Source organism: Anolis sagrei, chromosome 5 (assembly GCF_037176765.1).
Source record: "Anolis sagrei isolate rAnoSag1 chromosome 5, rAnoSag1.mat, whole genome shotgun sequence".
Taxonomy (NCBI): domain Eukaryota; kingdom Metazoa; phylum Chordata; class Lepidosauria; order Squamata; family Dactyloidae; genus Anolis; species Anolis sagrei.
In genome coordinates, this window is record NC_090025.1 from 66,418,991 (window position 1) to 66,563,169 (window position 144,179).

The 144,179-nt window shown below is 40.5% G+C and overlaps 1 protein-coding gene across 2 annotated transcripts; it reads right to left on the minus strand.

Moving 5' to 3' along the window:
• Positions 1 to 253: 253 nt before the first annotated feature.
• ACSL1 (acyl-CoA synthetase long chain family member 1) lies at positions 254 to 65,798 on the minus strand. 2 transcript variants are annotated; one of them, XM_060778638.2, is made up of 21 exons: positions 65,655 to 65,798; positions 47,046 to 47,274; positions 42,358 to 42,472; positions 42,123 to 42,187; positions 40,443 to 40,544; positions 36,756 to 36,855; positions 35,046 to 35,224; positions 26,209 to 26,241; positions 26,060 to 26,111; positions 24,376 to 24,449; positions 20,684 to 20,761; positions 18,317 to 18,451; positions 17,717 to 17,851; positions 14,547 to 14,642; positions 12,216 to 12,288; positions 9,012 to 9,100; positions 7,153 to 7,269; positions 6,399 to 6,542; positions 4,152 to 4,253; positions 2,432 to 2,503; positions 254 to 1,734 (listed from the first exon to the last, which is right to left on the minus strand). In XM_060778638.2, the coding sequence occupies exons 2-21, from the start codon at positions 47,238 to 47,240 to the stop codon at positions 1,594 to 1,596; spliced, it is 2,097 nt and encodes a 698-aa protein (XP_060634621.2). In that variant the 5' UTR covers positions 47,241 to 47,274; positions 65,655 to 65,798; the 3' UTR covers positions 254 to 1,593. The 2 variants fall into 2 exon arrangements, with proteins under 2 accessions (XP_060634621.2, XP_060634622.2); XM_060778639.2 differs by lacking the exon at positions 65,655 to 65,798 and adding an exon at positions 65,527 to 65,641.
• Positions 65,799 to 144,179: the final 78,381 nt, after the last annotated feature.

Below are 144,179 nucleotides of genomic sequence, written 5' to 3' on the forward strand. Positions count from 1 at the left end.
GAATTAAATGCAAGGACAATACGTAAGTTTGATACTCCAGAGGAATTGTGGCTGCATTATCAATTAGAAAGTTTGTGTTGAAGTTGCTGTTTTTTTTCATGAACTCTGCTGCACAAGAGTAAAATTTAAATTTGAATTTCTTCTACTTGTGTTTCTCTTTTTTCGAATATACAAAGGACTAACCTCCTGCTGGCCTGCACGCATCGTCAAACCGTAACAGAATTTAAGCACAATTTTAAAAGGTTTACGCAGATTAAAAGCAGAAATATTTATTTTGGTTTCCTTCATTGGTTTTTTGGAAATTTTGGTTTATAAAATATAGAAATAGCCGACACTAAGCAAACATTTGAATTCCAATGTAACAAGTGACTTAATACTTGGGAGGATTAGCTTGGATACTGTTGTGCAATTAGGGGTACACGGGGATGAAATTATGCAGCTGGGTAGTGCGTTACAATCACACAATCTTTAGTGCAAACTCAGTTGTGCTTGTTTACATATATCTGACAGAAATTAATTACTGCGGTGTTGGGGGAAAAAACTCAAGCATGGGTTACTACGAGGCATTTCAAGTCCATCCCCTTCCCCTTTTATAGATACATGGTACTCCGGTCTTCTTCCCCATTCACGGTGAAAACATGTCCAACGCTAAACCACATCCCACGTTCTGCCTCCTGTATGTACTTACTACATACTCATTTTCTCATGCTACCAGTTCCATTTGAGGTACTTACTTGTATGTTTTCAGTTCTCTATTGAATGGATGAGAGGCAGATTTTGTACAAAAGCCAGTAAATGAAGTGATAAGAAGCCAGGTCTGCTCTATGATGGCAACCTGGGGCAAAATGGGGGTCTAGTGACCCCTATACTGGAATTCCATCAACATCCACATGCATTCCCTATAGCATGCCATGACTACGGCCCAATTCCTTTAGAGGTCATGAAGCGCACGGGGCAGCTTCGCCTCAGTTCCTTAGGGCACATGACATTGTCCACCTAATCCTAAAGTTAAAATACCCGATCATCCACCCTGTGGCTGGTTCATTGATACACAGAAATTAAAATAAAGCTTCCAAGTCATCCACAAAGAACAAGGCAGGCAGAATTTTGCCTGAGTTCAAGATTCAACACCGATCTGGGGCACTCCTTTGGAAGCGTCCCTCTTTCATGATAAAACCTAAACATTTCCATATGGCAAATCTTTTAGGAATCCACCACTAGCTGTACAATATCCCTAATAGACATGAATGTTCTAGTGATACACATAATTCCTTTACATGCCTTGGAAAGAGTCACATTTTTGGCTGAAGAAATCTTAAATAATTTACAAATCATATAGATACCATTTACAGTTTTAAGGCGCATTGAGGAAGTTGTATGTCACTATAAAAATGGTCTGCAACACAAAAATGGACAGTAAGGCAGTGTTCCATTTTTTTCGTCGGTTTCTCCTATGTTGAGTACCCCTAAGCGTACGAGTTAATGATTGCACAGTTCTCTTCCCTATGTTGGTTGTGATCAGTTTTTCGATATGAAGGTCAATAGCAAGTGCTATTCTCTCCAACAGTTTTTTTCATTTTTTTAAAAAATCGGTTACATCTTGTTACTAGCATAGAGTTCTTCTATCTGGGACTGGAAGTATTTGCGGAGTTCAGGTCTTTTCGCCTTTAATGTCGGTGTGAGCAGGCCGTTCTCAATGGAAAACATTTCCGGCTGAAGGGCAATGCATTTGACCTGGAAAAAAAACAACAACATTAACTCCACTCTGCAAAGCTTCTAAGAAGAAGTCAGCATACAAAAGCATACTAATTTTAAGAATAAGCAGAATCAGGTTACTCTGTATCAGGCATGGGCAAACTTCGGCCCTCCAGGTGTTTTGGACTTCAACTCCCACAATTCCTAACAGCCGGTAGGTAATCATAAGTTGAAGCGGATTTTACAGCATTTAAGAACTACAGACACTTTAGTCTCCAAGTTTGTAAATTATCTCCATGGAGTAAATCCTAGGCGAATAATGCCCTTATTAATCAATAAATAATACTATGTAACATGATTTTTTTTCCTGGGTTATGAGTGCCATTTCCTAATTGGTTCTGTCATAAAAACATGGGAAAAGTTGATTAAATTACAAAAAAAAAATTTTTTGTGGGACATCCTGCAGCAAATTTTGCTATATTTTTTAAATTTATATTTCATAAGAATCTCATCCAATGCAACGTAGGTTATGGCAGACACAAACACAAAGTTTCTGGAGTTTAAATATGACTTTCAAAGTAAGTCTTCAACAATTAAACAGAAAATAACATTTTCAAACCAAGAACACCTTTCCCCCCTCAAATGTTGTTACATGGTGTAATTAACCAACTTAGGGCCACAGTGGTTCAATTGGAAAATATACAGCTCAGTTGCAGAAAGATTTTCAGATCCTTACCTGTTCAAATGACTTTAATCCAGATTCTTTTCCAACATTCAGCATGTCTTCTAGAATGTAATTTTTGATGTCCTGTTGAGATCCAGAATTCAGTGTTACAGAGAAAGGAGGAGATGTGTTGCTGAATAATTTGTAGAATATCGAAATCAGGTCAGCCCCCTCCCTCCTATCCTTTAGGAAAAAAACTTAAATCTTGGTTGTGGGACGAAGCATTTGAGCAGCAGGCGTAGCGATAATAATGTAAACGACTTATGTGACTAACAATGGACAGACCTTGGATTATGACTCTGGATTTGGATTTGTTTAATTTTAAATGAATGTTTATAATTTGATATTTTTAACGAATGTTTTATTTGTGCATTTATTACTATTATTTGTTTGACATCTAATGATTGCTGGTTGTGAGCTGCCCTGAGCACACCCCCTAAAATAAATAAATAAATAAATAGTGGGTCTGTGGCTGAACATCTTGAGGGGCAGCTCTGCTCCACATATCTCAGCTGCACAATGTACACATTGAGGGAGAGAACTTTTGTATTGTTTTATGCTGCTCTGGAGACTAGGAGCAGCCTTTGATTATGATTTGGGGATGGCTTAATTTTAAGACCAAATGTAATTTTAATTGTTTAATATGAATTAATTTTAATTCAATTGATTTTAAGTTTATTGTTTGTATATGTTAAGGCATTGGATAATTGCTGTATGTAAGCCACCTTGAGTCCCCCCTTGGGATAGAGAAAGGTGGGGTATAAATAGGATAAATAAGTAAATAAATAAATACGAGACTAGGACTCAGAGCAATGACTTCAAATACAGGAAAGGAGATTCCATCAGAAAATTAGGAAGAATTTCTTGACTGTGAGAGCTGTTCAACAGTTGAACGCTCGGTGGCGGAGGCGCCTTCCTTGAAGGTTTTTAAATTGAAGCTGGATAGCCATCTGTTGTGGGTGCCTTGATTGTGCTTTTTCTGTATGACAGGGGTGGATTAGATGGCCCATGTGGTCTCCTCTAATTCTATTATTCCACAATTCTATTATTTGTGGCAGCCATTACTCTCCCCATGAAAAAACTACTGGCAGTAATACTGCAACTGTTTTGGTGACAGTTCAAAGGCTTTTTTTTCTAGACATTTGTCTATTCTACCGTAATTGCTCTCTTTTCTGTTCTCATCATATTATGGCCTTAGGTTATATATATATATATATATATATATATATATATATATATATCAATATCATTTAATAATATATGTATGTTATAGGCATCAGAAAAGGATAATAATAATAATAATAATAATGTATTTATTTATTTATTTTATATTATTATTATTTTATTATTTATTGTTATTATTTATTATTTATTTTATAATAATAATAATAAAACTTTATTTATATACCACTCTATCTCCCTGAGGGAACTCAGAGCGGTTTCCAAGTAACATCATCAATACATACAGAGTAAACAACATACCCATAAGATTAACAAAACAATGTAAGCATAAAAATTGTCACCATAACACACATATATTAAAAGTAATCCTGCCTGTTCAAGGCAATTTAAATGATTTTAAACACCGAAAAAGAGAGAGAATGATATACCCCACATGCAAATCCACTCTCACTTTGTATGTTATCTCAGCATGATAACAGAAAACATGGAAATTCTGGGAAGGAATAAAGAAAGCGAGAGATGGCTATAGTCCCAGATTAGATCCACCTACTTTGTTTTTGCATAGTTCTTCATATGATCCTGTTAATCCTTTTTTCTTAGCCCAGCCAGATAATACATCTGGATCCGGAACAACAATTGCTATTAAGAAAGCCTAAAAAAGAAGCAAGGGAACTTGGTTAAATTGCCCACTGGACTCATCATGTTTTTTATTCAAAAAAGCACTGACAAGAAGCAATCTTTATCACACCATAGAGCAGACAAAGATGCCGAAATCAGGCCAGTCCCTTTTCACATTTATTCATCTTGAAACATGGTGGTGCTTCTCTATCAATGTTTAACATTTACACAAATGATCAGCCACTGCCAGAAGGGACAAAGAGTCTAATCTATGCTGTTGATTGTGCCATCACTGCTCAAGCAGGGAGCTTTGAAATGGTAGAACAGAAGCTCTCTGAAGTTTTAGGTGCTCCTACTGCCTATTACAGGGAAAACCAGCTGATTCCTAATCCATCTAAAACAGAGACATGTGCTTTTCATCTTAAGAACAGACAAGCATCCCGAGCTCTGAGGATTACCTGGGAAGGAATCCCACTGGAGCATTGCAGCACACCCAAATACCATGCTCTGACTTATAAGAAGCACTGCTTGACTATTAAGCAAAAAGTGGGTGCTAGAAATAATATCATACGAAAGCTGACTGGCACAACCTGGGGATCACAACCAGACACAGTGAAAACATCTGCCCTTGTGCTTTGCTACTCTGCTGCTGACTACACATGCCCAGTGTGGGAAACATCTCACCGCATTAAAACTGTTGATGTAGCTCTTAATGAGACATGCCACATTATCACAGGATGTCTACGCCCCACACCACTGGAGAAATTGCACTGTTTAGCTGGTATCACACCACCTGACATCTGTTGGGAAGCAATGAAAGGACCAAGGCATTGATATCTTTGGCCCATCCTCTGTTCAGATATCAGCCAAAATGCCAAAGCCTTAAATCAAGAAACAGCTTCCTAAGATCTACAGCGATATTTGCAGGAACACCTCAGCAAGCGAGAGTCCAAAAGTGGCAGGCGAAAACCCAGCACCTCGATCAGTGGCTGAGACTGGATGAGAAACTCCCTCCTGGGCACACAGAAGAGTGGATGACCTGGAAGATGCTGAACAGGCTGTGTGCTGGCACCTTGAGGTGCAGAGCCAACCTTAAGAAATGGGACTACAAAGTGGAGTCCAAAACATGCAAGTGTGGAGAAGAGCAAACCACCGACCACCTACTACAATGTAACCTGGGTCCTGCCACATGCACAATGGAAGACCTTCTCACAGCGACACCAGAGGCACTCCAAGTGGCCAGATTCTGTTCAAAGGACATTTAGCATAATGCCAAGTTCTTTAAAAAAAATTTTTTTTGCTTCTGATACAATAAAATAAATAAATAAATCCCAAAACACTTTTATTCAAACACATTTATGGTTTGGGTGGTGCCTGGATCTTGTTGCTCTACCTACTGGTCTTTTTTTTTTTTTTTTTGGCATTTGCTGTTAAGTTTTTAGTTCATTCTGACCCTGGCTTCAAGCTGGAAAGGCAAATAAAATATTTAAACAAATAAACCTTTACCAAGAGTCTAAGTATTTAAGACTGAACATTTATAGAATAATACTTCCTGTCTCTTTAAAAACACTGATGGTGTTACTATGTACGTGTCTAGTGCAGTATCAGTTTCCTTTCATTCGTAGCCAAGTGTACACATTAGTATCAGCACAAACATAGACCTATTTGCTTCTCTAATACACCTGGCAATAAAGCCCTTATTCTAACTCTAACAATGTCTGGAGATGAAAACATATTCAAGATGTGTTGTCGAAGGCTTTCATGACTGGGTTGCTGTGAGTTTTCGGGGCTGTATGGCCATGTTCCAGAAGCATTGATTCTTGTCTGGAATTCCCCTGTTTTTTTAGTGTTGCTCTTTATTTACTGTCCTGATTTTAGAGTTTTTAAATACTTTTTAAAACAGGGGAATTCCAGACAAGAATCAATCAGGGCCAGCTAACACCTCCCAACAAAGGATTTCCCCAGGCAGAAATCAGCCAGGCTTTGAAGCTGCAAGACCATTAAATGCTAATCAAGGTAGCCAATTGCAACATTCACACTTGCCTCGAGCAGACAAGATTTCTTTCTCCTGCCTAGGATATTCCACAGATATATAAACCTAACTTGCCTGTTCAAGATTTTTATTTCTAAACATGTCCTAAAGTTCCACTCCGAATATGTCAGGCAAACAGACACATACCTGCAAGCTTTCACCATGGACAAAAACTTGAGCAACAGGTTCACTCCTCGAATAGATGTTTTCTATTTTTTCTGGTGCTATATATTCTCCCTGTGCAAGTTTAAATATGTGTTTTTTCCTGTCAATGATCTTCAGGGTACCATTCTGTAACACAAGAGGAAAGTCAGCCAACTTCAATGATTAAAACCCATTTATTTTAAACAGCAAATCCATATCATTAACTAAAATCCAGAGTAAGAAAGATGTGAGTTCTGTTCAGAAGCATAGTCCATAATGCATACAATTAATTGTCAGACTTATGCAAGACAAAGACTTTATCTGAATTGTTGTTGTTGTTCAGTCGTCTCTGACTCTTCCTGACCTCATGGACCAGCCCACGCCAGAACTCCCTGTTGGCCGTCACCACCCCCAGCTCCTTCAAGGTCAGTCCAGTCACTTCAAGGATGCCATCCATCCATCTTGCCCTTGGTCGGCCCCTCTTCCTTTTACCTTCCACTTTCCCCAGCATAATTGTCTTCTCTAGTTTATCTGAATACTTTAGGCAAATTATGTCTCCACTAGATTATGTTATCGGCCTACGTAAACCACACTGCAAGATAAATATATACCTCTGCACGCGCATCTCAAAGAAGAGATGTTCTGTTAAGAAGGAACTAAATCTGTTGTTTAGATGGGACTTAAGACACTATTGGGTTTGTGGGTGGGGTTGAGGAAACAAAAGAGTAATTCCCTGACAATACAAAGGTTTGCTTACCGGTAACCATTTACCAACATCTCCAGTGTGTAACCAGCCATCTTTGTCGAGAGCTTCTGCGGTCTTTTCAGGGTCCTTCAAGTAGCCTTTGAATACATTTGGCCCTTTTACACAAACCTGAAAAAAATTGATATGCATTCTGTAAACATCTGCAAAGGAGTGCTGGTTTTTCACTACTCATTGTTGCAGTAGGAAACAAGAAAAACAATTGTTTTTTACTGCTAGTAGACTCAGGAAGTGTTCACTCTAATCTTATTTTTTATTGACATTATGAAATTAGTTGCACTATTTGAGATCAAAATCAAAGCAATTAAATTGGATGGCGAGCCCTCTCCCCAAATGGCCTCCAAATGGGTTTTTAAAGGTGTTTATTTATAAAGACGTTTGCATATTGCCTTTGAGCGCCTCCTCTATAAGTGCCCTCAAGGTGACTTATAACAATACCACAAAATATAAGAAAGAAAAATGAGACCGTAGAAACAAAAGATAGAACAATTAATAGACAAATTAAACCAACTGAAAACCTGGCAAAATATATATTGCCTTCAGCGCCCACGTAAGAAAAAAAATCCATTATGGCGAGCATGACAATTATTGAAAAGCAGAGATGGTTACATTGTAAAACCCAAGGCATAATTATGCTGTTATGGATCTGGGTTAATTTCCATTTAAGAAGGGCAAAATGTACCTTGAGAAGAGAAACAGAATTGAAAATTTGTGAGTAAAAAATGTGCATGTTCAAAATGTTAGTTTTCATGCTGGTAGAAATCTGTGTCAACCTTTATATTGCATCAGGGAATTTACCTAGCCGTTTTTATAAGTATAATAACATATTATAATTATTACTATCACTATGTCCACCTAAAAGTCTGAGTAAAGTTCATATCAATCACACATAATAATAATAATAATAATAATAATAATAATAATAATTATTATTATTATTATTATTATTATTCACAACAAGAGTAGTACACAGCAAACAAGATCACCAAGCTGACTGTTGTATTCATTATTATTATTATTATTATTATTATTATTATTATTATTATTTGAAACACAACAAGATGAGCCCACAGCAGACAAGATCACTCTGCTGGCTGTTATATTGGATCACCCGTCGGACACTTCCCAAGTGTCTAAGATTATGTGATGTATCGGTAAATAATGTGTGCAAATCCGAGTAGGGTGGCCTTTTGCAGCTCACAGATGGTAATTTTGTCAGCGCCAATGGTTTTTAAGTGCTGGCCAAGTTCTTTAGGCACTGCACCCAGTGTGCTGATCACCACTGGGACTACCTTTACTGGCTCGTGCCAGAGTCTTTGCAAATCATCATCATCATCATCAGTTATTAATGTGAAGCTGGCCCAAGCTTCCAAAGAAACCTTTTTTTACCTTTTTAAAATTGAAATATATCATCACACTTTGACATATCCTTCTTTCATATACATAAGAATTTTGTTGTTTTCATATTATCTAGTTGATTGTGTACAATCTAATATAATAGATGAACATTTCAAAATTGATTTTTGAAGGACCCAGAATATGATGCTGTTGTGTGCTTTCCAGGGGTTTTCAAACTTTGGCCAACCCTAAGCTTGAAATGAACTGAAAATATGCTACCCATAGGATGGGATTTTCTTGGCAAGATTTATTTGTCTCTGAGAAAAGATGACTCATGTGTGTTTCCATAGCTGAGCAAGGATTCAAACCCTGGTCTCCAGAGCATTAGTTCAATGCTCAAACCACTACACCATGCTATCTCCCATGCATAATGAATTCACTTTAGTGTGCAAATTTGAGACAGGACTCCTGAGTGCTGGCATATTGCCACTCCTTGGATTTAGGGCGTCACTTACCTCACCCTCTCCTTTGGCTGCAAAATAATTCATTTCTTCTACATCAACAAGCTTTAGGAAATTGCAAGGCATTGGGGAACCGACGTGACCTAATAATTGAATAAAATGCATTTTTAGGTATAGAAGGATACCCAGGATATTATTATTCTACAAAGAAGAGTCAAAATGGCTTTTATAGTCTTTTTATTGTCCTCAAAGAGACTCAGGTACCAAGCTTTTATAGTCTTCAGTTTACCAAAGGAGTATCACCATCCTTTGGATGGCATTATTTTTTGCATAGTGTTTTCCAGATTTAAAGACATCTGCTTTGAGTTTTCAGAGAAGAAGGGACAGAACAAATAATGCCACCAGTGTGCAAGGTGCAGATAATATCTTATATTTTAAATTTTAAAACTCTGTTCTGATTTCTTGCCCAAAGGTTTACTCATGATCATCTCTTTTTTCTTCTTCACAACTACAAGGAGAGACAGGGCCTTCTTGGCTGTAGCCCCCCGCCTGTGGAACTCGCTTCCCAATGAGATAAGATTGGCTTCATCCCTCCTGTCTTTTAGGAAGAAATTGAAGTTGTGGTTTTAGGACCAGGCTTTTGGACAGCAGGCATAAATAGCGCTTTGGATATGGAATTTGACTGGAATGGTGATAGAGTGGTTAATACTGTTTTTGTTTTAATTAATGTTCTATTTATTGTTTTAATTGTTGTTATATTTAATGGCATCAAATTGTGCCAAATGTAAGCCGTCCTGAGTCCCCCTTCGGGGGTTGAGAAGAACGGGGTAGAAATGCTGCAAATAAATAAATAAATAAATAAATAAGTAAATAAGATCTGGATAGCACATTGCTACATTCATATAGCAATCTCCATGGTTACTAAATGATGCAACCATGGAGATTTCCATACGAATCCTTATTGCCCAGAACACATTCATATTTATCCACATATTTTACTTGCATTTTGAAAAGTGTCTTGTATGTTGAATAGTTTAAATACTGGCTTCCATTATAAGAGGAAGATTCTGTACTGGCAACTGCAATATACTGTAAATATAAATATTTTTATATTTTATATTGTAAATATAAACAGTGCAATGTACACGATGAATATAGGATACAGGAATATAGGAACGGAATTATGGATGACGAATTGGATCACGATTTGTATTGTGGTTGGTATTGATGCGTTATTACCATGTATATTATGTTGTTAATGGTTTTTTAAATTTTGTATGTTGTTGGATTGACTTTTTGCTCTTGTTGTGAACCGCGTTGAGTTGCCTACGGGCTGAGAAACTGCGGTATACAAGCAAAGTAAATAAATAAATAAATAAATAAATATGTATAATAACTATTCTCCTTCACTGTTCATCAACTCTTTTTTTTTTAATGCCCAGAAAATCTTGCAGTGTTTTCGAAAGCTACTCTTAGGAGTAGCTAAGGGGAAAAAGTCACCCAGCACCTAGACTTGGATGCTAAGGTTTATTTTAGATACAGGATGACCCCTGAACTGGTACAGAGATTATTTTGTATCTGTTTCACTCTGGCCTGGATTCATCTTTGCACCATGCAAGAGTCCAGTATTACTAACTAAACAGCTTATTGAAGAAAGCAAATATACAAGGGCAAAAAGGCAATATAAAAAGCAATGTCCCAAAAGAAATAAGAAAAAAAGACCATCAGAATTCTCATGTAGTCCATACATCAGAGTTCTGTTTCAAAATGACACGGTACATGGAAAAATCAGGAATCAAAACATAAGCATCAATCCATAACCACGAATTTGGGAACTTCTTCCAAAACATGAACCCATGAACATGAGCACAAACCTTTCCCAAAGAGCTTAAACATAGACTTGATTGTGGAACAAGACCAAGGTACACATGGTAACACTGTGTTGCCTGCTCTAACTCTTTTAGTAAACAACACTTTAATTTAAGGACCATGAAGTCATGTCTTTGACATCTGCTCTATTGTTTCAAGGATTTATCACTCTGTTGTTTTAAGGATTTCTTACTCAGTCTCTGTGACCTCCGTAATCTAGCTCCCTCCTCCCAGAGATCAAGCCTCAACTCCTACTGACCTCAGGTGTTTTCCTAGGGGAAAGATCTCTCCCTTCCAGCTCCTTATCTTCCAATGGCAAGGAATGACTAGGGGAAAGGTTCTCCCTATCTTCTGATGCTACAGCATCTCCATCTCCATCAGACACAGACCCATTCTTCCAGACAGAACTGTGATCTAAAATCCCCTCATTTCCCACACTGGAAAGCCCATCAGTCCTCACAACCTCTGACTGAACAATCCCTTCATCTTCAGCCTCTGGCTGAACCACAAAAGTATCTAAAATAAGCCTTCACATTTTGAATATTTTCTAGGTCTTACAGATTATTCCAATGGAAGTTACCACAGAGTTTTGCTGAAAGGCCTAGAAAATTCCGAAGAGGATACATTTTGTCAGATATATTAAACTCCGGGGACCAGTCTAAACAGGAAGTAAACAGAAAGTGACTTAATAAAAAAAAGTCTCTCTTTAGGAAGAATACTACTCAAGGAATTTTCCAGGTCCTCCAGCGAGACTCCATGGTAACTTTCAACATAAATAATGTATTTCAGTCTGGCTCATGGTTATCCTGGAAAGCCTGGGCCTCTCTTCAGGTACAGGCTATCTTGCTCTCAGGTGATGATATGTTCTGCATCACCTGGTTTATGAGATAACTAATTACTTTTTCCCTTGCCATACATAATTAATAATTACTTGGTTGGTTAATCATATGTGGCAAGCATTATCTCTAGGGAGGAAAGGATCTGAAGATTCAAAGGGAATGTTCCTCATCTTCTCTACTACCTTTTGAAGATATGGCTTAATCCCAACTCATTAAAAATAGGTACTTATGGGCAAATGCATTGTGTGAACAGTTGTGAGACTATCACAGTGGTTTCAGACTTTAGGCACTTTTCAGATCACATTTCCCACTATCCTCACTCAACACTGCCAATGATCAGGGAATAGATAGTCCAACATCTGGAAATCACTGGATTAGCCAAACCAAACAATAAGACTCAATTATTCTCGTCAGTTTAACATGGAATTGCTTCCCACGTCTAATACATTTATATTTTAAAACTTCTTCAAAATTACTATTTCATATTTGAGAGAGTATGATATCTCATGTTATTTTACAATGTTTTGAAAATAAGTTACACAAATCCTACCGGCTGTCCAGTCACCAGGTAATGTCAAGGAGCACCCAGCAGTACATTCTGTCTGTCCATAGCCTTCGTAGAACTGTTAACAGAATATGTAAGTTAGTCACTGCACTTTCCCATCAGGATCTCTCACCTGATACAAAACTATTTTACCATTCCCATAACACAGGAACTGAAGGCAGGATCGCCATGTGCAAAATTCCTGTACACCTGTTGTACTCAACGCATGTCATCCCGTTTTCCAAGCTTTAAATAACCTCTAGTAAGAATTTCATACAAAACAGTTTCTAGGTAGTAATCAGCACAAGCTTCTCTAGGTCAACTGCAGTTCTTGAAACTTAATGTAAATAGAGAATGAACTGGGTTGCTGTGAGTTTTCTGGGCTGTATGGCCATGTTCAAGAAGCATTCTCTCCTAACATTTCACCCGCACCTATGGCAGACATCCTCAGAGGTTGTGAGGTATGTTGGAAACTAGGGAAGTGGGGTTTATATATCTGTGGAAAGTTCAGGGTGAGAGAAAGAACACTTATCTGTTGGAGGCTAGTGTGAATGTTGCAATTGGCCACCTTGATTAGAATTGAATGGCCTTGCAGCTTCAAAACCTGGCTGTTTCCTGTCTGGGGAATCCTTTGTTGGAAGGTGTCAGCTGCCCTGATTGTTTCTTGATTGAAACAGGCGAATTCCAGACAGGAAACTCACAGCAACCCAGTGATTCCAGCCATGAAAGCCTTTGATAAGACAATGAACTGATTCAACAATGTAGTCAAGGCTGAGATTAATAAGTGGCAGAACCATCAATCTCTCTTATAGAGCTGTATCTGGAATGGATGCTTCCCAGCAGTAGGTAATACACACATAGCAGAGACTACTTAATGCCAGTACATTGATTTGAAAGAAAATTCATAAATGAACAAGCAGCATTTCTGAGAAATTGCTCTTAAGTTTAAAAACTTAGAACTAGCAGTAGAGTTGTCACTCCACATTTGTGGTTTTGACTTTTGCAGATCTGATTATTCATGGATTTGACTTAAAATGTCCTCTCTAAGTCCTCCAGTGTGACTCTAAGGTCAGCTTCCTACAGAGACATCTGAAGACCTAGAAAGAATACCTCTCTAGGAATCTGGGTTCTCCCGTGTAATTTTATAATCAATTTCTAGCAAATGTTGACCAGAGTCATGCTAAAACACCAAGAAATTCCTAGATAGGTGTTATCTCAGGTAAACAAAATTAGCAATTTCTTTATCTGTGTTTTTTCCTCAGTTTCATGGACATCATGTACCCCTAATCCCAGTAAATGTAATTTTAAAATTATCTTCTATTGGGAAAGATAGTTCTTCAAGGGGCTGCAGTGGTGCAATGGCTTAAACCCTTGTGCTACTGAACTGCTGACCTGAAGGTTGACAGCTCGAATCCACAGAACGGGAAGAGCTCCTGCTGTTAGCCATAGCTCCTGCCAACCTAGCAGTTCGAAAACATGCAAATGTGAGTAGATAAATAGATACCGTTTCAGCAGGAAAAGCAAAAAGACGCTTCAAGCAGTCATGCCAGCCATGTGATCAGGAGGTGTCTACAAGCACAGGCTACTTGGCTTGAAAATGGTGAAAGAACACCTCTCCCAAAGCCGGAGATGAGCTCTGCCTCCGAGCCAGAAATGAAAGGAGAAGTTTTTACCTTTGACTGTGTATTTGTGTCTCATTGTATGTCATTTGTAACAAGGCATTGAATATTTACCTGTGTGTATATATACTGTAATCCGCTGATTCCCCTCAGGGAGAACAGCAGAATATAAATAAAGTGTTATTATTTTATTATCTTCATGATCAGATTTTCATTCCTCCACAATCTGAAGAACATCAGCTTGTAAATCTGATTCCCTGTCCTGTCCTTGTTCTACTGAAACTCATCTCCCTCCTCCCTCTGGCTGAGACTGGGATTTTATTCTTTCACAATTGAATTTACGAGCCCCTAGTGGCACAATGGGTCTTTTGCCAACAGGAGTGAAGACTGACAGGTCGGAGGTTCGAATCCGGGGAGAGTGTGGAGGAGCTCCCTCTGTTAGCTCCAGCTCCCCATGCGGGGATGTGAGAGAAGCCTCCCATAAAGATGGCAAAACATCACAAAAAAAAATCCAGATCTCCCTGGGCAATGTCCTTGCAGACGGCCAATTCTCTCACACCAGAAGTGACTTGCAGATTCTCAAGTCGCTCCTGATACAAAAAAAATATTAAACTTATGGCTTTGAACAAAGTATGATGTCTAGAGTTTTGACATAAAGAGCTTTAAAGTAGTTTTACAGATGACATTGACTGGCCCTCTAGACACCATCCAAACTCACCTGACAGCCAAGGGCTGCTCTTAGGAATGTCAGCACGTTTGCCGAAACAGGAGCTGCTCCTGTAATCATAAGCCTGACTTTGCCACCCAGATTCGCCTAAGGAGAAAAGGAGAAAAAGAAAAGAAAAAAAAGGAGACATGATACTTTTACTCCAGCATTTTAAAAAATGACTTGACAGGCTATACATGTTTGCAGAAGAATATTCAGATGAAGGTTTAACTAGATGGGGGCATAGTACTAATCGCAGGCACAGACTGGCTCTCTGTATCTACAGATTCTATATCCATGGATTCAATCACCCACAGCTTGAAAATATTCCAAAAGGCACCCTTGATGTTTCAATTTTATATAAGGGACATCATTTTACTATGATACACTAGAACTTGAAGCATCCATGGATTTTGATATCTACAGTGGGTCCTGGAACCAAACCATAGCCGACACCAAGGGCCCATTGTACAATCTGATATTTGAAAATCACAGAATGCAAACCACGACCAAGAAGAAATACATTTTTTTTCCTGTTCCAGCTTACTATTTGCTATCTAAATCAAGTGGTTTTTGCGATTATCCTCATGGCCATGTTCCAGAATCATTATGTCCTGATGTTTCGCCCGCATCTATGGCAGGCATCCTCAGAGGATGTGAGGTATATTTGAAACTAAGCAAGTGAGGTTTATATATCTGTGGGAGAAAGAACTCTTTGTCTAGGTTCTTGTGGGTTTTTTCGGGCTATAGAGCCATGTTCTAGAGGCATTTCTCCTGACGTTTCGCCTGCATCTATGGCAAGCATCCTCAGAGGTTGTGAGGTCTGTTGGAAGTAGGAAAAATGGGTTTATATATCTGTGGAATGGCTGGGGTGGGGCAAGGAGCTCTTCCCTGCTGCAGTTAAGTGTGAATGTTTAGCTGATCACCTTCATTAGCATTTGAAGGCCTGCCTGAGCCTGGGAAAATCTGTTGCTGGGAGGTGTTAATCTGTGCCTGGTTTTTTCCTCTCTGTTGTTTAGCTGTTATAATTTTAGAGTTTTTTAATACTGGTAGCCAGATTTTGTTCATTTTCATGGTCTCTTCCTTTCTGTTTAAATTGTCCACATGCTTGTGGATTTCAATGGCTTCTCTGTGTAGTCTGACATGGTGGTTGTTGGTGTGGTCCAGCATTTCTGTGTTCTCAAATAATATGCTGTGTCCAGGCTGGTTCATCAGGTGCTCTGCTATGGCTGACTTCTCTGGTTGAAGTAGTCTGCAGTGCCTTTCATGTTCCTTGATGCGTGTCTGGGCGCTGCGTTTGGTGGTCCCTATGTAGACTTGTCCACAGCTGCATGGTATACAGTAGACTCCTGCAGAGGTGAGAGGATCCCTCTTGTCCTTTGCTGAACGTAGCATTTGTTGGATTTTCTTGGTGGGTTTGTAGATTGTTTGTATGTTGTGTTTCCTCATCAGCTTCCCTATGCGGTCAGTGGTTCCCTTGATGTATGGCAGGAACACTTTTCCTCTGGGTGGATCTTCATCTTTACTCTCGTGGCTTGTTCTTGGTCTTGCAGCTCTTCTGATGTCTGAGGTGGAGTATCCATTGGCCTGGAGAGCCCAGTTGAGGTGGTTCAGTTCATCTTGGAGGAGGTGGGGTTCGCAGATTCTTTTTGCACGGTCTGCCAAGGCTTTAATGGTGCTTCTTTTTTGACTTGGGTGATGGTTGGAGTTTTTATGTAGATATCTATCTGTGTGTGTGGGTTTTCTGTAGACGGTGTGACCCAATTGTTGATCTGGTTTGCGGATGACTAGGACATCTAGAAAAGGCAGTCTTCCTTCATTTTCTTTTTCCATGGTGAACTGGATGTTTGGGTGGATGCTGTTAAGATGGTCCAGGAACCTGTTGAGTTCTTCTCCATGGCTCCAAATGGTGAAGGTGTCATCCACATATTGACACCAACTCTTTGTCTGTTGGAGGCAAGTGTGAATGTTGCAACTGGCCAGCTCAATTAACACTGAATGGCCTTGCAGCTCCAAAGCCTGGTTGTTTCCTGCCTGGGGGAATCCTTTGTTGAAAGGTGTTAGCTGGCCCTGATTGTTTCTTGCCTTTATTTCCTGTCCTGATTTTAGAATTTTTTTTAAATACTGGTAGCTGGATTTTCTCCATTTCATGGTTTTCTCATTTCTGTTGAAATTGTAAACATGCTTGTGGATTTCAATGGCAGAAAACAGCTAGGCTATTAAGCTGCAAGGCTATTCAATGCTAATCAAGGAGGCCAATTGCAACGTTCACACTTGCCACAAGCAGACAAGAGTTCTTTCTCCCACCCTGGTCATTCCACAGATATATAAACCTCACTTGCTTAGTTTCCAAAAGATCCCATATTCTTCGAGGATGCCTGTCATAGATGTGGGTGAAACGTAAGGAGAGAATACTTCTGGAACATGGCCATACAGCACAGAAAATTCACGCAACCGAGTGATTCTGGCCATCAAAGCCTTCGACAATATATCAATCATTTATTGATAATAAATCAGCATTTGCAAGGCTTATTAAATGGGAAGATTTTCCTTTTTGTGAAAACAGTAGAAACATTTCTGCATAGTCCACTATAAATGGTTGGCATTTTGAAACTTTTTACTATTGCCAATTTTTTTCTGACCCCAACATTGAGCTAAGCAGTAGTTCTCAACCTGTGGGTCCCCAGATGTTTTGGCCTTCAACATCCAGAAATCCTAATAGCTAGTAAACTGGCTGGGATTTCTGGGAATTGTGGGCCAAAACACCTGGGAACCCAGAGTTTGAGAACCACTGAGCTAAGGGGACTACATTTCTAGTCGGGACCCACAGTTAAAAAGCAGTGCTGCAGAAGACTTCTGTCATGTTTTAAGAGATGTTGAGAAAATGATTCTTCAGAAAAGGACCAAAGTCCAGGTTTTTCATGTAAAAAGTATATATTTGTTCCCAGAATCTACACATAGAGGTAAGGGGATACCTGAACAGATGCTGCCTATTGGATTAAATAATACTGAGCTAGAGAAATAATCTGACTTGATACAAAAACCTTTCCAACATTCTAAAAATTACAGATTTTTTAAAGTGCAGGACACATTCAACACCAAACTATTACACTTGGGATATTATTTTCCTTAAGAGACTGATCACCTCTCTAAATTTTGGAAAATAACAAAATCATAGTTACCTGTATTTTACGGAAAATCATTTTATCCCACAGGCTGTTATTTCTAATTATGCCACTCCTAAGTTCTGCTTCTTTCCTCTTGGAAGCAAAATCCAATATCCACCGCTTAAATGAAGTGTTTGCTTGGCTAAAGATCTGAGAAAAGAGGAAAATATTATTATAGTTGAAGAAAGATGATGTATAGACCCTTCCCTCGTTTATGGCAATTTTTTTCTTATCAAGAGTGACTTGAGAAACTGCAAGTTGCTTCTGGTGTGGGAGAATTGGACATCTGCAAGGACGTTGCCCAGGGGACGCCTGGATGCTTTACCTTCCTGTGAGAGGTTTCTCTCATATCACCGCACGAGAAGCTGGAACTGACAAATGGAAGCTCACCCTACTCCCCGCATTTGAACTGCCGACCTTTTGGTCAGCAGTCCTGCCAGCACAAGGGTTTAACCCATTGTTCCACCAATGACAAATTTGTCTATAAGTGAATCCATGACCAGGCATACTTGTTGTGGTCATGTTTTTTGTTACAGGGCAAGTCCCCCATAGTCCAAAGGGTTCTGTGCTTTTAAAGAGATTAAAATCAATTAAATTGAATTGTTGTGGGCTTACTTTGTCAAACATTCTATTCAGCAGCCTTGGCACAACTGGAAATACTGTGGGCTGCAAAGTTTTTAAGTCATCCATAAGCAGCTTGATGTCTCCCTGAAAAAATCCTATCCGTGCTCCATGGCAGAGTACCACACACTGTAGAAAAAAACATAAAAGAGTTAAAAACAGACAAATGTGAATAACGCAAAAGTATCCAATAACATATCCCATTAAGTGTTTTTCTACCACCATTTCTCCACATTTCAGTGAGTGAACAGGCCCTTTCTTGATTAGTCTGCTCATCATAATACTGTCTAGTCAGTAAATCCCATTTTTGTATGGATTTTTATATGACACATTGATAAGTTGAAGGTTATTATATGGAGAGGGGAAAGTACAGGTCTTGCCTAAGGAGGCCAGCAGCCCTTGGCTTTCACCATCATTTTCCTACCTTCAGGCCTTCCTCCCTTTCCTTATACTGGAAGGAAGATGAGGCTTAGGAGGTCCTTTGGCCTCTGCTGGTCTCTCCCATTTTCCAGCGTCAGAATGGCACCTTGCTTCGTCCTGATGCTGGGAGAAGGGGAAGTCAAGCAGCAGTCAAGGCAGCTTTAGAGATGCGTCACCCGTCGCTTGCATCTTTTCCCAGGCCGGACTTCTCCCAGCATCAGAACGGGGCCTTGCCTCATCTTGTCACTGGGAGAAGGGGGAATCAAGCAGCAGGTGAGGTGACCTTGGAGCCGCTTCACCTGCTGTTTGCTTCTTGGTCTGGGCCGGGCTTCTCCCAGTATCAGGATGGGGCCTCGTCTTGTCCTGATGCTGGGAGAAGAGAAAGGAAAGCGGTAGACGAGGCAGCTTTGGAGCTGCTCACCCGCTGCTTGCTTCTTTGCCTTGACTGGGCTTCTCCTGTCATCAGGACAGGACCTTGCCTAGTCCTGACACCGGGAGAAGGGAGAGGCAAGCGGCAGGCCAAGTAGGTTTTGGAGCCACTTTGCCTATCGCCTTCCTCCTCCCTCATGCCGGGCTTCTCCCAGCAGTGGGACAGGACCGCTTGCCTTGTACTTATGCCGGGAGGAGGGCTCAAGGAAGGTATGCAGCAACTGAGAGAACTCTAGAGGGCTCCCAAGCGCTGCATGCCTCCCTCCCTCATCCTTTCGGCATAAGGATGTGGTGGGCCACCGAATCCTTATGCCCAGAAGACGGGAAATTTTTGAGGGCTAGACGTAAGTGTAAGCACAAGGGAGAGAGGTTCTTCCTCTGTGGCCCCCCGACTCTGGAACTCATTACCTGGAGAGATTAGGAAAGCCCCTACCCTAGAAACCTTTAAAAAGGACATTAAAACCTTGCTCTTCTGCTGTGCCTTTGGTGAGTAGGTATACAACCTTACACTATTGTTTAGCCTCAACGTTCTGTCATTGGAGTATACATCTCCCCCTTTTGTGGGAAAGCTTGATTCCACAACCCCCGTTTTAATGAGCCCTCTTCCGCAAATAACTGCTTCTCCTTATCTCACTCGAGTTTTTAATCAGTTTTTAATTCGTTTTCTTTTAATCATTACATGTAGCCCGCCCACTATCATTGTGATTGTGTTTATTGTAATTTTATATTGTTATGTATTCATATGTGTTATGTAATTATGATGTTGTTGTTTATTGTTTGCGTTTTCGGTTTTATTCTGCTGTAATTTGTTGTCTGGGCTTGGCCTCATGTAAGCCATCCCGAGTCCCCAGTAGGGAGATGGTGGCGGGGTATAAATAAAGATTATTATTATTATTATTATTATTATTATTATTATTTTCATGTTTTGTTTATTTTGAAGAAACCATATTTTTTTTAGAAGACAAATCAAAAGCACAAAATTACAAAACATCAGTATGCAAAAGAATCTCGTAGCATGTTGGAATCTAACTGAAAAACTAAAGTTGGTGTCATACTCTTTCATATTATTATTATTAAGTGCCCAGAGAGAGCCGTGTCCGGCCTGCAGGCCTTAATTTGCCTGTGCCTTATTTCATATTAGAATTTGTTACCATAAGTCCTGAGAAAGTTAGGGAAGGAAAGCACATTTATACCAGTCTTTGAAGTTAATCTCTCAAAAAATCTGACCTCTAAATGTTTTGGTGCTATGATCCCATGATCATCGCAAACATAGTTACTGCATCTTTTTACATCTTAGCCATTTTCTTTAATTTAACCTACCCAGATTTACTTACTTGTGTATAGATTGACAAACGCTGCTCCCCCACCCCAAAGGAGACTTACCTGGGATACTTTTTCATAAATATGTGCCAGAGGCAAATAGGAAATGTGTGTGTCACTGGGATTCAGTGTAAGGCCACTCTGCAAAAGAGGAGACTGCTTAATAGGAACATAAAACATGCAAATGCCTACCTCTACAACTCTTTCAAACATATGGGCGAGTGGCAAGAAGGAAATTAAGGTATCTTCTGGAGAAGGTAAAACTGCTTTCTGTCAGCAATAGGAAGAAGAAAGAAACGGAAATCATTAGGAAATTTTTCAGATAATAGCAGTGTGGTATAGTGCAAGAACAGACAATTGTACATCTCAACTATGTGGCAACTTAAAAGCAATGCTTTCCCCAAAGCCCTTCCTTCCTGCAACAAAAACTTTCATTTTAGAAAGATCTGACATGAAATGTATTCACGATCATTTTTGTTGCCACGGCTGAGATGCCCTTCAGTGTAGAAAATCATTATCTGCTTTATAAATGATCACCAGACTCTTTAGAAAGAACACAAGAAGCATCAGGTAAAGATGGTTAGTATGTATTGATTTCTAGACCCAATTATCTGGCCAAGTGTTTTGTATATCCTATTAAAACTGAACTGATGTTGCTGTTATGTGTGCGAAGTCAACATTTTCATCCTCTGAATAATAGTGTAAGACTCCCTTAACACTGGACACAGTAGGTTAAGTATAGCTTAATATAAGTGAAGGGGAAAAGGTATCTTTAATTGGATTGCTGTGACTTTTGCGGCCTGTATGGCCATGTTCCAGAAGCATTCTGTCCTGACATTTCACCCACATCTATGGCAGGCATCCTCAGAGGTTGTGAGATCTGTTGGAAACTAGGCAAATGGGGTTTATTTATCTGTGGAATGTCCAGGGTGGGAGAAAGAACTCTTGTCTGCCTGAGGCAAGTATGAATGTTGCAACTGGCCAGCTTAATTAGCACTGAATAGCCTTGCAGCTTCAAAGCCTAGCTGCTTCCTGCCTAGGGGAATCCTTTATTGGGAGGTATTTGCTGGCCCTGATTGAGTATTGTCTGGAATCCCCCTGTCTTCTGAGTGTTGTTCTTTATTTACTGTCATGAGTTTAGAATTTTTTTAAATACCGGTAGCCAGATTTTGTTCATTTTCATGGTTTCTTCCTTTCTGCTGAAATTGTCCACATGCTTGTGGTATCTTGAATTCTTTGATCTTGACAACCTGAGTGCACTATAACAATGGCAACTTGGAAACCTACAATTAGGTGCCACTTCATGGAATATTAAAGATTTCAGCATCAAATCCCCGAGTTGTCTGAAACTCATGTGCTGATTATATTCTCGTAGATAAAACAGTACTAGCTTAGGGTCACGCTTCCTTTCTGTTTTTTTTTTTATTATTATTTTTACTGTTAGCCTTAAGGCAGGGGAAAGGACAGCACTAAATGTTATGTGTGGATCCTGAGCTAGATCTTTAATAACCTCCACTTTTAAAAAGACAGCCTTTAATAGCTGAACAAAGGTCTCAAGTCCAATCCTGGGTTACTGATAATACCATAAAAGTCAGCAAGAACATCTTATCACTGAAAAACTGGACAAGAGCATTTGAATCATGGGGATGAAATGAAACCACCCCTTGTATCCAGACTCTCAACTGTGCGAGATGCACAAGCAGGGGGCAAAGTTGAACATAATGCACCAAAGCCATTTAAGCTCCCCGGAGACAGGAAGCTTAAACTAAATATGGTTCCTAGAAATCAGATTGTTACCAACAGATGAAAATGAATCTTCTTGGCTATATTAATTCCATTCAGCAACTATACAGAATTGGGATACTTTCTGAAGATTATTAATCAAATGTTTTTCTACAAATGCCTTTTGTGAGAGTTGTTTAAACTATCTTTTGCTTTCCCTTCTACGAACTAAACCATTGCAACTCTATGTTGTGACTCAGCTTGACTCTGAGTCTGAAGCTGAGCTGTTTGGGCCTTCTGAGCTTGACTTTGGCCTGCAGGATGACGAGGAGGCTGATGGGTTACAGATTCATGTACATGTTTCAATCAGGGCTGATAGTGTGGCTGCTGAAGGAGAAACAGTAAGTCAGTTTTCAGGGGAAAGGAATGTTCCTGCAGTTAGAGAGACTGATAGCGAGAGTGAAATCCCACACGGCCAGATGGAGGATCCGTCCCAGCTGGACCCAGATAAGGGGTTGCATAGCCTTGCAGATAATGAATTAATGAGCAGACAAGATCGTTTGCCATTAAGGCTTCGGAGAAGCACTCGCTTGACCAGCAAGCGAGAAGCCAAAGGTGCCCAAGGTCAACGCAATGCTTTCATGTTCGCAAAGGGTATTTAGTCTTATAGCTGACAGGCAGTTGTCAGTCCAACATTGCTCTTTCCATGTTAACTTCTGGGATTTGACCTGGCGTTTCGCAGCACGCTTTTGACTTCCTGAGTCTGGGATTTGGGTCTTGTTTTCAACTGTTTTACCATGGACTTTTGTTTGACCGTTGCTAAAGGATTATGCTTCATGTTTTTGCCTTTGGATCTTGGGAACTTTGCTTTTACATTTAAGTCTCTGTTTTGCCTATGGAACTATTGCATTTTTATTTCTTTGTTTTGATTTTGCTTTTCTCAATAAATTACAAAAACCTACAGCCTTGGTGTGGTGGTGTCTGGAGCAAGGTGAAAACTACTCTGAGTTGCAACACTCTAAATCATCTGTTAAAGCAGTGGTTCCCAACCTTTTTTTGACCAGGGACTACTTGACCAGGGATCACTCCTCAACATTAGCACCAAAAGGGTTACGAATCAGTTTTTGGTCAACTTTAGATTCGGTTTGGTTATCTGGGGTGCTGAATCTGAAAATTGCATTGGATAGACCACATCAGCTCTAGTTTCTGATACAAAACATATGCCATCCAGTAACCGCCATCTGCTCTCCCACAGAAAACAATATTTTATAAGTCTCAGCACTATAAGAGGGTTTTGAAAGACCAGCCGCTCTCATTGCAACAATGTAGTAACGGTAAGGCCACAGACCATATTTTAGTTCTTGTGGACCACTGGTGGTCCATGGACCACAGGTTGGGAACCACTGGGTTAAAGACAACAGTTTGCAAATAGAGTAGTAACAGTGGTTATACCTTATTTACTCTATTCTAATGCTCTTTTTTTACTAAAGTATCTTCCCAAAACTAGGGTGTGCATTATATTCACATAATATGGTAAACACCTTTTTGAGTTTTGGAGTTTTGAAAATTGAGGTGTGCATTAGTTTCGATGGCGCATTAGACTCGAGTAAATACAGGTAGTTAACACTTTGTCACAAGTTGGAATCACAGACAAATAAAGATGCCAGGAGGAAAAAGGTCTAGGTCAAGGGCCAAAATTAGGACTGTGATAGCATCAGGCTAAAGTGTCACATCAGGAACAGATTCTGAGTGATATTAGATAAGATATTTCAAAGACATCTATACTCTGGACTAGAAAAAGTGAAAATAATTCTTAGAACATGAACAAGCATTGGAATATTTCATATTACTGCAGAAAGCCAAGTCACTATTAAGTAATAAAGCAGACACAGGATAATATGCTTCAGTATATCTTTCTGAACAAATACACCTTGTGAATTTATGTGAACCTTGAGGTCAGGGTGTTTTATAAATCATAATAGACTGTAAATTAATCCATACAGTAGCTTTGTTAATTAATCTACACAATAAGTTGTTTAAAAACAATAATAATACTGTACTAGACATATGACTAAAGCTGCAGTCATGGTTCATTTGAGTGCTTCCTGTCCAAGTGAGACATGCTCCAAAATCTTGTTAGTTTTTCAATCTATGAAGATTACCTCTGTAGCTTTCACAAATGCTGACATATTGCTCACTATATTTTGGTGAGTAATCATTGCTCCTTTGGGGTTCCCTAAAGGGAAAAGGCATGTTAAAAGGCACAATAGTGAAAACCTAGAAATATCAAGTTGTTAAGTTTATGAAAACAGATACAAAATTAATTCAACCAGGTAGTCCTTCTTCCTCATATTTTACTAAAAGACATTTAAAGGCTGGAAGAACCCATCCTCTATGTAACTTTTACCCTCCCCTTCCTCCAGAAGCCTTTATGCATTATCAATAACTTTGGATTCACAACAATCTAGTTGAAGAACTGTTTTTATAGTATCAATACAGCATTTGGGTTGCTGCGAGTTTTCCGTGTTGTAAGGCCATGTTCCAGAAGCATTCTTTTCTGACGTTTTGCCCACATTTATGGCAGGCATTCTCAGAGGTTGTGTGATGTCTGTGGGAAACTGGCCGAGTGAAGCTTATACATTTGTGGAATGTCAGGGTGGGAGAAAGAACTCTTCTCTGTTGGAGGCAAGTCTGGCTGTTGCAACTGGCCAACTTGATTAGCACTTAATGGTCTTGCAACTTCAAAGCCTGGCTGATTTCTGCCTAGGCGATCCTTTGTTGGGAGGTGTTAGGTGGCCCTGATTGATTCTTGTCTGGAATTCCTCCGCTTTTTGAGTGCTGCTTTTTATCTACTGTCATGATTTTAGAGTTAATAATGTTAGCCAGATTTTGTTCATTTTCATGACTTCCTCCTTTTTGTTGAACTTGTCCCCATGCTTGTGGATTTCAATTGCTTTCTATGTAGTCTGATATGGGAGTTGTTAGAATGGTTCTCAAATAATATGCCATGTCCAGGTTGGTTCATCAGATGCTCTGCTATGGCTGACTCTCAAGTTCAATGAGTCTGCAGGGCCTTTCATGTTTCTTGATTCATGTTTGTGTGCTGCTGCCTTTTGTGGTCCCTAGGTAGACTTGTCCACAGCTGCATGGTATATGGTAGACACCCGCAGAAGTGAGAGGAGCCCTCTTGTCTTTTGCTGAACATAGCATTTGTTGGATTTTCTTAGTGGGTTTAGATAGTTTGTAGGTTTCCCTATGCGGTCAGTGGTTCTATTTACAGACCTTCTAAGTCCAATATAGGGAATTCCAGAGAAGAATCAATCAGGGCCAGTTAATATCTCCCAACAAAGCATCCCCAAGCAGCAGTAAGCCAGGCTTTGAAGCTGTAAGGCCATTAAATGCTAACCATCTGTCCAATTGCAACATTCACACTTGCCTCAAACAGACAGGAGTCCTTTCTGGACATTCCACAGATATATAAACTTTACTTGCCTAGTTTCCAACAGACCTCACAACCTCTGAGGATGCCTGCCATAGTTGCAGATGAAATGTCAGGAGAGAATGCTTATGGAACATGGCCATACAGCCCAGAACAGTCACAACCACCCACTGATTTGGGCCATGAAAGCCTTTGACAATACAACTTATGTTAAGATTGCAGTATAGTTTTTGCATAAAGTCAAGTGCATGATTTAAAGCCATTTACACACTCATATATATTTACAATTTACTATGGACCAAAAGATGCCCATGTTTCTCCATTTTGTCATCTAGAAAGAATACCCCAATTCCCCTAAGATAGGTGTTGTTCTTTCAGAGCAACTTTTAGAATTACAACAAATATACCTGTGGTTCCACTGGTGAAACAGATTATGGCTAGGTCTTCCGGTTTTGGAACCTAACAAGAAATCAATCACTAGTTATTCTGATATTTAAAGAAGAATTAAACATTTTAGTGTGTTGGTCTTGTGTATTAGAATAAATGTAGGACTTACTACAGGCTTGTGCTTGCGAGCTCTTCCCAACACCTTTAAAAAAAGAAACAGAAAATGGTAAGTTAATTGAAACTCTGAAAACCATCTTCAGAATTTCCACATCTTTTGCTGTGAACTATTGCAGGGAATGTACTTTTCATTAGCTAGTTTCTAGTGATGATCAAATTATGTTCAGATGAAAAACATGTTGTCTATCCAGTGTCATTACCTAGATTGCCCTTACACATATATGTATTTTTTTAAAAACTTGTATTTGCTTTAAAATGAGTTAACAAAAACAAGTTCAGGTTTTGAGGCCAATCAAGCATCACAATTTGTACAAAGTTTTTGAAGATTTATGATCTGTAGCGAACAAAGTCTACCTCATTCAACGAAGAACTAGTTAACTCTTCTTTTTCCAATGACAGTATAGCAAAGATGCAGATGCAACTTATCCAATTAAAGACGAACCTGACCTGAATTAAATATATTTTTGCATATCTATATTAAAATTTATCTTGAAACATGTTTGGGGAAATATCAGAAACATACGATATTCTCAATCATTAAAATGATAACACTATGCTTTTTTAAAAAAAAACACACATTCTTTCTCATGCATAATGTCATGCTAATAGTATTTATTTATTTATTTACCACATTTATATCCTGCCCTTCTCAAACCTGAAGGGGACTCAGAATGGCCTTACAAAGGCAACAATTCAATGCCATATATTAATACATCAGTAAATAAACAAAAACGTTAAAACCAAAACCATTAAAAACATAGCATTAAAAAACCAATTAAAATCACATCATCCAAATTGTATTTCAGGGCAGGTTCAAGTTGTCATATTAATTTATAGTCTCGTATTGCACTACTCCCGTTACTGGCCAAAAGCCTGATTCCAGAGCCATGCTTTCAGTATTTTCATGAAGGTTAGGAGGGATGGGGCAGATCTAATTTCACATTGGCTAGGTGCCACCATTGAGAAGGCCCTGTCTCTTGTCCTCATACATCACACTTGCGAAGGGGGTGGGGTGGGACCGAGAGCAGGGCCTCCCCGATGATGTTAACCTTCGGAGTGAGTCATAGAGGGAGATACGTTTCGACAGGTAAGCTGTGCCAGAACCATTTAGGGCTTTATAGCAGAGCACATGACAATGCTTTTTCTATAATTCAGTTTAATGGAGAAGTAATAAAAGTCTGTTTATACTATTCTGACTGTGTGTGTACACATACACACACACACCTGCCTTCAAGTCACTTGTCAAGCTTATGACAATCCTATGAATTTCATAGGGTTTTCTGTAGTAAGGCATACTCTGAGGTGGTTTTGTCTGTTCCTCCTTTGAAATGTAGCTTATAGCTTCTGGTATTCTTTGGTGAGTTCTCATCCAAGTACTAACTAGGCTGACCCTGCTTAACTTCCAAGATCAAATTGGATCTGGTGCTTTTTGGTTACTTAGACTATCCAATCTGAATGTAGTAGTGCTCTTTTAACAGAACACTTTATAGCTTCAATTTTCTGACTGCACTGGAGGGAAAGTAGGTAATAGAAAATAACTGACAAAATTGTAAGACTGCTTGGACTGATTGTAAGTAAGTCTCTACTTTGGGATCCAAGTACACTGTTTTGGGAGCAGTGACATAAATGAAACCAGTGTCTACATTTACTAAGGCTCAATCTGCACTGCCATATAATGCAGTTTCATAATGCAGTTTAACTGTATTGAACTAGATTATATAGCTCTACACAGCCATATAATGCAGTTAAACTGAATTATGAAAGTGCGTTATATGGCAGTGTGGATGGGGCTGAAGATATTGTTAAGTGAAACATCTGAAGCTGCTAATTTTATTTCTGGTGACATTAATTCTCAGTTAATACAGAGATAAAACAGGACTGGCTATGCCTGGATAATTAAACCAAGATAATTTTGCAGTGGTTCCAATTGCATATCTGATGCCTCCCAAAATGAGTTAAGCAGGTCTATCTGGGGTTGCCTATGAAGACTGTTTGGAAGCTTCAAGTGGTCCAATGGGTGGAAGCCAGATTTCCCACTGGAGTGGTGTACAGGGAGCATACAACTCCCCTGTTACCTCAGTTGACTGTCTGCCTGTCTGCTACTGAGCACAAATATAGGTTGCTTACCTGTAACCGTATTTCTTTGAGTGTCAATCTGTGAAATTCGCACCTATGGGTTTTCCTGTGCGCCTGCGCAGCAATCCGGAACATTCTAGAGTTTTAATCAATTTTTTAATGATTATTTTAAGAATATATGTAAGCCCCGCCCATCCCCCGCCCCCCCCAGTATATATGCCGCCAAATGCGGCTTGGCCGGTAGTTCCCCGGCGCTAAACAGCAGCCAGGTTAGAGGCATGACAAGTGGGGAGGACGGGCGGGTTGTGCGAATTTCACAGATTGACACTCAAAGAAATACGGTTACAGGTAAGCAACCTATATTTCCTTGTCGTGTCATCTGTGAAATGCGCACCTATGGGTGACTTAGCAAGCTACTGGCCTGGAGGCGGGTCATGCCACACAGGAAAGAGAACAGCTCTGCCAAAGGCGGCGTCCTTTTTCACTTGTATGTCCAACTTGTAGTGAGAAGGAAAAATAGATGGTGTAGACCAGGTAGCTGCTTTGCAGATCTGTTCACGAGACACTCATCGCCAAAAAGCCTGGGAGGTGGACACAGAGCAAGTTGAATGGGCCACCAGGTGAGTAGGTGGATCTTTGCCTGTCAATTGGTAGGCTAGGCGGAATGTTGAGACACTCCAAGGGGTTGACCCCTGAGAGGTAACAGGGTAGCCTAATTTGTCTTTCCTGTATTTTAAAAAGAGCTTAGGGGATTTTCTATATGTAGATGTCCTATGGAAATAAAAGGAGAGAGCTCTTTTGACATCTAAGGAGTGAAGGGCAGTTTCAAGGGGAGATGATGGGTTAAGAAAAAAGGCTGGGAGAGTTATGTCTTGTGACATATGAAAAAAGGAGACTACTTTCGGGAGAAAGGTAACATCGGTACGGAGAACAACTTTGTCCTCATGAAACCTAATATAAGGTGGGTCAGACCGGAAGGCTGTAAGCTCGCTAACCCTCCTGGTGGGAGTGACGGCCACCAGGAATGCCGTCTTCCATGAAAGGTGAGAATATGATTGGAGGCCATGGGTTCAAAAGGTGGTTTGATAGTTGTGACAAACTTAATTACAGACTCCACTGGGGGGAGGGAAAGGAGGTAAGAGGGTGGATGTTTTTATAACCTTTGAGAAACAATTGAATTAAGTGGTTTTGAAAAAGGGACAGTAAACCCAATTTCCTTCTAAACGATGAGATGGCTGATAGGTAACATTTTAGAGAGGAGAGTGAGAAGCACTTATCAGAGAGGTGGACTAGAAAATCTAATATCATGGGTATTGGGCCTGTATTTGGTTTATGCCCAGATGTTTCTGTGAATGGCTTGAAGAGGGACCATTTATAGTTATAGGACTTTTTGGTTGCTGATTTGTGGGCAGCGAGGAGTATACGTGATACTTCCTTGGATTGGTTTAATGCGGTCTGATCATCCACGCCGTCATGCGGAGGGATTGGAGGTCTGGGTGAAGTACCAGTCCGTTCTCTACAGTGAGAAGGTCCGGAGTTGGTTTGAAGTGGAGAAACTCCCTGTTGGAGATTTGGAGGAGTGGTGCAAACCAGTGTTGCCGGGGCCACCAAGGGGTGATTAGCATGCAATCCGAGTTGTCCTGGATTATTTTGGCTATGACTGGGGATAGGAGAGGGGGGGGGAGGTAGAGTAGACCTGGAGTCTAGTGGAGTAGGAAGATTTTTCCGAGACAGCCTGGGGGTGCATGGGGGCGGAGTCTTGTGCAGTAAAAGGGCAGTGATTGTTTAGTGGTGATGTAAAGAGATCTATCTTGGGTTTGCCCCATTGAGTGTGATGGTTTGAATTGTTTGGGGTGGAGGTGCCACTCGTGATTGTTTTTGGATGATCTGCTCAGGGAGTGTATTGTCCTGTCCTGGGAAGTGAATGGTCGTGAGAAGGACATTTCTCTGAATGCACCACCCCATAATCGTGTCGAAATGCAGAGTAGTGTTTGTGAGCGTGTTCCCTCTTGTTTGTTGATATAATATTTGACCGCAGTGTTGTCAGTTACAATTTGGGCCATGCGGTTGGATATAATGCGGGTGAAAGCATGAAGAGCTTCTCCACCGCCATCAGCTCGAGGGTACTGATGTGGAAAATGGCGGTCCTGAGGGGACCAATGGACACTAACTTCGAAGTCCTTGAGTGAGTTGGAAGCCTGAGTTGGAAGCGGCTGTTGTGAGGGACATAGAAGGACGGGGTTGAATGAATGGCATCCCCGATTGAACATTGTACTCTTTTGTCCACCATGATAGGGACTGGAGGACACTGTGTGGGGAGTGTAGGACCCGGGACTGGGGGTCACAGAGAGGATCAAATGTTTTGGGACCTCATCCAAAAAAGGGGTGTATGGAGTGACGTTGGTAGTAAAAGACATGTGGCCAAGGATAGACTGGATGGCCCAAGCGGAGGAGCTTGGGAGCGTTGGAGGTTGAAGATGGCTCATTGTAGGTTGGAGAGGCAGTCTCCTGGGGGGAAGGCTCTCTGCATCCTGGAGTCTATGACAGCTCGTATGAATTGGATGTGTTGTGTTGGGCAGAGAAGAGATTTTTCTTGGTTTATGGCCAGGCCAAGGTCCTTGTGATAAGCGAAATGGAAGAGAATTGAATGGAAAATTGTTATGTTGAACTGTAAAAGTTAGGAATCTGAGGTGTGATTGTCTATTTGTGATGCGAAAGTAAGCATCCTTGCTAGGCAAGACTCCTCTGGATTGAAGGGGAGTATGTTGGGAAGAGTGACCATGCGGAATTTACGTGGTGTTTCCCAAGGTCGAAAATGGGACGTAGTCCTCCATCTCTTTTGTCTACTAGAAAGTAGCGAGAGAAGAAACAAGAGGTGGCTTCATGTGATGGTATGGGGAAAATAGCTCCTTTGTGAAGTAGAGAGTTAATTTCTTTCCAGATGGTATGGAAGGGTTGGGTGAGGAAGATGTTTCCTACAGGGGTGTAGGTATCAAATTATATAGCATATCCCCCGTCAATTATGTCCAGGACCCAGGTGTCTGTAGTAATAGGCTGTCAAGCCGGTAGGAAGTAATGTAGTCTGTCTAAATATGTAAGTGGTAGAGTTGGAGTGGGGAAGGGGGATGGTTAACGTTATAGTAAAAATGATGTTTATTGTTGTTAGTGGGTCTGATACCACAGTACTGACCTCTGGAGGGAAGAAGAGGTCGTGTCAAAGTTGTAGAGGGGGCATATGGTGTTTGCCATCCTCTATAGAAGGAAGTGTTGAAAGGTCTGTTGTAGTATTGGGGACGGTAATAATAAGAGCCCCAGCGTTGGCATTGGTAGGTGTATGGCTGCTGGCCATACTTGTAGACTATTTGTTTCATCTTGTGTTAGTGTTGTAGTTGTGAGTCAGTTTCAGGATTAAAGAGTCCTGCTTCATCCATTGGGAAGTCTCCAATAAGTGTGTATTGAGATAGGGAAAAAATAGCAGTTCGAAACCAGGCATGGCGACGAAGGGCCACTGAGCCTGCTATGAGTTTGACTGAGGTGTCAGCTGTGTGCTTTGCAAGGTCTTTTGAAGGCCAGATAACAGGAGAGCTTCCTGTTTAAAGGCTTTAGCCAAAGGTTGTTCAGATGGAGATAGTAAATCTAGATAAGGAGAGGTTCTGTTCCATAGAAAGGTTTATAGACACTCATGTAGGCTCCATAATGGGCTATGCATGCAAAAAGGCATGCTGAGGAATAAATATTTTTATTTATTTGTTTATTTGTCATGGAGTGCAATTTTTTCTTTTTCTTTTCTTTTTTCTTTATTAGAAGGGAAAGTCTGGTTTTTCTGTATAGGCTTTGGTTGAGCATCAGTTAGTATAGAGTTTGCTTGGGCATCTTAGATAGCCATGAAGCTGAAGAGAGATCAATACAATAAAAAAAAATATTTAAATTTTATTTCATTATTATTATTATTTTTGTTCCTTTAGGAGTTGCTGGAACCATAGGCACAGCAGCTCCTGTATTCTTAAAAATTTTGAGAAGATAGGGCAAGGTGGGCAACACAGTGGTGGGGGATGTGGGGGTTTGTTGCTAAATAGAGGAGAGACATGGGTCTGCAATTGTATCTGATGGTTCTAGTGCAGAAAGGTTGAGGGCTCTGGCAAGTCTTATTAGGAGGGCTGAGAATTTTTGAAATCCTCTTAACTGTTGGGGAGAGGGGTCAGGGTCTGGGAGGGGATCCTGAATAAATGGCTGAGGTTCTGGTTCAGTTTGTTCTTCTGGAGAATGAGAGAGTGTGGCAGTAGGAGGTGCATGTGGGGGCTGTGGTATTTATCCGGTGGATGAGCATTGAAGCCTTTGTTGTGATATATAGTGATCAGGGGAGAGAGAATGAGCCCTCTTGGGAGGAGGGATGGGGGAAGTTTTAAACAGAGGCTGGATGGCCATCTGCCAGGGGTGATTTGAATGTAATATTACATTTGAATGTAATATTCCTGCTTCTTGGCAGGGGGTTGGACTGGATGGCCCATGAGGTCCCTTCCAACTCTTTGATTCTATGATTCTATGGGGGATGGTTTGGCAAAGGAGAGGGAGAGCAATAGCGGTGCCGGGAGGGCTGTGCTGATGAAATGGGATGGATGGAGGGAGGAGTCTCCCGCGGTACCGGGGACTCTGGCAAGTCTGGGAAAAGCGGTGGGGAGGGCTGAGGCAGGAAGGGGAGGGGGGAAATGGGGGGATTGGCTGTAGGCTGAGTTTCTAGCTCAAGATGAGGAGGCAAGAGTTCAAGGCGGAGGAGGGGGGAGGGATCCTCCATTTGGAGGATAGTTGGGGGAGGCTCCTGTAACTGGAGTATGGAACCGGGAAAACTGGGGCATCGGTTCCAGTGCAGGGGGACTCAAGGGCTGAGTGCCAGTGAGTTGCCATCCCTTTTTTTGATTTATTTGCTTTTTCCTTGATTTAGCAGACCTCACGGTTCCAGTGCAGGGGGACTCAAGGGCTGAGTGCCAGTGAGTTGCCATCCCTTTTTTGATTTATTTGCTTTTTCCTTTGATTTAGCACACCTCATGGTTTGTTTGAGGGTTTGTTTCTCTCTCTCTCTCTCTCTCTTTCTTTCTTCCAGCGGCTGGCTCCGCTAGGGAAGCACTTGCCGTAGTTGAGTCACGCCTATCCCCAGCATGTGGGGAGGGAGGCTGAAAAGGCTCTTGCAAAGGGGAGGACTGGGTGAGGAAGGGAGCAATTTGCAGCGGCAAAGCACATTCATACAGGAGGGCTTTAGCAGAGTCTCTCCCAAGTTTTGAGTCTCTCCCAAACAAAAGGAGGCATTTAGTATGCCTATCAGCCTCCGGGAGATTACCTCCACAGGCTGAGCAGTTTCTTTCTTTCTTTTTAAATAAAATAAAGGGAAGATATTCTAGCCTGAAAAGAGTCGTCAGCCGGTCCGTGGTCGGAGTGGAGAAGGTAGGCAATAGAGGAAGAACAGTCCAATAGGTGAATAAGTCAGAGAAGAAGTTCGTAGATGCTGCAAGTTTAGCGCGGAAAAAGGAACTACCGGCCAAGCCGCATTTGGCGGCATATATACTGGGGGGGGCGGGGGATGGGCGGGGCTTACATATATTCTTAAAATAATCATTAAAAAATTGATTAAAACTCTAGAATGTTCCGGATTGCTGCGCAGGCGCACAGGAAAACCCATAGGTGCGCATTTCACAGATGACACGACAAGGAATTCAAAGTGTTGTCTTTAGCCTATAAACAGTTCTGGCCTGGCTTACCTGTCAAAATGTATCTCCCTCTATGAACCACCTCAGAGGTTAAGGTTGTCTGGGGAGACCCTGTTCTTGGTTCTACCTACTTCGCAGGTGTGGTTGGTGGGGATGAGAGACAGGGCCTTCTCAGTGATGGCCCCTTGCCTGTGAAACTCCCTCCCTAATGAAATCAGGTCAGTTCCCTCCCACCTGACCTTTAGGAAGAAATTAAAAGCGTGGCTATGGGACCAAGCCTTTGGACAGTAATGCAGTGCAATAAGTGAAGTTGGAGTATGTGCAATAACGACTGGAACGGCTCCTGGAATATGATTTCGGATTCTGAGGTTTTAATAATTAATGTTTATATTTTTTGAATTCTATGTTTTAATGTATATATTTATCTTATTATATATTTGTTTTATGTGGCATTGAATTATTGCCCATTGTAAGGCCGCTCTGAGTCCGTCGTCCCGTCCCCCCTCCCACTTTCAGGATGAGAAGGGCAGGGTATAAATACAGTAAATATATAATAGTAAGTCTTTTCAAATTCAGTAGTCTAACAACAGGAAGCATGTAGCCATCAGCACCACTAAATACTTAGAGGTGGAATATTATGTTCAAGACTCTCAAGGAAGGCATCACGAAATTGTAGTGGACAAATACAAAACAGAATCCCAAGAAACATTAGAATATACTAATTTGTGTATCAGATTTATGTCTGATCTTTGCTACAGTTATATTTCATGAATTGGGGTTACAGAGAGTTATCAGAATGCCTGTTTGATTGTAACTATTTCAGAACTGACACAACCTTTGAACCAGACATGTTAGTCTGCGTTATCTTTTAACATGGCAAATGTTTAAAATCATTTACACATTGTGAAAGAGCAGCAGTCCAAACTTTATCCTTTATTCGGCTGGTCAAAGAGCAGCATTTTGTAACAGGCTAAAGTTGGCTCCTTTCTTGCTGCTTAAGGCATTTGGCTGCATCATCACAACTGGAAATTGTCCCCGAAGCTGCTTTGCTCACCTCCATTTCTTTCATACTAATGATATCCACTCCGTATTTCTTTCCACGAGCCACAAGATCACTGTCAAAGGGATCCATAATCACAACGGTTTTGAGTACTGATATTTCTCCCTTCTCAATGCTATCCAGAAGAAGTTTAGCTTTTTCGGGTTTATCACAAAAAACCAAAGCAATATCAGCTAAATTGAAAAGAAAAAAAAGGACAATATCAGAAAATGAACATGTCAAATTACTCTGGGACTTCCAAATTCAAACTGACAGCATTTTGGAGCATAATGCTCCTGACCTCACAATCATTGGGGGGGGGGGGGGGAACAAGCATGGATCATCGATGTTGCAATCCCAGGCAACAGCAGAATTGACGAGAGGATTTAAAGATAGAACTGCAAAGACTCTGGCACGAGCCAGTAAAGGTGGTCCCAGTGGTGATTGGCACACTGGGTGCAGTGCCTAAAGATCTTGACCTGCACTTAAAAACAATTGGCGCTGGAAAAATTACCATCTGACAAAATTACCATCTGTTACTCGGATCTGCACACATTATTCGCTGATACATCACACACTCCTAGACACTTAGGAAGTGTGTGACATGTGATCAAATACAAAAGCCAGCAAAGTGATCTTGTTTGCTGTGTACGAATCTTGTTGTGCATCAAATAATAATAATAATTTTATTTCTTACTCGCCTCTCCTTGTGGCTCAAAGTGGGTTACAATATCGCTAAAAACAGATAATCATCTAAAAACATTCTATAAAATACACATATTGAAACATATTTCTACAAAATACATGTTAAAATACACAAAATAAAGATTAAACATAAGACACAAGTTTAAAAACTTGTGATTAAAACTGGCTGGGTAGAACTAACTAGCTTAGCTTTTACATACTATGTTTCCTGGATATAGTTTTTAAACTGTTTCTTGATGAAAGGCTATATGCCTAAGGGTTTAGTGCAATTCAGTAACTTTCCATTTACTTTGTTGCTGAGATTTTCTAAAGAGACCTATGTGAAATGCAGCTCGCAGAGTTTTATTCCAACTGCTACTTCTCCCAAGTGAGTTCAACTACAAAAGAGACTTTTCAACTCTCCGAATCTACAGTAAGTACTGATTACTTCCCACCCCATTAACATTTGCTTCATCTCATTACTTGCTATTCAGCTGCAGTCAAAACTTTTAGAAGAAGATGCAAAGTTAACTGCATGGTGTGGTAACAGACATCCTACTATTGTTGTTCCTGTGTGCTTTCAAGTCATTTCTGACTTATGGTGACCTAAGGAAATCCTTCTGTGAGGTTTTCTTGACAAGATTTCTCCTGGGAAGGTTTATTATCGTCATCCTCTGAGGCTGAGAGGGTGTGCTAAAGGACAACCAGTGGGTTCCCATGGCCAACTGGGGATTTTGAACCCTTGTCTCCAACATGCAAACCACTATACCAGGGGTCCTCAAACTATGGCCCTCCAAGGTCATTTACCCGGCCCTCGCTCAGAGTCAACCTAAGTGTGAAACTACTTGAAAGTACACCACAACAACAACAACAACAACCCTATCTCATCAGCCAAAGCAGGCCCACACTTCCCATTGAAATACTAAGTTTAGATTTGTTAAAATTGTTCTTCATTTTAATTATTGTATTGAAGTCTATTTTGAACTACAAATGATATATGCAGTGTGCATAGGAATTCATTCATTCAAGCACAACACATACCTTTATTTACAATGAAGGTGATAGCTTCTTCTCCAAGAGTGTCATACAGAGGGACAGGCACCAAAGAGTAAGTGTAACATCCTTGTTCAATAATAACCCACTGAAAGACAAGCAGAAATAATGTAGGACTAATTTGACAGGCACAATGGTACGGACAGCTTGCCTAGTTTATATCTTTCTACACTCACATACAAACACTGATATGAGTTCGCATAGCTGGCTTTCAAAGCAAGAGGTTCTCATCCATGTAAATACACAGCAATGAGGTCAGTTCCACACATTACATCAGAGAAGACTGGCATTTTCCTTGCAGGAAACATTATTATGCAATTATCAGAATGTCCATTTTAAAAAATATTTATCTGCAGGAAATACTGCTAAAATCAGGTTTTCCAGATATGTATTCACTGGTGTAGTTTTCCTGCAGAAGTCTACTGAATGAATGTGCATACATTGTGAGCCAGATTCAGAATCGGATTAAATATTTTGCCTTCAAGACAGCAAGTTAAAAGTTTGTTTTGTTTTTAAGCAAGGCTCTTTCCCCACACATGAAGTGGTGGCTATAAGAGTATATAGAAGTTGCGACACCAAAGTTGACAAAGCATGACTGACTTTGTGGGTTTTTGTTTAGTGTTTTAAATTAAAACACTGCAGTGCACATATTTTGGCTCTATACCAATTTATACATCTTCTTGGCTGACTGGCATGATGCAATCAATCTATATTATGTTCACACCCAAGGCAATAAGAAAACTGAAGCATACCACCTAAACCATGACCTAAGACAAAGTATCTTGATCTCTAGGCTAAATATCATCTAAGCCTGCGGCTCTCAGCCTGTGGGTCCCCAGGTGTTTTAGCCTACAACTCCCAGAAATCCCAGCCAGTTTACCAAGCTGTTAGGATTTCTGGGTGAAGGCCAAAACATCTGGGGACCCACAGGTTGAGAATCACTGATGTAAGCATTATAAATATGGGAAGAGACACAAATACAGAGGTAATTTATGTACAACGGTGAAAAGCTGCATTCTTAGTAGCATATGTGTTGTAGATCAGCCTGAGACTGATGAGTTCGCTGATGTTTTAGAGATAATAGTGCGATTGCCTGTGGGGTTTCCTGGGGCATGAAAGGATGAAGGTTTAAGTCAAGGGAATAATGCTTCTCTCAATGAGAAATCTGGCTCAGAAAGTGCAGGCTTTCAAGATTAGTCAAAGGAGTCAGAGACTGAAACATTAGATAGGGAGTCGAGTGGAGACTCAGGTGATACAGAAGCCTCCCAGGAAAAAACACCTGGAGATACTGAAATCAACAAAGGCCTTAGTTTACAGATCAGAGCAGAAAATAGGCATTGCAGGGCAGAGTGATTGCATGAGAAAGCATGGGAGACGAAATTTCATGGGTGACTTTTAATTGGCAAGTTGTTTACTTTGAAGTTAGTTCAGGCAATGTAGCCTTTGAATAAGAAGCTAGGCTAGAATTCCTGGTTCATGTTTCCCGTCAAGCCTTTGGTTTTGGGATTCAAGTATACTGGAGGTTTCTATGTTCCTGTTTTTGTATTCATGATCAAGTTTTCTTAAGGATACATTTTGCTTGTGGACTTAAGCTGTTCTTATATTTTTGGCGATTTTTGGACTGTATTACCTATGAAGCTGTATGAGACATTTGGATTCCAGATGGATTATTGCTTATTCCTAAGCCTTTTTTTTTGGATATACATCTACTTTACCTATTCCTGATTTTTCCCCCTACACTTTTGATATGTTTTATAATAAACTGTTTGCTTGTGTACTGGACTCATGCATGGTGCTGTGGTCATAGGGGTTTCCAGGCCTGGGGTGCAACAATATGTCACTGTCATTCAAGCCCAAAGTCACAATCCCTACTTGAAATATACTATCTGCTTTGTGCCAAGAGCAACATGTCCAGTCCAAATTATGCTAGGTACTCCTTTGGAGAAGTTCACATTTCATTCCAATGGCATTTGCCTTTTCTACTAACAAGAATGTACATTATTTCAATTTTTTGTTTTACCAAAACATTTGAGAAGAAACCAGAAAAAAACTGTTTTTCTATTTCATGTCTCTAACTAGTAACCTTGGGACGAGCACATGAAACAAGCACTGTCAGTTACTGAAACCTCAGTAACCATGTATGTGGTTATTGTGTGCCTTCAAGTCTTTTCCAACATATGGCAGCCCTATCCTAAGATTTTTTGGCATGCTTTTTTCAGAGGAGGCTTGCCTTTGCTTTCCTCTGAGGCAGAGAGAATGTGAATTGCTCAAAGTTACTCATCGTAGGTTTCCATGGCTCGCACAACAGGGATACAGATGCTAAATAACCATTTTCTATATTACTTTCACAGCTAAGCATGCTATACTATAGGTTTTTATTCATCACCTATGAATCATGATAGGTATTGTGTAACAGCCTCATTTTCACCCACTGAAGACAAAGTGTTTATCAACATCAAGTCAATACCTGAGGGAGAATGCCTGAAGCAGGAAGTCAGAAGTGAAACAGACCCAATCCTCAGGCTATAATCTCCACAAAGGAAATATACATTCAGGAAGAAAGGGAAGGATGACAGGAGAGGATTGACAGGTTTTTAGATTGTGCAGGACTCTGCCAGCAGTACAAGATTAGCTACATGATAGGTATATGTACATTTCATTTTTGCAGAACATTAACTAACAGAGTACAAGACAGGACAGCCAAATCACTAGCAGATTTGAGATGCGATGCCCACTATGCATGTGCCAGGAAGTTTCTGATAGACCTATTTTCTCAAGTCCTGTGAAATAGTAATTAAAAAGGCCAGTTCTCAAACAAGAAATGGAAAACACATTGTTCTTCATATGTTACACTGCCATTTCTCATGTCTCTACTTCTAGAGATCCTGACTAGGGATGATGATAAGCAGATTCCAACACTATCTGGAGGATCACTTGTTCCATTCTAGTCACAAACACTTAATTCCTCCTTAATCCAGAATAGCATGCTAACCATGACAGATACATCCAACACTAAAAACAGCAATAACTACTGTAAAGGTTTCCCTTTGACATTAAGTTTAATAATGTCCGACTCTGAGGGTTGGTGCTCATCTTCATTTCTAAGCTGAAGAGGACACATTGTCCGTAGACTCCTCCAAGGTCATGTGGCTGGCATGACTGCATTACCTTCCTGCTGGAGAGGTATGTATTGATTTACTCACATTTGCATGTTTTCCAACTACTAGGTTGGCAGAAGCTGGGGCTAACAATGGGAGCTCACCCCTGGATTCGAACCACCGACCTTTAGGTAAGCAAGTTCAGCAGCTCAGTGGTTTAACGCACTGCGCCATCGGTGGCTCCACCCATGGATAAGTTCATGCAGGTTTTTTTTGGGTGGACTATTTGACTAAAATTCTGGACTTATACATGTGTATGTAGGGCAGGTGACTTAAGCCAGTGTGCTGAACCATGTCCTTAACTGAAAAGCAAAAAAAAAAAAAACAAAAAAAAAACAAACCAAAAACTAAGTAGACCGGACTGCAGTTTGGAAAAGTGATTGTGAGTTTATGGGAGTTGTAACAGAAAAGTACCTTTTCCACACTTTGACCAAAGAATTTTTTAAATTAAACACAGAGCTATGCTACTGAACTATTTCATTCCCTAAAATTTACTATTTGAAGGACTCTTGATTACCTCTGGTCTGTTCTGTGAAAAAAGTCCTATGAATTGATCCGAAGATGGCTTGAAGCCTTTGTTCACTAGTGCAGAACCAATACACTCTGCTCTTTCCGCAACCTAAGGAAGAAAGGGAGAGTGGAGAAACATAAATACCATATCTGTTACCAATTCTGATTGCTTTTAAATGTCTCAGTTTTACCTCATTCAACCCTTCAGTTACTTTTAGCCACTTTGCATATTTTACACAGATGGCACAATACTTAATCTAGGCTGTATGTTGTTAGCGGCCTATAGCAAATCCTTGCCAGATCAAGAAAGTGAAGCAAGATATATGATTTACACACACACCAACACACTACATTTTTTTCTGAAAGTGCAGATTAATTCTAGTTACAAAAAAATGTCTTTCTATAGCTCAGGTACATAAAAAGCGAAGGGGCAACTATTAATTTAGGGAAGTCCCATTTCATCACATTCCCCAAAAAAAAAATGTCAGGAAAAATTCTAACCAATAGCCAAGCAATATCATTGTTGAAATAATACAACTAAAAAGAGTTTACATTTCATTTCATTTTCTTTCAAGCGTGTACACTGACCTAGAAAAATCTGCAGTAGACCCTGCATGAATGGATGTTTTGAGCATAGCTGGACCTCTGAGGAAAAAAATCAATTTCCTCAGGTCTCTAGGAAGTTCATCTGTATCATATAGCTAAAGCCCTACTAGAGTCAAGGGAGTTCCACAACTTTTATGAGCATTCATTTGTACTTGATACAGGCTATGCAGGAGACATGTTTCAGACTATATCCGGCCCGCAGGCCTTCATTTAGGGATTGCTGATGTAATCCTACACTTTGATACCTCCAGAAAATATACTCCACTGATTTCTGCTGGGCTTACTTCTTAAATGCAAAGATACAGAATTGGGGGTTGCCTGGCTCGATAGAAGTACGTGTGAAAAAGATCTTGGAGACCTCGTGGGCAACAAGTTAAACATGAGCCAACAATGTGATGCGGTGGCACAAAAAGCCAATGGGATTTTAGCCTGCATAAATAGGAGTCTAGTGTCTAGATCCAGGGAAGTCATGCTACCCATCTATTCTGCCTTGGTCAGACCACACCTGGAATACAGTACTGTGTCAAATCCTGGGCACCACAATTGAAGGGAGATGTTGACAAGTTGAAATGTCTCCAGAGAGGAGTGATTAATATGATCAAGGGTCTAGAGAACAAGCCCTATGAGGAGTGGCTTAAAGAGCTGGGCATGTTCAGCCTGCAGAATAGAAGGCTGAGAGCAGACATGATGGACATGTATAAAAATGTGAGGGGAAGTCATAGGGAGAAGGGAGCAAGCTTGTTTTCTGCTGCCATGGAGACTAGGACGCGGAACAATAGCTTCAAACTACAGGAAAGGAGATTCCACCTGAACCTGAGGAAGAACTTCCTAACTGTGAGAGCAGTCCAGTAGTGGAACTCTCTGTCTTTGGAGGCTTTTAAACTGAGGATGGATGGCCATCTGTAGGGGGTGCTTTGAATGCGATCTTCCTGTTTCTTGGCAGGGGGTTGGGCTGGTTGGCCCACGAGGTCTCTTCTAACTCTGTGATTCTATGATTCTAAGTAAATATGCATAGGAATATGCTGCAAAATGCCTTTTGCAATTGCAAGTCCCATTGCTAATGATATCACTATGCACTTACCTCCTTGTAAGTCATCCATTCATATGGTTCATTTGGTTTCCTTACTCCCAAGCAGGGCCCATTGTCTGGGGGAATATAAATAGTTAATGGGTTAAGTAACTTAACAGCAGTTGCTTCCTGGGAGAGATTCAGTTTCACTTCTTTACCAAATGGCTCATTCAGCACTTTTAGATAATTATCCTCAAGCTTTCAACTCATATACAATCTGTTACTGTTCCTTCTCTGAAATACTCACTTGACACATGTATTCCTCTTTGGAAGACATCATAAACTGTTCTCACATCATCATAGTAGTAAATTATTGGTTCGTCACTGTCAAGTAGTGATGATCTTCGGGCATGCTCTTCACCCTGCATGAAGTGAATTAAAGTTACATATTTAGTTCTCTGAAGACTTCAGTGCAACATCCTAAACATCAATAGCTGAATGGTTCAGGTATTGGAACAATTTACCATATTAGTGAGAAAGCCAATGCATACTCTGGTCAAAGACAGATTTCAGTGCTCAAATTATTTACAGCTGCTGAGGGAAACTATCTCATGAATTTTCAGAGCTTGGGAAATTTACTTTTTTTGGACCTAGAATTCTCAGAATCTAGTACCTGGAAAATCCAGAGTTTGATTACACAGGCAGGCGGGATTCTGGTACTCGCAATTCCAAACAAGTTTTGATTCTTTTATATAGATTCCAATATATTAGAAGTGTCAGGTACATTCAACCTACTTCCATCTAAATACCTAGTTACCTAAAAGAACCTACTTGCTGTATTTAAACTGTTCAGCTAGGAATGCCATTTTCACTAGGGTCAAAAATCTTTCAAATACTCATAGTTTACATATAAACATGATTATCCATGTACATACCATTTGAACTTTCTTTAAAATTACACTGACATAGTCAGTAGAAAGTATCCCAATAATGTTGTGTGAACAATGATCAACACGCAAGTCATTGAATAAAAAAATAATTACAAGGCAAGTATTTTACAGTAAGTGGAAATGTTTCACAGTAAGTGAAAGTGTGCCATTGCAATCACTCACTCTGTAACATTCTTCAATGTTATGTAATTAAAATGGCAAACATCACTCAACTGAGAAATTCCTATTTGAACACACAAAGTGCTAAGTAACACTGGCTATAGATTGTTGTTTGTAGGCAAAGTTCTGGTCCCCTAATGTGAACTCCTGTGAGAGGTGCCATGTGCCACCAAATTCAATTGTCCCCCAAATTTCATTCACACACACACACATACTCATTTGCAGCAAGGCTCTGGAAAAAAGGCTTTAACTCCCTGGAAGGTAATACAATTGCTGGTTCATGTATGTGTGTTGCTCTCAACCCTCAGATAGCATCTCATCTAATTCTCTAGGAATGAGAATTTAGTCTCTTTTCTTATATCCAACTCTGCCCCTCCATCAAAGTCAGTTTCACATATCACACGCCAGTGAACCTGACTCTGTCATTGAGTACATCTTCTTCATCACACTGATGACACTTCTGATTCTTAAAACCATCCTAATTGTAATCACAGTACTCTGATTTTTTCTGCTTTTATGTGTAGCTCAATAACAGCATAGTAAGCAGCCCCATGTCTGGCCATGTTATCTGCAGTCAAAGCAAGATTGAATATTAGGTTCAACTTTATACCCCTTGCCCTTTAGACAGAAATGCATCCTTCCACATAAACTTTACACTAGTTGGAGACTAGCTACAATATTGGCATGGGCTTATGGTACAAAGAGCAATGCCACAGATGAGAAACTTATATATCAAGTTAATACTTAGCATTCACTATTTTCAGTGCCTTGTCCTTTGGGCATACATTTTTACTGCCCTGTAGGAGTTAACGTTGGTAATGTTCTCTGTTACAAATTGGGAATTTCCATGGCTTTCTGGTCAAGAAAACAATGGCAAATTTGAACTGGGGAAATTCCCACTTAACTGGAAGAATAAGAAAAAGGGCTGGGAATAGTATCACCAATTCTTATGTAAACACTGTTGCTGGCACATCTCTTGAGACAAAAGTATCCCCAGAAGATACTTAAACTTACTTACTTAAGTAAGTAAGATATACAGTTGTGCTGGAGAAGCCGGTGTGGAACTGCTATTAGGATGCTGATTCAAGCAAAGTAAATTATTATAGCCAGCAACATATAAATTGCTAACCAACTATATCAGATAAACTGCTGAATGCCCAGGATTTTCAAAGAGTTATTACCAATTGTTGGCTCGTTAGGTTATGGAAAGAGTGTGTCAACAAGCACTGCCAATAACTAGGTTGAAAGAATGGCATATTGGCTCTTATTAAAAACATGGTCTCAGTTACTTTGCCAGCACAATACAGGAAAGAAAGGGGGCTGGTCTGGGATTTCAGTAATCCTGAACACACCATCTGAGGATGGAGTCACACAACACAACAATAAATTTATGGGAACAAATAGGGAATAATATTTTCCCCTTTTTTCTTAATTGTCCCTGAAAAGGGACACAGAATCCTTATGGATCAAGTAGCTGCCTAAAAGAGAATTTTTAAGAAATACAGATTCCCTAAATTGTATAGAAATTTAGTTATAAACTAAAATGTTCTATACTGCAATTTGTAAGTTTCCTGTACAATTATGAATGCAAAAGATTTTTTGTAACAAAAACCAGTTTACAGCAACGATCCTTCTGATATTAATCACTATAAAACAAAGCCATACTCCAAACACCACTGCACAGCCCCCAATGCCACATATCAATGTGAAACCATGGAGTTCAACATAGTTACAGCTTTAGGATAAAAGTTATACCTCTGTCTGTTTGTCCTTGTCTTTGTCACCCTGTACCATCTGCCAGATCGTAATAATTCTAAAAAAGAATATGCTGGGTAAGATGGGTCATTAAGAATGCTCTGAGCTTTCTTAAGGCTGTGGGACTTATAAAGTTCTCCCAAAGAGGGGGGAAGGCAACTTTTGGAGTGTCTTCCTGTCTGCCACTGTGCAGTTACCAAACTATGCACAGATGCAATAGGTTAAGGCATTCTCTATAGCACAGTGGTAGAAAGTCACCAAAAGTTTTTCATTCAATTGTTGGTTCCTTAGAGGTCTCAGATAATAATACAATCTCTACTGGGCTCTCTTAACCAACACTACCATTTGAGTGCCCCAAGTCAGAACCTCCTTAACAGTGATATCCAGGAACCATCCTGTGTACTTCAGAAATGCAGAAAACATGACAGGGCAGCTATTCTGAAAGGAAGCTAGCTTGTTCTGTCAGATACTACTGATTTTTAAACCTAGTAGCTTGTCTCTTTCTACACTTGCCTCTGCAGTTTAGACTCTCTATAGAGCAGGGTCATACCAAGGACAAGCCAGGGTGAGGTCAGCCAAAATGTGTGGGGCCCTGCAGACAATTGTGAAATTAAGCAGTCCCTGCTTTGCACTCTGTACACTATAAGAGAGTTCAATGATTTGAAAGTAAATTGCAGTGAACTTTCCAGAAATGGCTGCACGTTACTCCACGAGGACAAACACAACTATACCTTTTTTGTTTAGCTAGTAGGGTCAAATGTTTACACTGAAACACACTGATAGTACATGGCAAGTGGTGTGTGTGTCAGTGGATGATCTTGGCACAATATAAGATGCTGTGTCCTGCTAGTGATGACTGGCCTCTTGTTTCGCCTTGCTACAATCCCAGAGGCATTGCCTACTGAGTCACATCTACAAAACTCTTTTATCTCATGGTCTATGTTTCTCTATCACTATCTCTTGATGCAGAAACTCATTTCTGATTTTAATTTTTAAGAGAAGACTAACATTGTGTTAAATATATGATTTCTACCACAAGTTTCATTTTTAGGAACTGACTCAAAGAAGAGTTTGAAAATGAAACACACTTCTTTCTACCCTGATATAAGGAACTGTGCTGGCCTATGCATGTATTAGAGGTACAGAATCTTCAGCCTCATTTTCTCCTGGAGTTTGCATTCAAGAAGCCTTTTAAATGTATACAATCTCTCTTTACGACTGCAGGAAAGTATTCAAAGGATTGTAATAATAATAATAATAATAATAATAATAATAATAATAATAATAATTTTATTTATACCACGCCACCATCTCCACAAAGGACCCGGAGTGGCTTACATGAGGCCAAGCCCAACAACACATCGATAAAAACAAGAAGCAATAAGCAAAATAAACAATACAATTAATAACTCACACATAGACAATAACACACAATGATTTAAAAACCTATGGCCGGGCCAGATGTAATAGTTAAAACTTTAAAAATAAATGCTGGACATGAACAGACGATGTATCTAGTAGGAAGGTTTTAAACCAAAAGTAGAGAGCAACCCAAAAGGTAATTAAAGTGGTTCTCAGGATATTTTGCAGGTGATGGTTTCCTTTATTCAGGGAAGGCACACTGGAACAGCCACGTTTTCAGGCTCCTCCTAAAGACTGCCAATGTGGGGGCTTGTCTGATATCCTTGTAGGCAGTGTCTATATGACGTACTCCCATCCTGATGTATTCCACTTGCTGCACAATTAATATGCTACCATGGTGATGAGAGAAAAGAGAAAAAATGGTGATAGGAGGTGAGCACAAACTTGAAAGTGCATATTTTTTTTATGCTGGATGTTAATTTCTGCTATGAAGTACTTGAGGGAAAAACACAAAGAAAGACCAAGGTTGCCGTGACCGTTAAAAGGCACAGTGTAAACCACTCTTTATTTCAATCCTTACGAGCATTGAAAGACCAAGAGCTTTAATTGTTTAAGAACCTATTTTCACAGACAGAACATTCGTCTGCCAGAAACATTGGGGAACGCAAGTACATGACCTCTAGATAAGTCAAATTGCTTCCAAAGATCACAACAACATAATACTACAAAAGAATCAACAGTAAAGAACACAAATTACACAACCACTTACCTCCACCTCCACTGACTGCATTGCTAAGTCGCATGGTGGTTTCAGAGCTTTTGGTCTTGTAGCATACCAGTAAGTTGTGAGTGCTGCGAAAGCACCGAATCCCATCAATGTGTTTGTTGGAAGAGTTCGCACATACTGCCTCACGTCACCCAGTTCTGGCATTCGCAGATGCCTGAACAATTCATGAGCTTGCATGGCGATTTATTTCCCTTGTCCTTTATGCTGAAATCTGGTGACAAAAGAGAAAAACGGTGAGCAACTGATGTATTATGAAAGAATCCTTTTTTAAAAATTGCAAGAGGAAAATGCACATCTTCCAAATATTCTGCCACTGTATTAAACTAGAACCATCTGTATTCTAGACAGCACTGATACATGACTTCATTGAGAGGAAAATGCTATTCTGAATAGGGAGACTTTTCATCTAGCACAGTGTTTCTCAATCTTCCTAATATAGTTCCTCAGGTTGTGGTGACCCCCCAACCATAAAATTATTTTTTGTTGCTACTTCACAACTGTAATTTTGCTACTGTTATGAATCATAATATAAATAACTGATGTGTAGGATGTATTCTCATTCACTGGACCAAATTTGCCACAAATACCCAATACGCTCAAATTTGAATACTGGTGGGTTTAAGGGGGAATTCATTTTGTCATTTGGAAGTTGTAGTTGCTGGGATTTATAGTTCACCTACAATCAAAGAGCATTCTGAACTCCACCAACAATGGAACTGAACCAAACTCGGCACACAGAACTCCCATGACCAACAGAAAATACTGGAAGGGTTTGGTGGGCATTGACTGAGTTTTGGAGTTGTAGTTCACCTACATCCAGAGAGCACTTTGGACTCAGACAGTGATGGATCTGGACCAAACTTGGCATAAATACTCAATATACTAAAATGTGAACACCACTGGAGTTTAGGAAAATATACCTTGACATTTGAGAGATGTAGTTGCTGGGATTTATAGTTCACCTACAATCAAAGAGAATTCTGAACCCCACCAATGATAGAATCGGGCCAAACTTCCCACAGAACCCCCATGACCAACAGAAAATACTGCATTTTCTGATGATCTTTGGTGATTCCTCTGACACCCCCTTGCAAACCCCCCTCCCCTGGTTGAGGACCACTGACCTAGCATTTTTGGTTTGTATCAGACTGTTGTTGTCAGGTGCCACATCTTATTAAACATATCAGCCAAACTTTAAGAAAATATACATGTCTATTTTTGGATAGCATCTGCTCAAGAGCCAAGTCACAAGAGTAAGAGTCAGTAATGGTTCCCTTTTCTTTGACAAAACAGAGCAACAATTTTAAAAATCCCCAGAGCATTTGCCTCTTAAATGGACCGCAGTGCTCTCAAACAAATTCAAACATCTGCTTGTTTCCCACACAATCAGACTTAATGCTGTACAGTATATGTGTGTGTATCACTTAGCCTAGGGAGGAAAGAACAGCAAGAATGTGCTTTCCCATTAGACTCTCTGCAGACTGAGACAGGGTGAAAGAGCAACAGACCTTTCATTAAAAAAAGAAACAAGCCTCCTGCTGGCACCTCCCTCCACTGCGAAGGTCTCTTAGGACATCAGTCATGTGCTTTACTCATAGGTTTATGCCCAGTAGGCCAAAGGTAACTAGCAGACACACTCCATACTTAGTCTTGAGAGAAGGCGGGCCAATGGAAACAGAGTCTGAAGTCACCCCACTGCGTTGCGTATGGTGGGTGGGAGGCAAGGAAACAAACAATGTTCGCCTCAGATGCTGTCTATTGACAGTGACATTCATTAATGCCCATCATCAGCTCATTCCTATCACCAGAGGAAGGCTGACAAAAAGGCTTTTAAAGAAAAAAAGAAAGAACATTGCAGGAGGCGGGGAGCTTTCAGCTTGGAGACTGCAGCCGCTCCTGGAATTGCGGAATACGACACTCAAGTTTACTAGACATGGGGCAGGAGGGAAGGAAATGCTTTGACCTCGAGAGCTTAAGAAGCAATGCTTATCCGTTTTCAAAGAAGTCCCTTTTGACATAGCTTTGTATAATGAGTGACTTCCTCTCCAATAAAGAATGCAAGAAACCCACGTGCCAAGAAAAATGCATTGGGGGCAGTTAATTTATTCCCCGCAACAAGTAACATTTTCTAGTTACCTTCTGAAATAACTTTGTGGCATTGCCATAGGAATTCGTCACTTTTCATGGTTTTTGAATCAGTTGCTTTAAAGTAACAGCATGTAACAAAAAATAACTGGAATGCAACATACATGGCAATGGGTTACTTTATCAAATGTTTCCATGAACAGATCTGCAAATGACTCTCTGAATACTATAATGTAAAAGAGGAACAGATGACTTTTAAAAAGTAACTCTCCAGACTCCAAGTCAAACTTAAAAGATGAGATTTCACATTTAATCCTATTCCTATGTAATTAATATTATTACAGGAATGTTTTTGATCTATATAAAGAACTGCATACATAAATACTATTATTATATTCATAACTAGCCATCCCCTGCCACACATTGCTGTGGCCCAGTCTGTGTATATGTGCTTTGTGTGTGTATATATGTGTTTATGTGTGTATATATTTGTGTATATGTGTGTGTGTGTGTGTATATATATATATAGGTATGAATATGTATGTATATATATTTGTGTACTCGTGTTTATATGTGTATATGCATATTGTGTATATGTATGTGCTTGTCTATATACATATTTTTGTGTATATATGTATATTTGTGTTTATGTATATATGTATTATGTGTGTGTACATGTGTATATTTGTGTGTGCTTGTGCATATATATATGTGTGTGTATGAATGTATGTATGTGTATATGTGTATGTGTGTGCATGTGTATATGTGTGTACATGTGGACATTTGTGTGTGCTTGCACATATATATACGTGTGTATGAATGTGTGTATGTGTATATGTATATGAGTGTATGTATATATGTAGATATGGTGTATTTTGGGGTTTTTTAAGTCTGTTCCGCTGGGGGGGGGGGGGTTGTGTGTTTTTAGGGGTGGTGGACACTAATTGGACTGTTACGTGCATTGCTTCAAAATTTCGTGTCAAGTCGACCAGTGGTTTCTGAGCTATGTTAATCCCACAAGCGAATGTTACATTTTTATTTATATAGATAATTATAACGATTATAATCACAACCAGACACAGTGAAGACCTCTGCCCTTGCACTTTGTGGCTCTGCTGCTGAATACATATGCCCAGTGTGGAATACATCTCACCACATAAAAACAGTGGATGTGGCTGTTAATGAGACATGCCACATTATCACATTATGCCATCACATTATGCCTACGCCCAACACTGCTGGAGAAATTATACTGTTTAACTAGTATTGCACCACCTGACATCCGTTGGGAAGTAGCAGCCTGCAATAAAGGACCAAGGCATTGACATCTCTGGCCCATCCTCTTTTCAGATATCAGGGAGCATGCCAATGCCTTAAATCAAGAAATAGCTTCCTAAGATCTACAGAGACACTAGCAGGAACACCACAGCAAGCAAGAGTCCAAAAGTGGCAGGCAAAAACCCAGAACCTCAATCAATGGCTGATACCAGATGAGAGACTCACTCCTGGGCACACAAAAGATTGGGCGACCTGGAAGGTGCTGAACAGTCTGTGCTCTGGCACCACGAGATGCAGAGTTAACCGTAAAAAATGGGGCTACAAAGTAGAGCCCACAACATGCGAGTGCAAAGAAGAGCAAACCACAGACTACCTACTACAATGCAACCAGAACCTTGCCACATGCACAATGGAGGAACTTCTCACAGTGACACCAGAGGTACTCCAAGTGGCCAGCTTCTGGTCAAAGTACATTTAGCATAATGCCAAGCTTTCCCCTTCATTTGTGTACATTATAACTGTACCCCCAATTTGCTTCCGACACAATAAATAATTAAATTGTAATACTATTTTACATCCTTTTTTATCAATGTCTTTCCTTCCTATAACGCCTTACAACAGTACACAGTCAGTTCATCTACCAGAGTACTCAGAAAAGTAGTAACACAGAGGTGGGCTGAAGGTCAAACCGGATGTACTAGTAGATCTGTGGATTAGGAGCTGCAATAAGGTTGGAAGGTTAAAGAGCTTTGGATATTCAGAAAGGTGTTTCACAATTAGAAAGCAACTGCATTCGTGTGTACAAAGTACGATGGATGATTGAACATCTTTAAACATGGACTGATTATGTGCTGAGAATCATGGCCAAGATTCACAGACAATATCCACTGGTATATTTTTTTAAAGATCTAAGAAGTAAAATAACCTTCCCTGGAGGGAAAATGCCATAGATAGTGCTTCTTAAACTAGCTGACACAAAAGACTGGCAGGGTTTTTCCCCTCAATGTGCTAAAAACTGCCACCATATATGTGGTTATTGATACAAATGATTTTTATTCCTGTAAAACCCATCACAAACTGGCAGCCAACAGCTTACGGACCAGGCCCAATCCGTGGACTGTCATTGAAAAAAACTCTTTTCTTTTGTTGGTTCCAACTCACTGCCACAGACAAAGCATAAATCATAAGGAGCCCCTGGTAGGGCAATGGATTAAAAACTTGCGCTGGCTGAACTGCTGACCAAAAGGTCAGCAGTTCAAATCTGGGAAGCGGGATGAGCTCCCATCTGTCAGTTCCAGCTTCCCATGTGGAGACATGAGAGAAACCTCCCACAGGATGGTAAAACATCTGGGTGTCCCTTGGGCAACGTCCTTGCAGATGGCCAATTCTCTCACGCCAGAAGCGACTTGCAGTTTTTCAAGTCACTCCTGTCACAAAAAAATTGGTCATAAATGCACAAGCATATTGACATGACTGCAGATGTTTCTTTATTAAATTGACATTTACCTGCTTTTTACACACAGATAAATTGTATACAATACAAGTCAGAGATCCGTAGCAACCTTGCCTTGTCATGTACAATGAACCTCTCAATTATATCCATAATTAAACAAACCACAGAGCATTGTTCCGTGGGTTGTTTATTGGGTTATTGTGAATGTAGGCAGTTACCCTTTTCTAATAAGAATGCAAATCATTGTTAAATTTGTTCTCATATTCAAGAATGGAGAATTTAAAGTTCTTTCTCTGTTGAGTCAGTTATGAGTCCTACATATTTTAAGATTATTTTTCACATCTTGGTACACAGTTTTGCCTTTTCCCCACATTAGTGTAATTAACTCTGCACAATCCTCCCACCAAATTTCTGTGGAAAAATTGGCCTTCCACAAAAATTTGGAAGGGGAAAGGGAACATTTTGAAGACAGGATCCTCAATGTGTCAAGATACCCTTTCTTGTTATGGATGAGAAAATACACAATTGGTCTTTACATCCCTTTTCTTTCACTTGTGAGAAACAAACCAGACAAGGGGAGTATACTGCACTCACATGATACGATAAACAAAGAATAAACCTCTGTGGCTTGTTTAACTACTCCTGCTGGAAGCAGCAGGGATCAAGCAGAACACACCTAACACAATGTTTGTATACAATCAGCCAAGATACCTTGATTGCTGTGCAAATTCAACCAAAGCAAATGTGATGGCAAGAGTTATAAAAGCTATTTTTAACAGTCTGCTAGACTGGCCTTTCATCAGCTTTACAGTAGTCTTGTTTTATCTTAAGATCTACCACCGTATCTGGACAGGAGAACAGCATCAAGGGCCTGGATTACAGTTATTACCCCAGTTTAATTGTCACCGCAACATCCAATAGAATCCTGGGATTTGCCGTTTAGGGAGCGATATTTGGAATTCTCACTCAAGAGAAATACAGCATCAAACTACAAATCCCAAGATATGGCAGGATGCAGCCATGGCAGGGAAAGTGCTCCGATGTGGGTATGAAAGGACTCCATGTCTTTAAATGTTGACACTAGTCCTGTGTGTGAATGGTTGTATGTATCTGGTATTTTGAACTGTCAGTCACCTTGGAAAGATTTAATATAAAAAGCAGGGCATAAAGGAAAACAAAATATATAAACAGTGGTGTTCGACCAATAATGTTTGGTTGTTTTGTTATCTTTAAGCAAGTGCATTTATGTGCCTTCAAGTTGCTTACTGATACCATGAATTAAGAGAAGCATAATTTCCTGGGCATCTGTAGTCCAAACGTCTGTGCAGCAAAACTTAGTGCAAAAATGTTCTGTCTCTGTATATTAGTCCTGAGACAAATTATGTTTAATTAAAATCAGAGAATCATTTCCCCCCTTGATGTAGGCCATTATATTGAATTAGCTTAGAAAACCCACAGAATTCCTTACTAGCTCCCAGGTCAGTGGAAGACCAGTAGCTTTAGGAAAGTGGCCTCTCAGGAAAGTTCCTCTGTTTGGAATATTCTCATTGGAATCTTCCCACCTCCTTCCAAGATGCTTCCAATGAGCCTCAACATTCATGGAGCAGGTGGTTGATTTAATGCTATTGCTTCCAAGCTCAACTCTTTGGTCCCTTTTCTTATTTAAAGGAGCACATTGTTATGGTTTTTATTCCCCATCTCCATTTCCCCTCTTAGGCCATTATAACTAATAGGAAGTGCATTTATTTTAAAGGATGGCCAAGCAAGAAGCATTTCAGAAGGGCATACCAAATCATCATCATCATAAAAAAAAAACCCTCAGAAGAGATTTTGTATAATGCAGAAAGAGGGGGCCCCGGTGGTGCGGAAGTTAAACCACTGAGCTGCTGACTGAAAGCTTGGCAGTTTGAATCAAGGGAGCAGGATGAGCTCTGCTATTACTGCCAGCTTCTGTCAACCTAACAGTTCAAAAACATGCAAGTGTGAGTAGATCAATAGGTACTGCTCCAATGGGTAGGTAACGGCACTCCATGCTGTCATATCGGCCACATAACCTTGGAGACGACTATGGACAATGCCGGCTCCGAGAGCATGGATCCACTTTAAATCCGGTTGCTGCCTCGTGCAACATTCTTGGGTTTGTAGTTTAGTGAGGCCCAGGACCTGCCTGGCTGAGCATTTTAAATGCTCCTCCCCTAAACTACAAGCCCCAGAATGCTGCAGGAGGCAGCAACCAGATTTAAAGCGAATCCATACTCTAGTGTGATGAGGTAAATAATGTCAAGGGAAAACCTTTACATCTACCTAAGAAAGAAGATCTGGAAAGTGAGAGGTTCTAGCAGAGGCATGGGCAAACTTTGACCCTCCAAGTGTTTTGGACTTCAACTCCCACAATTCCTAACAACCTGTAGGCTGTTAGGAATTGTGGGAGTTGAAGTCCAAAATGCCCAGAGGGCCAAAGTTTGCCCATTCCTGTTCTAGCAGAAACCTCAATCCAACTAACTAAGTAACCTTGGAAAAGTTGTTCCTCACTTCATTCCCTGTGGCACTCATCACACAATATGAAAATCAAACTAGCTACCTTCAAACTGTTGCTGAAATAGGAATGCTTTTGATCTACATAAAGCACTACATATATCACGTGCTATTATTATATTGATATTAAGTAGTATAATGATATACACATTTATCTTGGTCTTTCCCGTATCTGCTTTCTCCACTACGCATAAGGCTTACATATTTTTTGCCATTTATATTATTTCCATTCCCCCCATTTGTGATCTTTTCTAAACTAATCCAAACATTGCAAACTTCCGCCACAGTGTATTGCTTGAGCCTTTTGTATAGATAATTTGCAGCTATAATGTAGACATAGGCCAAGAGATCACATTATAAACCTGTGTCAGGTCATATTTAACCAAACTCTAAGTTGACCATTTACAACTCTGGTTAAGAGATGTCCTTGAGTTGCCTCAAAGTATAAAATTAACTACATTATATCCCTATTTTCAATGTCTTGTAGCCAGTGTGGTGTAGGGTTTGAGCATTTTATTACAATTCTGGAGACCAGGGTTCAAATCCCCGCTCAGCAATGGAAATTCACCTTGGGCAAGTCACACTCTTCCAATCTCATAGGAAAGCAAAGGCAAGCCTGCTCTGAACAAATATTTTCGAGAAAAACAAGACAGAAACAACTAGAAGGTACACAACAAATAAACCTGTAGCAAACAGAAGCTTATATGCCAGGCTTAAAGAACTTAAACTACATGCCTGCTGAGTGTGAGAAAGCACATCCTAGTTGTCAAATCCAATAACATAAGTACCCATATCCAGGCACCAAACTGTTTTGCACTGGACAGGGCAAACATCTTACTTACAGACTGAGTTAGCTCATTAAGTCAACAATTAATTGGTCATTACTTACAGACTGAAACATTTAGCTTTAGAAAACGTTTTCAATGGGGGAACTAGGCATACCACTTTCTGTCCTTGTCTTTTATGCCATGTTCATCCGGTTAAATAAAGGCAACGCAATGCTTCAAGTCAGCAAAAAGCCTCTTGACACAAGCACAAGTAGAATACTGAATCAGCCAAGATGTGGTCTTTCCAGCTGAACTCAGCTCTGTGGCACTCAGCCAGCTTGGCTCCGTGCAGCCATTCCTGGCTCCCCCTTCTCCCTTACCAAGTACAATAAACTATTTACAGAAGGCAGAATGCTCTCCTTTTGTCTGGCAATAGGCAGGCATCGTTCGAGGGCAACTGTCAACTTCTTCATTATAGTGCTAGAACCCAGGAGCCAATGGTTTCTTTCCCTTTGGCTCTGCTGTTCTACCACAGGCGGGTATCTACAATGAATTGTTTGATGAGAAATACTGGGCTATTATGGAAATAAATTTTAGCCTATGGCAGCACTCATCAAGGTAGTAGTCCATGAATTGGTACCAATCTGTATACCATTATCTTCTGATCTATTGCAAGTTCCCAGGAAGGAAGGAAGGGAGGAAGGGAGGAAGGGAGGAAGGGAGGAAGGGAGGGAGAGAGGGAGGCAATGGGCAGAAATGTGGTACACCCACATTAGGTAGCCTGAAAAGCACAGTGTTATAGAATCCACTATGTTTTAGTTCGAACCCCTTGTGGCATAGTGGGTTAAACCACTGAGCTGCTGAATTTGCTGACTGAAAGGTTGGTGGGTGAACCCAGGGAGCCGGGCGAGGTCCTGATGTTAGCTCCAGCTTCTGCCAACCTAGCATGCAAATGTAAGTAGATCAATAAGTACTGCTTTGGTGGGAAGGTAATGGCGCTCCATGGAGGCATCTACGGACAACGCTGGCTCTTTGGCTTAGAAATGGAGATGAACACCACACTTCAGGGTCAGACACGACTAGACAATGTCAAGGGAAAACCTTTACCTTTACCTATGCTTTAGTACAGGCATACACAACTTGCAACCCTCCAGATGGGTCGGTCTTCAACTCCCAGAAGCCCTAGCTAGCTTGTCATGAACTCTGGGAGCTAAAGTCCAAAACAGCTGGAGGGATGCAAGTTGTGCACGCATGTTTCAGAAGCTGAGCTAGTTAACCATTGAGGTTTCTAGTATGTTCCATCCTATCTTTCTACAGAAAAATGTTCAATCAAAAGAAATACAGAACTAGCACTAGACTGTGCTTTTGCAATCCTAATTTTTGAAAATCCAGGTAAGCATATTAGAGAAATCTTCTATATACTAAGCTTTAGATTTTCTAACTGCCTTGAATCCCACCTTGGGAGAAAGAAGCAGTATCCAATAAATAAATATCACACACAGACTGTAAGCTACTTGAAAGCACTCTATGCATAAATGAAAATATCCTTTTCATTACACCTGCAAAATGTAAATTGCCACGAAATGACTTAACTTCCCACTGTTTTAGCAAAAGTCCGTTCTTGCTCAATAGCACAACTGGGGTATGGAAAATGAATGGTATTTGAAGTATTGTTTTGGCAATGCAAATGAATCATGCTAGGATACTCAATTTAAGCTAACACTTGAAGAAGAAAAGCTGCCAAGGTTAGTACTGGCAGAGGCAACAAGAGTTTCTGACAAAGAAGACCCTTTTTTCAAAGTCTTCTTGCGCCAACCTAGCCTCTGATTTTCTCTTTGTTCTCCTGGGTAGTTGGATTTTTTTCTTAGCAGCATAAGCATGGGGAGGATAGCAAAAGCAGGCTGGAAAAACACAGACTTTCTGTAAAAGGTTGCCGCAGTGCACATGCAGTAAACAATGCAATAAAAGGTTGAGCTGAGAAAGAGCAGGATTTGATTCAAAACAATCGTACTGTAGCCATGTGGGCAAAGTAAATAGAAGCTGCTTCTAGAACAGGTATGGGTAAGCTTTGGCCCTCCAGGTGTTTTGGACTTCAACTCCCAGAAATCCCAGCCAGCTTACCAGCTGTCAGGAATTCTGGGAGTTGAAGTCCCAAACACCTGAAGGGCCAAAGTTTGCCCATGTCTGCTCTAGAAAATGGGGTAGAAGATAAACTTGAAGGATTTCACCAACAAATTAGAAAAAAAAAGACAAAGACGCATTTTGGAAGAAGATTGTTATGAAGCACAAAATAGTTATATTTATTTGTGTAAAGTCTACTTGTGCTGCTTGTTTGATATACTATGCACGTGTAATTTTTGGACAAAATTCTGTCTAAATGGACATTTTGTTTCAGTTGCATCTTTGCTACCAATGCAAGTTCAAATGTGAAGAGCTTTATGGTTGCAGGGAAGTTTAAATGACAATATAGCTCTGCTCGCAGAAACAGATAAGTGACATTAAAGTCAGTCACTGGGCCATGCATTTGTTGATAGTTTAATATTATTGCTGAGAAATGGAAGTTTACTCTTTATGTTTCATTACAGTATCATTTAACAAAACAACTACAGGAAAAAGCAGGGTTTGCTTCTGAAACTGTCAGGCCAATGATCAACTTAGCAACATGAATACTGCATCTCCAAAAAAAAGAGAGAGAGAGAGAGAGAGAGAGAGAGAGAGAGAGAGAGAGAGAGAGGATGCAACCGACAGAAATCGCATCCTTGCTACAAAGGACCATGAAGGGCTCCTCCATGTCATCTGGTTGTCTGCTCCATAAACTAAGGTAAACCGAATTAAGATCTAGAGGCAAAACAATAATACATGCCCCCTCCTCCAAACCCCAATAGCTGATGAAAATACTTGTCATCACATTAGAGAAAAAAATCCACTTAAAATCCAGTGTCTGCCTCCTGCAGAATTCTGGGGTTTGTAGTTTAGTGAGGCTGTTAAGGCTCCTCCCTAAACTACAAACCCCAGAAATATGCAGGAGGCAGAAACCAGATTTGAAGTGGATTTTCTCTCTAGTGTGATGAGGCCCTCAAACTATGGAGAGAAATAAGTGTCACGACAACATAAAACTCCTATAAATTACACAGAGTTCAGGAAAGCCAGGATCATTTTTTCTTCACCCAAGAAATTTATTAAGCATACTTGACCAGTATTTTACCAACTGAGCATTCAGCCCTACTAAAAAGCACAATGCAATCCCATTCATGCCAAGCCAATGTTCATGGATGAGCTATTTATTCTTTGCTGTTGGGTTCATATTTAAACATCTGACAATGATTATTGCTTTGTAAAGTCCTTCCAATTAACTTCTAGTCAATACTGATATCTGCATTGTCACATTTGTGCAGCTACTGGGTTACAGGGCCATTATCCAAACTACAAATCAATGCAGGTAAGCATTAACACTGCAGAACCTGTGCATTCTGAATAAACCTAAAGTCTAATGTCTTCACATGCAGGGAACAATATGACAATAGGACTGGGTTTCATGGTTTAATCATTTTAAGATATTTATATGTTTTAACTCCTTATTTCCATTGATGTATTGTATTTTATGTTGTTAAATATGCGGCATTGAATATTGCCACTTGTACGCTGCTCGTAGTCCCTTGCAAAGGTGGGAAGAGCAGGATAGAAATAAAGTAAATAATAATAATAATAATAATAATAATCTGAATTTTTAAAGTTCCATGTAACATTCACACTGCCAAAGAAGAGCACAGGCAGTTACAAACATCCTGCTTACAAATGATTCATAGGAAGTGAGAGAAATCTACCCCTAGGAAAGGAGATTCACTCATGGAAGGGTTACTATCATGGGGGAAAGGTATTTCCATTGAAGTTTTATCACCAATCTTGTTTCCACAACAAGCCACATTTTTTCAAGACCCAATGATCACAGGGTCAGAAAGCGAGTTGAAAATTTCTGAACAAGGGCACAGACAACAAAACAAACACCAAAGGGTTATTAATCCTTCCCTACACTATCCAGAACTTTATAAAGATATATTTTTGGCTGCAGTTACACTTTAAAATGCACATGTTTTGACTTACAAACAAATTCACATTAAGAACAATCCTACAGATTTGTAACTTGGGGCTGCCTGTATTCTATTTGATTGCCTGAATCATTCTCTGGTTATAAAGAAATGTTGTGTTAAGATACCAAAGATCAATTGCTATAACTTGTCCAGGAATGTTTGATGGGTTTAAAGCAGTGGTTCCCAACCTTTTTTTGACCAGGGACCATTTTGACCAGGAACCACTCTCCAACATTAGTACCAAAAGGGTTATGTACAAATTAGTTTGTGGTCCATTTTAGATTCAGTTTGGTTATTTGGGGTGCCAATTCAGAAAATTGCACTGGATAGACCACATCAGCAGAACATAAATCATCCAGTAGTCGCTAACTGCTCACCCACAGAAAACCATGCTTAATAATCTAGAGGTGATGTGGTAGTAGTAATCTTTCATGGGTAACCTCTCCCTCATCCCCCTGACATCCCCATTGCCTCAGCACTATAAGAGGCTTTCACAAGACTAATCGCTCTCATTGCCTCATGGTTTCAAGGTGTAGTAATGGTGAGGTTGTGGACCATATTTTTTGTTCTTGTGGACCACTGGTGGTCTGCAAACCACAAGTTGGGAACCACTGGTTTAAGGGGACCTTCTTTTTTAGTACAGTGGTATGCCATAGAGTTAGAAAAAACACCTATCAGAAACTAGAGATCTTAAATAATAAATAAACTTTATTTGTAACCCAACCTATCTCCCCAAGAGGATTGTTATCTTCCTGAAAACATGGAAAACTTTCTTTTTGTTATTTGGGCATGGATGAGAACACTCTAGGTTCTATTTCAAAGAGAAAACACGAAAATTACTGATAAAATGTATAGCTTAGATCCAATTTAATATTTGTTTTCTCATATTTTCAAGTTTCTTCATGTTTTCAATAAGTCGAATATGTTGTAGCTTAATATATTGCTTAAGTGTTTGAGCAAACAGCAGACTTGCTCACTGGCTCTGTGCTGCTTCAAAATTCCAGGTAATTAAACAATAAAGTACATTCTCTTAAGCCAGCATCTCAACACTGCATCATTAAACGCAAGCAAACATTATTTTCAGAGTATTCATGCCATAACCTTGAGAAATTGGTACTTTGGAAGCAACAAAAAAGCCATTAATTGTGACCGAACTGTCTGCCCCAATTATACCTGTTTCCATCTTATGTTCATTTCTAGATGCAGAGAACCACTAGATTGTACCTGCAGTCTTTAATGGAACAGTCAAACCTCAAATATACAGTGATGACTTTTTTTGAGTTACACTTAACTTTAGTGGCTTTCTATTTAAGCAGAATTAGATTAGTATCAGGCAATCAATTCTGAATTTAACTGTGGATTGATCACAGTTGTATACTGCTACAGAAGTGCAACTAGGATGGCCAATGAGTGGGTTTTTGGTTTGCTACACCACTTTCAGATGCTTAATAGTGATCTAAACACTATTTTAAAATATTGATTGAATTGTTCATATTAAAACTGGTAAGTAGTATTAAAAAAAGTGATCTGGTAATTTTAGTTTTGGACTTTACTTATTCTTGTAAACATAGGAATACAGGAAGTTGTAATTCAAAGATACTTGGTTCTAATTTGTCTTTAAACACCACTGCAGGTTGTTGATATCACTTAAACCTATAATTATTCTCTATCCTAAAATTTTCTGAGCACTGAATTTGTTTTTCTTTAAAGATTTCTGATTAAAATGCAAGATATGGTGATACCTAACAGTTAGGATGATTTTATAGGCAACTAGGTAAATTCGTGGTGGATAAGGCCATCAGTGATGACTACTTAATGGCAACTGCATATCACAATATCACATCTGCCATCAGATGTATTAGTCCTCAGATGAGACAGGATTTAACCTTATTTAATTTCTCCATACCATGCATACTTTATTACATCTATATGACTCCATACTTGACTTTCCCACTTAGCTTGAAGGTCCTAAACCTTTCTTCACAGCCTTTGCTCATTTTGAGTGTTCTTTTCTGAAACTTTTCCAGCTCTCCTGCATCTCTTTTCAAGCACGGGAGCCAGAAACACATTTTATATTCCAAGAGTTACAGATTTGCATTAAGGCATTATGATATTGGCAGCACTATTTTCAGTTCCTTCTCTAATACTCGCCCACCATGACATTTTCTTCCTTTTCCACCCAAAGGAAGGGGACACACTGGCATGACTTTTTCATCAAGCCACAAATCCCAAATTGCTTTCCTGGCTGCTAACTGCTAGTTCTGCTTTAATATGAGGCTATGACATATGAATATTTGGGCCCATACTTTACACTTATCTATAGTGAACCACACTGGATATTTTAATGCCTATTTCCTCAGTTTGCAAATAGCTTTTCTAAATATTGTGGTCCCTTTTCATTTTAACCATCCTAAATACCCTCAGTTCATCAGCAGAGATGGTTATTTCAATTCCTAATCAAATTTAAAAGCATGGGCCCTATCGATACAGAAGCTCCCAACATATGCAAAAACTGCCTATTTTCCACCTCATTTTCTTCAACTAATTATCCCACAGAACCTCCCATACCATGACAACTAGGCTTCCACATGATCACAACAAGAGCTATAAATAAAACACCGAATGCAGAACCATACAACCATAACTCAATCCAGACTTCACTAATATGTTTACAAATGGAATCTGGTTCCCTTTGATTTAAAAAGCCTCTGGCACAAAGATCTTTGGATAGACTAAATGGAGCCACAATATCAACCCCCCCCCCCCCCACAAAAAGTAAGATTTCTAAAAGCAGCAACAAGCTTAGCTACCTATCACAACATTGGTGATATAGGGGCAAGTGCTTGGGGCCTGCTCTGGGGCAAAGGAGGGTTTCTCGAGTGCTTCTATCTTTATGAAGATAAGAAAGCATTGCACCTCCATCTCAGCCATGCTGATCAGGCCGAGAAGAGTTTCACAGGGAGAGAATTTTGCCTCTAGGCAGCCCTATCATCACAGGGCTGTTCTGCTCAACCCACGGAAGTTGAGGTTCAGCCCCAAATGATAAGGAGCCACCCTGGAAGGCAACTCCCTTGACAGAGCAAGGAAGCTGCACAGCGGGTTGGTTTTTTCTTGTCTTTCCCATCTGCTCCTCTTATGAGCTCAAGCCAAGGTTTGGGGTGGGAAACTGACATGAATTCTCAGTGCAGGCCACCTATGGAGACTTATGGGGACCCCATGAGTTGTATAGTATTGTCTTAAGCAGAGTTCCTTCCTCTGAAATGTATCCTAAAATATCTGGTGACCTCCCATGCAAGTATGATCCAGGGCTGACCCTGCTTGGCTTCCAAATTCATGTGGGAGATCTGGTGCCTTTAGGGTCATCACCTTCGTCGTCATCACCACAATAATTACATTAGACTCTTAGGCCCCTTCTATATTGCCCTATATCCCAGGATCTGATCCCAGATTATATTCTTATTCCAGATTATATGGAAGGAGACTCATAATCCAGTTCAAAGAAGATAATCTGGGATCAGATCCTGGGATGCAAGGCAATGTAGATCCAGCCTCAGTTAATCAGAAACCAAGAAACTGGCCCAATGTTATTGGCTACCATGTAAGTAAGGGCCCTTCCATGCAGTTTTATAAAATCCACATTGAATTGGATTATATGGCCATGTGGACTCAGATAATACTGTTCAAAGCAGATATTGTGGATTATCTGCCTTGATAATCCACAATAATCTGGGTGGAAGGGCTCTAAATTGCACACTGCATTCATCAAGCTGTTTTTATAATAATAGTAACACTGTGTTACATTAAGTTACATTTCCTTGTATTTGCTTTTAGTTACTATATATCAACCGCAAGTGAAGGCACAGTTTATGTTATAGTATAGTATAGTATAGTATAGTATAGTATAGTATAGTATGGGGTGTACTACTGGTTAGGGCTCTTTTAACAGCAACTCTCAAGCAACCAGAAAATACATTTATCCAGCATCTACCAACAATCCCAATGGATGCCAGTTAATGGAGGCCCATTCCACACAGCTGTATAAAATCCACATTGAATTGGATGATATGGCAGTGTGGACTAAGATAACGCAGTTCAAAGCAGATACTGTGGATTATCTTCCTTGATATTGTGGAATATATGAAGGCCCTCATATAATCCAGTTCAAAGAAGATAATCTCAGATTAGATCCTGAGAAGGCAGCGTAGATCCTGCCTCTGTTAGCAGGAACCCAAGCAACCGGTAAAAGCTTATTGGCTACCATGTAACTAAAATTGCATACTGCATTCACCAAGCTGTTCTTACAATAACAGTAACATGGTGTTACATTAAGTTAAGTTTCCTTGTATTTCCTTTTAGTTAATATATATCAACCTCAAGTCAACGCAGAGTTTATGTTATAAGTAATTCAAACACGGGCAAATATTGGCCCTCCAAGTGTTTTGGATGCCAACTTCCACAAGGCTATTAGGAATTGTGGGAGTTGAAGTCCAAAACACTTGGAGGGCCAAAGTTTGCCCATACCTGTGGTATACTACTGGTTAGGCCTATCTTTAACAGTACTTCTTGAGCAACCAGAAAGTACATTTATCCAGCATCTATAAACAACCCCAATGAATGCCAGTTAATCGAGAGTTTGCCTGCTGCATGTCTCCCTAGACTGAGACTCAAAGTGGCTATTGAAGCCCTACATTCTCAGGGCCCTTCCACACAGACATATAACTCAGAATGTCAAGGCAGATAACTCACAGTATCTGCTTTGAACTGGACTATCTGAGTCCACACTGCCATATAATCTAGTTCAGTGTGGATTTTATACAGCTGTGTGGAAGGGGCCTCAGTGCAGCAGAATACAACTGGGATCAATCCCAGTAATGCAAATAGGACTAATAATGATGGATATCATCAATATGAATGCTGTTATGATGACGACAGAGGAAGCCTGTGGTTCCAAATTCTTTGCAATGCAGCAAAATACAGAGGCCAAGGCACCAAGCACGAAATTCTGTCCGAATTTCTTGTGACCCAAGAGTGTTCAAGTCATCTGAGGGCCCTTCCACACATCCCTATATCACAGACTATTAAGGCAGGAAATCCCACATTATTTGCGTATGGATTCAGATAATCCAGTTCAAAGCAGATATTCTGGGATATAGGACTGTGTGAAAGGGCCCTCAGATAACCCAGTTCAAAGCAGATATTGTGGGTTTTTTTTTTTGCTTTGATATTCTGGGACATAGGGCTGAGTTAAAATTCATGAGTAAGCCAGGTTTTCTGAGCCCCTTCTACACAGCTGTATAAAATCCCACATTTTCTGTTTTGAACTGGAATATATGGCAGTGTGGACTCAAATAACTCAGTTCAAAGCAAATATTGTGGGATTTTCTGCCTTGATATTCTAAGTTATATGGCTATATGGAAGAGCCTTAAGACCTTTTCAGGAAAGCTGAATATCCCACATTTTCTACTTTAAACTGGAATATATGGCAGTGTGGACTCAGATAACCCAGTTCAAAGCAAATGTTGTGGGATTTTCTGCCTTGATATTCTGTGATATAGGGCTATGTGGATGGGCCCTTAAGACCTTTTCAGCAAAGCTGAATATCCCACATTTTCTACTTTAAACTGGAATATATAGCAGTGTGGACTCAGATAACCCAGTTATTTTATGCCTTTATATTCTGGGAAATAGGGCTATGTGGAAGGGCCTTAAGACCTCTTCCACACAGCTGAACAATATCCCACATTTTCTACGTTAAGCTGGAATATATGGCAGTTTGGACTAACCCAGTTCAAAGCCAATATTGTGGATTTTATTTTTATCTATTTTGTATCATGAGCAATTTGATCATCTGCTTTGATATTCTGGGTCATATGGCTGTGTGGAAAGGCCCTATAATAAGGGGTGCATCTACACTATGGGATTAACGCAGTTTGGTCCCACTTTCCCTGCTATGGCTCAATGCTATCAAATAATGGGAGCTGTGGTTTGATAATTCCCATGATTCCACAAGCATTGAGCCAAGTCATTGAAAGGGATGTCAAACTGCATTCATTCGACAGTGTGGATGTGCCTTTGGCCTGGGTGAGCACCTCCCTATTATTCCACAGCAGTCCCTCAGGAACAAGCCACGTCGGTCCTTCCAGCCCTTGCCTTTCTCTGCAGCGTTTGCCGGCCTTCAGGACTAACCCTACTCCCCCCCCCCCCCTTCCCCTATCCCCTTTCCAAGCGGGCCTACGGCAACCGGGGAGGCCCCTACTTTGTCAGCCTTCGCCTTCCCGGCGCGCGGCGGCTCCTTCTCCCTCCACAGGACGGGGCAAAAGGAAGCAAAGGACGTGAGAGGAAAGCCCACGTCGTCGGCGGCGGGGATGACGACGCCTCACCCACCTGCCTTCAGTGTCACGACGCCTCCTGCAGCAGCGGCCACCCCCAACCACGCAGCCGGAGCTCTCTGCCGCTAGACCGCCCGGCCCGGCCTATTTAAGGCGACTGCAAGGGAAACGGGGGGAGGAGGGGTGAGTCTTCAGTCAGGAAGCAGCGGCTCAGCGTCTTTTCCCGCTGTGGATCCGACGGCGCTAGGACCCGTCGGAAGGCAGCCCCGGCGAGGCCGCCAACCAATAGGGATGTGAGAGGGCGGAGGGGACAGGAGAAGGCAACGCCAAGGGCAGGAGCTCGCGCCACGCGAATGGAGGAGGGAGGGGGAAGCGAGGATGAGGGGAGGACAGAGGAGGGGGCGGGGCCTAAAGGGGAGAGGCAATAGCGCCCCCTACTGGGTCCACAGCAGATAGGTTAGAAATGGTCTACCTGGGCCCCTTCCACTATCTTATCTTATCTTATCTTATCTTATCTTATCTTATCTTATCTTATCTTATCTTATCTTATCTTATCTTATCTTATCTTATCTTATCTTATCTATATATCAATGCAATGAAACCATGAAAATGAACAAAATCTGGCTACCAGTATTAAAAAAACTCTAAAATTACAACAGCAAAACAACAGAGAGTAAACAATCAGGCACATCAAATCACTCCCAACAAAAGATTCCCCCCAGGCACTTCCAAGCCATTAAATGCTAATCAAGGTGGTCAGTTGAAACATTCACACCTAGCTCCAGCAGACAAAAGTCCTTTGCCCCACCCTGGTCATTCCACAGATATATAAACCCATTTTCCTACTTCCAACACACCTCACTACCTCTGAGGATGCTTGCCATAGATGCAGGCGAAACGTCAGGAGAAAATGCCTCTAGAACATGGCCATATAGTCCAGAAAAACCTTTGTTGTTGTTGTTCATTCGTTCAGTCGTCTCCGACTCTTCGTGACCCCATGGACCAGCCCACACCAGAGCTCCCTATCGGCTGTCACCACCCCAGCTCCTTCAATGTCAGTCCAGTCACTTCAAGGATGCCATCCATCCATCTTGCCCTTGGTCGGCCCCTCTTCCTTTTACCTTCCACTTTCCCCAGCAAAACCTACAACAACCCAATGCAATGTTTGCTTGAGGGATTAATATAACCCCAAAACCACTGGACGAATTGACACCAAATTTGGACACAATACACCTATCAGGCCAACGAGCGACCATCACGCATAAAAACACTGAAAAACACAACAGAAGGGACGTAAAAAGCCAAAAACAAAAAATATATTACAACGCATGCGCAAAACCACATATATACACAAATATATACACACACAAAACACATATATACAGACTGGGCCGCAGCAACGCGTGGCAGGGGATGGCTAGTCTATATAAATAAAAATGTAATGTTCGTTTGTGGGATTAACATAACAACTGGACGAACTGACACCAAATTTGGACACAAGACACCTATCAGACCAACAAGTGACCATCTCTCATAAAAACACTGAAAAACACAGCAGAAGAGACTTAAAAAGCAAAAAAAAAAAATTGAAACGCAATTACAACGCATGTGCAAAACCACATATATAAACACAAACGCACATATGTGCACATATACACAAATATACACACACAAAACACATATACACAGACAGGGCCACAGCAACGCGTGGCAGGGGATGGCTAGTCTATCTATCTATCTATCTATCTATCTATCTATCTATCTATCAATGCCTCCCACAAGGAGGGTAAAACATCAAAGCATCCAGGAATCCACTGGGCAACATCCTTGCATACGGCCAATTCTCTCACACTAGAAGCAACTTGCAATTTCTCAAGTTGCTCCTGAGATGAGAATATATATTTATATGGCTGTGTGAAAGGGCCCCTTATCTGCTCTGCTTTGTCCCACTTGAGCTGCCAAGGCTCAGTGTTGTGAAATGAAAGCTGTATAAAATCTACATTGGACTATATAGCAGTGTGGAATCAGATAAGCCATTTCATAGCATATATTGTGTATCATCTGCCTTGATATTCTGGGTTATATGTCTGCATGGAAGGGCTCCTTCCATACAGCTGGATAAAATCCCACATTACCTGCTTTGAACTGGATTATATGGCAGTGTGGACTTGGTGCCCTTCTGCCCAGCCATATAACCCAGAATATCAAGGCAGAAAATGCCACAATATTTGCTTTGAACTGGATTATTTGAGTCCACACTGTCATATATTCCAATTCAAAGCAAATAATGTGGGGTTTTATTCAGCGGTGTGGAAGGGGCCTCAGATAACCCAGTTCAAAGCAGATATTGTGGATTATCTGCCTTGATATTCTGGGTTATATGGCTGTGTGGATGGGCCCCTGGTCAAACTATAGCTTCCATGATTCCATAGCAATTATTCTAGAATCAATGCAGTTTTGACTTGCTGTCAGAGCTCAATGTACATGAACTCATGAACTGCAATAACCTCTTAAGCAACCTCTTGAGCAATTCCAGATACTCCTTCCACACTCTGTGTGGGAACCAGAGGTGGGACATAATCTGGGGAACAAAGAACCTTCCTACATACCAGCGGGAGGCCATCTGCCCACCACCTAAAACTTCCCCTTTGGGTAATCCCTTTTTGCTATCCACGGGATAAAAGTCTAGGAAGAAACTTTGATTGTAGTCCCATCACCAATAGAAATCTTTGGGACCCTTTCTTTGTCTTCCCAGCATGGGAAGTTGTCTGGAGATAAAACGTTCATTGTCTTTGCAGCTAGGACCCAGTATCTGCATAATCCTATCAATCATCTTTTTGGACTTTTTTTGTCCCCAGCATTCCATTGCTACACACCCAGAGGTTGACACAGTCCCTGGAGACCACCTCTGCCAGCTCATTGGAAGCCCCAGAGCCTCCCTGCCCAGCTAGGAGAAGATCCCCAGCCACGTCATCACTATCTCTACCAATCAGGTTGCACACTGACTAAGGCCTGCCTCTTGACCAATCAGGGGTCGCCTTCTTGGCACTGGCCATTGAGGGGGAAGGGGGGGAGGTTCAATATGTAGCAATGGCAATGCATGAAAACGCTTGTGTATAAAAATGCCCGCTTTATGATTGTGCTTTGCACTTATACTCCTTGAGCACCCGCTGCTGTACAAGTGATTCTTCTGCGCAGATTGAATAAACACCTCTGCCTTTTGCCTTCAACCTGGTGAGATTCTTGATTTCCATTCTGAAACATCTGCAGTTAGTGAAGCTTGCCAGGCATCCCTCAGTATCCACGTGACTTTGAAAATCATCAAATTGGCAGCATCAGTGGGACTTCAGCATCTATGGATTTTGGTGTCCTCCTTGCAACCCCCACCAGGAGTCCCAACCACCAGGTTGAGAAACACTGATCTACATTTATATGGTCAATTGAGGTTAACATTTCATCTATTTAATTGAGTGTGCTCTAATCTGCAAAATATATGTTCTAAAACATTTAATCATTAAAACATTTTATTTTTCCTTTATTGATTGAACTGACCAGCACAACTTCTGAAACCTGTTTTATTGCTTCATGTGCAATTTAGAGGATTGAGTCTTTAAAAAACAGGTTCAAGGTGAAAATTAAGCCCCGGAAGAAAGGCTCGTGAATATGGTTGGCAACGGGTGCATCTAAACCTGTGGTTCTTAACCTGTGGACCGTAAGGATGAAAATCTGGTCCATGAGCCTCCTTCCTCTTTATTTATTTATTTACTTTATTTTATTTATTTTCTTACCACTCCTTTCATGCCACCTGCCACTCCTTCCCTGTCGCTGACCATGGCATACATTCTGTATCAGAAACTACAGCTGATATGGTCTATCCAATGCAATTTTTGAATCAGCACCCCAAACCGAATCTAAAGTTGACCAAGAACTGATTCGTAACCCTTTTGGAGAGTGGTCCCTGGTCAGGCCCGTAGCCAGGATTTTGTTTTGGGGGGGGGGGGGCTGAGTGAGTGAAAGAGGGTCTAGCCTAGCAAACCTTTTGTATCGTTACCCCAATACCCCCATGCATATGGAATATATTGAGCATGGTGATCATGATACGAATAAACATAACAGTTTAAATAATGTACCAGTAAGGCCTTCTTGCGGACCACCGTGAGAATTTCGGGGGGGGGGGCTGAAGCCCCTCAAGCCCCCCCCCCAGGCTACATGCCTGTCCCTGGTCAAAGTAAATATAAGCCCTTGTGTAGTATTGCACTCTGGTGATTTAATTCTATTTTAACGTTGATCTATTACATGTTTTCACAGCATTGTATTTTAATTTAAGTTGGCTTTGGGGAAAAGGCAAGACATAAATATAGACTATGATGGTGATAGATGAATAATGGTAATTTGTGCTAAACAATACAATAGATTTTCTACAGGAAGATAAAATAGGAGAGAGAAGAAACAAGAACTGGAATTTGACCATTTGGAGCAGGGGTCCTCAAACTAAGGCCCGGGGGCCGAATGCAGCCCTCCAAGGTCATTTACCCAGTCCTCGCTAAGGGTCAACCTAAATCAGAAATGACTTAAAAGCACACAACAACAACAACAACAACAACAATCATATCTCATCAGCCAAAAGTAGGCCCACGCTTCCCATTGAAATACTAATAAGTTTATATTTGTTAAAATTGTTCTTCATTTTAATTATTGTATTGTTTTTAAGTGTCTTTTGCACTACAAATAAGATATGTCCAGTGTGCATAGGAATTCATTCATATTTTTTCTCAAATTATAATCCGGCCCTCCAATAGTTTGAGGGAATGTGACCTGGCCCTCTGTTTAAAAAGTCTGAGGACCCCTGATTTGGAGTATCAGCAGGCTATTTGCACTGCAGTACATCAATTTTCTTTTAAATGGTATATATTAGCTGTTAAATTAATGTGTTATATGTATTATGCCATTGAACCAAACTAATTATGTATTTTCACCTAAGTAAAATGGGACAGCAAAAGGAAACAGTGGTCCCTGGTAAAAAAAAAATGGGGAACCACTTATCTAAACTGTAAAATGAATGCAGTCTGACTCTACTTTAACTGTTGTGGCTCCATGTTATGGAATCCTGGGAGTTGTAGTTTTCCAGGGACTTTAACCTACACTGCCAAAGAGTGCTGCTGCCTTACCACAGCAGTTAAAGTGGTGTCAAACTACATTCATTCTGCTGCTGTGCCCTTTAAGTTTGATAGAGCTTATTCCTAAGTATATAAGCGATAAGGATCACAGAATGGAAGAGCAGATCCTTGCAAGCTATATCGTTGCAAAGTATTAATGCAAGCAATCACAGCCTGCTGTGTAGAAGAAAGAAAACGTGCTTTAAAAACGACAATTCTACAGATGCAACTGAATGTGATATTCATTTGGATGTAATATAAAAGATTCTCCCCACTTCTCCCATACAGGTAGACTTATTTTCAAAATGAGGGCATTGGGAGAGGCTCAGAGTTTAATAAGATCAGAGTTTAAGCTGATAGACCTTAAAAGCACATGCATATTGCTCTTGATTTTTTATTTTAGTGAATTAACATGCACATGGAGCCCCCGGTGGTGCAGTGGGTTAAAGCACTGAGCTGCTGAACTTGCTGACAAAAGGTCACAGGTTCAAATCCAGGGAGAGGTGTGAGCTCCCGCTGTTAGCCCCAGCTTCTGCCAACCTAGCAGTTCAAAAACATGCAAATGTGAGTAGATCAATGGGCGGGAAGGCAATGGCACTCCAGGCAGTCATGCTGGCCACATAACCTTGGAGACGTCTATGGACAATGACAGCTCCTAGAGCATGGATCCATTTTAACCCCGGTTGCCACCTCCTGCAACATTCTTGGGTTTGTAGTTTAGAGAGACCCAGGACCTGCAGTCATGCAGTCATATTGGCCACATGACCTTGGAGATGTCTACGGCTGACTCTTGGGATTAGAAATGGAGATGAGCACCAACCTCCAGAGTCAGACATGACTGGACTTAATGTCAGGGGAAAACCTTTACCTTTTTAAAAGAGTGATATTTTTTCATATCTCATAAGAGCATTTTATTCTGTGCTCTAAATATGATTACATCAATCTGGGTATTGCAGCTAGACTGTAAGATCTGGCTTGTGTCTGGAATTGTGAAATGTAGTTATAGCATTTCTCAGTAATCCCAGCACTGCTGTCTAAGGTCTCTTCCTTCTTTCTACACATCCCCAAGAGAAACGGTTTCATAATTTCCAGCTTCCACAATTATTTACAGTTCTTAGATAAGCGTATTATTTTCCAGTAATAACTACTTACTTCAAGGATTATAAAATCTAAGCAATATTGATGGATGATGTTCACTAGAGTTCTTTCAGTAACTTATGACCAAAAGCATTGCATAAAATGCTACATTTCATTAAATGCTGATAAAATGGTGCAATTTTAGCTGGGGAGGATGCTGATTTCTCCCAGCAATATCAGCAGCTCAAGACTTGGTGTCTTCCATAATGATGATGGGTCTGTCCCAACTACAGTTGGCCCTCCACATTTGTGGGTTTCACTTTTGCAGACTTGATTGTTTACAGTTTTGATTAATATGTTCTCCCTAGAATCCGCTAGATCCCCTTGGACATCTCTATGGTCGATGTCCAGCAAAAGTTAGCTATATCAGTGGCTCCTAAATTGTGTTCCACAGAACCTTAGGATTCCACAAAAAAAAAAAAAAAAAAAACTTAAACTTAAAAAAAAACTTTTTTAAAAGTCTTTGTCATTTTATGATTTTATTGACATTCACTGTACTTCTGTGTTAAAAATAAAATTTGAATCTCGAAGGCCCTGAGTCACCTTCAGACTAAAAAGGGTGGGATAAAAGTGCTGCAAATGAATAAATAAATAAATTTCCAAGCCTACATTATACAAAACGCCCAGGCAATAGGAGTAGATGAAAAAAGGAAGAACTTTGTGGATTTATAGTGCTTAGGGAGAGAGTTAGAGTTCTGCAGTAAAATCAGGGACAGAGTTAGGGTTTTATGATACAAAGTCACCCCGGAGAACCAAAAGAGTCCTAGAGCATGTATAGGAGCTCTAGAACTATTCTGTTGGAAATCAATCATGAAGTTGCACTGGAGAACATAAAGATGCCTAGACAGATATTCTCACAGTTTTTACAATTTCATGGGGGTCCTGCCCCCCTACACCCAGCAAATATGAAGGGATACCTGTTATTTGTTCCCACCAAAGGATTCATTGTAGGCTTGGCTTTCTGCGCTGGGCAGGATGATGGTGATCTTGCTGTGGAGGAACGTTCCATACCTTCATTCTCACGAACAAGTCACAGCGAGGTGGAGTTTAGACTCATTGGGACTCAGCATTTATTTATTTAAAGCATTTATGTTCTGCCCTTCTCAGCCCAAAGGGCGGAGCACAACATATATATGGCAAATATTCAATGCCAGGATAAAAACCTACTATCAATATACACAAATATTAAAATCAGTTGTATTCACTTTAAAATCAATTGTTAAAAACCATCTCAAAACAGCCATAGCTGATCCGGTGAGCAGAGTAGGGTTTCCTATTATTACCTTACTATCTGTCCCCTACCACGCGTTGCTGTGGCCTAGTCTGGTGATCTGGAAAATAAAGTAATGAGAAAGTGTTGGTTTCTAATATATGTAATTTATTTATGCTTGTGAGTAAACAGTATTTCTTGCCATTTCTTTGTCAGTGTTGATGTGGAGCTTGTCTGGTTTGCCTACTCTGGAACATGCAACATATAATTGTCCTTCTTTAGAGGACCCTTTCAAATCTATGATACTATATCTGTGTGTGAATCATATATGTCTATCTATATCTATGGCTGGATGGCTCTTTGTCAGGAGGGCTTTGATTGTGTTTTCTTGCCTTGGTGAAGGGAGTTGGACTGGATGGCTTTAAGTATTTTCTGTTGGTCATGGGGATTCTGTGTGAGAATTTTGCCCCAATTCTGTCATGGGTTGTGTTCAGAATGCTCTTTGCTTGTATGTGAACTATAAATCCCAGTAACTGCAACTCCCAAATGTCAAAATTTATCTCCCCCAAACTCCATCTGTGTTCATACTTGGACATATGGAATATTCATGCCAAGTATGGTCCAGATACATCATTGTTTGAGTCCACAGTGCTCTCTGGATGTAGGTGAACTATAACTCCCAGACTCAAGGTCAATGCCCACCAAACCCTTCTAGTGTTTTCTGTTGGTCATGGGAGTCCTGTGAGCCACGTTTGGTTCAATTCCATCATTGGTGGAGTTCAGAATGCTCTTTGATTGTAGGTGAACTGTAAATCCCAGTGATTACAACTCCCAAATGACAAAATCATTTTTTGAGTGATGGCCACTCCTTGGATTAGTAGGTGTCTTGTGGCCAAATTTGGCCTCAATTTGTCCAGTGGTTTTTGAGTTATGTTAATCCCACAAAGGAACATTACATTTTTATTTATATAGATTGCACTGTCCCAAAGGCTTGGTCTCCCACAGCCAAGTTTTTACCATCTTTCTGGAGGACAGGAAGGAAGGGGCTGATCTAATCTCGCCAGGGAAGGAGTTCCATCTCTCCAGAATATAAAATCCAGATTATCTGCTTTGAACTAGGTTTTATGGCAGTGTAGACTCATATAATCCAGTTCAAAGCAGAAAATGTAGATTATCTGGTTTCATATTCTGGATTATATGACAGTGTATAAGAGGTCTAAAATGACCAATCTGAAGAGACTGATGGATCGATCCCAATGGTTTCCTGATGGCTCTCTGGCAATTTCCTGTTGCCTTGTTACATGATCCCGTTAAAGACTTTGAGAATTGTTCAAAGCAATGGTTACAATTGGACCTGAACCATTCTTCCTATCAGGTGGAGGCAAGTGTCCCCCACCCCACTTGTTTATTAAGGGCCCTTCCAAACAGCCATATAACCCAGAATATCAATGCAGAAAATCCCACAATATCTACTTTGAACTGGGTCCCACAATATCTACTTTGAATTTGAGTCCACGCTGCCATATATTCCAGTTCGAAGCAGAAAATGTGGGAGTTTATTCAGCTGTCTGGAAGGGGCCTGAGAAGGTAACAAGAAGAAGAGAGATTACAGAGTTGGAAGCAGAAAAAGGCAAAGCAAATCTGACAGGACATAGATCAGAGCCCACGAGGAAGCCCATGCCATGGTGAAATCTTTGCCACCGTTATATCTGTACAGTGTGATCCAATTAAATTATTTTGAGTGGTCAGGAACCTTCTATGCTCTGCCCCACAAGAAGGGAATGCAGACCATCTCTGATTAATTTGCACAATACATTACAGTCAAAATAACTTCAGTCCTGTGCATGTAATCTTGGATTCTGCTACTGCCGAATTATTGGACAGATTTCAATTTGTGCAGCTTTAGGATGTGGACAGGATCCTCGGAGAAAAACATCAATCTGTGCTGGACCCAGTACAAAAACCATGGACTGTTCTTATTCCTGCAACAAAATAAGAAATCAACTGAAGAGCTAGGAACTGAAAATATAAGCCCTTATGTAGTATTGCACTCTGGTGATTCAATTCCATTTTAATGTTGATCTATTACATGTTTTAACAGCATTTAATTTTAATTTAAGTCAGCTTTGGGGAAAAGGCAAGACATAAATATAGACTATGATGGTGATAGATGAATAATGTTAATTTGTGCTAACCAATACTATTGATTTTCTACAGGAAGATAAAATAGGAGAGAGAAGAAACAAGAACTGGAGTTTGACCATTTGGAGTATCACCAGGCTATTCACACTGCAGTACATTAATTTTCTTTTAAATGGTATATTTTAGCTGTTAAATTAATGCATTATATGTATTGTGCCATTGAACCAAACTAATTATTTATTTTCACCTGAGTAAAATGGGACAGCAAAAGGAAACATGAAATACACTGCAAATCTCAAGACTTGCTGGGTAATAATACCTCTCTATTGTGTGGATTTCTAAAAGAAGTGGATTTTTGAAAGGTTGTGTATTAGTACCCAGAACAATAAATAAATATCTATGTGCCAAATGCTTGTTTGTTCTTAGGAGTGTTGAAGGTTGTCATTTTCTTCTTAAAGGCTTCAAGTAGAAGAAGAGGTTGTTTTTCTCCAGGTTGAAATAATCCACTCAAGTTTCATTTTCCAAAAGCACTTTTATTTACATTTCTCAGAATCTGTATAAAGAGAAATCTGAGAAAAGCAAAGCATTATATCCTTAAAATGCCGTATGATTGTTCCTGATATGTCACAACAAAGAATAGATTAATGCTTAATTCACAGAACCCCATGGAGTGCAATTCAATTGTATGTTTTCATTACACTACATGCTCTTTCCCAAAGCCCTCAAGATATTGTGAGTCTGGCAGAATGCCTTGACCTGGAAACCTATCCATTTCATTTCTTTTCAAAAGCAGTAATTTTAAAAAATGACAAGTTTGATTTTTTTTAGATCACAAGGGAAAACTATGGCTCTAGAGCAGTGGTTCCCAACCTGTGGTCCATGTGGTACACAAGAACTAAAATATGGTCCGCGGCCTCACTGTAACTACATTGTTGCAATGACAGCAACTGGCCTCGCAAAACCCTCTTATAGTGCCAAGGTTTATTAAATATGGTTTTCTGTGGGTGAGCAATTGAGACTGCTGGATGGCATATGTTCTGTATTGGAAACTAGAGCTAATGTGGTCTATCCAGTGCAATTTTCTCAATCAGCACCCCAACTAACCACACCGAATGTAAAGTTGACCAAAAACTTATTTGTAACCCTTTTGATACTAATTTTGGAGAATGGTCCCTGGTCAAAAAAGGTTGGGAACCACTGCTCTAGAGGATAAGGTGCACTTTTCAAAAGATAAAGTGATAAGAATAATAAAATCATATTTTGAGATTTCACTCCCTATATCAGTGATGGGCAACCTTTTGAGTTTGGTGTGTCAAAATTTGCCAAAAACCTGAGCATAACTTGGGTGGGGTGCCAACTTCGAGAAAAAACAACATAATTTTGCAATATTTATAGTTTAAATAAGAAAAATGTATATTCCATGCTGAGTTATGGAGTGAACAACACTCAAACATGCAGGTGTTAAGTTTGTAGAGCCTTTTACAAATTTAAGGATGGAATTAGATTGGCTCTTATAAGGTGTACTTCTCTGTATGCGACCGCATGTGGCCGCGTGTCATCAAAAATAGCCATGCGTGTCAGTGCTGACACACATGTCATAGGTTCACCATCACAGCCCTATATAAACAGTCTTTGGGTGTGTTAATGGGGAAAAGACTGATAATACTTTACATAGACAGATAAATAAATGACACCGTGCCTTAGAGGACATTAAATGCTATTTATTTGTTGTACTTAGGGGAATAATCCTCACATCTTGACCATACTAGTTTGTTTTTTTAGAGTTCCTTTATTTGCAACCATATTACTGTATTTACTAATAGTTAATGATCATCTTTTTTGGCTAATTTACCTTGCCCAAATTGGTGCCCATTAGACTTGCATAAATGGGTAATGTTAGTGCTGAACCTGGAGTTTCTATTTGGGGGATGCCATCTCTAATTGAATTACCATGGATCAATGCTATGTAATCCTGGGATTTGTAGTTTGGTGAGCCATCCACACTCTTTGGCAGAGAAGGCTCAAGGCCTTATAAAACTACAAACCCATGAGCCCATAGCATTGAACTAAGACAGTTAAAGTGGATGCACCCAAGGTTTCCTTTTCCATTGTGGCAAGCATTGGTGTTCCAACACAATTGTTTTTAAGGAAGGAATTTCCTTGGACATATATCTGGAAATTGCTGAGAAATAATTATAGCAAGTCTTTGTTGACACTTTGTTGTCACTTTCTCGAATGTGAGGACTTTGTGTTCATTTATGGAGTGTAACCAATTGTTGCTAAAACATATAAAAGTTCCAAAATTGATTTGCTGTCAAGAGTACTCAAGTGTAACCTTGGGTTTCTTGCCATGTAATCTGTGGAAAGCTTCACAATATTTCTTGTTGTGATGAAGAATCTTGTGCTTTCCTAAACATGGAATTCGGGTGCTATTTTCTTTGTGGTGAAAAGGTTTCAGAAAACCGCATTGTTATTTACATAGATTTGCTTGAAATCCCTGCACTACGTGTGCTTTGGTTGCACACCATCACAGGATCTTGTTCTCTGTTTCCTTTTGTTGGTTTAACAACAGCGGCCACAAAACTATGTCTACTATCCATCTTTTCAAAAAAGAAAAAAGAAAAGAAAAGCGGTTGCCTCTGCATTCCCTAGGGATGAAATTCAGGGCTCATTTCACCTGGATAATTGCAACATGCCCTGTTGAAGCCTATATCCATCTGCCAAACCAAACAAGGAAAGAGTTTCCGAAGTACAACTCTCAAAAGGTTCAGAAAAAGCAATCACATGCCAGAAACAAAATAAACATTTTGGGCACAATCAAGAGTCTGTAAATGTATTTTCTAAGGAGCAAAACTAACATTTAGTGTTAGTAATTACCTCCCAAAGATTTCCTTTCTCTCCAAGGGTTCCCCTTTTATAAAAAGTGTCCATATTTATATAACCATTATGGTAAATTACTTAGATTCATAAGTAGGCACAAATATTGGAAGTAGAATTGCCAGTTCATAATGATCCAGGGTTATGAGACTTAAGCATTAAATACCAACTGCAGATGCTTACAGCTTGTTGTTCAAACACACACAAAATATATTTTCCCCATTTAGAATTCAAACAGAAGTCTTAACTACATTCCCTACGTAAGTTCAGTATCTCTAAGTAAGCGCGAAGTAATAAACCCCTCCTTCCACATCAAGGTGGAAGGAGGGGTTTATTACTTCTCACTTACTTAGGGATAATGAACCTTAATCTAGTTCACTTGCTTTTATCCAGAAAGTGAATTCAGGCCAGAACAGAAGATGGAGGAAGGAGGAAGCCAAGATCCTCCTGGATAATCTTTCCAAGTCATAGCAACAAATCTTGCAAGTTTTAGTAACCTACTGCTCTTCAAGCTGAACTAGAGATTTACACTCATCCCTTGTTTTCAGCTCTGGCGAGTCTTACTTTATACAGGAACATTGGCAGTTAGTTGTGCTCACCGGGCACAGACTCCCAGTATCCGTGGTCCTTAGATCTTTAAGTGTTGACTTCACCCTTCCTATTATATTTCCCTCAAAACTGGAGAAATTATATTCTTGTCTCATATCTGGAGATGACCCCAGAAAACCGAAGAAGAGGAGCTGAGCTCCAAGCCTCTACCTGGAAGCTATATTCATCGGATTATTGTCTCCATCATTATATTTATATCCCACCTTTCATCTCAGGTGCTCAAGACAATGTATTCGTTTCAATCTCAAGACACCCCACTTAAGTAGATCAGGCTGAAAGAGAGTGACTGATGCAGTCAGGCAGTGAGAATATTAAACTTTCACCCACTTTCCTTAGCATAGGCTGATGTTAAAGAGAAAAATGCCTCCTGCACCTTTAAAGACGGGAGATAAACCAGTAGGCAACCAGTACTTTAGTAAGTGTAACTTGTATACCAGAGCTAGCATGGTGGAGTGGTTTGAGAGTTGGACTACAACTTCGGACACCAAGTTCTGAATGTCCATCCAGCCATGGAAACACACTGAGGGCCCTTTCACACAGCCATATAACCCAGAATATCAGGGCAGAAAATCCCACAAGATCTGCTTTGAACTGGATCGTCTGAGTCCACACTGCCATATATTCCAGTTCAAAGCAGATAATGTGGGATTTTATTCAACTGTGTGGAAGGGGCCTGAGTGATCTTGAGCCATCACACTCAACCTTAGAGGAAAGTCAAGGCAACCCCTTCTGAACAAATCTCACCAAGAAAATCCTGTGACAGGATCACTTTAGTGTCACCATAAGTCAGGAATAACACACAACAACTTATATACAAGTTATATTTGCTGAAATCCCCTTTTCAGCAAAATAATAAAACATTTGGGACTCCTGATCACTCTCTTCTAGAGTGACACTCAAACCCAGGGTGGAGAATTGTGACCCTATAGAGTTGTTGTTGTCATGTCCATCGGTTCTAGCCAAAACAACTCACACCAGGAGGGGTGATGGAAACAGTAGTCAAAAACAGATGGAGTGCTACATGGGTTGCCCAGTTCTGCTCTAGCCATTATGCCATCTTAATATTTAATACTACAACTGATACTCCCCAACTATAATCCCAGAAACATATAGTTAGTACACCCAGTGTAAGGGTGGTGGCTTATTGCATGTCAAAGTTATTGTTGTCTATTATATGTGGATTATAGTATTATCGCTAATGCCATTAAAGAGTATACTGAAAATGGTCCTATTGACCTAGATACTGGCAGTTGACACACCAAGGTAATCAAGATGTACAGCCTTATTCCACTCTGCAGATTGGAAATAGGGTGAGATGAAATTATGCTCTGGGTATGAATGACCTGCCTGAGCTCATTGGCTTTCTCCAAGTATGATCAGCGTGGAAGCATTGTTTCAGTTAGTTTCTAGATTGGCAGGTGCCAATCTGGAGATGATTTCAGATAGAATGGGGGACAGGACTATCCTGTATATACTATTTTCTATTTTCAATTGCAATTCTACTCTGCTTCACGGGATGAGCATGTGTTGGGCATGTAGACCATTCTTCCAGCATACCAGTTGGGACTTTGTGCTTTTCAAAATGTGAGCATAGGATTACCATGTTAATAAATGAATTAAGCTGCAATTCTATATCATTTTCTTGGGAACAAAGCATGTTGAATTTAGTGGTCTTACTTCTCATTAAACATATGACTGGACCCCTTATTAAAAAACTCTATTAGCTGCTCCTACATTTGTCTGCCATACTAAACAATGGAGATTTCAGCTTCTATTTTAATAGTTACACATTTTAAAAACTAGAGCAGAATAAGTAGGAGTAGAATCAAGACCAGCAACTAAATACTGGTTGGTAAACAAGTTATTGCCAAGCTATAAGGCAACAGGATTAACTGTTGAACAATCTGTATCTCTCTGCAGAAGGAACAGAGTGTCAGTTCCAGCCCTTCCATGTTGAGGGTTACTAAAGCAACACTTACGCCTTATGGTTGTGGAACAATTGGTTATATTTATCCTGCGGCACCAATGACATGGGTAACCAGAACTAGGGTCAGATTTCCAGCTCAGCTACCAGGATGAAACACATTAATACCACACTGATTACTGTATGACGCAGCTGGAAGTAAATATCTTCCTTAAAAATGATGTACCACTGAATGTTTGCTTTCAAAAGAGGTTACTAGAGAAAATATAGAATTCAAGCTAGGAATTTTACATTTAACAAATGCTGATTGTGTCACCAAAAATATATTTTGTGGTTTTGATTTTGGTTGATTTTTAAGCAAATTGCTTTTAAGTATTTAAGTTGCTCCGAGTCCCCCTGGGGGAGATGGAGAGGGGTATAAATAACATTATTATTATTATTATTATTATTATTATTATTATTATTATTATATGACAGTGTAGATGGGGCCCCAGTTAAAGAATCTTAGCTAACAGAGTTTAGAAAGCCTGAGATCTTGCAAAACCACCAATTGGTAGAAGAAATAAATAAACAAATAGGATGACGTGTTTTAAGGTAACTTCATATGGTCATTATAAAAAGGTATCTCAACAGTCCTATACGGCTCTTTTACACAATGATTGATGACTCTAGCAAAGCTATATCTTTGAATTCTATCTTCATGTTTATTTATTTATTTATTTATTTACCTTACTTATATACCGCTGTTCTCAGCCCGAAGGCGACTCACAGCGGTTTACAACAAAGAAGAACAGCAAGAATTCAATGCCAGTATAAAAACAATTAACAGCCTACACATTACACAGTTAATAAACAATTACTACAAAAGCCATTCACTATAATCTCATCATCAGGATGGTTCATGTTGGCTATATTTTCATAATGGAGGGGAAACTTTCTTGTTCTTATTTTCTCAACTGATCTAATTTAAATAGTGAGTGGTACTTGGTTAATCATTTTTCTAATTGTCCTGCAGCTAAGCCTAAGCATGTATAAAGAAGTGGGGGAACAGAGCTTGCAGAAGTTACTTTTAAAAACTACAAATTGTAGAACACCCCTATCTAGTGGAATCTTTGGAGTTGTTGTCCAAAAAGTAACTAAGAAAGTAATAAGCTGTGAGTTTTTCAGGCTGTATGACCATGTCCCAGAAACATTCTCCTCTGATGTTTCACCCACATCTATGGCAGGCACCCTCAGAGGCTGCGTGCCATAGATGTGTTTGAAGATAGTTTGTATGTTGTGTTTCTTCATCAGCTTCCCTATGTGGTCAGTAGTTCCCTTGATGTGTGTTAAGCACACTTTTCCTCTGGGTGGATCCTTTGTCTTTACTCTCATTGCTTGTTCTTGGTCTTGCAGCTCTTCTGATGTCTGTGGTGAAGTATCCATCAGCCTGTACAGCCCAGTTTCTATAGGATTGCCCCAGGCAGGAAGCAGTCAAGCTTTGAAGCTGCAAGGCCATTCAATGCTAATCAAGGTGGCCAACTGCAACATTGACACTTGCCTCAAACAGACAAAAGTTCTTTTTCCCACCCATCATTCCATAGATATATAAAACCCACTTTCCTAGTTTCTAACAGACCTCACAACCTCTGAGGATGCCTGACATAGATGTGGGTGAAATGTCAGGAGAGAATGATTCTGGAAAACTCACAGCAACCCAGTGATTCCAGCCATGAAAGCCTTTGACAACACAATAATCACATGTACTTAGTTCTTAGTTCCCAGTTACAAAACTAATATATCTAGAATGGTTCGTAAAAGCATTTAAAGCTACTAACCTTTAAAGAAGCATTTACCACAGCGTGAGTTGACACGAGATTTGTTTTCATACAACAGTGACATTTTACGGCTATAGTTTATTCTAAAACTGGTAAGTTAATAGCAGGAGCAAATGGAATGAAATCAACTTCAGGGTTCTTGCTGTTTGCCTGATTGCTATTTGCAGAGGGACATTTTTCAGTGCGTATGTACATCAGCTTAAGTTACATAGTACAAACACAATTCCGGACATGCCCAGAGTGATAAATCTTTAATCAAGATATTGTGCAGGCTGTAATTAAAAGCCGTTTATCACAGATAACACATCCTGGTGCTGTTTCCTGTGAATTTGGTTCAGTGTTTTGTTGCATTTTAAGCCGCAGCAGCAGGAGCTCTCTGAACCTTGGATGACATGCCAAAGGTTTAAAAAGACGAAGCTTTTTGTATATATAACAATAGGTTACAGTAACATTCTTGATTTTCTTTGGAACAAACCCAATGTTTGTTATTATTGTAGTCCAAAATATTTGATATTTCGCAATCATTATCAATGGCGCTGGCTGATTATATTGCTATGAAAACAGTTTGTAGCATCCCTTCCTGAACTTCACTGAAAATATTTGCATGCTAATTATCAAATACATGCAACATCATAAAACAGCTGTTGTTCTTAACTACTGTCAAGTTGACTGATTATTACCCAAGAATATGATTTTACAATAAATATCCAGACTCCCCTAGAAAACCGTAGCTTCTATGTGGAGTTCCCAGGCAGGAAAAGTAGATGGAGGAGGCAAAAGAATGGTTTACCCCAAGGCAGTGTCTTGCACCGACCTTGTTTCATATCTTTACTAATGATCAGCCACAACCACCACTCACAAAAACCTTTATATATATGCTGATGACTTTGGCCTAATAACACAAGCAAAAGACTTTGAAACAGTCGAAATTCAACTTACCAATGCCTTGAAAGATCTCTCCAGCTACTTCAAAGATAACCACCTGAAGCCTAACCCTGCCAAGGCACAAGTGTGTGCTTTCCACCTATGCAACCGTGAAGCCAACAGGAAATTGAAATTGAAGGTCAAGAGCTTGAACATTGTTTCCATCCTAAATATCTTGGTGTCACCTTAGATGGGACACTAGCATGTAGGAAACACTCCTTGAACACCAAGCACAAAGTGGCTGCATGCAATAACATCCTGTGGAAACTTACTGGCAGCAGATGGAAAAGCTTTATAAGAACTACCACTCCACTCCTCTCGGCGTCCCCCCCCCCCCCCAGCAACAGCAAGGGTATCCCTCTGGGCAGCTAAGCCAGGAAATCTCAACTGGATGCCCCCCCCCCCCATGAGGGTCTTCCTCTAGGGGCAAACCAAGAATGGACAACTTGGAAGTCCTTGAACAGACTCCAAATCACTCAGGCCTCTTCTACACTGAAAATCCAGATCTTCTGCTTTAAACTGGATCAGACAATCTCGTTCAAAGCAGATGATGTGGATTATTTATTATTTATTATTTATTATTATCCGTAGAGGAGATTCTTGGGGCTGTGAGAGCGACCACCTCATCTCTGGACCCATGCCCATCTTGGCTCATTAAATCAGCCAGAGGGGGGTTGCTTGACTGGTTTGTGCCGATTATCAATGCATCGTTGGAGCAAGGAATTTTTCCATCTAACTTGAAGCAAGCTGTGGTTCGCCCACTCCTCAAAAAAGCTTCCCTTGACTCCACGGTGTTGAGTAACTACAGACCGATCTCCAACCTCCCCTTTCTGGGCAAGGTGCTGGAGCGGGTGGTCGCCTCCCAGCTCCAGAGTTTCCTAGACGACATCAACTACCTAGATCAGTCATAGTCTGGTTTCAGGCCTGGTCATGGCACCGAGACAGCCTTGGTCGCCTTGGTGGATGACCTCCGCAGGGAGCTGGACAGGGGGAGTGTGACCCTGCTGGTTCTCTTGGACATCTCAGCGGCTTTCGATACCATCGATCATGGTATCCTTCTGGGTCGTCTCTCCGGGATGGGCCTTGGGGGCACGGTTTTGTCGTGGCTCCAGTCCTTCCTGGAGGGACGAACTCAGATGGTGAAGCTGGGAGACGCCTGCTCTGACCCCTGGCCTTTGACCTGTGGGGTCCCGCAAGGCTCTATTTTGTCGCCCATGCTTTTTAACATCTACATGAAACCGCTGGGAGAGGTCATCCGGAGTTTTGGAGTTGGGTGCCATCTCTATGCGGATGACACACAACTCTACTACTCCTTTCCACCTAATTCCAAGGAGGCTTCTCAGGTGCTAGACGAGTGCCTGGCCGCTGTGTCGATCTGGATGAGGAAGAACAAGCTGAAGATCAATCCCGATAAGACAGAGGTCCTCCTGGTCGATCGTAAACTGGATCGGGGTATAGGGTGGTCACCTGTGTTGGACGGGGTTACACTCCCCCTAAAGCCACAGGTCCGCAGTTTGGGTGTCCTCTTGGATTCTTCGCTTACACTTGAGGCTCAGGTGTCGGCGGTATCCGGGAGGGCCTTTGCGCAACTCAGACTTGTACGCCAACTGCGACCATACCTCGTGAAGGCTGATCTGGCCGGGATGGTCCACGCCTTGGTCACCTCTAGAATGGACTACTGCAATGCGCTCTACGTGGGGCTGCCCTTGAAGACGGCTCGGAAACTTCAATTGGTCCAGCGGGCAGCAGCCAGGATGCTAACCGGGGCTCATTATCAAGAGAGGTCAACCCTCTTGTTCAAGGAGCTCCACTGGCTGCCGTTTATTTTCCGGGCCCAATTCAAGGTGCAGGTGCTCACCTACAAAGCCCTGAACGGTTTGGGACCACCCTACCTGCGTGACCGCATTACCATCTACGAACCCACACGCTCGCTCCGGTCATCTGGGGAGGCCCTGCTCGTGATCCCACCTACCTCGCAAGCGCGTTTGGTGGGGACACGGGACAAGGCCTTCTCTGTAGCGGCCCCCCGACTCTGGAACGCCCTTCCAAAAGATCTCCGACAGGCCCCTACTCTGGCTGTCTTCAGAAGGAATTAAAAAACTTGGCTGTTCCGTTGTGCCTTCTCAGACTAGAAATTCCCACCCAAGTCCTAGTAGCACCTTAACATAACTAATCGCTGCTGCACACTGCACTTTTAATCCGACGTGCCTCCTACCATTTCAGCACTTTTAACCCTTGTACCCCATTGCGCCGGCCGAACCAGTTTTTAATATTGTATTGATGTATCGCCGTGGTCGTTATTTTGCTTATTGTTTTGATTTGCTTTGTATTGTTGTGTTATGTTTCTACTGTATTGTGTTTTGAGGCTTCGGCCTGTGTAAGCCGCATCGAGTCCTTCGGGAGATGCTAGCGGGGTACAAATAAAGTTAATAATAATAATAATAATTATTATTATTTTATTTGATAATCTGGGTTATAGGGCTGTGTGGAAGGGCCCTGAGACTGGATTTTATATGGCAGTATGGATGAAGATTATGTTTATTGAGTCGTAACAAGAAGGAAGCATCATAAAGCTTTAGAATGGGACAGACACACACACACACACACACACATATTAACAATAGCAAGACTGTTCAAAGCAAGGAACTGGAAAAAAAAGAAATGAATATACAAATAGAGGAGTGGTACAAGGAAGCATGGAAATTAGCAATAAATGATAAGCTGACATGTATATTAAAGGTTAAAAAAGGTATATGGAAACAAAGCGATTTTGATGCTGTATGGGGAAAATTTGTTGTAAATGGTTTAAAAAACAAAGAAAGAAAGTTACCGTCACAAGAAGAAATGAGATTTTGGACAGATGATATGTAAAAGTTGTGGCTTGAGATGGGGGGAGGGGAGCACAGTGGTGGGAAAAAAAGGGGGGAAATGCTTAAGCAGAATAATAAGATTATATGTTAAAGAGTGTGTTGAATAATATGTAACTGCAATAACAAATGTATAACAAATGTAGTAATTATGATAAAACAATAAAAATTACTTTAAAAAAAAGAATGGGACATATATAGGAATTGGGCCAGCCAGCCATGCCCATTTCCCATTACCTCAGATTTTAACAATAGCAGCTAAACTATGCCTCCTGCTATACATTCTGAATAAACATATGGGGAAAAAGGAGACATTCTTAAGTTAATGGTTTTTCTCCCTGAAGGCAACAGACCAAAACTGGCCAATCAAAAAATAATTGTAAGTTGCTCCCTCTTGCTTCAAGTCTCTGTAGAGTTGCTAAACAGGTAGGGCATCCTCTGCTTGACTTCATTCTTTGCCTTTTCTCCACATGAAGTGCTTTTTGGGCCTTTTGTTGCAATGCTTTTTGGGCAATTTGTTTATTTATTTACTTACTATATTTATATACCGCCCTTCTCAGTCCACAGGCAACTCAGGGCGGTGTACAGTCAGCATCAAAAACATAAAATACGATAAAAGCAGTTAATTAATTATAAAGCCAGATAAAACAATAAGTATCAGTAAAAACATGTATCTGTTTGAGTCTCCTTTGTTGCATTTCTAAAGGAATATTTTTCATTAAAACCATTCCCATGTGTGACTGTGCCTGGCCCTTTCAGCTCCCATCCTTTGTTTATAAAGGTCTTTCATAAAGTTCTGCATCCTTCTGCTTTGGACAAATCAAACTAAAGTGTTTACATTCTACTTTTCCTGATTGCTAGGGTCAGTTTGGCAGTAACCATACTTTTCAATGTTCCCGATTTACCAGGGAAAGTCCCAATGAACTCTCTGTTGTTCTACTTTTTCAGCTGCTTTTAAAATATTCTCATTTTCTCCCACTTCACCCTCTTTATGCTCAGTGATTCAATGGCTGTTAGTCCTATGTATCAAACCAATGGTGAATTTAAACCACCAAATGAATTAGTGACAATTTGTATTAAAAACCTATATAAATAAAAATATAATAACACATTATGAAAGTCAGAGGAGGTTTGACAGTGTAAATTGGGGAGGGGACTCAAAGGCAAATAGTTCATTTGGGTAGAAGGGAAGAAGTTGTAATAATGATTTTGTGTTATTTTTAAATGTCTAATAATAATAATAATAATAATAATGGAGATGGGGGGCCTGATTCTGGCAGCCCAAGAACAAGCCATTAGAACAAATGCCATCAAAGCCAGAATTGAAAAGTCAATGACAGATCCCAAATGTAGACTCTACAAGGATCACATCCTCAGCTGCTGCAAGAAGATTGTGCAGACAGACTACAAGTAGAGGCATAACACCACTGCCAGGCTCGTAGCCAGGATTTTGTTTCGGGGGGGGGGGGGGGGGCTGATTTTTTTCAGGAGGGGTTTCGGGGGGGTTGAGTTTCGGGGGGGGGGGCTGAGTCTGAGTGAAAGAGGGTCTAGCCTAGCAAACCTTTTGTATCATTACCCCAATACCCCATGCATATGGGATATATTGAGTATGGTGATCAGATCATGATATGAATAAACATAACAGTTTAAATAATGCACCAGTAAGGCCTTTTCGCAAACCACCATGAGAATTTCGGGGGGGGGGGGCCTGAAGCCCCTCAAGCCCCCCCCCCCCCCCAGCTACATGCCTGACCATTGCTCAGATGATTCATTGGAACTTGTGCCACAAATACCATCTACCTGTGACAACTAACTGGTGGGATTGATATCGAGCTCTTTTGGGAGGGTCTTCCCAGCGGGGAAGATCCCTGGAGATCGCGAAAGGGATCTTTGACCTTGGTGAGCTGCCAGCAAAAGCCAATCCAAAGCGCAAAATATTAAGAATTAATCCCACCAGAGGCTGAAGAGGTATCCAGTGACCGAAGCGTTTATTTAGCGATTCAGCTGAAAAGGATGCATTACAGGGATATTTCCTCTATAAGCATGCAGTACAGTGAATTTCAGGTATATTTATACAGGCAAAACAAAGAAATCCTGGCTTGAATCTCCCGCCCGCCTCCTGTCAGTCCCCTCTGTCCTGGTTGGCCGGCTCTGGAACAGCTGGGAGGAGGCTTGGCCGCTGGTCCCACCCTCCCTCCAATCGCCGGCCGCTGTTGCCTCCAGAGGGCCAATCAGAGCCCTTGGAGCGCCTCCAGAGATTGTCCAATCAGCGGCCAGGAGGCGGGCTCTAGTTTGACAGCGCAGAGGGGCGGAATGCCTGGGAGGCGTCTGCCAGCTGATGGAACACCCTTTGTCTCTTCACGGCAGGGAGGCGGATGGGGAGAACAAGGGATTTCCTGGGTCCTGATAAAAGATGTGTATAGGCAAAAAGGGTGGCTATGGGTGGTGTCTGGATCTTCAACCTTGTGGGCAAAGAGATCCTTTGTCACAAGGGAGCATGCACAAACACCACAATTGGTGTAATCAGTCTGTTTTTCCGGGCTTTTGGCTGACAAAATCTCTGGCTTTTGTTTGTCTGAACTCTGAAAAACAAAGCCATAGATTTGCCAGTATTTTCCATGCAATGTCAATATGAATGGAGTTCCTTCCAAGGAAATTGGATTTCCTTAACTGTAATCCCCTGGTCACATATTCTTTTATAGGGTAAAGTTCAAGAGGGGAAAGGCAAGGAAAGGGGTGAGGGTGCACCTCATTCCATTACATTCCATATTACACACACTTCATACATATATTCTTTACAGTCTTTCATAACTCATAGATTTCATAAAAAGGGTCCCCATCCCCTCCCCATCCCAGCAAAGTTTATTAGAAAACCCACAGCAATTTAATAAAGGCAATCAGCAGAGTTCCTGAGGTATGATCCTTTGCAACAAGGGCATGCACCCACAGGCGGGGGCCATGCTTCTCAAGCGGCTTGGTTTGGAGTTCATAGAGGAAGTCCGTGACGCTAGGGCACCAAGTCAGTCAGAGAGGGCAGGGAAAGTCCTCAAGGAATCCGCAAATGGTGGAGAGTGGGGCAATGTCCTTTGGAGAACTACATTTCCCTGATCTTTGGGCCAGGGTCCAGTGCACAAGCCAGAGAATTCACAGAGAGGAAACAGGAACCCAGTTATGTGTGCTGGGTCAGGAAGCAGCAGAATCCATTGTCTGGCCCTTGGCGAACTACAAATGCTTGGGGGGGAAGATGCTCTGCATCAGGATCACAATCCTGAAAAAGTTACAGAAAATGAACACGTTAAACTCCTCTGGGACTAACGAATTCAGACAGACAGTGTTTTGGAGCACAATACTCCTGACCTCACAATTGTGTTAAAAAAAACAAAGTATGGATTGTTGATGTTGCAATCTCAAGTGACAGCAGGATTGAAGAAAGACAACTGGAAAAGCTGCCACGATATGAGGATTTAAAGTTCGAATTGCAAAGACTGTGGCAAAAGCCACTCAAAGTGGTCCCAGTGGTGATCGGCACACTGGGTGCAGTGCCTAAAGACCTTGGCCTGCACTTAAACACAATCGGCACTGACAAAATTACCACCTGCCAGCTGCAGAAGGTCACCCTACTGGGATCTGCACACATTATTAGCCGATACATCACACAGTCCTAGACACTTGGGACGTGTGATCCAATACAACAGCCAGCAAAGTGATCTTGTCTGCTGTGGACTCATTTTGTTGTGTTTCAAATAATAATAATAATAATAATAATAATAATACCTCAGCAGCTACAAACTCAGTTTTTGCATTGAGATTATTTATTTATTTATTTACCATATTATACCCCACCTTTCTCAACCCCAACGGGGACTCAAGGCAGCTTACACATAAGCAACTAATCAATGCCTTAAACAATATATAATTAAAATAAACATTTAAATTAAGATTGAAATTAATACACATTAAAACGGTTTTAAACATTACATCCATTATTAAATCCACACCATCCACAATCATAATCCGGGGATATTCCAATAGTCATTGCCTATATTCCATATTCTTCTATTGCACTTCTCCGAAGGCTTGATAGCAAAGCCATGTTTTCACTGTCTTTCTGAAGGCCAGGAGGGAGGGGCCTGATCGAATATCACTGGGGAGGGAGTTCTATAGGTGAGGGGCCACTGCTGAAAAGGCCCTGTCCTCCCGATTAGTCGAGCCTGCGAAGGAGGCTGGATCGAAAGCAGGGCCTCCTCTGATGATCTTAATCTCTGAGGTGGTTCATAGGGGGTGATGCAATCAGACAGGTAAGTTGGGCCAGAACTGTTGAGGGCTTTATAGGTTAAAGCCAGCACTTTAAATTGTGCTCGGTAGCAGACTGGCAGCCAGATAACTCAGCAGAGAGGAGGGGCAAAATCTTGCCTGTACTACTGATGTCGAGCACTGATACCCCCTCTCTCTGTCATATTATTAATAAACCATAACTGGAACAGTGGTAGAAGAAGCCATGGAGAGCGGGAGCTCAGAGCCCCTCCAGAAGATTGGAGGAGCCCAGCAGCAGCTACCAAGTGCGCTGGATATTTTCTTTCCCCCTTTATTACAAAATAACCCTTCAATAAATGTGCACTGTGGTGGATTATCCTTAGATCTTGACTGTTTGTATCCTTTTTGCCTCTTGCTTTCATTCTTTCTGCCTCTCGCAACTGGTCCTTGTAACTGCTTGGCCCCATAGCCCTACAGCCCTCGGAGCAGGGCTCCCCTTCTTCCTCTCCCCAGGACATTGCCTCCTTTCACCCCAACTAACCCCCTTGCCAACCATTCCCATATTTTGGACCTCCTAGTATCTATGGAACCCTGTGTGTGTGTGTGTGTGTGTGTATAATATATTTTTTCTCATATAAAACTTCTTGGAGACCTAGCCACCAATCCAGACCAGGTGACCTTTCAGTGACACCTCATGACCCTATAATTCCTTCCAGAAGTTTTCGTGGTCATCAACCAACGACAATGGATCCAAGCACCCATAATCTCTGCTCTATAAATGAGGCTGGGCAAGAGACAACAGGACCCTGATAACCGAGTGCCTGCCCTTTGTGCAGCCAACTGAACATAATAAGAACATTAATCACCTGGCACATCTGCCCTGATACTGGGATGCTGTGCTCCGTCTTCCCAAGATGACATTCCCCTTTCCCAGAAATGGATTTTATAATCCCATCACTTTGGACAATACTTTGGTATGGATTGCAATGGACACGGGCATCGCAGGTACCTGACCCACTTTGATAGGTCACTCACACACAAAAGAACAATCCCATAATCACAAGGGACCCGATGGTCCCACTTTATTTGTCTCAAAAGAGAGACAAGGTGATTCATTCACAAACTGTCTACTCTTTTGCCTCCCAGATCATCCTGCCCCCTGTTAGCCATTGCGAAGCAGAAATCTGCACTGGAAGCGGGGAAAGCTCTTTGATTGGCCGGCGGGCTCCACAGTCCCGCCTCTCAGAGGTAATCTTCCCTTCCCTTTTTTCTTTCCTTCTCTCCTTCCTTCCTTTTCTTCCTCTTCCCTTCATCCCCACTTTTCTTTCCCTTCCTCTTTCTCCCCATTCTTCATTCTCTAATTATTTTTGGACTGCAACTCTCAGCAGTCCTCCTGATCCATCTATCTACCTACCTATCTATCTCTATCTAATCTATCTGTCTGGAGGATTGTAGGGAGTTGCAGTCTAGGAATAAGAAATTGGAAATACACAGGGATTGGGATGCTCTCAAAGAAATCCAAGGAGAAGAAAGCTTGCCGCTTGGAAGCACTGCATTTGAATCATCCTCCTCTCCTAAAGGGTCTGGTCTAGGGGATGGTGGGAGCTGTAGTCCAGAAGAGAGTGTGGATATGTTACTGTGTGTTTTGTTTGTCAGGGGGAGTCATTTTGTGCATGCGATGTAGCATCTTTTGTGTGTGTGTGTGTGTGTGTGTGTGTATGTGTGTGTATATATATATATATTTGGCTTTTTAAGTCTCTTCGGCTATTTTTTTCAGTGTTTTTATGAGTGATGGTCACTTGTTGGCTGATAGGTGTACTGTGTCCAAATTTTGTGTCAATTTGTCCAGTGGTTTTTGAGTTATGTTAATCCCACCAACATTACACTGTTATTTATATAGATTTATTTGACCAGTCATATGACCATTTCAAAATACAACACGAATAAAAGACAAGGCAAAAAGGAGAGGATAGCAACTGACCTTCTATTTACAGTCAGAAGTGTGGATCTAGATAGACAGAAAGATAGATAGATAGATAGATAGATAGATAGATAGATAGATAGATGCGCACTCACACACACAGAGTGTCCTAAGGTTTCCTTCATTCTTAAATATTTAGGGTGGGTCCTGAAAGGGACAAGACTTTTGCAACTCTTTCAAGCCTCCCCTCAGCCCTCTTTCTCATTCCCTGAATTCCTTTCCTCTTAACTTGCCTCCTAGAGCCATATGCACAGACAGATCTATTTTTGCCGTCTGCAGATACACATCAGCATTCCACACTTGTTACATAGGGGGTTATTGTAAGGATTAATGAACTTGGGACTGTCTGCTGAATTCACCAGAGTACTTGTGTGTTGTTTATTTCCTCCTACAGCAGTACTGTAAAAAAGAAGCTGAAAACATGCACTGCAGAGTCATAACATGGGACCTTGGTCACCATTGTAGAAATAATTCATCTGCCTTCATGCCATTTCAGATAGTTAATACCTTGGTGTATTCTAATATAAACAACAGTGACATCTTGGTAACCTTGAAATGGTCCATCCAGGAAGGGAAAAGATCTCTGAAAGTAGCTTTCCAGTTCTTTTTGATTTTGTTTACACCTGCGTATTGCTAGATTTGAAATCACACTCTTGAGATATCTAGGGTTTCCCTCCCTTGTATTCTTCCTCTTTCCTCTTCCTCTGATCACTTGTCATGTCAAGACTCGTGCAACTTTTCAGAAACTGATGTTCACCTATTTCTACTGAGCTTTATTTACTGTCATGGGAACTTATAATTTAATTACTAAAGTAATTTGGCAATATTTTCTAGTCAAACCTTAGGATCATTTTGTTTTGGGTTTTTTTTTCTGTGTCAAGAGCGACTTGAGAAACTGCAAGTTGCTTCTGGTGTGAGACAATTGGCCGTCTGCCCAGGGGACACCCGGATGTTTTGCCATCCTGTGGGAGGTTTCTTTCATGTCCCTGCATGAGAAGCTGGAGCTGACAGACAGGAGCTCATCCGGCTCCCCAGATTTGAACCACTGACCAGGACTGGTCAGCAGTCTTGACTGCACAAGTGTTTAACCCATTGCACCATTGGGGCTTTCTCTTTTTTTTCAGTGCAAACATGCCTCTTTGCTTTAGTAGATCACTGTGTTTAAATATGTTTACTGAAATGATCAGCTTTGTTAGTACCAGAAGAATACAGACAAACAGCCAGCATTTCATTTCAGAAAATGTTGCATTAATTTCAATTGACCTGAAAAATAGGAATGAAAAGCCCTTGTTTATGTGGGGAGTTCCCGAGAAATACTTCATGGTGAAGAAAATATCATGAGGATCTCCAAGAGAACAAAACATGAGACTTTTTTTATCATCTGGAAGAGCTCATAAACTCAATGGAATTTTTAGAGGCCATGAATGAAACCTAGCAATGGCACAACAGGAGTTCTCTAAGCAACAAAATAGATTTTTATTCTCTAGCCAAACAAACCAGAGCATTTGTTCAGCACTGTGTATATTGAAAGTGTAAGATACATTATGAAAAAAATCAATAACAATAATAAATTAGTGGGGATCAAACACGGACGTTTGAGAAAAGTAGAATAATCTCCTGAAAGGCAGTGAGCACTCACATCCCCTTGATTTACCGCCACAGATCATATTTTGAAAGCAAGCAAGAGATGCATGAGTGCAAAAATCTAACCATGTAGTAACTATATATCTATTTATTGTTTATGTGGTTTAATTGCTCATATGTTTAACTGTTTTATAATTTGGGGGGGGGGGGGTTGGGTCAGGAATGACTTGAGAAACTGAATGTCGCTTCTAGTATGAGAGAATTGGCTGTCTGCAAGGATGTTGCCCAGGGGACACCTGGATGGTTTGATGATTTTACCATCCTGTGGGAGGCTTCTCTCATGTCCCTGCATGCGGAGCTGGAGCTAACAGCGGGAGCTCATCCGTTCTCTCCCTGGATTCAGATCTCCGACCTGTCGATCTTCAGTCCTGCCAGCACAAGAGTTTAACCTATTGCACCACCGGGGGCTCCTATTGGATGGATAGTGTTTTATTGTTATATCCATGTTATGTCCATGCGGCATTGAATTTCGATGGAGTTTGTATGACGCCTTCCCTGTGGACCTAGCATTTTCAGTCATTACATGCCATACTTTGGAAAGAAGAGCATTGGATAATAGTGGGAGACATGACTACCAGTTTTGACAAATGTTTGTGTATATATACCAAAATATATTAACAAAATATGATTATCTCCAGAGACAGTCCCGGGGTCACCATCTCCTGCTGACCCCACAGAGGAATTTTCAAGACCTTTCAGGTCAGGCTAATCCTTAGACAAAGATGACCATCAGGGACTCCTCAATCATAATCTGCTGATCCATATATGCACACATGTGAATGGGTTGGACACCAACCAGAAAAAGGGATGATCTTTCAACCCCTTCAATGAAATACAACTAACTTGATTTACTTTGACTGTCTTGTATCCCTTGACTTCCTTCTCTTTTATGAAATATGTTTTGAAATAATAGAAACTTTATAAAGAAAAAAAAAGACAAGCTGTGTTGACTTTTCCACTTCTGCCTGACCCAAGGCAAATGTGGCTGTTTCCAGGAATGTCCAGGAATGTCCAACTGTGCCTCAGGCAGAGGGCACAGCCTGGGCAGAAACCATCTGATCATTATGTCCAGACAGCTTTGGTTAATGAGTTTCCCAATCCCCCATCTGGGATTGCTCCAGATGTTAACTGACCATCAACTGGGAAAAACTAAAAAAACGTCACTAATCACCAATAGACATTTTGGGGACTCCTCCTGCCTGGATCATCACCCTTTGTCCCTCACATCTCCTCATCTCCACAATCCCAACATCATCACCTCTGTCTGAACATTGTATTTGGATCAAGGACTTAAGCTTCTCAAATATGGACTGGCCTTGCTGGGGAACTCCCTCCATCCAGGGAGACACCTCCAAACGGTTATGGTTATGCGTGTACATTTATAGCATCCATGCTGTACATTGCATCCTTTCTGCAGATTGTAATAAGGTGCCTCTGTTGCTTATCTTCACATGTTGAGCAGGGGTCCTCAAACTTTTTAAACAGAGGGCCAGGTCACAGTCCCTCAAACTGTTGGAGGGCCGGATTATAATTTGAATAAAAATATGAATGAATTTCTATGCACACTGCAAGTATCTTATTTGTAATGTAAAAAAAACCAACACTTTTGTAATGCAAAAAAACAAAAACAAATATAAACTTATTAGTATTTCAGTGGGAAGTATGGGCCTGCTTTTGGCTGATGAGATAGGATTGTTTTTGTTGTTGTGTGCTTTCAAGTCGTTTCAGTCTTAGGTTGACCCTGAGCACGGGTCGGGTAAATGACCTTGAAGGGCCATATCCAACCCCTGGGCCTTAGTTTGGGGACCCCTGCTGTTGAGTCTTACTCTTTTCGGACATATTGGTAGTTAAGCTGGGCTCACCAGGCAGGACCCTCCTTAACTCTGGTCTAAATTTGACTTCGTCCCCCAACCCCCTTCCTCTTTTTCAGTGATATATTAGACATTTATATAGTCCTAATCTGTACTAACCATCTTTGCTCTCCTTTTTCCTTTGTGTGATTTACTTTATTTTTGTTTTATGATTTTCTTGAAATGCATAATAAAAACTTATGGGGTAAAGACAAACTGCTTTAATTATATAGTGTAGATGCACCCTTATCCAGGCCATGCTCTCTAACCTTCTGTTCTTCTGCTAGAAAACACTAGATGCAGAATTACTGAGATAATATCCGTGTTCAAAAAGCTGCATTTAAATACTAGAAGATCAAGTTAGATGAGGTACAACAGATTGATAGCTACATAGCAGGCTTGTTAAAACAGTTTATATAACTGCAGGAGAACTGACGCTCAATATAGGTTCAAGTGCTAACAGAGGGAGTGTCACTCTTGTTTCTCCCCATATTTTCCTGATGTCACTCTTCCTTCTCTCTTATAAAAAACATTTCCTTCCTAAGAAAAAAACCCAAAGAGGTGCCATAATGTTTGAGGTTAGCTGTCAAGAGCTCTGTCAATGCAACATGCCCTAAAGCAGTCTCTCTTAAGACTCCACAGATAATTACTGAAAGTCTCCAATACAGGCAGTCCACAAGTTGCAAACATCCAACTTACAAGCTACTCATAGTTAAGAACAAGGGCGAGGAAACAGGAAGTGAGAGAAATCTACTCCTCAGATGGGAAATTCACTCCTGAAAATGTGGAAAATGTATCTTCACTGAAGCTTTATCACCAATCCTTGTTTTCACAACAAGCCAACATTTTCAAAATCCAATTGTTACAGGAACAAAAAGTGAGGTGAAATCCCCTGAATAGGGACACAGACAGCAAAAGAAATGTTACAGATGTGTTAGCCCTTTCCTATACTATCCAAAATGTATGTATTTATATTTGGATGGAGTTAAAAATATTCAGACTTACATATGAATTCAGTTTAAGAATAAACTGACTGAACCTATCTTGCTCATAACTTGGGGACTTCCTCTACTTGTATGATGTGTCTGAATAGGACCTATCAGGAGAAGGTAGGAGTAAGAAGAAGATGTGACCCCTTGTTATTTTGTGACCTAGGGAGGAGTTAGCCATGTATAGTTTCAGGTGGTGGACTTTTTGTTGAGTGCCTTCAAGTCATTTCTGACTTATGGTGACCTTAAGGCAAACATATACCAGGATTTTCTTGACAGAATTTGTGCATGGATCTTGGAATTTTCTTGATAGGATTTGATAGGGTTTGTCCAGGGAGGATTTGTCCCCTGAGGATGAGAGAGTGTGGTTTGCCCAATGTCATCCAGCTGGTTGGCCTCCCAATGTTTTAATTCAACACTCCCATTACACTGTGCTGGTTCAATATCTGATTACAGTCAAAAGCCATTCAGAGCCATCTTGCATTCTCTCTTCAACTTTTCCAAGTAAGGAAAAATAAAGTCAGAGATGCAACATTGGATAGCTTCTCATTGAGGACAGTATATCTAGGACAGGGGTCCTCAAACTAAGGCCCAGGGGCCAAATACGGCCCTCCAAGGTCATTTATCCGGCCCTCGCTCAGGGTCAACCTAAGTCTGAAATGACTTGAAAGCACACAACAATAACAACAATCCTATCTCATCAGCCAAAAGCAGGCCCACACTTCTCATCGAAATACTAATAAGTTTATATTTGTTAAAATTGTTCTTCATTTTAATTATGGTATTGTTTTTAAGTGTTTTTTGCACTACAAATCAGATATGTGCAGTGTGCGTAGGAATTCATTAATGTTTTCTTCAAATTATAACCCCCCCCCCCCCCCCCCAGTTTGAGGGACTGTGACTTAGTTTGAGGATTCGTGATCTAGGAATTCCTTTTAAAATCTTTGAACAAAGCAAGGGAAGGCTCACAGTTAAAGCCTGATCTGAAAAAAATTCTGGTATCTCCATAAATGCACACGCACACAAGGAAGACTATTCTGATAAGAGATGCAGCACTGGGTAAACTCCAGGACAACATGGAGCTGATGCAGAAGGAGAGCCAATAAATCTGAAAGTGTTTTCATCAGCTGTGTGGTGACAAACTCATTGGCTGTCCCTGGATAAGGCCTAAGTTTGAGTCAGACTGAAAAGTACCACAGAGCTTCATTCCTGGAGAGGTTAAAGGGAGAACCGGAAGTGCATTGGCTGCTATCCCAGCAATAAGATGCAGGAGGAGTGAACTGTGGCACATCTGTTGGGGTGCTTATTGCTCTATATCTAGCAGTGATTATGATTGTTGTTGTTGTTGTTGTTGTTGTTATTATACCATCCTCCCAGAATTCTTTAAAAGGCCAGTTTAAAACATACAACTAGAATTGAACTACTCATCATATGAAAACACTACACATTTCTATTTAAACAAAAACCCTACAATTTAAAATATTTAAAAGCTATTAAAAATTGTTTTCACAACAACATAGCTTATCCATTAAGCTATGTTTTGTTTTTGTTGTTACCCATAGTTTCACATATTAGTGTCAAGATCATACATGTTCCTCTTTTAAACTGTAAGCTGCCCTGAGTCCCAGTTGTGGAAGAAAGTGGGATGCAAACACCAAGAGTAGAAATCAGTTGCCTGTCAAGAGATTGAGGAATTGCACCTCGTGTGCTGGCTAGAAGCTGCAGTTTAGCAGTATCTGGATGGCTACGTGATCTCCCCACATTTATATGCAAATTGAAACTGATTTCAATAAACATTTAAATTTGTTATACTGTAATTGATTTTATGGCTTCTTTTAGTACATTAAAGCCCAAACAATGAGTCCCTCTGAAGTTCATGTTCTACAACGGCATGCATTCACTAGATTTTGGTTGATTGGAGTGGATTACATGGATGTCCTTTTCCATTCCTAGAATCCAAACGGCCTCCTAATGTATTTTAAATTTACTTCTGCAGAGTCCTTTTGCATTCCCAGAATCCAGTCTGATTTAAATCTAGAAAGCAAAAGCACGTATGTCGACTCCCTTAATATTTCAGGCACAACAAGTTGTGCTCTGTGATGCAATGGTATAGTTAAGAACATAAGTGCCTTTGTGGGGGTGAGCAAGTTTAGGAATTAAGTCTTGGGAGGCAACAACAGAAAGTAGTAGTAGTAGTGCCTTCAAATAATTTCTGGCTGATAGCAACCCTAAGGTAAATCCACCATGGGTTTTTTATTTGTAAGATTTATTCAGAGGATGGTTGTCTTTGCCTCTGTCTGAGGTTGAGAGAGCACGACTTGCCCCAAATCACCTGGTTGTTTAATGGTCAAGCAGGAAATTGAACTCTGGCCTCTAGATTCCAATATTCCAACCATGTTCTCAGTAGTAGGTAAAGGTAAAGTTTCCCCCTGACATTAGGTCTAGTTGTGTCCGACACTGGGGGTTGGGCCTCACCTCCATTTCTAAGCTGAAGAGCTGGCATTATCCGTAAACACCTCCAAGGTCATGTGGCTGGCATGACTGCATGGAGTGCTATTATCTCCCCGCAGAAGTTGTACCTATTGATCTACTCACACTTGCATATTTTCGAACTGCTAGGTTGGCAGAACCTGGGGCTAATAGTTTCAGATTCAAACCACCAACCTTTTGGTCAGCAAGTTCAGCAGCTCAGCGGTTTAACCCGCTGCCCCACCGGGAGGCCCTCGGCTCTCAGAACAAACATATGTTTTATATGACAAGATGGCCAAAACGGCACCTTGCAATAGCTATCCCTACTCTGACCATCTTCTGCTAAGATTATTCTACTATGTTATATGTGGGGCAGCTCTAGAGGATTACTAGAAAATGTCATTAGTTAAGAATGCAACTATTAGCATACTGACTAATACTCTAGTGTTGTAATGAATGTATTTCACTGATGCTCCCTATTCTATTTCTGAGCTCGTTTCAACATGAGAGTACTTACCGTATTTACAAAGTCTCACATACCTTGTTGAATTGCTGAGAGTAGAATAACATTCCAGGAAATGCCTAGAGAAGAGAGATTTTGCTGGACATGGATATATGAAACTGGATACTGGTCCAGCAGATATGGAGGTTGTACTATATTAAAAACCTGCTGGAAAAGGTTTTTGCTTGCTAGTGAGAGGAGAGTCTCCCTAAAAAGAGAATTCTGCCGTATAGGGGTAGCTACCAAGAAGGCCCTCTCATTTACCCAAACCTCTACTTTTGGGGGTACCAGTTTTGGATAACAGAATTAAGAGACGGGCCTCTCTCGATTATCTCAAAGCCCAACCAGGGATATTGCTCGGACATGAGCTATATGCCCACAAATATTATAATACGCTAGTAACCTCCAATTACATTATTCCAGACAGATTTATGAAGGTGCTGCATCACTAAAACATCACTGCTCAGAGAAGTAACATGTGGGCATCACAGTTTCTCTTAATTTCAAATAAATGGTAACGAGAAAGAGTTTGACTTCCTACCCTCCTTGAACGGACACAGGTCCAATCTGAATCCACCTCCCTCTTTGGAATAGACGTTTTCTTTAAAAATGCAACAAACCCGGATTGTAGAGGTAAAGGTAAAGGTTTCCCCTTGACATTAAGTCTAGTCAAGTCCAACTATGGGGGGTGTTGCTTATCTCCATTTCTATGCCGAAGAGCAGGCGTTGTCTGTAGACATCTCCAAGGTCATGTGGCCAGCATGACTGCATGAGGCATCGTTACCTGTTTAGTGAGTTGAGGCAACTGATCGTATTGTACATATGCTGTTCTGGATTAAGAAGAGTATACTACTTGTTCTTTATTGTTCACCTACGTGACATATTTTCTTTCTCTGGCAAGGCAGTGTGTGGGGTGATCAAACGTGAACTATGCATGGCTTATTTTTTTATTATGCCACACTTCGACTACTGATTGTGAAGAGCGAAGGTGTCTTCATTTTGTGTGATGTCGCCATTTCATTCTATTTGTTTTTGCTTTTTGAATGGTTAGATGATTAAGTCAAGTATGTAGTCACAAAGCCCAGCTTTGGACAGATTGTGAAGTAATAAATCAGAAGAATTTGTTATTAAAAGCATGCTATGTCTTGTTGTGTAAGTTTTGGATATGCCCATTAGTTGATTATGGAATGGTCTAGTATCTTGCTTACAAAAGTTGTATAATGTCTGTGTCAAACTAATAAATTTGTTTCACTTGCTTTCAAACTGCATAGCCTAAAGAGAATTTGGCCCTTTTGATCAAAAGTTGTGTATGTGTCTTTCTTTTCTGATATAGGCAGAGTTTCTACTACAGCTCCACACCTTCTGGGCATGAAAAGGCAGAACACAGACTTTACTAACAACATGAAGGTGTGTGCCTTTGCTGGTGATGACATATACTTTTACCATTCAACACTTAGCATCTCCTATGCATCAAATGACAATTGCCATTTTAAAAGGCAATTAATTGATTTGTGTGCTTGAATGAACCCAGGCACAGAAAAAGAACTTCATGTTCTCAAATACACATACACATAATTTCAAAGTACAGCAAGCCATTCTAGGTTATTTTGATTTGCAATAAGTATGTGTGGCCAACAGCCACACTTAGAGGAAGTAGAACTAGAATCTTCTAGACTTTTGGAGGGAACAGAAGGTTTAGAAAATTAGCCACTACATTTTTGGTTTGTGCATGTATAGTATTGTGATGGGGAAATGGCTGTCAACATGTCACTAGAGATTGGTAGGGGAATGCCACTCAGTGAGTAAAAATCACCCTTTTTTGTTCAACGAATTTTATGGTGGGAGAGGCAAGCAGGTCCAGATGTTTTCCATATGCAGTCCTCTGGGTATTTCCAGCTTCTGTTATCTTGTTAATTGCGTCCCAAGCTACTAAAAGACCTCACTGAAGATGGAGCAATGACAATTTTAATGCACTTTGATTGGGCATTTTGACAGGCCTGGAAACACCTATGACCACCGCACCACACTACAATCCAGGAATATAAGCAAACAGTTTATTTTAAAACATATAAAAAGCAGGCATAAGAAAGAAAGACATGTAGTCCAAAAAGGTTTTGCACAGGCGATAAAGTTCCAGAGGTGACAAAGTCCAGAAACAGCAAGAAATCACAGATACAGCATAAGTCCACAAGCCAGAAGGTATAACTAGTAAAAACTTGAACAGGAGAACATGAACATGAAAACAAAAAACTTCCAGGATATTAAGATCCAAAACTAAGGCTTGATTTGGACCAGGAGCAAGAGAGCTCAGGCTTAGCTTCTCACTCTCATGCAGCATTGCCTGAACTACCCTTACAGTAAACATCTTGTTTAAAAGACACCCATAAAAGCATTACATATCCTGTGAATTTTCTCCATGATTTTCCCACACAATTTCTCAGACTGGCACAATGTATTTTCAGCCTTGATTTGTAAACAAAGATTTTCATTGATCTCCTTAGCTACAGGTGGTTTATCCTGAGAACCCTCCTTATCACTCAGCTCTTCACTCATTCCCTTATCTGCTATTGCTACTTCTGACTCCTCTGACTGGTCTTGAGGTTCTGCACTTTCCAAGTCGGTTTCCTCACAGAGAGAACCATCATTTCCCAGTCCCGAATTTCCCAGACTTGAGGGCCCATCACTTTGTGCCACAGGAAAATCCACAATCTTCTCTAAATCATCAGTTAAACCATCAGCCTCTGGCTGATCTACAACATAAGCTGACTAGAGGGTAGGGTATCTACAAAACATACACCTCAATGTGCGCTGCAGCACACATTAAGCCAGAAACAGCACATTAAAAAAAGTCCTGAATAAGCCAGAAAATCTGCTTCAGTCAATCAGAGTATATTTCATGCAGGGCTCAAATTTGACACTGAAAAATGTGGCGCGTTTGTAAAATCGGCTCAAGCACCAAAACATTAAAAAGAAAAGAAAACAACGCACATCTGGCCAGATGATAACTAAGCATGCCCCCATAAAAGGAAACCACAGCATTCTCATAAGAACTCTTGCTTTCTGCCCCTTTGTTCTCATTTTTTGTGCCTGCAAAGGTCCAGTCAGCCATAAATATTATGGTTTTTGAACTGATCCCAAAAAGGCAAGCAGATGCATTTCAGCACATCTCAATAAACTGGGTAAGAAAAAGAAACATTTCTGGGTTTGATTGTGATCTGCAATGAGTGTATACTATGGCCACAGTCCCAACCTCGAACTAGATTTTGGTGCAATTATATAGGAGCTCCACAGTAGAACTGCTCTGGTTTAATCTACTTCTTAACTCAGTTTTAAGTGTCTGTGTAAAACTGCTCTCAGTCATAACAAACAGAGCTTGGAACAGGAAATTTCCCTACCGAAACAGTGAACAGTTCAAAGGGTTTTGGTGGGGATGAAAGTGGGTAGACCATTAGCCCCTAGACTAAATATGACTTTAGAAACTTTACATTCCAAATACATTTCCATGAGACAGCATCACAAAACATCAAGGATAGTGTGATGTCACGCGCTGGGCCTGCGAAAGAGTCTGTAGACAGGATGTGTTTTCTGAATGCCCAACGGGACTCCGGGAGTGCCTTGGCTGAGAGGCTTTTCGGATTTCCCCACACAAAGTTCTTTTAAATACTCAGAAAGTTCAACAAAGTTTTTATTGTTGCTTAAATCTTCAATAAATCAAACAAATACTTCAAGGCTTTGAATCAACTGGTGGCTTGCTTAAATCTTGTCCACAAGGGACAGGCAACTTTCTTCATAAACTGTTTTTTCCTTCTACAAAGAAAATCTTTGACCCCTCTCTGGGCAATCTGGCTTAAGCTCTGCTGGAGTGGGCCCCTACACCCAGTCCAAATTGCTTTATGGCTGCCGGGAGTGGTCCTTACCAAACAGAGTCCTTTAGTAGATTTCCAAGAGGAAAGAGGGCTTTCAATTCCCAGCGAAAGCTGGCTGTAAAACCACAGAGCTGTATTTCTCCAGCAAAGAGCTGGCTGTAGAGTTGTGGAACTAAATTTCCCAACAAAGGCTATGCTGTAGTTATCTGTAGAGCTGTGGGACTGGATCCCTCCAGCAAAGCTGTAAAAGACGGACCTTTCTACAGGTGGAACTGATTCACGTCCTGCACGAAAGGCTTCTCTGTATGAACTGAAATAGAGGTCCCCTTTTCCCTCCTTAGCTCAGAAAAAGGGGCGGAACTAAAGAACATAATGATAATTGATGGGTCATTGGCCCTATTACTACAAACCAAGGGAAGCCACCTTATTGCAAAATGCATGGAACTTTGGAATACATGCAAACACTCAATAGCAAGGAAAAGAAGTTGGAGCTCCTGGCACAGCTGTACCAGCACAGATAGTCTTGCTAGAATGTATTGTTTAAGAGCCAGATTCTATCACTTGCTGCTAGGGGATGCTGGGATTCATCAGGTCAAGGACTGTGATACTGAATATGGTGTAGTTCACCCACTGCATTGATTTTCTATCAATGAAGCCCTTAGAGTAGTGATGCAAGTATGTTTTTGGGACTGAAATTACAGCCAGTTCTAGCTCAGAACATCCTGGACTTAATGTCATACAATTCAGAGACTGGTCATGGTGACTGGGAGATTATTGTCAGCAGTAGTTTAAACAAGTAACATGTCCAAGCCCTGAGACTGGATTGCCCAGGTGAGATAACTAGAAGAGGAAAAAAATAAACCAGCAGTCCTAATCTGCCTCCAACCCAAGATGTGTTGAACTAAAACCCAATTGTTATGCTGGCTGGGGAGGCTAGGCATTATAACATCTCTGGAGGGATATGGGCTAGGAAAATTGGCAGTAAACAAACAGTGCTATGCAATGCATATTTACTCAGATGTAATTGTGCAAATGGAGTTTTACTCCAACTAAGCACATGTAGAATTGTAAACTCTGTTTCATTTTCTTATGATGCATGATGGTGTGTGTATGTGTGTGACAGGAGACCCGCATACAAAAAACAAAAGTGGCTCTTAGGTCAATAACTACATTAAGAAAATTATTTAGATGGTTATGTGCCTTTAAGTCATTTTCCACTTATGGCAACCCTAGGGCAACCCTGTCATAGGGGTTTTGATGAGTGATTTCAGCTAACTGCAAAAGGCGGATTCGGAGATTGGCACGTTTTACTACTTCCAATAGGCCAGATTCAAGGCACTAATCAGATTTGAAGGCAGAGAGCAGAAGTTTATTCAATTTGGCCAGATTGGATGTCAGTACAAAGTCTGCACTCAGAAGGAACCAAAAGAACGCATGCAGCAGAGTACAGAATACTTTATCCAGTTTGACAGTCATTCAAAATATCCACGCTTTCCCTTGATTGGCTGAAAAAAAATGACCCAATTAGAATCCAAGTGTCTGTTGGCTGGGGATTCCTCCCAACATCACAGGTGATCAGGGTTTCTTTCATGGCAGGAAAAGTAGACAGACACCTGTCATTCATGGAGTCTGTTAGAGGGTTCACCCCTGAGAGAGGTGCAGACTTTTGGAATGTGATCCATGATGGGATTAGTTGCCCAGTCTAGTTTGGAAAGCATAATGGGTATTTGTGTTGATATAAATAGTTCAATGAAAGATAACACTGGTTAACAAAGTTTTGGGAATGTTTTGTTTCCTTCGCAATTTTGGGTGAACCAAGAAGATTTTAACACGCTGAACACAATGATGTATTTTTTTTCAACTTTGAGCATGACTCAAGAAATCAAATCTGTTTCTATTAAACTTCTCATCGTGGAGTAGGAAAAGCTAATTTTCCTTATTGCACTGTTGGAGAAACTTCAAGAAGGACGCCAAACTCTTGTCTTCTCACAGGAAAATGCTGGATATCATAGAGCACATCTTAACCAAACGGAACTTCCATCTGATGCATGTAGATGGGACGGTGACTTGTTTAGCAGAATGGGAGAAAAGAGTTGGGCAGTTTGAGATGGACAAAGCCAATTCAGTCTTCCTCCTGACCACCCAATTTGGAGGCATTGGTCCAATCTTGACCTCAACCACCCAGGCGGTCATTTTCAATCCCAGCTGGAACCCTGCAACCGATGCCTAAGCTGTAGACAGAGCCTACCGGATTGGACAAAAAACAAAACAAAACAACCCCTATGTATTTATTATGTCTATATCATAACAGTGTTCCAGAAAAGGCTATTATTATTATTATTATTATTATTATTATTATTATTAGCCATCCTCTGCCATGTGTTGCTGTGGCCCAGTCTGTGTATATGTGTTTTGTGTGTATATATATTTGTGTATATGTGTATATATGTGTGTTTGCGTATATATATGTGTGTGTGGTTTTGTGCATGATATTTTTTGGCTTTTTACATCCCTGTGTTTTTCAGTGTTTTTATGACTGATGGTCACTCATTGGTCTGATATGTGTATTGTGTCCAAATTTGGTGTCAATTCATCCAGTGATTTTTGAGTTATGTTAATCCCACAAACGAACATTACATTTTTATTTATATAGATTATTATGTATACCCATTAACATTAAAACATTAGCATACAATTTAAAATATGCAAATATGCAAACATCGCGACACAAAATTAAATATAAACAGTATTAAAAATTATAGTTAAAATCCATTAAAATATATTCAGAGTTAAAAACCATAGTCTAAGCATTGCTGTATGTCTATAGCAGCATGCACTATGACAGTAATGATGTCATCAGGAAACAAAACTAAAAATGTTTTTCCACATATTTTTGTTCGTAGTTGCTGTCTGACGCTTCCCAGATGAGAGTCCAACAATAGTCACCCAACATAGATAGATTCCACTTGCACCAAAAATTGCAAAGGAAGCAAAATACTCGTTTTATAATCTGTGTGGTTAAATCCAGGATCTGATCTCTCTAGATCCTTTTGGGAAGCCTGAAAATCTACTATAGATGATAGTATCTTCACATGCTATTATTGTATTTATCTCATAATCTTAGCCTCATAGTGGGTGAGAAGCCAACAAAGCCCTTCAGGCACTCATGTAGGCACAGCATATTACTTTAGTTTACCAGGACATATGCGCTGGACTGTATGAGTGCAGATATTGATGCTCATTGCCCAGCATCAGTGCATGGCATGCAGTCACCTTTTATTAATGAACACATATATAGATCACTTAGGGTGAATGAATGAGGCAGTAAAGATTTATGGATGATTCCCAAGGAAATATGTGAGCAGCTTTGAAAATGCAGACAAACTCCTTTTGTTAAAGGGCTTTCAATGTATACATAGGAATTGGGAGATAGGTGGGCATTTCCTGTTTTACCTCCTCTGAGAGGATCTTTTTATAAAAGGTAAATTAATCTCTTTTTAGGATGTGTAGTCTGTCTGTCACTCCTGGCAGGGTGACTGGAAATAGGGCAAAAGGCAAGGACAGGGAAGTCACCGTTTTGGAATTGTGCAACGCTATATAAAATATGAAAAGAGTATCATATTTGATGGTACTATCTCCAGATGCCCAGAGACCCACTTCCACATCAAAGAAATCAGGCTAGCTTGGAACAGAAAACAAGAGCCAATTTTTCTGTGTCTATGTTGCAAGACTCTACCTGTGACTTAACACTTTCTGGAAAGTCAGCAATGGTATATTTGCCAGCTTCATGTGAAGTGTAACACGTTAAGAAACTTTCTTACACCATCACTTTTAATTAGATGTTGACGACTTATCTTTATTTAAGCCTAGATACCAACTCCAAAGAGCAATCTGCTGGAATGTGTCCTTAATCCCACTCTAAAGTTACCCAAGCTTTCTGAACCAATCACATTTTTCTTAAAAATCCATGTGATATTTTTGTTCTCAGACCCGCAAATGACCCTAACTGCTTCTAGATGCAGTAGTTTTATCTCACTTCTGTTTCACATGTCTCCAATTTGCTCCAACGGAAATAAACCAAACACAAATCAGCTGGCGTTGAAACTGAAGGTGGAACAACATCTGCTCCAGTCTTGTTGATTGAGCCATGTACGTGCAAAAATTGCCTCCTCAGCTCAATAGTGGAGGAAAGTATCCAGTAACATTAATAGGAATTACTACCATATGACATATTTGTGATATTATTATGTTATACATATAATGTATTGTTGAAGGCTTTCATGGCCGGATTCACTGGGTTGTTGTACGTTTTCAGCCTGTATGGCCATGTTCTAGAAACATTCTCTCCTGACATTTCACCTGCATCTGTGGCAGGCATCCTCAGAGGTTGTGAGGTCTCACAACCTCTGAGGATGCCTGCCACATATGCAGGCAAAACATCAGAAGATAATGCTTCTAGAGCATGGCCATACAGCTCGAAAAACCTACAATAACCCAGTATACATACAATCTGTGGGATTGGTAACAGGTTTCATTTAGCCACATACAATAACATTATTATTATTATTATTATTATTATTATTATTATTAAACATTATTTGTAGACTGCCCTATCTCCCCAAAGGGGCTCAGGATGGTTCCCAGCATATATGGCAAACATTCAGTGCCAAAAAGGAGAAACATATAAACAAATTACATCAAATTATTATTATTATTATTATTATTATTATTATTATTACTACTACTATTATTCCACTTTTTAAAGAGACATAAAACTGTAATCTCTAGAAATTTTGTATATTATTTCTAGACATTTTATAAAATCCTCCAGCAGGAATCAATTGTATTCTTGGGGCAGAAGTTCTACATTTCAATAGATTTGTTGTTATCCATAGTTTTATGTATCAGTGTGATGACGCCCTGAGTCCCAATTCTGGAAGGAAGTGGGATACAAACACCAAGGGTGGAAATCAGTTTCCTGTCAAGAGATTGAGGAATTGCAACTCTTGTCCTGACTAGAAGCTGCAGTTTAGCAGTATCTGGAGAGCTAAGTGATCTCCACCAATTTATATGCAAGATGAAGCTTATTTCCGTAAATATTTAAACTTTTATACTCTAATTGATTTTATGGCTTCCTTGGGGACATTTCTATACTTGCAGCCCAAACAATGAGTCCCTCTGAAGTTCATGTTCTACAACGGCATGCATTCACTAGATTTTGGTTGATCGGAGTGGATTACATGGATGTCCTTTTCCGTTCCTAGAATCCACACGGTCTCCTAATCTGTTTTAAATTTACTTCTGTGGATTCCTTTTGCATTCCCAGAATCCAGTCTGATTTAAATCTAGAAAGCAAAGGCACATACGTCGACAGAGGCGGCCCTAGGTAATTTTCAACGGTAAGCAAACAGTATTTTGCCCACCCCCCCCCCCCCCCACCAATCACTGATATATATTTTCTGTTCGTTGTGGGAGTTCTGTGTGCCATATTTGGTTCAATTCCCTCATTGGTGGAGTTCAGAATGCTATTTGATTGTAGGTGAACTATACATTCCAGTAACTACAACTGGCATATGTCAAGGTCTATTTTCCCCCAAGAGCACCCCTGGGCAAAATCAACTATACTGCAAATGCTTACTTTGCGTAATGGGTTGAGCCGCCCCTGTACGTTAACTCACTTAATAGTTCAGGCACAACAAGTTGTGCTCTGTGATGTAATGGTATAGTTAAGAACATAAGTGCCTTTGTGGGTGTGCGCAAGTTTAGGAATTAAGCCTATGGAAAAATGGTTTATTGGGAGGCAGCAACAGAATGTAGTAGTAGCAGTTGTTGTTGTGCTTTCAAATAATTTCTGATTGATGGCAACCCTAAGGTTTTTGACTGATGGCAACCCATGGGTTTTTTATTTGTAAGATGTATTCAGAGGATGGTTGCCTTTGCCTCTTTTTGATGCCGAGAGAGCACGACTTGCCTCAATTCACGGGCTTGTTTTAATGGCCAAACAGGGAATTGTACCCTGGTTTCCAGGGCTGAATTCCAATATACCAACCTTACTCTCAGTTCAAACATACACTTTGTAGGACAAGATAATCAAAGGGGCACCTTGCAATAGCTATCCATACTCAGACCATGTCCTACTAAGATTATTCTACTGTGTTATATGTGGACAAGACTAGAGGATTACTAGAAAACATCATTAATTGAGAATGCAGCTACTAGTATCCTGACTAGTACTCTAGTGTCATAATTAATGTATTTCACTAATGCTCCCTATTTCTCCCTAGTCTCTCGTTTCAACATGCGAGTCCTTACCTATAAAGTATCACACACCTCATTGAATTACAGACAGTAGAATAATATTTCAGAACCTAATTTGGTCAAATAAATGAGGAGTAATTTAGATCAGGAAAATATTAGAGTAATAGGATTAAACTCACCCATCTCCGGAATGTATCTCCAGTTAGTCATGTGGCCAATCCTTAGGGCAATATGGATTTTTGCATAATCAGAAACTAATTTTCTTACCAGGAAAAGCTTATTGTCGAACATGGCACACACCCCCCCCCCATCCCAAGGATTTATAGTCCACCAAGGACACCTGTGGCAAAATAGATGAAATTGTTTTCTTTTCCTCACTTTGTGCGAAGTCTCCACAGTCCCCATGATAGATCAGCAGTAGTCCTCCAAAGACTAATCCCTTGCTTAATATATTCTCACTTCTTTTATTAACAACCCATAGATTTGCGCTGATTTATACCAGCGCACATGCAAACTGAATCTACAGCAACAGATCTTTTGCATAGCAAATCCCAACCTCCCCCTTGATAAAATGTATCCTTTCCCTTCCTCTAATGTGTCTATTTGTATCCCACTTTGCAATCTTCTACCCACATTATGCTTATGTTCTCTACCTCATCCTTTACATATGTCTATGTAGATAGATAGACAGACAGACAAACAGATATATGTCAGTTATAATTTCTTCCTGAGCAAGCTACTAGAGTCATCACCTCTCAATGACTTCCCAGAGGAATTTCCTGGACCTTCAGAATGGGCTAATCCATGAATAAAGAAACTATCAGAGATCAATTAATTATAAGTACATCCGCTGATCCATACCTCACATGTGTGCACGGGTTGAACTGCAGACAGAAAAGGGACAATATTTAACCTCTTCAATAAAATGTGAGTAATAAAAAAATCCTAATAAAATATAAAAAATAAAAATAAAATGTGTGTAATATGATTTGTCTATTACCTCCTTTCCCTACTTCTCTTACGAAATATCTTTTATATATTAAGAAACTTTAAGAAAAGGACAAGCGCCAATGACTTTTCTACCTCGGCCTGGCCTCCAAGGAGCCAAATGTGGTGCCCCCCAGGAATGTCAAGCTGTGCCATATTCGGAGGGGACAGTCTGGACAAAAACTGTCTGGCCATTATGCACAACATCAATTATTGGATCCCATGTGAGACTGCCTCAGATGCAAGCCAGTTATCATTAGGCAAAGCTCAAAACAAAGAGACACTGATCACCTAAGATACAGCAATAGACATTTTAGGACTTTTTCTTTACTCTACCATGCCTGGGCATGGACCTGAAGATCACCACCTTTTGTCCCCAGCATCCTGGACTCTGCATTTCCATAATCTCATCATTGGCACATCTGGCTGACCATTGTTCTAAGATCAGGAACTTAAGCTCCCCAAATATGGATTAAACTTTCTGGGGAACTCCCTCTGCCCAGGGAGGCATCCTGTACAGCTGATTGGGCAACCCAGGGCTTCCCACCCAGCCAGAGGAGATTCCTGCATCTTTAGGGCACTCACCAATCATGAGGTGAGTCACTCTAGTCCCTCTCCCTGACCTTGAGCTTGTTTGGAGGTTCTAGCAGGAGAGCGCAACTATCATATACTCGGGACCGAAGACTGGAGACCTCAGTACACTCCTTCTATATCTGGGACGTCATCCTCTTTCCACCGAGTGCACAGCTTCGGGAGGGATGCACATGGAGTAGTGAGGCAGGAAGGGGACACCCGCCTAGCCAGCCAGATCAGCTGAATCAACCCTGGTGATCAATGGGGTGACAGATGTCACAGCCAGATTGCCCTCACATCCCCCTCTCCCTGAGCAATCTGGGGTGGAGGCATGGATGGCCAGCCTCTGTGCTCAGGCAGTCACAGACTAGGGCAGGAAAGTTAAACAATGTTAGTGAATGGATGTTTATTGTATAAAAATGCTTACACACTTTGATATGGTTATGCTTGTACATTTATCGCATCCATGTTTTACATTGCATCCTTTTTACAGATTGCAAATAAAGCCTCTGTTGCTTGTCTTCATTGTTGTTGAGTTTTATTCTGTTCAGGAATATTGGAGGTTGGCTGGACTCACCAGGCATGGATCCTCATTATCCATGGTCCATAGCTTTTAAATTTGAATTTCAAACTGACCATAGAGTCATGTTAGAGGCATGGAGAAAACATTTATCTAGACACCATGTTTTTCTGCATGATTATGGTATTCAGAGAACTGTACATGATACAGTAGTTTTCCCAAAGAATCAAATTGTGAGCTTTTCAACCTGAATCTATTAAAGCTTAGAAATCAAATCTCTTTTTACCAGTTAAGGTGTTACAAAGGTGTTACAGGGTTCCTTTGTATCAAGAGATATAGTGAAAGCTACACAACAGTCATGGAAAACAGCTTGTAACTATTAGATTATTTTTTAGAAAGAGCTTAATAGTTATTGACTTTTTCTTTCTGCTTCACACCGAAGGCTCTCCTTCCTGACCTAACGCAGCAGGAACATGTTTGGTACTCTTTCCAATGTCAAAGTAACAAAATACTCTGTGTTGTGACAAGGATCTCTCTAAGCCTGCAATTATAGGCAATTGTCAATGCTCTCTCATTTTTTGGCCTCCCCTACGGGTAAAATCAGCAAGGAAATTCTGCAAAGATAAATAACTTTTCACATGTTTTGCTTTTAGCACACAGAGAGAAGTGAGACAGATGGGCGTTTAATAACAACTCCTGGAACAAAATGTTATGTAGGTAAAAGGTTGCAACAATAATATAGACTTTGGTTTTGTGAAAGGACTTGAATAGCTATCAGGGATTAAGGTTAACCATTCACAAATGTTGGTGTGTCTGTCGGAGAAATACCAGTTGATCTCCTATGATTGATGGAGGAGATAATTATAGGTTAGAGCTGGCAAGACAAAAAAGAAGGTTAACTGGAGACTTAAAATGCCTGCCTGGTTTTCTTGCTCTTTTGCCTGGCTTAGATAACTTGCTCCAAGATGTGAAGAAAGAGTAATGGATTCAGTGAAATCATAACCAATTATTTCTGCCTAAGTTGGTCAAGTTGAATATAGGACAGGGCTTCTGATACTTTAAATATTTAGTAGTGTTTTTCAATCAGTAAGACCCAAAATAGAGTCCCATCATGGCACCTTGCCACCCTCAACCTCCACCCTCCAAACCATAGTTATTCATAAACATCTGAAGTACCAGTTCAGATCTTCTGATGGCAATTCATATCTTCTTGTACATATCTTGTGATGTGCAAGATATATTCCAGTTATATGTGGATTAGAGATGAGCATCCATTCCCCTAACTATTTTTTTGCTGACTGCCATATATACTTGTGTTTAGTCAACAAATTAAGGGGAGGCTTTAGGGCCAAAATTATGAATTTTGATATAACTCATGGAAAAGTTGAGGATCATTCCATGGAGAACACAAATTGCCAGTGCCATCTCAGACAGCAAGCCATTCCTGGTCACCTCCAGCATTTTCCCAACCAGGTATTTTAAAAAGGCCAAAGCTTGCATTGTGGTGGAGAGAATTGAAGGGGTCGATGATTCTTGTAAGTTCTTCCAGAACAGATTAGGCTCTTGCCTTTCATTGCTCTTCTCAGAGGATGAGGTGGTTTCTTCTTTAATTTTTTTGATAGGAGTTAAGTTTTTTAGTATTTACATTGACCTGTGTATAAGTTGAGTCAGTATTTGGAGATTGAGTTTTTGACTAAAATTTTAGACCTACACATGAATATATAATCTCTTAGAGAAAATATATCAGGGGCTGCATGACACCAGTGGTTCTTGCAGATCACTGGTAGTTCATGGACCACAGGTTGGGAACCACTAAAGCAGTGATTCCCAACCTGTGGTCCATGAACTACCAGTGATCTGCAAGAACTAAAATATGGTTTGCAGCCTCACCATTACTACACTGGTGCAATGAGAGAGACTGGTCTCAGAAAACCCTCTTATAGTGCTGAGACTTATTAAATATTGTTTTCTGTGGGTGAGCATGTAATTGGAGGTGAACCCCCTCCCCCCAGGGCTCTGTAAAAGATAGTTCAGAAACAGGGAATTCATAATTTTGCCAAGGACATCAGACTGGAATGATCCCATAATCCCATCTCTCCTCCTGTTTTTATGAATGGGCTTGGTGGGGGGGGGGGGGGGGGGGCTGGCATGAGTTCCCCTTCAACCTTGCATGATCCTGCCCTTACATATGAACACTGTGTTATGTATGCTCCCATGCCCCATTCCTCATTCCCTATATGTGTGTATGTCTATAATAAAATTGGAAGCAAAGTTGCCTTTTCATCAACCAGCAACTCATGGCTCTTGGAATTTCCAAACTTCCTGAGCCAATACTCACCTAACAAAGGACTCAACCAGATCCATTTGCATGGACAATAAGTAAATGGCTCTACTTGCCTGGACCTCAGAGGGCTGATAGCCAGGCCATTTAGAAAAATGGAGTCTATGGACATATTGAATCACTCAACACAAGGGACATTTCCCCATCTGCGAGGAACAGGGGATTTGTCACCACCTCCCTGCTGTGCCACATCCTGACCTCCTGAACTTATCTCTGCTTCATCAGTGAACTCCATATCACAGGACAGTAAGACAAAGGACCTGGCCTCTAGGGGCCAGATAAAAATGTGTATTCAAAAGATCAGGACAATAACTCTGGCCAGGTTGGAGAGCCTAAAGCTATCGCTTGGCCGCTTGGCAAACACCGGCCTTTCTTAATCCAGTCACATAGACATTTCAGTGTTTCCCTGTTGCCCACCTCCCCTCCACCTCATTGGCTGAGCAGCCAAAGCAGGGCCAGAAACCTCATTGGATCTCCTCCTGGCTTGCTGACATCACAGCCAATCACAACAAAGTTGGCTCAGGGGGGTGGACATGGAAACTTTTGAATTTGAAAGCTATATATTCTGTATTTATCTGCCTAGCAAACATGTCAATTTGTTGGCAGATTACTGCAATCGTCCAGCTGGAATGAAATAAAACCTCAGTGGCTTTCCTTCAACTTGGTGAGACTCTATTTGGGAAAATTAGGGGAAAATATTTTTGGTGCTTGCCATCTTGCCGGGTGTCCTGGATCCTCCTTTTTGGGTCTGGCTAGTCTCTGCCTATGCAGGGCCTCCCAAATCCGTGTTCAGCATCAAACAGAAGGCAGCTACTGGATGGCATATGTTCTGTATCAGAAGCTACAGCTGATATGGTCTATCCAATGCAATTTTCTGAATCAGCACCCCAAATAACCAAACCAAATCTAAAGTTGACCAAAAACCGATTTGTAACCTTTTTGGTTCTAATGTTGGGGTGACCCCTGGTCAAAAAAAGATTGGGAACCACTACTCTAAAGTGAAGGATACTACCATCACTTTTTTGGCCTCTTCTGATCAAGAACCTTCTTTTTTCCTCTTTCATTCCATTCCATTCTCATCTCTCAGAAGCCGAGAGGCAATAAGAACAAACCATAATGTGTTCTTACACACACCTAAGGTGAAGGACTACATGAGGTGGTGATATGAAGAAGAGGCAGTGACTATTGGGGTTTTCCCAGACCTCAAGAAAAGGTACTGTTTTGCATGTCATTTTCCCAAATCTATCAGTGTGGCCCCAAGGCGGTAGGGGCAGCTCCTGTAGTACAAAGTCACTTTTCTGATCTTTGGTTCTTTCTCATCCCATTGCCATATGACCTCTCAGGAGGATAATCTTAATGCGGGTAGCAACCTTTGAATATGCCTATTCATGGGCTTACTATTATCTAGGTGTTAACTGGTGTACTATGGGAATCAATGACCTGGAAATGATTATCATTATCCCATAGTCCTTGAATTATCCTTGAGCTTAAGTTACTAATAAAATCTGTTCCAAATACTATTTAACGTCAATGTTAATGGACACCACATTAGGAAAAAGTTCATTTTTTGCTTTAAAACCCTTAGAAATTGTTTTCTTTCTCTTGTTGGACTGTTAACTCTGATACTGCAGTAAATAACAGCATGTTAGACATTTCATAATGCCTCATTTGTGTTAACTGCAGTAACCTTGATTCAGGTAAAAAACAACAACAACCCTACACCCAGATTCATAATAATCCTTCAGGTTTTATATAACTTTTCCAAAGGCACTGTAGAGGATTGGGCAATTTGCCTGAAAAATAAAATCAGATTATATGAATCAAACAACCATAAAAAGAAACATTCTAATTAAAAAGTACACTTAATAATAAGAACATTGAAAGAACAAATAGTTTCGGATTAAGTGACTCTAAATTCATTAATGCATCAAAAAGCATGGAAACTGGAAAATACGGACACTTCCGTGTAAGCAGTTTTATGTCTCAGATGTTACTTCTCTAATAGCATGTACTAGCATGTAAGCACGTTTTATGTCTCACATGTTACTTCTCTAATAGCAGTTTGATCAAATGAGCTGGAACTGGGTGGTCATGCCCTCACCCTATCTCTTGCTGGAGTAACATTTGGGGCACAGAGCAGAAACTTATCCTTTAGAAGGAGAAAAATAATAACATGCTGAAATCATCCACAATGGAACAGTGTCTGGATGATGGTATCAATTATGTTTGGGATGATTTTTTTGGCTAGTTGTTGTACTCATTTTTCTTAAAAATGGCTATCAAAAGCTCCCGCTGATTATTTTCTCCTTTGCAGTATATAGGCACACTTCGGTAAACAAAGGATGCATCTACACCGGGCAATTTAGCCCTAGAGAAGATCATGCTGAATCCAGGACCATTGTTCACTTGGGCAGGGAGTACAACCATTACTTTGGAGTGGTGTGCAACTTTCCTCCTCTGTGTGGCTTCCAATACTAGCTGTCTATGGAACTCTGTCTGAGCTCCTGGCCATCGTGGGCATATCAGAATTTATTTTATTTATTTATTTATTTTGAGGTTTTATATACCGACCCTCTCACCTTCAAAGAGGGATTCGGACCGGTTCACAACATGTGTTAACATACAAAAAATATACAATAACAACACAATGCCACTTCATTACACGATTAAAATATCAGCACCATACACATTAAAACATTATCATCCCAGTTAAAAGAGCCAAATCGTCCGACACCATCACAATCCCATTCATCCTCCTCCTTTCATGTGGGCAAAGAATTAAATCAGTTGTCAAATGCCGCGTTCCACAACCAGGTCTTTGTTAGTTTCCTGAACGTCATGAGGGAGGGGGCAGTTCTGATCTCTAATGGCAGGGAGTTCCAAAGTCGAGGGGCCACCATTGAGAAGGCCCTGTCCCTCGTCCCACCAGCCGTGCTTGTGCAGGCAGAGGGACCGAGAGCAGGGCCCCTCCAGACAATCTTAGTGGTCTTGATGGTTCGTAGGGGAGAATACGTTTGGAGAGGTAAACAGGGCCGGAGTCGTTTAGGGCTTTATAGGTTAACACCAGCACTTTGAATTGTGCTCGGAAGCTAATCGGCAGCCAGTGGAGTTTGAGTAACAGCGGAGTGGTGTGCTCCCTGTACCCCGCACCCGTTAGTAATCTGGCTGCTGCGCGTTGTACTTGCTGCAGCTTCCAGGCAGTCTTCAGAGGCAACCTCACGTAGAGAGCGTTGCAGTAATCTAAGCGGGATGTAACCAAAGCGTGTACTACTGTGGCCAAGTCAGCCCTCCCAAGGTACGGACGCAGCTGGCGCACAAGTTTTAATTGTGCAAATGCTCCCCTGACCACCGCTGAAACCTGGGGTTCCAGGCTCAGCGATGAATCCAGGAGAACTCCCAGACTGCATACCTGTGCTTTTAGGGGGAGTGTGACCCCGTCCAGCACAGGCTGTAACCCCGTACCCTGTTCGGTCTTACGACTGACCAGGGCAAACTCCCCTCTCCTTCCTAGGTGACCTGTTCTGATATCTGTAGAGCAGTGGTTCTCAACCTGTGGGTCCCCAGATGTTTTGGCCTTCAGCTCCAAGAAATCCTAACAGCTGGTTATTTATTTATTGTATCCGAAGTAAACCAAGGGTACAATTGTAATGTATTTAAAAAACACAAAGTTTAAATACTTGGCATTGTTCCGTCTCCCAGGAGCCTGGTTTGCCTTACCTTACAGTTGCTTGAAGTTGCTCCCTCTTGCATTTTCTCCCAGGGCTGCTGCAGCTCTGCAAGAGCTCTGAAAGTTAACAGTTTCAGAGACTGGAAAGCCAGCCTGCAGGCCTCTTTGCAACTATTGGCCTAGAGAGCAGCTCTTTGGGTTTAGAGCCCGCCCCTTCTCCTGGGCTTGAGATCTCCATTTTGGAATCTCCCCTGCCTTTTTAGTTAGAGAAGGAACTTCAGATGTGCTGGTGGTTGGTCAGGTTAGCTCTGGAAAAATCATTATAAGTACTATTGAGAACTAGGCAGGAAGATTGAGATAGATATTGAGAAATAGATAGAAAGATAAAGATAGTTCTTGAGATAATGAGATATAGATTGAAGATATTAAGATATTAAGACTATTAAGATACTATAGATAGCTAAGCTTGATTGAGTGTTTGAGTTATAGCTGATTGAGAAATTGAAGATTGAGGTATTATAGATAGAGAAGCCTACTGAGAAATTGAGTTATATAGATATAGAGAGAGTCTTCACTGCTTTGTCTACAGAACTAACCTTAAGCTATAGATAGGGAAAAAACCCTGCTTTTTCTAACCATGACAGCTTAGGGTTAGGGTGAAAAGATTTCAGAATCTTATCTGCCATTCTGGGGAAAAGGTCAATTCAGTGCCTGGAGAAGAGAAAGAAAGAATATATCTGTGGTTTATTGACTGTTTGTTTATACCTTTGATGAACTGTGCCAAGTCTGCAAGGACTTTGAAAAATAAATATCCTTTTTTTTTATGTTCAACCTTTAATAGTCTCAGTTGCTGAATATCTCAAGCTTCCAAAGAAAGACACTCACAGTTCACACAGACATAGAGAGCAGCACATCTTAGTTTATTTTTATAACATCTGGGTATAACAGCACAGGCATTCTATTAAATGTCCTTTGACCAGTAGCTGGCCACTTGGAGTGTCTCTGGTGTTGCTATAAGGAGATCTTCCACTGTGCATGTGGCAGGGCTCAGGTTGCATTGTAATGGGTGGTCTGTGGTTTCCTTTTCTCCACACTTGCATGTTGTGGACTCCACTTCGTGATCTCATTTCTTAAGGTTGACTCTGCATCATGTGGTGCCAGAACGCAGTCTGTTCAGCGCCTTCCAAGTCACCCAGTCTTCTGTGTGCCCAGGGGGGCAGTCTCTCATTCGATGACAGCTGGTAAACTGGCTGGAATTTGTGGTAGTTGTAAGCCAAAACACCTGAGAACCCACAGGTTGAGAAAAAAATTAGTTTCTGTGCAAAATATAGGGTGCATAATGTGTTGGTATTGACCTTTAAAGCCCTACATGTTTTGGGACCAGGTTACCTACAGGGCCGCCTTCTCCCATACAAACTTCTCCAAATACTGAGGTCCTCTGGGGGGCATCTGCTTCAGCCTGCCAGAACCCGACTGGCAACCGTCACCCAGAGGACCTTTTCATCAGCTGGCCCATGACTGTGGAACATCCTGCCAGTAGAGCAGGTTGTTATGTATTTTAATATGTATGTAAAAAGAAGATTTTAACACTTATGGTAATGATTTGACCCAGACTGGATTTTAAACTCTGATTTTCATAGGCGTGTGTTAATCAATTGTTTTAATTATTGTTTTAATATTTGAAATATTTTAATGTATTGTTGATTGTTTTATTATGATGACACTGTATGGTGTTTGTGAGGCCGCCCTGAGTCCCCCCTTAGTGGTGAGAGGGCAGGGTATAAATGTTGGAAATAAATAAATAAATATTATGGAAATAAGTTTAAATATGTGTATTCTACAGAGTGTTTTTAAATGATTATGTGTTTTGATTATATGTTGTAGCAATTTCATAACCCACCTCGAGCCATGAGGAAAGGTGGGTAAGAAATAAAATTATTATTATTATTATTATTATTATTACTATTACTATTACTATTACTATTTACATTGTGTAGTTGCGCAGGTGCCTCTGTCAGAATCTTGATCAGAAAGAAGGAGATGGGACTGGCCCCTTTTTCATGTTGATACACACAGGCAACTCCCAAATGTCTATTTCCCTCAAACTCCACCAGTGTTCACAATGGGGTATATTGAGTATTCATGCCAAGTTTGGTTCAGATCTATCATTGTTTGAGTCCACAGTGCTCTCTGGATGTAGGTAAACTACAATGCCAATACTCAAGGTCAATGCTCACCAAATCCTTGCAGCATTTTTTGTTGTCATGGGAGCTCTGCATGCCAAGTTTAGTTAAATTCTATGGTTTGTGGAGTTCCGAATGCTTTTTGATTGTAGGTGAACTATAAATCCCAGCAACTACAACTCCTAAATGTCAAGATCTATTTTCCTCAAACTCCACCACATCTGGGCATATTGAGTATTCATGCAGTTTGATCAGGATCCAACATTGTTTGAGTCCATGGTGCTCTCTGGATGTAGGTGAACTACAACTCCAAAACTCAAGGTCAATGCCCACCAAACCCTTCCAGTATTTTCTGTTGGTCATGGGAGTTCTGTGTGGCAAGTTTGGTTCAATTCCATTGTTGGTGGAATTCAGAATGCTCTTTGATTGTAGGTGAACTATAAATCTCAGCAACTACAACTCCCAAATGATGAAATCCATCCCTCTCAACCCCACCAGTATTCAAATTTTGGCGTATCACGTATTTGTTCCAAATTTTTGTCCAGTGAATGAAAACACATCCTGCAATATCAGATATTTCCATTTTGATTCCTAACAGTAGCATAATTACAGTTATGAAGCAGCAATAAAAATGATTTTGTGGTTCGAGGTCACCGCAACCTGAGGAACTGTATTAAAGGCTCATGACATTAGGAAGGTTGACAAACACTGTCATAGAAGATTCAAAACATATTCATTTATTCATGCAAGGTTTTCCTGCTCTGAATATTCCGTTTCATATGTGCATAATGATAGCTTTAAATATCTAGTTTGCTTAACAATGTTGAACTGTTCTTCTTTTTTTGTGTTGTAGGAACCTACCTGTATTCTTTCCATGTTATTTCTTTCTCTGGTTCCAAAGTTTCTATCAAGGGAGAATACCCAGGAACATGTCAATTTTATTAACTGAAGGCACTTCCAGACAGGCCCTATACCCTAGGCTCTGATCCCAGGTTTTCTCCATCAAACTGGATTATATGAGTCCTCACTGCCAGATAATCTGGGATCAGATCCTTGGATTTAGGGCCTGTCTGGAAAGGCCCTTAGATATACCTGTACCTTCTTAGAGTAAAGTCCTAGTTGGTCATACCTAGCTAGAGCCAGCTGAGATAATAATAGGTTTGTTGCATGATTACACTAACCTAGTGTATGACCTTTCCTTATCTCATGGCGATGGAATCCTATTTTCCTATGGTTGCATTGCATTTTCATTGTTATTGGATTGCATCTTTTTGTTGATGAGAAAACTTGTTAATGGTTTCAATATTGCCAATAGTCAACAATTGTCCTGGTGAGATAATTTCATTCCTGTGCAATTCTGACATCAGTCATGCGGTCATGGTTCTCATCTTGTCTTCCTCCCTATCCCCAAGCAGGTTGAAGCTACTCCATTTGCATGGTCCGGACAAAGAAAACATCATTGTATACACAGGAACATTACTTTTACTCTGTTCCCTGGCTTTGATTTGATTTTAAAATTTGTTTCATTTAAATTTGTCATTGTGCTGCTGTGGCAAGCAGAGGCGGCCCTAGGTAATTTTCAACGGTAAGCAAACAGTATTTTGGCACCCACCCCAACCAATCACTGATATATATTTTCTGTTTGTCGTGGGAGTTCTGGGTGCCATATTTGGTTCAGTCCCATCATTGGTGGAGTTCAGAATGCTCTTTGATTGTAGGTGAACTACAGGCCTGAGCGAGGGGGGGGGGGGTTAGGGATTCAACCCCCCCCCCGAAATGTTTCAGATTTTTTACAAAACCTGGTTTACTCATGAATTTTAACTGGTTAACCAAATCCCCATGCTAAGTCTATGAGATGCAAAAAATTAAGAGTCCCTCCAGAACTGCAAGCACTATCTCAGGCAAATATTGACAATTTATTCACACTGTTTGGGACCCGCCTACCTGCATGACCGCATCTCTGTGTATGAACCCACACGATCTCTTCGTTCATCTGGAGAGGCCCTACTCACAATCCCACCTGCATCACAAGCGCAATTGGCGGGCATGAGGGACAGGGCTTTCTCGGTGGTGGCCCCTCGACTCTGGAACTCTCTCCCTAAGGACATCAGGCAAGCCCCAGCCAGGATAACTGCATGCCCATCCCCCTCCAAACACCTACCCTTTTCACCTGGTCATGCCCAGCACTTTTTAATTTTAATTATTACATTTGGCCCTGCCATAGATTTTAATTGCATCATGGTGTGTTGTTAATGTTATTGCCTTGTTTTTGAGTTATTTTGCTGTATTGTTGTTGTTGTTTATACTGTTGTATTTGGGCTCGGCCTCTTGTAAGCCGCACCGAGTCCTCCGGGAGATGGTAGCAGGGTACAAATAAAGGATTATTATTATTATTATTATTATTATTATTATTATTGTCATTGTGGGGTGTGTGTGTTGAATGGTTGACAGGGGTGGAGTTGCAGACTATTGAAGGCTGCTCTGCCCCCTGCTGTGCTCTTTGCTTCAGCGTGAGCTAGGAGGCAGGTTTCAACCCCCCCCCCCCCCCCCCCGTGAAATTTTCAACCCCCCCCCTCCCCCGAAAATTTCAACCCCTCCCGAAATTTTTTTCTGGCTACGGCCCTGGTGAACTATACATCTCAGTAACTACAACTCGCATATGTCAAGGTCTATTTTCCCCCAAGAGTGCCTCAAGAGCGCCCCTGGGCAAAATCAACTATACTGCAAATGCTTACTTTTCGTAATGGGTTGAGCCACCCCTGGTGGCAAGTCACAATTACATAATTATGGCAGTGCTCTCCAGTTGCAACAAAAATCAAAATTATGCAATTTCCATGTAAGAGAAAAGGGGAAAAATCAAGCAGAATGTATGCATTATATAGAGCAGACGGGGTAGGAAGCAAAAGTCCAGCAAAACAGCATGGAAGACTGCTTATAGAAAAGTACCGTATATACTCGAGTATAAATCGACCCAAATATAAGCTGAGGCACCTAATTTTACCACAAACACATGGGAAAAGGTATTGCCTTGAGTATAAGCCGAGCATGGAAAATGCAGCAGCTACTGGTAAATTTCAAAATAAAAATAGATACCAATAGAATTACATTAATTGAGGCATCAGTAGGTTAAATGTTTCTGAATATTTACATAAAACTGTAATTTAAGATAAGATTGTTCAACTCTGATTAAAACATTATTCTAACCATCTTCAATGTAAATGTGCTTATGTATCTTTCCAATAATTATAAAGAGAGTAAAATAATAAATGTAATAATAATAATAGAGTAAAATAATGGAAATATAATAATAGTAATAATGGAGTAAAATAATAAATGTAATAATGACAATAATAAATAAAGTAAAATTATAATTGTAATAATAATAAATACAGTAAAATAATAAATAAATAAATTATTTATTTATTTAAAACATTTGTATCCCATCCTTTTTGACCTGCGTGGAGGGACTCAGAACGGCTTCCAACAGGCAAAGATTCAATGCCGTGCAATGTAATCACATACTAAAACGACATACATAATAAATAATTCTAAAAATACATATAAAAACAGTTCGCCAAGTTAAAACATTATCCAACTCAATCCAAAAATTGTGGTCCAATAAAATCTTTGTCTTTACTGGTGCAATCCATCTAATCTGCGAACACCTGATTAATGTAACAATAACAATAATAGAGTAAAATAATAAATGTAATAATTAAAATAGAGTAAAATAATAAATGTAATAATAATAATAAATAGAGTAAAATAATAGATGTGATAAAAAATAATAATAGAGTAAAATAATAAATGTAATAATTAAAATAGAGTAAAATAATAAATGTAATAATAATAATAAATAGAGTAAAATAATAGATGTGATAAAAATATAATAGAGCAAAATAATGTACATGTAATAATAATAATAACAAATAGTGTAAAACAACAACAACAATAATAATAACAGAGTAAAATAATAAACAACTTTGACTTGAGTATAAGCCGAAGGGGGTTTTTGCAACCTAAAAACATGGCTGAAAAACTCGGCTTATACTTGAATATATATGGTATATCATTGAAGTGTACCCATAGCAGTTTTGGAGATAAGCTTTGAATGTGACTCTTTTCATGCCAGTATGTTTCCATTCGCTTAAATGACACAATTACTGCAAGACAACAATCTCATGTAAGAAAGCCCAATGTTTGGACAGTTGAAGCCATCTGAATCCAAATTCCCTCAGCATTGGAATATTTTTTGGAAAATTTTTTGAAGAAACCATCATCTTGAATTAATCTTGTGCTAGTACTCTGCCTGGAGGGAAGCTGGGTCTGATGAGCTCAAAATTCAATGTTCCCTCCTCCTCCTCCTCCTCTTCTCTTCCTCTTCCTCTTCCTCTTCCTCTTCTTCTTCTTCTTCTTCTTCTTCTTCTTCTTCTTCTTCTTCTTCTTCCTCTTCTTCTTCTTCCTCTTCTTCTTCTTCCTCTTCTTCTTCTTCTTCTTCTTCTTCCTCTTCTTCTTTTTGGCTCCTCTGTTGGCAGATCTTTGCAGCAGAGCAGGTATGTCTGTTCCTGCTAGTATTTCTAGATGGCTCCTCTTCTCCTCTCCTCAAGGTGAGGAGAAGATGTCATAGGAAAAAAATGTTGAATGGAAAAAGAAAATTACTGGGTACTGCTGACCCCTGTTGCTTAAGGCTATCTTAACTGGCTGATCTAGATCCTCCAGAAGAACTAGCTGACCCCATTTTTCCTCCTAAAGGCTTTTCAAAACAGAGATGATACCATTGTCAAAGGCTTTCATGGCTGGAATCATTGGGTTGCTGTGAGTTTTCTGAGCTGTATGGCCATGTTCCAGAAGCATTCTCTCCTGATGTTTGACCCACATCTATGGCAGGCATCCTCAGAGATTGGGAGGTCTGTTGGAAACTAGGTGAGGTTTATATATATCAATGGAGACTCCACCACAGACATCAGAAGTGCTACAAGATTAAGAACAAGCCAAGGGAGCAAAGACAAAGATCTGCCCAGAGGAAAAGTGTTCTTGCCATACATTAAGGGAACCACTGACCACATAGGGAAGCTGATGAGGAAACACAACCTACAAACTATCTACAGACCCACTGAGAAAATGCAACAAATGCTTCATTCAGTAAAGGACAAGATGGATCCTCTCACCTCCGCAGGAGGCTACTGAATACCATGCAATTGTGGACAAGTCTACATAGGAACCACCAAACGCAGCATTGCCCAGACACAAGTCAAGGAACCTGAAAGGCACTGCAGACATTCCAGTTATATAAACCTCACTTGCCTAGTTTCCAACAGACCTTACAACCTCTGAGGTTGCCTGCATAGATGTGGGTGAAACATCAGGAGAGAATGCTTTGGGAACATGGCTATGCAGCCCCAAAAACTCACAACAAACCAGAGATGATACCATTAGTCTCAATGAGACAGAGAGAGTGGTCAGTGTGGGGAAATCCTGATCCGCCTCAACAATTGCTGTTTCATGACTTATTGAATATGGTATGTTAAAAACTGAGCTTGAGCATTTGTCTTTGGTTGAATGACCACCATGTCTTCTAGAAAGCATTCAACCCAAAGGTGTTAGCTCAGAAAAGTTTGGTTTTTGTTCATTCTTGTTCAATGCAGATCTTGGAAAGTTTGTGATGGGAAGAAATATTTTTTCATTGGTTAAACTTTTTGCTTTTGTTTTTAATTTGGGTAATCTTGTTTGAGATACAGTGGTTGATGCTTAACATGCTATGTTTAATGATGTCAACAGGACTTGCCCCTTATGATATCATCAGCAACTACACCCAGTGACATCATCAGGAACCACTCCTAGGAGTCTAACATCTAAGGCAGTGGTTCTCAACCTTCTGAATGCCACAACCCCTAAATACAATTCCTCATGTTGTGGTGAACCCCAACCATAAAATTATTATTGTTGCTACTTCACAACTGTAATTTTGCTCCGTTATGAATCGTAATGTAAATATCTGATATACAGGATGTATTTTCATTCACTGCACCAAATTTGGCACAAATACCTGATACACCCAAATTTGAATACTGGTGGGGTTGGGGGGATTGATTTTGTCATTTGGAAGTTGTAGTTGCTAGGATTTGTAGTTAACTTACAATCAAAGAGCATTCTGGACTCCACCAATGATGGAATTGAACCAACCTTCACACACAGAACTCCCATGACCAACTGGAAAGGTTTGGTGGGCATTGACCTAGAGTTTTGGAGTTGTAGTTCACCTACATGCAGAGAGCACTGTGGACTCAAACAATGATGGATCTGCACCAAACTTGACATAAGTACTCAATATGCCCAAATGTGAACACTGGTGGAGTTTGGAGAAAATAGACCTTGACCTTTGGGAGTTGCAGTTGCTGGGATTTATAGTTCACCTACAATCAAAAAGTATTTTGAACCGCACAAACAATAGAACTGAATCAAACTTAGTACACAGAACCTCCATGACCAACAGAAAATACTGTATTTTCCGATTGTCTTTGGCAACCCCTCTGACACCCCCTTGCAACCCCCCCAGGGGTCCCGACCCCCAAGTTGAGAAATGCTCATCTAAGGCCTTGGATGGTCCTAGCTTAGCAACCTTGGTTATCACAGTGACCGACAAGATGCTTACAAGGAAGCCTACAAAGAGTAGAATATGTATTCAACAGAAATTAAAAGTGTATACTACCTCTAATAGTGCAGATAATATCTAGCCATCATGACTAAGAATTTTGGGATGCGGAGTGATAGTATATGGAGAGCTGAACTAATTTTGAGGAATGGATTTTCCACACATAACAATGTTGAGGAATTATACTCTACTTTTTATAACAACACCAAAAACACATCAAACACGGTGTTAAAATCAAGGTAATAACTTCCTGCCCGCAGGCTCACAAGCAATCTAGAAAAAAACAAATCCCATAAAACAAGAGAAGACATGAAAAGAAGGGATTAGAACAGACACTTTCTTTTTGTTCTATGTCTTCTTTAACATGTAGAGCTGCACCACTTCCTTTACTCATCTCCTCAAATGAAAATATCTCCAAATGTTTTGACCTAAGATTTCCTTCATCCTTGAACAATAGTTATGATGTCCGGGACTCATGGAAGCTGTAGGACAAAATATCCAGAGGGCTCCAGAATGGACAAGGCTTCTCCTTTTTCTTAGTGTTTAAGTCACAGGAAAACTGTAACCCAGGGACTCTCTCTGTTCCAACAGACGTCTGATATGTGTTATTTGTTGAGCTTTGAGGATTTCAGCATCTTTAATTTGCCAAGTTTCTATGGTGTTCTTTGTTTTCCCCAGTATCCACTGGCTTGGTGGCATACCTATACTCCTGGGGTCTTTCAGGATAAGTAATGAACTCCTCTTCCTTTTCCCAGAAAATCTGTGGCCACCAATGTGGAGGAGTCAACAGTCTGAGAGGATAACATCTTCCATACCTGAGATTTAGAGTAACACCAAGCCTCAAGAGCAGAAATACAATAGGCCTTCCACACAGCCATATAACCAAAAATATCTGCTTTGACCTAGATTATCTGAGTCCACACTGCCGTATATTCCAGTTCAAAGTGGGATTTTAGTCAGCTGTGTGGAAGGGGCCAACGTCATTCTTTAAAAGGCAGAGCTATGTCACACTGCAGTTGGAAATTACTTCTAAGTACACATTGCAATATGCAACGTGACTTCTTTCACAAAATCTCCATCTACAGATTGTTTATAAAGAAAGGGCTTTTAATAATGCATAGTATTCTCTGCATTTCCTGTCACCGTTTTTAAAATGGGTGTGTTTTTGAGTTGCTTTTATTTATATTTATAGTTTAATTACATTTTAAAGTTTGTAATTAAATATGTGGATTTTATCTCCATATGTTTTACATTTTGTACCCACAATGAGTCTCAGCGCTGAGGAAACAAAATAGGATGATTTTTTTTGTCATGTCAGGAGCAACTTGAGAAACTGCAAGTCGCTTCTGGTATGAGAGAATTGGCCATCTGCAAGGACGTTGCCCAGGGGATGCCCAGATGATATTTGATATTTTTATCATCCTTGTGGGAGGCTTCACTCATGTCCCCACATGAGGAGCTGGAGCTGATAGAGGGAGCTCATCCACCTCTCCCCGGATTTGAACCTGCGACCTGTCAGTCTTCAGTCCTGCTGGCACAGAGGTTTAACCCACTGCGCCACCGGGGGCTCTAATAGGATGATGACCCCTCCCTTATAAATACAACTACTTCAGAACTTTGGACAGTTACTTCTTTGCATTTTAAACCATCACCAAATACAGAGGCCATTTTCTAACATACAAACACATTATATATTTTGTACCTACACAATGCTGCAAGTCGCTTCTTGCAGGAACACCACAGCAAGTGAGAGTCCAAAAGTGGCAGGCTAAAACCCAGAATCTCAATCCATGGCTGATATCGGATGAGAGATTCCCTCCTGGGCACATAGAAGACTGGGCGACTTGGAAGGCACTGAACAGACTGTGCTCTGGCACCACCAGATGTAGAGCCAACCTTAAGAAATGCGACTACAAAGTGGAGTCCATGACATGTGAGTGTGGAGAAGAGCAAACAACAGACCACCTAATACAATGCAGTCATAGCCCTATCACATGCAGAATGGAGGACCTTCATACAGCAACACCAGAGGCACTCTAAGTGGACAGATTCTGGTCAAAGGAAATTTAGTAGGATCAGTTTCTGGTCAAAGGACATTTAAAAACACAAACTTTGTGTTTTTAAATACTTTACAACTGTACCCTCAATTCGCTTCTGACACGATAAAAAAACCTACACAATGTTTTGCAACTTTTTTTCACGAGACAAAACTTGTAAGTGAATGCTATGATGAATGTAGATAATCTCACCCACAAGTCAGTGGTGGGTAAATTAAAAATCCCAGAAGCAAGTTGGTGTTTTGCCTGATAAAAGCGAGTACACATTCCACTGAGATTATCATTTCATCATAGGAGAGATATAGTTTTGGTAGTAGTATCTCAAGTTATGCTCATCATATGAAATATAAAACATCTGTCAAAACCAAAAGCAATAACATGGTCAAGTCTCGATATGAGTGGGTGGCCTGGTGTCCAACAGATCAGAGGATAGGACAATGAATAAATTGCATAGGGCATATAGCCATGTTAAGCATAAGAGCAAGAAATAACGTCAACTCAATTTTGGATAAAATGGTAGTAAAGTGCATGGTCAAATTTTGGGGTCCTACCTAAGGACAATTGTCAAAGGAAAAGTTTAATCAAATGCACAACGGAACATCCATGTCTTCAAATCTTTAACAACCTGGCTGCTGACCTTTGCACCAATTTCAGCTTCTGGGCTGTCTTCAAAGGCAGCCCCACATAGAGTGCGTTACAGTAATCCAATCTTGAGGTAACTAAGGCGTGGACCACCAAGGTCAAGTCAGACGTCTTGAGGTACGACCATAGTTGGTGCACAAGTTTTAAGTGTGCAAAGGCCCTCCTAGCCACCGCTGACACCTGCACATCAAGTGTCAATGATAAGTCCAGGAGGACCTCCCTCCAGGCTACAGAGCTGTGTCTTGAGGGGGAGTGTGACCCCGTTGTCACAGGCTGTCACCCTATACCCTGATTGGTCAAGCGACTGACCTGGAGGACCTCTGCCTTGTCAGGATTTAGCTTCAGCTTGTTGGTCCTCATCCAGCCCATCATAGTGACCAGACACATGGTCCAGGATCTGAGGGGCTTCCTTGGAATTAGGTGGAAAGGAGTACTAGTAGAGTTGTATGTCATCTACATAGAGATCGCACCAAACTCCAAAACTCCTGATGACTTCGCCTAGCAATTTCATGTAGATGTTGAAGAGCATGGGGGAGAGAATAGAACCTTGCGGGACCCCACAGGTCAAAGGCCAGGGTCCAAGCAGGCTTCTCCCAGCTTCACCAACTAGGAATGGCCCTCCAGGAAGGAGTGGAGCCACTGCAGAACAGTGCTCCCAAGACTCATCCCGGAGAGCCATCTCATTTGGGAGTGGTAGTTGCTGGGATTTATAGTTCACCTATGATCAAAGAGCATTCTGAACTGATGGAATTGAACCAATCTTGGCACACAGAACTCCCATGACCAACAGAAAATACTGGAAGGATTTGGTGGGCACTGACCTTGAGTTTTGGAATTGTAGTTCACCTACATCCAGAGAGCAGGTTGGATGGCTTTTGATGGGAGGATTTGCCATCTGTTTCTAAAAAGGAAGAGAAGGACAGGTGAAGAGATATTCAGCCTTCTCTATCAAAGGATTCCCAAGACCATCAGAAATATATGTTTTCTGATGGTCTTTGGTGACCCCTCTGAAACCCCCCTTGTGATCCCCCCAGGGGTCCCGACCCCCAGGTTGAGAAACAATGCTTTTAACAGTCAAATAGTTATCACTCACAAACCTGCTTAACAATAGCCCGGTTTTTTCCATGCTAAAGTCTTGAAACAAATTTGGATCATCCTAAAATATCTAAAGAGATGTCATGTAGAAAATGGAGAAAGTTTGTTGTCTGCTGTCCCAAAGATTGGGAGAAGAACAATTGGATTCAATTTGCAAAAAAGGAGATTCCACATAAACATTAGGAAGAACTCCATTACTGTAATAGCTGGACTCCTCCTCCTCCTCCTCCTCTTCTTCTTCTTCTTCTTCTTCTTCTAGGTCAGGGGTCCTCAAACTAAGGCCCAAGGGCCAGATGCAGCCCTCCAAGGTCATTTACCCATCCCTCGCTCAACAATCCTATCTCATCAGCCAAAAGCAGGCCCACACATCCCACTGAAATACTAATAAGTTTATATTTGTTAAAATTGTTCTTCATTTTAATTAGTGTATTTTTTTTCAAATTATAATCCGGCCCTCCAACAATTTGGGGGACTGACCTGGTCCTCTGTTTAAAAGGTTTGAGGACCCCTGTTCTAGGTCTTGGAGGTCTTTAAACAGGGTTGGACGGTCATCACTCAAATATGCTTTACCTGTGTGTTCTTCCTTGGCTGCACTTTGGACTAGATATCCTTCCAACATTATGATTTTGGTATTATGGGGAAGTTGTTAGATTGTGTCCACCCCATTTGCACATGTTCCATTCCCATGAGGAAGGTAGCCCCAAACCCACAGGAAGTAGTTAGCTCTTTTACTTTATACTTTGGGATTCATTTTTCCTGCCCTGCTCTGTTGACCCTTGGAGCCCCTGGTTGCACAATGGGTTAAACTTCTTGCTGCGGCAGGACTGCTGAATGAAAGGTCAACTGTTCAAATCTGGAGAGCGGGATGAGCTCCCATCTGTCAGCTCCACCTTCCCATACGGGGACATGAGAGAGGCATCCCAAAACATCTGGGCATCCTCTGGGCAACATAATTGCAGATGGCCAATTCTCTCACACCAAAAGCGACTTTCAGTTTCTCAAATTGTTCCTAACACGAAAAAAACAAAACAAAAACAAACTATCACACTTAATAAGTCAGTTGTTGTTAAGGCTGGATATTTCTCAATTCCTGTGTCACTTTTAATTTAAGAAATACTTAGCAATCTTTTTAATATTACTAGCCAGCATTCTAGCTCAAGGTCAATGCAAAGAAAGATCTTCTGATTCATTTCCAAAAAGGTGTCAAGTGTGCAAGAAAACTAAACCCTCCCAACACCATTGCATTAGGACCACATGCCTCTGCCTAGAGCTTTGAAAATATACTTATTAATGACAGCTCTTTGACTCTTGAATCCAGGTAGTTGTAGTTGCAAAAGTAATTTTAACTAGCTTTTTAGTTATAGACCGAACTACATATAAAACTGTATCTGCACATAAACTTGTTCAAGGATTTTACAGTCCTACCTACCATTTCCCCCTTTATTCCCATTTTGCAACCCGAATGGGTGGAAACCATGCTGGCTGGGACAGTCTGAACTTTAATCCAAAATTTGACTTTTCCTAGCTGTTGACTACATCTGACACTTGCCCCAGTTTTGTGACTTCCACAACAGCTTTACCAATTGATTCTCAGCACAAATACAGGCAGGCTGTACCTGGTTGGGGAGAGGAGGATATTACACTGGATGGAAGCTAATATTGACACCCAGATTCTGAAATAAACAAACATTCAGGAGCATGGAGATACTTCCAATTCTGGAGACTGATGTAACAGATCATGACATATCACACAACAAAGAGAAAAAGCATCATTATGTGATGACCACCAATGGTTGAATGTCAAGAGAGGGCTCGATGTCCTTCAGAGATGGCTTTGACTTTGAGTTGCCTACCTGGATAAGAAGAATAAACAGGAGCGCCTAACCAGATGCTTATCAACCAGGTGGTTTGACCTTTTGCACATATTCTGTTCCAAGGATTCAGAAGAGAGAAAACCAAATACCTTTCAACTGTTGAGTAATTTGCAAGTGCCTTTAAGTGTAGGCGGAGCCCACCTGGCTTGAGCCTCCAGGAGGTAATGGCTTTTAATAAGATAAATATCCACTAAATGTTAAAAGCACAAGCCTATGCGTGTTTACTCTGTAGTAGTCCTGCTGAGTTCAACGGCATTTGAGTGAACAAGGGCAAAATTATGAATCGTAGTGTACATATGCACAATACTAATAAGATAAATTGCAATAGGCATATAGATACCATATATACTTGAGTATAAGCCAACCCGAATATAAGCCAAGGCACCTAATTTTACCACAAAAATCTGGGGAAAATGTATTGCCTTGATTATAAGCCAATGGTGGGAAATGCAGCAGCTACTGGTAAATTTCAAAATAAAAATAGATACCAATAAAATTACATTAATGGAGGCATCATTAGGTTAAATATTTTTGAATATTTACATAAAACTGTAATTTAAGACAAGACTGTCCAACTCTGATTAAACCATTATTCTAAACTCATTCAATGTAAATGTGCTTAGGTATCCTTCCAAGAATAATAAAGAGAGTAAAATAATAATAGAGTAAAATAATGTAAATGTAATAATAACAATAATAATCGAGTAAAATAATAAATGCAACAATAATAGAGTAAAATAATTTCAATGTAATAATAGTAATAATAAATAGCATAAAATAATAGAAATAACAACAACAACAACAACAACAACAACAACAACAGAGTAAAATAATAAATAACCTTGACTTGCATATAAGCCAAGGGGAGCTTTTTCAGCCTGAAAAAACCCTGAAATACTAGGCTTATACTCAAGTATATACGGTATATGGGTTTTAAAAATACAATTGACGTACCAATGTTAAATAGTTCTAATCTATGAGAATGTATCCTTTTCTTGTAGATTTTTCTATGTCTTTCTAAGAATAGCTTACATTTTCCTGTGTTGATGCAGATATTTTTGAAGATTATGCTTTAAACATTAGAACAACATCCAAAGACTTAAAAATTTATATCCTTATGTGTCCAGTATCTATTTCTTATATATGAAATGCATAAACTTCTTTATAAGATGTATCAAAATGTAGGCCAGAGACAATCACCTCTCCATAACCCTACTAAGATATTTTTATGAGAACAGGAAGGTTGGGCAAATCCCTCTAGCCATTTCCCAAGCCAGGTAATCATCAACATCCATTCTTCGTGTACATGCAGAGCTGGTGATTTCACATGTCAGCCCAGATACACTCAAATTATTTGTATAGTTATATGATCCACTTGGAAGCTGAGAGATTGCTGCTCATGGAAGGTCAGAATATGGTAGATGCTCAGAGTATGTGCATTTCTTAAAACTCTTTATTGATAGTCAAATCTTTGAGTGTCCAAGATCAACACCTTTTGTTCCAGGAGCCTTGCACCTTTGTCTTCAGAAACTCCTATCTTTGTTAAATGTGGACCTGGACAGTTGAGCTAATCAAAAGCTCATTAGCATTTCATTGACCTTGTCTCTCCAGATGATGCCTCTTCCTGGAGAGGGGATCACAACAACTGATTGGTCCCCTGACTGGCCAGTCTCTAGCCATCATTTTCCTGCCAAAGGGATTTCCACCTGGAAGTGACAATGTCAGCGAAACTCCCAGCCAATCAGGGTGCAGATCCAGATCAGCCCCCCCCCCCCTCAGTCAATCAGGGAAGGGAGCAGAAGTTTTTAATAGCTGTCAAACTGTATAAGACATCTTGCCTTCTGTGCATGTTTTATGCTTGTACGTTTTGAAGCAAATCCTTTTTGGCCAAATTATAATAAGCTTCTGTTTTTTGTCTTCAACCTGTTGAGTTAATTTCTCAATCCTGGCCTATCTAGTTTAGCATGTGCTCACTAAGCACAGACTTACTAACCATAGTCCTAGCTAAATCACTACAATTTGACAACGATCAAGAAAAAAATTAAATGATTAAATCATTATAGCAACATTTTTTGTATTCCTATGTCTGATACAAAGGATTATTCACAAAAAAGAATCATAAAAGCATTGGAGGAAAAATGCCAAAGGAAGCAGCAAAACATAACTCTAATTAAAACACTCAGATATTAAAGCCATGCCAAATGCTAAAAGGTTGTGGAAATATAAGACATTTCGTCACCCAGAGCAAAATCCATTTGCAAATACAGTAGACTCTTGTTTAACCAAAACTCAGGCAACTGGGGGAAAAAAACTAAAGAAAAAATACTGCATTCACTAGGCTGTTTTTATAATAGAATAAAACTGTGTTGCATTAAGTTAAATGTGTCTTTATTTGCATTTTATTATTATATTTCAACATTAGTATTAAATCAAGACGGAGTTTGTGGTATGGTATAGTATGGGGTATAAACTGAGTCTTATTTTTAATTAAGCAACTAGAAGCTACGTTTGCCTGGCATCTACCAATCCCCATGGATGCCAGTTAACTAAGACCTCACCTACACTACATTGAACTGCATTTTATGAGTCTACACGGACCATATAATGCAGTTTCAAACTGGATTATATGGCAGTGTAGATAGAGCCCGAGAATCTACTGTACAAAAGAAAATCAAAACAAGATGCTTTTGAGTCCCTGTAGAGGTCATATCCAGTCTTTCCACAGCTCAAGGCAACTCTCAGATAACAAGGAAATGAAAACAAGGAATCAAAATTAATTCATCAAAGGAACAAAATGAAGCCAGCAATAAACTATAGAATAATATAAGAGTACTTATATTATTATAATCCTTGCGATAATATAAGGATTATGTGATTTTAAATTGAGATTATATTTTGGTTAATTACCAGCACCAGCTGCAACATTTTTGCCACCCTCAGTTAGCTTCTTATTAATTCCAGGACATATTGGAATAATACATTTCCTTCTCCTCTCCTTTAAAAACCCTTATAGTCCTATAGTGTGCAAGTGAAGTGGCATTTCTGCACTATTACTCTGTAATGCTTTTGAAGAAAAACATAGGAAAATATGTGCCCCACAAGCCATAGGGACATCTCAGCAAGCCTCTTTTTTGGAAAAGCCCTGGTACAAATACAAGAAGTTGCTACAAACAACACTCTACCAAACAAGAAAAAGTGGAAGAAGTGGATGCTGAGATGATAACAGCAATTGATCAAATCCGAAGGACCATATTATGAGAACTCATGCTCCTTAGAACCATTTTGGAAGAGCCCATTATCTACGTCAGTGGTTCCCAACCTGTGGTTCATGGACCAACAGTGGTGCCCAAGGAAAAAAACACGGTCCATGGCCTCACCATTACTACAACATTGTCTAGAATCCACGCAGCAACATCTCATCTCGTGAAACCCTCTTATAGTGCCAAAGCAATGGGGATGTCAGTAGGGGACAGGTTGATGATCCGCAAAAGATTACTGTGGGTGATCAGATGGCGACTACTGGATGACATATGTTCTGTATCAGAAACTACAGCTAATGTGGTCTATCTAATGCAATTTTCTGAATCAAACCGAATCTAAAGTTGACCAAAACTGATTCGTAACCCTTTTAGTACTAATATTGGAGAGTGGTCCCTGGTCAGAAAAAGGTTGGGAGTCACTGATCTACATGTTCAGTTCATTTCCTATCCCTTGTCAAATGGTCCCTCGTCAAAGTGGTCCCTGGTCAACTGGCCAAAAAAAAGGTTGGGAACCACTGATCTACATGTTTAATTCATTCCCCATTTTACTGCGAATGCCCTTGTCTTTCTCTGAGGCTGAGAGAGTATGTCATGCCCAAGGTCAACCTGTGGACCTCCTTGGCTAAGCAGGGATGTGAAACCTAGTATGCATCTGCATTGTAGATACAAAAAGTGTATCTACTCTGCAGAATTAATGTAGTTTGATACTACTTTAACTGCCATGGCACAATGCTATGGAATCCTGGGAGTTTTAGTTTTGCTAGGTCTTTGGCTTTCTCTGCCAAAGAGTAATGGTGCCTTAGCAAACAACGATTCCTAGTATGCCATGGCATCGAGCCATGGCAGTTAAAGTGGCGCCATGGTCAAGTCAGATGCACACTTCTGACTTTTTAAAGCATGGCTTTTTTTTAAAAAAAATAGAGGGGATGTTAAACAGAGCCACATTAAGTAAAAAAATAAAATAAAATACCACATTAAAATAATAGCCAAATTGGAAGTAATTTGAAAGCACAAGGAGAGAATGAGGCAGAAAAAGAAAAGAAAGCGGCAGTTCTCTTGAACTTCTCTCTTCTCTCTTCTGGTCCTCCAAAACTGGTAGTAACAAATCTTCAAACTAAATATAACTTGGAATGATGGTGGTATATCTCTTAAAGAAACACCACCTGGTTTACATCCATCTGAACACAATTTCAAAATAGCTACAGGGAATGGCACTGTGCCATTGGGTGACGGAAGATTTGCCAACCAAAAGCCATGCACCATCTCTCCACCTTGACAAGTGAATCAGGTTTTTCATCGAGCGACAGTGTGTATATTACTCATTGTCCCCTTCATTGCCAGGAATTTAAATCAGTAGGCTGGTATATGCAGCGTAGCCAATATACTGACAACAGAGATGTAGGATGAATCAACTCTCTTGGGAAATTGTTGTTTTACAAGATAGTACTAGAAACATCCAGAGAGTTCATTAAAGCAACACCTTCAGTAGTCAAGAAAAGAGAATTAGACTTGTACATAGATCAAGTGCATTTGATCTAATATGTGTTGTAAACCAGGATAGCAAGATTTGGATTAGCAGCATCTGTACCATCCTTTTGCTTCATTTTCTTCTTAAGAGATGAATGTGGATAAAAGATAGTCCCCGAGTTACAAACATCCGATTTGCAAATTATTCATAGTTACAAACCAGGGTGAGGCAAGAGGAAGTGAGAGAAATCTATGTCTCAGAAGGGAGATTCACTCCTGAAAGAGTTATCATGGGGGAAAGGTGTCTCCACTGAAGCTGTATCACCGGTCCTTGTTTCCACAACAAGCTACATTTTTCAAAAACCAATCAATACACGGACAGAAAGTGAGGTGAAATCTTCTGAACAGGGGCATAGACAGCAAAACAAACACCACAGGGGTGTTAGCCCTTCCCTATACTATCCAAAGTTTGAAATCATATATATATTTCACTGGAGTTACACTTAGAAATGTATCTGTTTCAACTTACATATAGGAGCCCCCGGTAGCACAGTGGGTTAAACCCCTGTGCCGGCAGGACTGAAAGACCGACAGGTCGCAGGTTCGAATCTGGGGAGAGGCGGATGAGCTCCCTCTATCAGCTCCAGCTCTTCATGCGAGGACATGAGAGAAGCCTCCCACAAGGATGATAGAACATCAAAATCATTCAAGCGTCCCCTGGGCAACGTTCTTGCAGACGGCCAATTCTCTCACACCAGAAGCAACTTGCAGTTTCTCAGGTCGCTCCTGACACGACAAAAAACAAAAACCAAACAAACTTACATATGAATTAAACTTAGCAAACCTATAGAACCTATCTTGTTTGTAACTTGTGGACTGCCTGTATACTTTTCTCTGGAAACATGTGTAATGGGACATAGGACTCAAGTTTAAAAATGAAATGTATTTAAATTCCATAAACACCATGTGTATATATATATATATATATATATATATCCACGCACACACGCGCACGCGCACACACACACACACGTATATAGCCCAAAGGTAATGGTATACCAATCTTTTAAATAATTTTGTGCCTGGCCACACTGAACCATCAGAAGGCAAAGTTGCCACTATCTAAGTCACCCATATGGACAATTTCAGATCTGACTTTTACTTTTAGACCATGAAAAATAAGTGGACACTTATAGAATGGGTCTTGAGAGTATTATGTACATGTGTAAGACAACTAGGAATTGCTGTTGAACATGATGCAGCAGTGAGATGCTGCAGAAAATAAGCCAAGTAATATTTTAAATTATATTATAATTTATATTATATTTCCATTGACTGCCCGGCTGACTAGCGTTCTACTGAAGGACTGATTCCATCCGGGTGTCTATGGTCTCATGCAGACCACCAGCTAGAGCAATAAGTGTTGCAACTCAGTTGGTGGCTTCCCTGAGCTACGCTCCACTCTGTCTTCCCTCCCACTGCCCAGCATCGACTGCTCTACCATCACCGTCATTTCCCGCTACCATGTTGTGACCTTGCTACTAGCTAGCCATAGTCTGAAGTTACTACAATTAACTGATACCTTATAGGATGACAGTACTGGGGAATTTTACCAACCAGCCCCCCTTTGACCATCAACTTAGTGCTGCAACCGGGCTTGGCTTGGAACTGTTGGCTTCTCTGCTGACACTCTACTTTCATCTCTGTTCTGCCTGGACTTTAGTGAGGAATTTGTTTTGTTTTGCAGAGGTTTTTTTTGAGACTTCATCTTAATTTTCTCATTGGCTCATGTTTATTGCTGATGACATCACTGACGGCCTTGACTAGAATGACAGCAAGGTCAACTTGACCTCTGGATATTCATCAATTAAATATACTATTTAATTGATGAGTATCCACAATAATTATAATTGGTTTAAAATGTTTTCATGCTTAATATTTATATCTTATTTCTAGATGTTATTGTGCTTTGTGTGATTTTTTCTTGTGTTTTATGTTAAATATGCTGCGCTTTCTATTATATTATATCGTGAGCTGCTATTTTTTATTTTTTATTATTTCCAGCATTTCTACCCCCGTCCTTCTCAGTCCCCGGAGGGGGACTCAGGAGGGCTTACATTCGGCAACAATTTGATGCTGCAACATATAATAGATACAACAATATAACAACAATTTAAAATAATAGATAGAACATTAATTAAAAACAATTAAAACATTATTATTGGCCATATAACCATTCCAGTCCAGTTCCACATCCAAAGTCTAGTCCAGTTCCACATACAAAGTGCTGTTATGCCTGCTGTTCAAAAGCCTGGTCCCAGAACTGTGATTTCAATTTCTTCCTGAAAGACAGGAGGGATGAGGCTGATATTATTATTATTATTATTATTATTATTATTATTATTATTATTAGAAACACAACAAGATGAGTCCACAGCAGATACTCTGCTGGCTGTTGTATTGGATCACGTCGGACACTTCCCAAGTGTCTAGGACAGTGTGATGTATCGGCAAATAATGCATGCAGATCCCATTAAGGTAGCCTTTTGCAGCTGGCAGATGGTATTCTTGTCAGTACCTATTGTGTTTAAGTGCAGGCCAGGGTCTTTAGGCACTGCACCCAGTGTGCCAATCACCACTGGGATCACCTTTATTGGTCTGTGCCAGAGTCTTTGCAGTTCGATTTTTAAATCCTCATATCGTGTCATCTTTTCCAGTTGTTTCTCTTCAATCCTGCTGTCACCCGGAATTGCAACATCGACAATCCATACTTTGTTTTTTTACCATGATTGTGAGGTCAGGAGTATTGTGCTCCAAAACTCTGTCTGTCTGAATTCGAAAGTCCCAGAGTAGCTTGACGTGTTCATTCTCTGTAACCTTTTCAGGCTTGTGATCCCACCAGTTCTTTGTCGGAGGCAGATGGTATTTGTGGCACAAGTTCCAATTAATCATCTGAGCAACTGTGTTATGCCTCTGCTTGTAGTCTGTCTGTGCGATCTTCTTGCAGCAGCTAAGGATATTATTATTATTATTATTATTATTATTATTATTATTATTATTATATTTCAGTGCCACTGTATTCTTCACTGGTCAGGCCTCATCTGCCATATTGTGTTCAGGTCTGGGTGCCTCATGTTAAGAAGGATGTAGACAAGTTTGAGAAGGTTCATAGAAGGCAACAAGGATGATATGGCATATAGAGAGTAAAACATGCAAGGAAAAGGTTGAAGGGCTAGACATTTCCAGCTTAGAGACTGAAAGATGACACAATGACACTCTTTAATTATCTTAAGAGCTGTCATAGAAAGGAGGCTTGTTCAATCCTGCCCTAGACCTACAACAAAGTAGATTTTGATGAAACATTAGAAGGAACCTCTTGACAGTAAGAATGGTTTGGCAGTGGTTTGCTTAGAGAGATGCTGGGGATAGCTGGAAATTCTGCATTAAGGGTTAAGGGCAGGGGAGTAGTTGGACTCAATGGATCATGGTTCTTGTCCAAGTATTATTTTATGCTTCTATGATTCTCTTGTGAACTGTAAAGCAGACAACAAACATACTCAAACAGCAGGAGGAGTAATGTCAGTAAAGGAACTGTTAGCAACTACAATCTGGCACCAGAATACAGGCACATGATTGTGAAACAGCTGAGAGACATGATCAGTACTGCAGAGTAAGATGACAGTTCCAGGTTTCCATCTGAACAGAATGAAAAAGAAGTGAGGCAGATGTCCAAGTTTTAGTTGATCTGATGACAAACAGTTTACTGAAACCAATGAATAGCACTCCGGCAGCCTGATTTGCTTGTCCAATAGTATAACTGCACACATACACACATGTTCAGTGGAGTTATGGAGCCTTACAATCTCATCAAAATGGGAAAACAATGTATTTGGATTTTAAGGAGAAATTAATTTGGATTTCAAGGAGAAAGGAATGAAAGAATGAAAGAAAACTTAAATTGTTGTTGTGTGCCTTCAAGTCATTTGAGATGTATGGCTCCCTAAGTTGAACTTATGAGGATGCCTGCCATAGATGCAGGCAAAACGTCAGGAGATGATGCTTCTAGAACATGGCCATACAGCCCGAAAAACCTACAACAACCCACACATCGCATGGTTCCAATAGAATGGACATTGCTTACATAGATCCTGGCAGGTGGCCAGTTTTCTGCAGTCACAGAAATAACAACACACATTCTCATACTCAGTGCAATCTTTTGGTGTTTTGCTTGGGCATAGAACTTAAATTCAACTTTTGGAAGTTAAAGGAGTTAGCCATTACTTTGGCCTGCATCAGTCAAAAACGCATAAAAAGAGCAACATCCTGCAATCTGCCCTCAAACAACCTTCCAAAAGTACAAAAACGATGAACCTTTCTCCTCAAATGAATGTGGAAATATATTGCTACTGTTTTTCTGCCAAACAAAAACTAATGAATATATATATATATATATATATATATATATATATATATAAAATCTATTCCTGGTTTGAAAGTGTTATTTCCTGTTTAATTGTATGCTACTTACTTTCAAAGTACTATTATACTCCAGAAACTTTGTTTTGTGGCTGCCACAAACTAGGTTGAATTTGTTGAGACTCGATGGGATATTCATTGAAAAACTATAGCAAAATGTGCTATAGCTTTTGCAAGATGTCCTGCAAAAACAAAATTTCTGCAGTTTAATAAACTGTTTCCATGTTTTTCTGATTTTGTGTGTGTGTGTGTGTCAGGAGCAATTTGAGAAACTGCAAGTTGCTTCTGGTGTGAGAGAATTGGCCGTCTGCAAGGATGTTGTCCAGGAGATGCCAGGATGTTTTGATGTTTTACCATCCTTGTGGGTGGCTTATCTCATGTCCTCGCATGGGGAGCTGGAGCTGACAGAGGGAGCTCATCCGTGCTCTCCCTGGATTTGAACCTCTGACCTGTCAGTCTTCAGTCCTGCCGGCACAAGGGTTTAACCCACTGCGCCAGTGGAAACTCTAGGTTTTTCTGATAGACCCAATCAGGAAATGACATTCATAACCCGGGAACAAAAATCATGTTACATACTGTAACCAATACCTTTTATCCTCTACATAAATAGCAAAAAAGAGCCATCAACTTTGCTCCTACTCCTGCAAGTCTGAACTTTGTTCCTGGTAGTAGATTTGTTCTACATCTTCCCAATGTGGTATTTGGTAATCTCAGGAATTTAATTTCAGGAGATTTGCCACACTGTATCTTCTGGACTAATTGCTTGCATAATATAAACTGAAAGGTTTTGCAAAATGTCTGAAAGGACTTCTCCTTTGTTTTAAAAAAGGCCTTTTTCAAATGCCACTGGAATTATTGGTGCCAAATTGAGGCCTCTTCCTTTTCTCTTAATCTTTTCTTTTCTCTGATTCTTTTCTGTCCTGGTGCATCTCTTCTTGCCCGAGGCTCTGGACAAAATGGCATCATCAGGGATGCAACCAGGAGTTCAGGAGGGTCAAGGGTTCAGATAAGGGGTTGGGGTCAAATAAGGATTGCAGGTATAGTGCTCCACCCTTGATTTAAGCTGTTGACAAAAAAACCTTTTCTTTAAATGATCATATAACTGTTAAATGGAAGTAATCGTGAAAAGGATTTCCAAATTAAAACAAAACAAGATTCTCCGGGGATGGGGAGAAGGGGAATAGCCATAAACGGGCATATCAAGATTCCTTACTTGTGATCCCTTGTTGTCCGAGTATGATGGCCTTCCAAGTGTAGTGTCTTGACAGCAGATATGTAGATGATTGTGGAGCCCGATTCTTGATCCACATGTTCTTCCACAGTGAGGACATTGGTTTCCAGGTGGAGGGCGGTCCCAAGTCAGTGTTGGTTTGATGTGCCTTCCTCTTGGCATATTTCTCCCTTTCGCCCTCCACTCTTGTCTCTTTGAATTCCGCATCACTGCTGGTCATAGCTGACCTCCAGTTAGAGCGCTCAAGGACCAGGACTTCCTAGTTCTCAGGGTCTATGCCACAGTTTTTAAGGTTAGCTTTATGCCCATCTTTAAATGACTTTTCCTGTCCACCAACATTTTGTTTTCCATTCTTGAGTTGGGAAAATAGTAACTGCTTTGGGAGATGGTGATCAGGCATTCGGATGACGTGGCCAATCCAGCAGAGTTGATGGCAGAGGATCATCACTTCAATGCTTCAATGCTGATCATCTTTGCTTCTTCCAGCATGTTTGTCTGCCTTTCTTCCCAAGAGATTTACAGGAATTTTTTTGGAGGCAATGCTGATGGATTCGTTACAGGAGTTGAGTGTGACTTCTGTAGACAGTCCACGTTTCGAAGGTGTATAGCAGGGTTGGGAGGACAATAGCTTTATAAACAAGCACCTTGGTATCCCTATGGATGTCCCAATCCTCAAACACTCTCTGCTTCATTTGGAAAAATGCTGCACTTGCAGAGCTCAGGTGGTGTTGTATTTTAGTGTTAACGTTGATTTTTGTGGAGAGGTGGCTGCCAAGGCAGTAGAAATGGTCAACATTTTCTAAAGTTACACTATTGAGCTGTACTTCTGGCATTGCAAAGGGATTGGTTGGTGACTGCTGGAAGAGCACTTTGGTTTTCTCGATGTTCAGTGAGAGGCTGAACTTCTTGTATGCTTCTGCAAAGGTGTTTTGTGTGGCTTGTAGGTCTTCTTCTGAATGTGCACATACTATGTTATAATTAGCATACTGGAGTTCTATAACAGATGTTTAGGTTAAATAGCTTGTCGTCTGCCTGATAGTTTATTTCCACTCTGGTAGGAAACCTCCTATCAACAAAAT

What these genes read in the sequence shown, in the direction of transcription:
- ACSL1 (XM_060778638.2), bottom strand. Translation starts at nt 47,240, where the DNA reads ATGCAAGCTCATGAATTGTTCAGGCATCTGCGAATGCCAGAACTGGGT. An exon ending in TTTCACCAGTGGAACCACAG is followed by an intron (nt 24,450 to 26,059) that starts GTATATTTGTTG and finishes TTTTCCCTTTAG; the next exon opens with GGAACCCCAAAGGAGCAATG. An exon ending in AAGAACTATGCAAAAACAAA is followed by an intron (nt 2,504 to 4,151) that starts GTAGGTGGATCT and finishes GGATCTCAACAG; the next exon opens with GACATCAAAAATTACATTCT.